The sequence below is a fragment of the Nicotiana sylvestris genome, chromosome 10 (assembly GCF_000393655.2).
Source record: "Nicotiana sylvestris chromosome 10, ASM39365v2, whole genome shotgun sequence".
Taxonomy (NCBI): Eukaryota; Viridiplantae; Streptophyta; class Magnoliopsida; order Solanales; family Solanaceae; genus Nicotiana; species Nicotiana sylvestris.
In genome coordinates this window covers 100,954,776-101,098,954 of record NC_091066.1, presented here as the reverse complement: position 1 = coordinate 101,098,954, position 144,179 = coordinate 100,954,776, and the positions used below count along the sequence as shown (strand labels likewise).

The following is a 144,179-nucleotide window of genomic DNA, read 5'->3' as shown; positions in this document are numbered from 1 at the left end:
CATTTCTTGGTTTAAAGACTTTATCTCCCCAGTAGTTTATTTTTGAAAAGGATTTTCAGAGCTTACTACCAGTTTCCAAAATGGTGCAAAGCAAAATGCGAATAGGACAAGCCAAAGATAAGGCGACAAAGCAAAAGAAGTTTGTCGCAAGACCAAATGATGAATGGGTCTAGATCCCAAGAGGCCCAAATTTCCAGGGGAAGTCGGAGAAAAATAGAAAGAACAACAGTTGAAAAGTTATGGATCAAATTCCAAGAGGATCCCCAGCAGATTTGCAAGATACATGAACAACTCCGACAGATTCTGGACCAAGCTCCACAATGGTCAAACAACACAGAGCAGGGAAGGAAGAGAAAAGAAAAACCATCCCCAGCAGGAATATTAGCCCTAACAAATAATATCATCCCCAGCAAGTTTTATAGCAAAGTAGGGAAAAGAAAAGGGAAAAAAAACCATCCCCAGTAGAAGTGGCACGACCACTCGCCCCGTTTTAAACTAACAAATTTTTCTTTGATTTGAAGCAGGGAAAGGAAATATTATTGACAGCAGAAAGATAGGGTCATAAAGAAGATTATCAAACTGGAGCAGAAAATTTTATCTCATTACGAAAATTTTCTTAAAATCAGATAGTCATTTGGGAAAGAGAGAAGATAACACAAGTTTTGAAGGAAGTAAAATCCCCAGCAGTATACGAGAAGGGAGATACAAGTTTAAAAAGAAAAACAATCTTGGAAGAATCAAGATAACCCAAAGTTGTAAAAGCAATGACCTTTGAATCAATATCATCCCCACCATTGTTAAAAAGAGGAGGATAATTCCCCAGCAGTGTTATTCCCGGCAGGTTTCAGGGAAGTGAAAGCGCCAGCTTTAAAGGAAATAGTCTTGGAAGAAGGAAAATGACATATTGGTGAAATAAAATATCGGTGTTATCCCCAGCAGTTTGCAGAGGAATAAAACACCAGTTTTGAAGAAAGTTGTTGTTGAAGTCAGGAGCCCGCCTGGAGAATGGAGGCTGAATTACTTTTAAGTTGTTGTTGAAGTTAGGAGCCCGCCTGGAGAATGGAGGCTGAATTACTTTTAAGTTGCTGATAAAGTCAGGAGCCCGCCTGGAGAATGGAGGCTGATTTATTTTCAAAGTTACTATAGAAGTCAGGAGCCCGCCTGGAGAATGGAGGCTGAGTTATTTAAAAGTTGGAGAAGTCAGGAGCCCGCCTGTAGAACGGAGGTTGTTAAACTTTAAGTTGGAGTCAGGAGCCCGCCTGTAGAACGGAGGTTGTTAAATTTTAAGTTGGAGTCAGGATCCCGCATGTAGAACGGAGGTTGTTAGTTTTAAGTTGGAGTCAGGAGCCCGCCTGTAGAATGAAGGTTATTTATTTTAAGTTGGAGAAGTCAGGAGCCCGCCTGTAGAACGGAGGTTGTTAAATTTTAAGTTGGAGTCAGGAGCCCGCCTGTAGAACGGAGGTTGTTAAATTTTAAGTTGGAGTCAAGAGCCCGCCTGTAGAACGGAGGTTGTTAAACTTTAAGTTGGAGTCAGGAGCCCGCCTGTAGAACGGAGGTTGTTAAATTTTAAGTTGGAGTCAGGATCCCGCATGTAGAACGGAGGTTGTTAGTTTTAAGTTGGAGTCAGGAGCCCGCATGTAGAACGGAGGTTATTTATTTTAAGTTGGAGAAGTCAGGAGCCCGCCTGTAGAACGGAGGTTGTTAAATTTTAAGTTGGAGTCAGGAGCCCGCCTGTATAATGGAGGTTGTTAAATTTTAAGTTGGAGTCAGGAGCCCACCTGTAGAATGGAGGTTGTTAAACTTTAAGTTGGAATCAGGAGCCCGCCTGTAGAACGGAGGTTGTTAAATTTTAAGTTGGAGTCAGGAGCCCGCCTGTAGAACGGAGGTTGTTAAATTTTAAGTTAGAGTCAGGAGCCCGCCTGTAGAACGGAGGTTGTTTATTTTAAGTTGGAGAATTCAGGAGCCCTCCTGTAGAACGGAGGTTATTTATTTTAAGTTGGAGAAATCAGGAGCCCGCCTGTAGAATGGAGGTTGTTAAATTTTAAGTTGGAGTCAGGAGCCCGCCTGTAGAACGGAGGTTGTTAAATTTTAAGTTGGAGTCAGGAGCTCGCCTGTAGAACGGAGGTTGTTATATTTTTAAATTATGTTAAAGTCAGGAGCCCGCCTGGAGAATGGAGGTTGTTTCATCTTTCAAAAGTCAAGTTGGAGTTAGGAGCCTGCCTGCAGAACAGAGGAGTACATTTCAAGGTCAAACAGAAGTCAGTAATGAGGAGGTGTACAACAAAAATCCCCAGCATAACAAGCTTTAATGTAGGAAGCGGTGTCCCCAACAGACAGAACGGAATAATAAAACTTGTGCTCAGAAAGACAAAAGGCCAGTGTCATCCCCAGCAGTTTTCGAAAGAGAAGCGTCAGAAGAAACACAAGCCGACAACAAAGCAAGACAACCAGAGCAAGTGGAAGACAGATAAGATTTTGTAATTCCTAGCTTAGTCTAGCTTCTTACTTTCTTTTGGCACGGTGTAATAAGGAGATCGGGAAGCAGTAGCAACAACAGTAACAGCAAAAAGCAGTCCCATGGTAGTCCCAGCTACCAAAACTTCCCGAACTGCATTAACCTGATTCCCTTTTAGCCAGAGATATGTAGGAAACCTTTGAAGCAAAGGTTCGGTTAAATCATTTTCAAAAAATGCTTCACACGGAGTGTTCCAACGGGCAAAAATTGCTCGTATCTACTCACTTTATCTTTGCACGAAAACTCTTTGTGTTTTCGGACAAAGAGGGGCAGCTGTGAGCACATGATTTTTGCTTCACGAAAACTACTCCAAAAGAGAAAAAAAATATAAAACAAAATTTTCTTGGTGTATAATTTTTAGGATTTTGCGTGGCATTTTTTGGATAGTTATTTATGTTTTTGTCTGTGAATGTTTATAATTAATTGAAGTAATAAAAATATGTGGGTGCATGTGCATTTAGGAATTAATGTTGCATTTTTACAATTAATTAATCATTGGTTTATATAAAAGGATAAAATACAAAAATACATTTAGGAATTAATTAACCATAATTTGGTTAAAGGAAAATCACAAAAATATGCATATGTGTTTCTTGTCATTGTGTTGATTTTATTTAATGTTTAACTTGTGTGTTAATTATTATAGGTTAAATAATATGTGTGTAGTTTTATTTTTTATTTTTACAATTTATTTAGGATTTTTTTTGTTTAATTTTTGTAATTAAAGAAAAAGATAAAATGGGTAAAGTATTAAGGAAATTCGGATTGGGCCAGGTGAAAATTCAGGCCCAAACCTCATCCCTAACCCAATCCAAACCAGCTGGTCTCAGAGACGGACGAAACGACGTAGTATGATGATGAAACTACATCGTTTCGTCACCCGTCAATCTTAGCCGTTCAATCACCCAATCCAACGGTCCAAGATCCTTTTCAGTAACCCGTCTCCAACCCGACCCATTTGTTTTCAGTTCGAACCGACCCCCCAACAAAAATCAAACGACACCGTTTCTTTTAAGTAAATTGATCTGGGCCATTGATCTCAGCAGATTGAACGGACCAAGATCAATTCCCTCCCCAGTATATAAGCCTAACCCATCACCCCCACGCCCCCTAGGCCATACCCCCCATTTTCCCTTCGTCTCTGATCTTCAGAAGACCAGATGATCCCCCACCGTCAACCACCCACCGAAAATCGCCTCACGGCGATTCCGGTGGTCCAAACGACCCCAGCTTAACACCCTCGACTCCTCTTGACCTCCCCATTCCAAATCCATAACCCATATCCTTTCAATCAGGCCCCAACTCTTCGAATCTTAAATCGAAGGTTGGCCTGAAAACCTCATCTTCTCCGATGGCTACCAAATTAACACCACAGCATCCCCTGACCACCCTCACCATGGATATGACAACCTTTTGCTTCGAACCTTCCTGAAACTCCTCGAATCTTCTTGTGAAGGTTCGAGCCAAATATGAAATTAAAAGATCTATTTCAAATTCATACTAGGTGACCCCCAGGCCTCCTTCACCCCTAAACCACCCTTGATTCCCTTCAAATCTGCCCAGAAATGATCAAACCCTAAATCCGAAAAAAATGGAACCCTAAAATTCCAAATCATGGAATTTGTCCGATTAAATGAAGGGTTGGGGTCTAATAGACCTTAATCAGAGTATTCTCAAATTATAATGCTTCGATTAAGGTTCGTTCGACGTCAAAAAGGTCAAATCCGGTTCAAGATTAGGACATATTTCGGAGTGAAGATTCAGAGGTATTTTCCCTGTCTTTCTTTTGTATTCTATGTATATCTTATTGCCTGTTGTAGTAATCTGTATAATTTTTCTATTCTCTTTCTTTTAATTAATTCTGCCTCATCTCCACTAGACCTATTTATTTGATCAAATTCTAGCATTGCTTCTATTTGTTATAATTGGTATGAGTTACAATGTGTGTAATCGATTCGATTAAGTTCGTCAATTAGTTGTTTTATTATAAATCCATGTTCTTGTTAATGCTGATTGAAACAGCCTGTTTATCTATTTTTGATTGATTGTTATCAGTTGTTGTAGGTAATCAGTTAATTAGTTTTCGTCGATTAATTCATTTTTGTTTGATAAATCAATAAGTTCGTCAAATGTTGTTGTGTGTGTTTGATCTGTGGCCATTTAGTTTCAGGGCATTGTCATTAGGTTGACAATGAACTTGCATTCCTGTTGCTTGCGTTCATGTGCATATTGATTCAATGTTTCAATTTCAGTTTAAATGATTCTGTTAAGTTCTGTGTGTTGATTTAAATTCAGTTCAGTTTATTTCAATTGGAATTCGACTTTGTTCATTTAGCTGTCAATAAGTTTGGTTGTAGCTGTAATCAAAACAGTTTTGTTAATTGTTAGTTAAATAGATTTCAGAATTAAGTCTTAATGTATTTGAATAGCTACCTTTAGGAAATCGGTAATATCAAGGAATTTTCAGGGTTAGTTTGGGGAATTGAAAACAGGAAGAAATTGTTAGTTTGAGTGCTCTGTCCACTAAATTATTAAAATACCATTAGACTAATGAATTAATTAGTATTAATGGGGGACAAAAGGAAATGGAGAGCTGATTAAGTGGAAAATTCAGACTTAGTGCTGATTTAGTGGAAAAATCTGATTTGAATAAGGAAAAGGGGTCGGGCACTAAGTTGGAAAGAGGGGCATATTTGTATAAAAGGGTTGGGGGACTGATTTTAGAAAAGGTGGAGGAATCAGAAGAAGAAAAAAAGAATTATGGAACAAAGAACTCTAATATTCAGAAAAATCAAAACTTGTGCATTAAGAGTTAGAGTTAGAGTGTTAAGGATGAACTTTTACATTAAGAGTTTCAGTCTATTTTTTTTCTTGAGCGTTTGATAAATTAGGAACTACTGTTCCCTTGCATCTGTCTGTATTTCATTTTGACTGCTGGATTTCAGTTTAGTATTTTCCTGGTTTTCTGTTTGGTGGAGGACTGATTGTATTGAGTTGTTGGGGTTATTCTTTTGTTTTCAATCTGTTCCTGGGATTTCTGCTATTGTTATTGTTGGTTAATGGTCTACTGGGTGTTGCTGTATATGTTGCTGCTGTAATTTTGCTGATCTTCCTGTTTTTCTGCTTTCCAAAATCAGGTACACAACTGAATACACTGACTATTGTATGCTGAAAATATGGAAGCATGTACAATTATGAAAGAATGGAAGTTTGAAGTCTTAATATAGCTTTCTTTTCTTTTCACTAATTGTAATTAGAACATGCCATGTACTATTCTTATGAAATTTGATTTCCCTTTGGTATAACTGAACAGTTTTCGTGTAGTAATATAGTCAATGACATTTTGTTCATTTTAGTTCGGTTAATAGTTATTATGCATTTAAATACATGTCGAATAAAATCAAGAGTAGTAAATCATTTTAATTATAATGACAATCTAGTTTCAACATCCAATGGTTTGAAGTTAGAATTAAAATTAGATCTCTAAGTTACCCCACCCCAATTGATTCATTCTTTAAAACTTGGGTAATTTCTTAATTAGATATTATCATTTTTCTTTACCGTTCAACATTACAAATTTGGAACATGTGTAGAATAATTTAATTAGGCCTCAATATTGGAATGCAATGGCCCAGGTTCAGTTAAATGCTATGTACGTTGGGTCTGGGCTCATGTTTGGCAAACGGACTTTCCATATGCACCTTTATATTCCGTTTTAACAAACCGCATCTGAAACTTAGCTATACCATGTAATTTAAGTAGGACATTTTGCTTCATTTACTATAAAAAAATAAAATAAATAGAAAACATAGTCATTATAGGACGACCTTTAAAATAAAAATGTGATGAGCCTCACCAATATAACACACAAATTACGAGGTCCTCGATAAATGTTTCATTAATTACTTAGATTTCGGGATGTGCCATTTAGTAAAATTTCGTGGTCTTTCCCCAAAACAACAATACGTTAATCGCTTTAGGCGCATTTTTAATAATTTATTTTCTTAAATTTGGGTGCACATTTATGTGACCCAAATCTAAATCTTAACTAAGTCGAAATGTGTTGATAACTACGGGTGCATTGATTGTGACGTGGTTCAAGATACGTTTTCACAACGTTGCAATTCTCCGTAAAATAATAATAATATTAATAAAATTGATAAAGGCGGTTTAAAGTTAAAATTTGCATATAAGTTTTTAATTGTTGAAATCAGATAAAATAAGCCAAATATAACAGTTGAGCGACCGTGCTAGAACCACGGAATTCGGGAATGCCTAACACCTTCTCCCGGGTTAACAGAATTCCTTATCCGGATTTCTGGTGCGCAGACTGTTAAACAGAGTCAATATTTTCCTCGATTTGGGATTCAACCGGTGACTTGGGACACCATAAATCTCCCAAGTGGCGACTCTGAATTATATAAACAAATTCCGTTTCGATTGTCCTTTAATTGGAAAAACTCCCTTATACCCTTAGGGGGTAGGAAAAAGGTGGTGTGACAGTCATATGTCGTACAAGAAGCTTACTCAAGTGGGGCTTACAAACTGGTTGATGCAGATGGCATGAGAATCGGCTATCTCACTGGCAAGTTTTTGAAGAAGTATTACCCTTGAAACTACAATGCTCCTTGACGCATGAGCCTAAACTGCATGTTGCTACACTCCTGGCCCGCATGAGTCTAAACTGTATACGGGTCCTACAAAAAAAAGAGTTTGCTAGGTTGAAAACTTCGAAAGAGGCAGCCTAGGAAAAAGTTAGGACACATACAAAAAAATCACCCAGTCTGAACTACGGTATGACTTGATCCTCTTTGCCGAGGTACATAGGCATGCATAAGTTCAAAAGATAAATATTGCCCTAATTGTTGTTCGAATGAAGTATGAAGGAATGTAAGATCAAGCTGAAATGTCATCCTCCTGTTGAACTTTGAACTTATTTGATTTAAAGGGGGCAACCCTCCATGGTAAATTGATATCTTCAATGGGCCGATTTTAGGAGGATGTCAAGTATTTGCATTAAAGTCCAAGGATTCTCTATATCTTCAGGTTCTCCAAACCTTTAAGTTTGTGGTCTCCAAGTCCTCCCTTTGCCTATAAAAAGGGAAGAGAAGAGAGGCATCAAAAGGAAACACAAGTATAAGGAAAAGATTGCTTGGCACAACGTTTCAAATTCAGCGAGACTTGAACCCAAGATATTTGTGAGAATATAGCTCTTAAATTTTGATTGATGGCAAGTAATACATCTTCCGATCTCGAGGCTTCCATACCAAGATACCAAAGTTTTGGTGAAGTTGCGCAATCTGAAATCGTCAGTGTGTCAGAATTTTACGTTGACTTTGGAATATTATCTGAAACTATCCTTATGGTATTAAATTTTGCATTTTGGATATGATTTAATTTCGAAGTTTGGTTTCCGAAAAATCAAACGGTTCATGATTTTGACGTTTCTACACCAAGATATGAATTTTTTTGGTGAGACTGCGCAAATCTAGAATTGATATCATGGTGCAATATAAAGTTGAATTCAAACTATTATCTGGGATGATTTTAAAGTTTTTTTATTTAGAATTTTGGATATGTTCTAGATCTTGAAGTCTAGTTTTCAAGAAATCAAACTGTTCATAATTTCGACGTTTCTACACCAAGATATGATATTTTTGGTGAGACTGCGCAAATCTGAAATTTTCAACGTGGTGGAATCTAAAGTTGGGTTCAAAATATTACTGGGGCGATTCTGAAGGTGTTTGATTCTAAATTTTGGATATATATTAGATATTGAAGTCTAATTTTTGAAAAATCAAACGGTTCATTATTTGGACTCTCCCACGACAAAATATGAATCTTTTGTTACAAGCGCTTAAAGCTGAAAATTATGCGACTAAGATAAAGGTTGGATAATGTAAAGAAAAAGAGAAAATGAAACATTTAAGCCCTCGAAGTCTCCAAGTTGAAATCTTCAAGTTCGTCGGTCTTCAAGTTGAAGTATTCATGTTCGCCACCCTTCAAGTTGAAATATTTAAGCCCTCCAAGTCTCCAAGTTGAAGTCTTCAAATCCGTCGGTCTTCAAGTTTCAGTCTTCAAGTTCGTCGGTCTTAAAGTCGAAATATTTAAACCTCCAAATCTTCAAGTTGAAGTCTTCAAGTTGAGGTCCTCAAACTCGTCGGTCTTCAAGTGGAAATATTTAATCCCTCAAATTTTCAAGTTGAAACGTCAAAGTCTGCCGAATCTTCAAGTTTGTCGGTCTTCAGGTTGAAGTCTGCAAAGTCCACCAAATCTTCAAAGTTTTCCAAGTGTTCAAATAGACGTCATCAAGTCCATAAGTCTTCTAGTTGAAGCTTTATAACTTTCCAATCTTAAGGTGGACATATAAGTCCTTTTACACCTTAAGTTGTCCTCTTCGTGGGTTTGTCCTTAAAAGGAACTATAACTTTCCAATCTTAAGGTGGATATATGAGACCCTTTGCACCTTAAGTTGGCCTCTCCGATATTCGAGCCACATTGAGATTAATCCCTCCGGTTAGGGGTGTCAATGGTTCGGTTCGGCTGGTTATTTTATAAAATTTGTACCATAGTAATTTTTCGGTTATTCTATTATATATAACCAAAATTAGACTTTTCGAAACCGTCCCAATCATGTCGGTTTCTCTTCGGTATCGGTACGGTTCGGTTGATTTTCGGTATTTTTTTAAATGTCATGTAAAATTCATCAGTAGAAGTAGAATGCAATAACATACATTATTTTACGGACTTAGAAAACTCTCTAGATATTTTTACTGTTTAAAGGGTGAAGAATTAAAAATATGAAAGATGGCTAGAGTATAGATCAGTGTTGTCAAAGGCACGCTTAAGCCCTGAAGCAAGGCTCAATACATGTTGTGCGCTTTGCCTCGCTTTGTGGGCGCTTTAGTATCGCATCAAGGCTCTAAGGCATACTATTCCTTGCCAATGAGTGTAATCATGAAAAGGCGACATTAAATAATTGATATTTTACTTTATCGTAATTTTTTTCTAATTTTTTTGTCAATATATTTGTTATTCACGCTTATAATTATTAGTCTTGGACTACATATACATATTTTTACTTTTTCTCTAGTTGTGCCTTTTTTCATTAAAGCTCACGCTTTATTTGCGCTTTTAGCCCCAACGGACCTTAGAATTTTTTTGCGTTTTTCACCTTTGATAATATTGGTATAGATCCATCAACTATTCCAGAACAACGTAAAAGAAACCAAGCAAAAGCAAAGAAAATATAAATCACACGAGTGAAAGGAAATATATTCAATATATTGTAGTTTGCTACTCATAAAAGAGGTGTTTAACGGGCGGGTTGGGACGGGCTGTACACAAAAAAAATCAGCCCGTACGGTTATCGTTCCAGGCTATTAGCGGGCTGTGTTTTTGCGGGTTTTTTTGGGCCCGTACGGGTTCGGGCTTATTTTTTTTTGTAAATTTTGTTTTTCTTATTCAATGTTATTGATACTTAAGTGTTTGCAAACTTTGAAGAATTAAATTGTAATTTATCAATTATTAGGGGTGGGAGGGCTATATTTTTAATGGGGGAGGCCAAAATGGCCATTTGTACAAAATCTGGCCGTTCGACCGTTGGCAACGATCCACAAAATAAAAAAAAATAAAAAATTGTAAGTATAATGGTCTGAACCGGGCTGCAACCCGTTAACGGGTTAGCGGGCTTAGCGGGTTTCGGTGCAACAGTATCCAAAATTTGTTCGTCTAAAACTCGCTCCCCATCCAACCCATCCCAGCCCGCCTTAATATGATACAGTAATGGGCTGAACCGGTTGAGTTGGGCCAAAGCGGGTTGAAAATGGGTCAGTCCGGCCCGATTAACAGGTATACTCATAATCACTAGACTACTTTGTGTCTTGCTAAGAAAGATACTTGAAATAACTTATTTTAAGTAGAAGTAGCATAATAGGATTTAGGAATTAGTATTTTGAGCTTAATTACTTGTTGGTTTGTAATAGTTTTCATAATTCCAAGGCCCAAAGAAAAATTTAATGCATTATTATTTTTAAACTTACTAGATAAATATATTTTCACATGTAAAATTTATTCGGTATGGTTCGGTATTTTTTCGGTTTATTTTTATAAAATAAAAACATGCTCTAATTATCGGTGTGGTTATAGATTTATATAAAAACCTACGGTTTCTTAAAAAGAAACCTAAAAATTGTTTCGGTACTGTACGGTTCGGTCGGTTTAATCAATTTTTAAATATCCATTGACACCCCTATCTCCAGTAGTCGGGCCACATTGAGAGTAATCTCCCCCGTGGTCAGGCACATTGAGAGTAATTGTTTTGGTAGTCGGGCTACATTGAGAGTAATTTCTCCGATAGTCGGGCCTCCTTGAGAGTAATCTCTTCGATAGTTGGGTCATTTTGAGAGTAATCTCTCCGATAGTCGGGCACATTGAGAGTAATCTCTCCGATAGTCGAGCCACATTGAGAGTAATCTCTCCGATAGTGGGCCATATTGAGAGTAATCTCTCCGATAGTCGGGTCATTTTGAGAGTAATCTCTCCGATAGTCGAGCCACATTGAGAGTAATCTCTCCAATAGTCGGGCCATTGAGAGTAATCTCTCCGCTAGTAGGGATATTTTGAGAGTAATCTCTCTGATAGTCGAACCACATTAAGAGTAATCTCTCCGATAGTCGGGCCACATTGAGAGTAATCTCTCCGATAGTGGGCCACATTGAGAGTAATCTCTCCGATAGTCGGGTCATTTTGAGAGTAATCTCTCCAATAGTCGAGTCACATTGAGAGTAATCTCTTCGATAGTCGGGCCATTGAGAGTAATCTCTCCGATAGTCAGGCCATTTTGAGAGTAATCTCTCTGATAGTTGGGCCACATTGAGAGTAATCTCTCCTATAGTCGGATCATTTTGAGAGTAATTTCTCCGATAGTCGAGCCACATTGAGAGTAATCTCTCCGATAGTCGGGCCATTGAGAGTAATCTCTCCGATATTTGGGCAGGGATGAGTACTCATCCCCTCACACCCTAAGACCGCCTTATTCATGCATGGATCATCTTGTTGAACAAGAACATATCTTTCTCGCTTGGTCTAAAAGAAACGGACAACAAAACAAGAAAAGCACAAGAAAAGAAGAAGAAATTACTTTCGCGTCAATGCTTCCGAGCAGTCAAAAGTGGACACAAGGTAGCTTGCAAGCGGAGGATATTGATATTCACCATTGGAGAGCATGCGTCTATATATACAAGTGCCGAGGATGGCTTGCAAAGGCATAATAACGATTTGGTTACTGATGGCAGGTTAATCTTTGGTCAGTATCAATTCGGCCACTTTGAGTTGAAGTAGGATTTGGAAATTTGCAAAACACTTCGTGTACAATGAGTAATATGTGGATGACAATTGCTTATACAAATAGAATTGTTCCCATCAATATAGCCACGTAAAGAATTTCTATGTTGAATAAAAAATAGAAAGTCTCTTTATTGCAAAGAGCAAAAAGAGTTTCATTAATATTCAACGTAACTGATGGTTGGTCATTACCTATATTCATACAATCCAAGTAACATGTTAATACTTTTCTTAATTCAAGTCAGGATTCTATTTCGGCATTTGTAGGCATATAAATTTTATTAAAATTAAATTCATAAAATAATTTGAACTATATTTTAAATTCAAGATATATTGGTCCAAATAAATATTATGGGCTAATATAATTGAACTAATTATATAAGTCCAATACATATGAGCTAAATAAATAAGTCTTAATCCATTGGGCTAGCTCATTTAATTTGGCTAAAGTGATGAGCCCACTTCATCAAGACCAAGATGTCATCTTCCTAGAGGCCCAGTTTGGTGACACGTGTCAATTGACGTGGCGCGCCAATTCAAGCAAAAGAGCCAATAGGACCATGCCACATGTCAAAATGACAAGTCATGCCAAGTCACATTAAAAGGCTAATGAAATCGCGCCACGTGTGCAAGTGACATGTTCTGGCCAATCAAATGCGGTCATGTCACACTTCAATTTGATTGGTCGGAAAGAGTTTGTTCTTATCACAACTCCTCATTTCCACAACTATAAATAGGGGTCTTCATAACTCAGAAAAGACACCAGAAGTTATTACAAGAAGCAAGAAAGAGCTCGTGGATCAAACACTGCAAATTCCTCCACAAGTTTCAAGTTTCAAGCAATCAAGTTCAAGCTCAAGAACGAAGAATAAAGGTCAAGCTCAAGAACGAAGAACAAATCAAGGTCAAGCTCAAACAATCAAGCTAAAGCTCAAGAACAAGATCATCGTTCGTGGCGACGACTACATATTCAAGATCAAGCTCAAAGGCCCTTGAATTTATTTACTATTGAAAAGAAGAATCAGAGGATTCATAGAGATTGTATACTCAAATATTCGAAATAAAATACTACGATTGTTGCAATATTTTTCGGTCTTGATTTTAGATGTAGAATCACTATTAGTAGTTAGTACTGCTTTAATAGGCCCATTCTACACGGAACAAAATGACTTCTTTGACCATCTTGGTATATTCTAAAATAATTGAGTATGATCCCCTAGGCCCTAGCATTTACAATTAATTTGCGAAAGTTGTGGCGTCAATACACTAACAACAATTGCAACCAATAAAATGTACATCCGGAATCAATTCGATATATATTCCTTAGTTATATATAGGCATGGCACAATTTCAAGTAATAGAATGAAGAAGGCACAATCTTTCTTTTATAACTCAAAGTATATGTAATCACCTCGGAAAAGTTTATTTCGATGTTTGGCTTCGAAAGACCAAAAAATACTGACTTGTGAGAAAGAAGAAAAACTCACGAAAGTATGACAAACCGTGATAGGACCAATTAGCAATATGCAGCGTTCGCTATTGGGATTTGCCTGCGAGGACATGTTTTTTAAAAGGATTGTGACTGTTAAATCATATGAATAATTGGCTAATTGGGCACAAAGGCAGGCATAAGAACATATGTTCGTTATTGTTTGAAACATTTATAGAGGCAATTATTCACTAAGAGCAACTATAATTATAGAGGCATAAGCATTCTCTCATTACTACTCCACTTTTCACTAACTACAAACCCCTACTATCATGGATCCTGCCTTAATCACAATACATATCCTACCGGAACCCCCGGATAAACACAATCAAATGGATGTGGAAATGCCCCAACCAATCCACTACTATAAGTAAATGCTCTTAGACAAACCGGCGAGCCAACAAACCGATTATTACGAAAACGACTTTCCCACGAATCCAGAGATCGATAAGGGGAAAAACATAGAAGGCTCAATCCCGCTTTCTCAGGAAGAAAAGAAGCGTCTCTACCTTCTGTGACGCTACTCTGTAATCATCAAAGTCTTTAAACGAAATATTCCATACCATTATCTTCGGTCTAAACTAATTGAACTATGGAAGCCATCCGAACAGTTAATTTTGATTGACCTAGTATGGGACTTCTACATAGTCAAATTTAGATTAGAGGAGAATATGGTTAAGGCACTTCACCTTGGACCATGGTTCATCTCAGGAAACTTCCTGTCAGTGCGAAAATGGGAACCTAAATTCGTCCCCGCCACCCTTTCATCTACTGCCATCTGGATTCATCTTCCGCAATCAGCAACAGAATTCTATGATAAAAATATCCTAGAAAAAGTTGGAAGGAAGCTAGGCAAATTATTAAAAATTGATCAGTGCTCCTCCTCTACTGCACCTCCTTTACTCTCAGGGGGCGTTATGCTCACATTTGCATTCAAGTTTCCCTAGAAATACCAGTTGAAACTTCGGTCAAAATAGGTAACCATAAACAGACAGTGGTCTATGAAGGAGAAAGGACATTATGCACGTATTTTGGAAGAATTGGTCATACCTCAATCGGATGCAATTACTGGATTCCGCAAACCACAACAACTCAAGAAACACCGGAAACACACGAGAAAAATGTGGAACAAATGGAAGAAAGTGAGTGGAAAACTGTAACTTTTCCATGAAGAAGAAAGCAATGACATGCAAGATCAAACAATAAGAATGGTGCAGGATTGAATAGCTCACACCAAATTTCACAGGTGGATCATATACAGGTAAACTTGTTCGATGCAAATTCAAGTAAATTCCTTCAAACTCAAACTGTGCATTAGAATTCAAAAAAAGTCAACCCCACCCCAAATTCCCAAAATAGGCCCAACGGCCCAATAAACAATGTAAGCCCACTCAGCGACAATGGCACACCCAACAACGATCTCATCCAAGTACGCGGCTCCAGCCCAATACAAGTGTCAAACGAAAAGCAGGACCGGGGCCCGATGATACAACTGACCCCAATCATGAAGTCCTAGATCAGGGCGCCGTTCCTAGCCTAATTACCAAGGTCACTGATCTCAAATCTGTGGTAAAACCCCATGAGGCGAGTCACGTTTCTCCAAATGGGCACCACACCCAAATGGAGATTGTCAGCCCATCTAGCTCCTCAAATAAACTCACCTACGCTTCCCCTACCAGTTCCTTTGAGATAATCTCTAATGGGGAAATCTCAATAGTCATCACCAACAATCAAGTACCCTATTTGGAACCCCTTCCACTTCCAGGTAAAAAGACTCGAACCGTTAATTCCAACAGATCAACAATTAATGCCCAATCCACCCCTAGTTCCGATTACCAATAACCCCTCCATTGACCGAGATTTAACACCAAAGGGATTGTTAATGGAGCATCAGACCCTTAAGATATCCCCCTCATTACCCAAAGTAGTAAAGCCAAGAAACACAAAAATGGAAAAAGATCAGACGACAACCTTCATCATCTCCCTCTCTCCACCAACGGACCACCTTCCGGCTTCTTGGTTGGAAGTAGCTCTTCAGGGCGAGGGACTCACCTACAATTTCACCCTGGGTAAACAGAAGGTGATTCTGATTGTACAAAATCCAGCCCACCTAGTGAGGGTTGCTGTAGAGGCTTTAAACAAAGCCCTAGCGGCCTTTGGTCCACTATTATGGCAGACGATGATCAACAAGGACAACAACTCACCAATAACCGACCCCCAAACTTTTAGCAGCCAGATGCTCCAGACCTTCCAATCTCTTCCCTTCTTCCCAGATCTGGCAACGAAAGACCCCAGCGGCAGAGCCAGTCTTTGTAATGATCGATCCCCAGACCCACCAAATGCCATCATCTTCTGCACCAAGGGAGAAGAGCACCTCAGTGACTCTCAATAGCATCAAAAAGGGAATCTCCAAGGCCATAAAAATCCTCAAAAAGAAAAGCACACTAGAGGAAAAGGGAACAATATATGGCCCCCTGCGAACAAACTCACTGCTACTGGACTCGGTCACAGCGATCGAGTTCAGTCTCGAACCAGTGAGGTGCTAGTTGTTTTGTGTCCAAAATCGATAGTCAAGTGTGGAATGATCTTAATGTCTATTCAAACTCACGGTCCCATCAAGCCACTGCTGAATCTCACCCCAGTATTGAGCCTCAAGAGGAAATCCCCCCGCCTCTAATGAAATGTCCACAAGGACTAGGGAACCCTCAGGAGGGCCTTCACCACCCCCTCCCCCCACAATACATCTAATAAATTACATCATATGGAATGTTAGGGGTGGGAAAAATGCCAAATTTAAGCGGCATTGTATGGAAATGGTGAAGATGCACAAGCCAACTATGCTCGTTCTTCTTGAAACAAAGATGGCAGATCATAAGAAGTTGGCAGAAGAGCACCAGTTCGATATGATTATTCAGTCACCGACAGTAGTTTTTTCTGGGGATATTGTGTTCATGTGGATAGAAGACTGGGTGAGTGTTGAAGAGGTGGCCACCACCCCCACCCCCCAAGGTATCCATGCAATGGTAAAGGTAAGGCCTAACCACTCTCCATGGCTTTTCCCTGCAATCTACACAAGTAATATTCTAGCTAATAGGAAAATTCTGTAGGAGAACGTAATCGCAATCTCCAAAAATCTCACAACCAACTGGTTTGTGGGAGGAGGCTTCAATGAAGTCTTAAAGGCTAGGGATAAATTTGGGGGCAACCCCATAACCCCTAGTCGCAGTAACCTATTTTGGCATTGTATAAATGAATGTAAGCTTCTAGATCTAGGCTACAAAGGGAGTAAATACACCTGGACTAATAAGAGGTACAATAATAGAACCTCTTTTATCCTGGAAAGAATAGATAGATGTTTTACTAATGAAAAATGGATCCAACAGTACCCTGAAGCCACTGTTTTGCACATCCCTAGGACCCACTCTGACCATTGCCTCATCCAAATCAATCAGGTAGGGTCTCCATCCAACAATCTGACCAAGCCTTTTAGGTTCGAGTCAATATGGGCTAGCCACCCCTCTTTCCCTAACATCATCAATAAGGTTTTCTCATATCATTCCATTCTCCTCCAATCCACTGATTCCTTCAAAAGAATGGCCACTAAATGGAACCGAGAAACATTTGGTAACATTTTCCACCAAAAGAGAAGAATCCTAGCTAGAATTTCTGGATCCAGAGATCTCATAACTACCAACTCAGTAGCTATTTGCTAAACCTTGAAACCAATATGGTTAAGGAGCTTAATTTAATCCTTAAAAATGAAGAGGATTTCTGGAAGCTCAAATCTAGGATTAACTAGCTTAATGAGGGCGATGCTAACACCATATTGTTCCACACCTCCACCCTCAATAGAAGAAGAAGGAACAGGATCATCTCTCTTAAAGAAGAGAATGGAAATTGGCTCCATGACCAGCAGGATATCCAGGCAACCATTATGGGCTTCTACTCTAATATCTATACCACCTCACACTCCCAAGCCCCTATATCCTCCATCAGCCACCTCAATATGCCACACACTCTGTCTGACTCTCAAAGAGATTTCCTAGACAAACCTCTAGAATTGGGTGAGATAAAAAGGGCAGTCTTCTCCCACAAACCTTTCAAATCTCCTGGCCCTGATGGCCTCTACCCTTTCTTCTACCAAAAATACTGGGGCATAGTTGGAGACTTTGTCACAGATTTCTTTTAAAAAAATGCTTCTCATCCAGTTTTATGGATGAAACCATGAATCAAACTCTTTTGTGCCTTATCCCAAAATGCCCCCAAGCATCAATGTTGAAATTTTTTAGGCCAATTGGACTATGTAACACAATATACAAGTCCATCATTAAAATTATAGTGAACAGAATAAAACCTCTCTTGTCTCATATCATTGGGCCTAGCCAAGCCAGTTTTCAATCCAATAGGAGAGCTTGTGACAATGCCATCATTATCCAAGAGTACATCACCCACTTTAGAAGGATGAAAGGGAAACATGGCAATATGATCCTCAAAATTGACTTGGAAAAGGCCTTTGACAGGATGGAATGGTCCTTTATTAGAGACACTCTTCATGCTTTCAACTTCCCTCAAGGCTTGTCCAAACTCATTATGTCCTGCATAAGTTCTTCCTCCATCTCCATCCTTGTCAATGGTGGGAAAACCAAATATTTCAAGCCTTCAAGAGGCATAAGTCAAGGAGATCCAATGTCTCCCTATCTCTTCATCATGTGCATGGAAAGATTATCCAGGTCCATTGACAAGGCTGTTCTGGATAATCAGTGACAACCCATAAGTATCAGCAGATTTGGTCCTAAGATATCCCATCTTTTCTTCGCAGATGATCTAACACTCTTTGACAAAGCAAAAGTCAAAAACTACAACACCATCATGTCCATTATGCAGAATTTCAATGAACAGTCAGGCCAAAAAAATAAATCTTGCCAAGTCAAGGGTTCTCTTTTCCTCCAATACATCCCAGGACTCCCTAGAGAACCTTACACATTCTCTGTCCATTCAAGCCACCACCTCCTTTGGTAAATACCTTGGTTTCCCCATTTTCCATAAGAAGCAAGCTAGTGCTGACTTTCAGTTCATAATTGATAACATGCAATCCAAGCTGGCTTGTTGGAAAACAAGCTGCCTAAGCATGGCTGGTATAACTGTGCTAGCCAAATCTTCTCTAAACAGCATACCTAGTCATGTCATGCAATATATCAAGCTACCCACTATAGTTACCAAACAAATTGACAAAATCCAAAGGAACTTTCTTTGGGGCACCACTCCTGAAAAGAAGAAGCTTCAACTGATTAAGTGGGATAAGGTCACTCAAAGAAAGGCTGATGGAGGGCTAAGACTCCAAAAAGCAAGCCTTAAGAACAAAACAACTCTCACAAATCTTGCCTGGAGAACTTACCATAATATCAACCGTCTATGGGCAAGAGTCCTCATCCATAAGCACTGCAACATGAGCCACACTAACAAGATAGTTAGAACATCTAGATATTTTAAGCACCCAAAATCTCCCACATGGCAGTGCATCCTAAAGGGTTGGGACACTTGCTGCAAAGCAAGCATATGGGTAGTTCATAAGGGAAACAGGGTTAGCTTCCTAAATGATGCATGTATTCCGAATCATCCAGCAATTAGAGAATTGATTGAGGGTCCTTTAACCCAGAATGACCTTAATGCCAAGGCTAACTCCATCTACAATTTGGGGGCTAGGGACCCATCCTCACTATCAATTGATCTTCCCCCAAGCATCCTAAACCTGCTAAACTCAGTGCTTATTCCCACAAATCCGACTAAGGAAGACACCCTCATATGGGGCTTAACTCCAAGTGTCCACTTCTCAAACAGTTTTGCCTACTCTTTCCTAAGAAGGATAGACATCAGTCTGTATACAGATGAAGAAGGTTCCTTCAAATGGATTTGGAGACTACAAGCTCCCAATAAAATCAAAAACTTCATCTAGCTCCTCACCCATAAGAGACTCTCCACAAAGAGCTACCTCCACAGAATAGGGGTCAACTGTGATCCCTAATGTTCTTACTGCCTCAATGGTCAGGAAACAATTGACCATATCTTCTTTGAATGCTTTAATGCAGAAAATTTTTGGAATGACCTCCTCTCCAAAGCTTCACATGACAGTAGACAACAAAGACCCGCCTTCAATGGCCATCAGTGGCTATCAACCTAGAATTCAATTAGGAATATGTCTTTCAATAGTATCATCCTCTGGGACCACATAATCCCCTTATGTTTTTGGCATATCTGGTTAACAAGAAACAATAATCTCTTTAGTAACAAAAAAGAGCACATATGCTCTTTAAACACAATCTCCAAAGCTACTGAATACTTTATTCTTACAATAAATGGCTCCAGCAAAATAACTCATCAAATTGCAACAAAATGGGAGCCACCAAGAAGAGGTTTCTATAAGTTGAACATAGATGAAGCAGCAAAAGAAATCTAGGGATAGGGGGGAGCAGGAGGCATATTTAGAAACCACAATGGGAACTGGATAATAGGGTACATGGAGAATATCCCCAATACAACAAACACTATGGCAGAATTAAGGCTCTTGATCACGCCCAACTATGCCTTATAAAAAGGACAAGCGGTTGTTGCAAATATAATCCGGGTATTTAGCCCAGAGTTGAATCCCATAGGGAATTAACCTACTAACTACTTTTGTCAGACTCATTGAATTCTCCATAATCAACTTCCCAGATAGTTTGAATAACACTTGGTGATATTTCTACTAACTATAACTTGTGACGACCCGGCCAGTCGTCTCATGAATTACAACTCTATTTTCCCCATTTCTGCTTTTTTATGCTTTTTTATCTGTGTTTTATGATGTCTCGGATCGAATCCGGAATGATTTTGGTAAGGTTTGAGACATTTAGTCTCATTAAGGAAGTTTAAGTTGGAAAAGTCAACCGAAAGTTGACTTATGTGTTAGAGGGCTCGGATATGAGTTCTGGTGGTTTGTTTAGCTTTGGGAGGTGATTTGGGACTTAGGAGTGTGATCAGAATGGGTTTTGGAGGTCCGAAGTAGATTTAGGCTTGAGTTGGCGAAGTTGGTATTTTGGCGATTTCCGGTTGGTAGGAGAGATTTTGATATAGGGGTCGGAATGGAATTATAAGAGTTGAAGTAGTTCTGTTGTGTCATTTGGGATGTGTGTGCAAAATTTTAGGTCATTCAGACGTGGTTTGGTTGGGGATTTGATCAAAAGCAGAATTCGAAAGATTTTAGAAAGTTTGGCTTGAATCCGATGTGTTTTGGGTGATTGGATATTATTTGAGGTGTTTTAATGATTGGAACAAGTTTGAATAAGGTTTTAGGATATGTTGGTGCCTTTAGTTGAGGTCTCGGGGGCCTCGGGTGAGTTTCGGATGGTCAATCGGACCATTTCATGCCTTGGTGATGTCGTAGAATTTCAGGTTCAGCTGTTGCAGGGAATCCTTCTTCGCGATCGCGTAGGGGTTCCTGCGATCGTGTAGAGCTTTTTGAGAGGCAGTCCATTTTGTTCTACCCATTTTCGAAGGAGGAGTTGTGATCGCATAGTGTGAGGAGCTGGGTCATCGCGAATGTGAGGAGGTGGTCGCGTTCGCATAGAGTTAAGTGGACTTTGGGTCTTGGCTGGATTTTGCTCATTGCGAACGCGGTGGGAAGTCCACGATCGCATAGAGTTAGTTGCCTGGGCATTGCGTTCGTGGGGGGATGTCATGCGTTTGCATAGAGTAATTTTTGGGAGCTGAGTTTTTGTGTTTCGCGATCGCGAAGGTTTTCCCGTGATCACAATGAAGGAATTATGCATGGGCAGAAGGTTTTTAAACTCGTCTTGTCCGCGATTTAGGGACTTATTTCCTCCATAGTTAGTCGTTTTTGGAGCTTTTCGAAGGAGATTGAAGAGGGATTCAAGGGGAATCACTTGGAGGTAAGATTCTTGGACTTAAAACTTGATTATTATGTGAATTCTACCTAGAAAATCATAGAAATTAAGCCAAAAATTCAAGAACTAGGGCTTGGAAATTTAGACTTTTGATTGGGGATTTGGAGGACCATTTAGGGTCAGATTTGAGAACTTTTGATATGTATGAACTCATGGGGAGATAAAAAATCTATTGATGCAAAAATTATTGAATTCCAAGAAGTGGGCTCGGGGGTTGGGTTTTGGAAATTTCGGGATTTGTGTAGTATTTTGATTGTTTTCTCTTGGACATAGTTCCCTTAGCATATTTTGACGTCCTTGTTCTGATTTTGGTTAGATTCGACGCGAGTGGAGGCCGATTCGAGGGGCAAAGGCATCACGAGTTAGAGATTTGACCGGTTCGAGGTGTGTAATGATTGTAAATGATGTTTTGAGGGTTTGAAACCCCGGATTGCACATCGTAGTGCTATATTAAGGTGCGGCACACGCTGGATAACAAGCGTGGGGTTGCGCACTATTAGGAATTGTGACTTAGTCCGTCCCGAATGACTATTTTACCGCGTAGTTGACTGAAATCTAGTTGTTATTATCATGATTTGGGTTGAATGTCATATTTGGGCCTTGTGCCAACTATTTGAACCCTTCAGGGATTTTTACTGGTATCTCCTCACTGATTTGACTTTTTACTGAACTTAGTCATGTTATATTTTACTATTTTTCGTACTCAGCCATGTTTTCTCTCTTTTAACTCTTACATGATCTTTTAAATGGTATTTTGGGCTAAGAAACATGTTTTACTACTGCCCAAGTGGCTTGTGAGGATTTTTTTGACTGAGTACGGCCGAGGGCCTATGTTGTGAGGAAATATTTGATACTGATTATGAGGTCGAGGGCCTGAGATATGTACGCCACGAGGTGGCTTGATTTATATGAGGCCGAGGGCCTAGTGATGATGCCATGAGGTAACTTGATATTGCGCTTGGGCCGTAAGGGGCCCCTCAAGGAGTCTGTACTCCCCCAGTGAGCGCGGGTACCATTGTGATGTGAGAGTGAGCCCGAGGGGCTGGTATTGTTCTATGTGATGGTCCGAGGGGCTGGTACTGTTCTGAGATGCCATAACAACCATATTCAAGATTGAAAATCACTAATGGCTCAACTAAACCACTCGGTGATTGCTTAAGTCAACACAAGAGTCAAAAGGTCACTAACTAGAGCTATTTCTTTCCATGAACTTGTTTTTAATCATAAGCACGTAGTAAAGTGTATTGGTGTCAAGTGAAGCATGCTCGACTCTTCGAGTTCAACTCAATTAGGTCCTCTTATTCATTACTGTGACTATTCTTACTAAAACATCAAAAATGGGTTCAATCCCTTAAGAAGGTTGTCACGCCATCAATCATTGGGAAGAATCACCCGATTCACACAAAAACCACCTTTGGAAAGAACCGTGGCATTAAGAAAATCAAAGGCTTATTGATCACTTAAACATGAAAAGAAGCTACTAAATTAAAAAAATGAAGCTATTAAGGTAAATAAGAAGCTATTAAAGTAAATAAGAAGCTAATAGATTAAACATTGACTACTAAGATAACAAATTAAAGAAGCTATAAAGCAACTACAGAAAGCATAAACGAATATACAAAATGAGAGAGGAAGAAAGAAAATATATACATCAATAGAGAGAGAAGAATAGAGAAGAATAGAGAAGAATATGTACATAAATAAAAAGGAAAAGAAAATGTTATCAAGTTATTACGAGCCAAATGTCAAATGTCATCAAAATCAAATAAACTCCACCCCCCCTCCAATTAGAATAAGCATTGTCCCCAATACTTAACAAAAGAAAAATCAAGGAAGGGAAAGTGTAGAGAAGACTCCCTATGTGGTCTCCGTATCCATAGAAGCATCACCACCCTCAGGCTCCTCCAACTGTATCTCGTCATCCTCTGCTCGGGGAGTAGCTGGTTGTTGAACATCTGTAGCACCGCCTCAGTAGTGTCGGCAGCAAGGTCTGGCTCCTTAGACTGGACAGTTGGTGTCTCTGGTGTTGCTGGGTCTACTGGTGCTGCTGGAGTGTCTCCATCATCAAGTCAAATGGAAGATCCCTAACTACTACTATCCTGGTCACCTCCCGTCTCAACTTGTCAAATGTTTTCTTTGAAACCTAGGATTTCCTCATCTTCTTCACCTTCTTCCCAAGCTCCTCAATTGTTGTTCCATGTGGCTACCAAGGTGTCCATGATGGTCTTCTGGTTGTCTAAAATCGTCTTCAAAGTCTCCTCTACAGTCGGAGGAATTTAGGGAGCTGGGGTAGATGTTTGGACGGATAGGTCAGACATCTTTGTAGTAGCTATCTGCATCCAGTTGTTCAGACTCGCTAGTGTCTAGGAGACTCGTAGCGCCATAAGTGGATAAGTAGAAGATGACGGCACTGATGTTGATGGCTCGGAAGATGGAGGTGGAGGTATGGTAGTAGTACTGCTAGAAGGTTCGGTTGTTGTGGAAGGCATGGCTACTATGGAAGGCAAGGCTACTGAATCTATAACTACCACTGAAGGCCCATCCGACTGGTCTATGGTAGTAGTCATCTTACCCTTGTTTTTGGGTTCCTTGGGTCCTTCATAGAGTACCATGTAAAGAGTTGCTTCGCTCGAACCTTTGTGTCAAATGGCTTTGACTTCACCCCCACATTCGTAAGATATTCTGTGATGGTGTTTGGATAGGAGTAGGAGCTCTCACCCTACCTGGCGATCAGAGACATGTTGAACGACATGATGGCACCCACATTTATTGGGTACCCGGCCATGATGGAGGCAACTAAGATTGTCTGTGGGATAGGGAGAATGTTCTCATTCCGGCTTGGATCTATTTGACTACATACAAATGTCTTCCAACCTTAGCCTCAAAGTTGAGGGTGTTCTGTTGAATGGGAACCCCTACTGTGATCCATAGCTGTGGTGGTCCTGGAGCTACCAAAATCTCGTCTAGCCAAGGGCGAGCCGCATCACCCATTACAAACTTCTACAGATATTGTACCGGCTCCACATTCTCGAGTCCCAAGTATGTGTTCAGGGAAGTTTGATCAAATCTAACTTTCAAGTTCTTCACTTTCGTCACCTTAGTCCCATTTTTTATATGTTCCACATTGGCGTAGAATTCTTAGACTAAGTGCTCCTTGGCATCCACCACACTTTGAGTGAACCATGTTCACCTTTTTTCTCCCCCGAAACTGTCTTGCCACATTCGGGTTGTATCTATCCAGATCTTTCAAATTAAATTTACGCTTGAGAGTGAGCGATCTTTGAGTCCACCATTATCAGAACCTATTGAAAGCAGTCAGGATCATATATCTGTCTTCCCAAACCTCCTTCTTCTATGACTTTTCAAGGCCAGCAACTCAGGTATCACCACCTCGACTGTCATCAGACATATCATCATCATCGTCAACTGGAATTGGTGCTATGGGAGCATGTTAAAAAGAGGTCTTTGAACCCTGATTGCCATCTTCCGAACCCTCAGAAGAGCTAGCTGAGGTGAAAGACTCATCTCTGAGTTGGAACCGCCCAGGGGTTTGCATTGGTTGTGACTATGCATCGGGATTCTCTTGCACTGAATTGCTCTCTGATGCTTCCATAGACGATACATATGATCCGATTTTAGTAGGCTTCAAGACTCTCTCAGTTGTCGCTTTCGTTGCTATTACTCTTTGCACTGAGATTGGTATGTTATCCTTGACTCGGCCTCAGGAGAGTTCACCCCTCCCTTTTGATGTATCACCTCTTCTATGAAATCTAACCATTATCTGCAATACATAGTAATAGGATCCAATTATGTTCAAACTCACAATATAACACAGTTGTAAGAAAAAACAAATAAAGCTAAATAAGTGTGGTCCGCACAATTATGAGTGCGGCTGCACATGGGAAAGTGCAGACCGCACAATTTGGGAGTGCAAACGCAATCATCATTCTGCGATCCACACAATTGAAGTGCGCACTGCACAATTTTGAGTGCGGCCACACAATTTCAGCTTAAATAGTGCAACTCTCTGATAATAGAGGATTGGTCGATTTATGGCCGTACACACTTTTATGCAACCGCGGTTTAGTTTCTGCAGATCACACAATTTGGGGTGTGGTCCGCACAATCAGCTAACACAAACTGCCCTAAACTATAAATATGCGGACCGAACAATTTCTTGTGCGGTCGCACAATTCAAAACAAATCGGCAGATCTTTTAGGGTTCCTAACTTTTAAACAAAAATTGGAGATAGTAATAGCGATGTAGACATGATAACCCAATTACCCATCCCCCATATGGAAAGTAGGAAGTTACCCACAAAAGATTAAGCTCACATGATGATGAAATTTACATTAGTTCTAAAAGTACTTAACTTATTAAGAAAAACATTCAGAAAACTGAAAAACTTTAAAGATGAATTGAAAATACAGGTTATGAAATGATGCTAAGGAAGGATTAAAGATGTTGAAATTTGTGTGAGAAGCTGGAATCAGATGAGTGCACTATGCTTTTGCCTTTGTGTTAATGTTCAAAGTTCCAAAAGTTTCTCAATAGTAAAGATATTACTATTTATACATGACCAATTAGGCAAGGGTTTAAGAGATGAGTGCGGCCGCACAATTTCATGCTTAGTTCAGTGACTTTCTTAAGGCACGTGGTGTCCAGCGAGGGTATTCAGGTTGATCCGAAGAAGATAGAGGCAGTTCAGAGTTGGCCTAGACCGTCCTCAGCCATAGAGATTCGCAGCTTTCTTGGTTTGGTGGGGTTATTATCGCCGGTTTGTTCAGGGATTCTCATCTATCGCATCGCCCTTGACCAAGTTGACTCAAAAGGGTGCTTCATTTGTATGGTCGGACGAGTGTAATGAGAGCTTTCAGAAGCTCAAAACAGCTTTAACCATAACTCTAGTGTTGGTCTTGCCATCAGCTTCAGGTTCATATACTGTGTATTGTGATGCTTCGAGAGTTGGGATTGATTGTGTGTTGATGCAGGAGGGTAGAGTTATTGCTTATGCTTCTCGTCAGTTGAAGCCCCATGAGAAAAACTACCTCGTTCATGATTTGGAGTTGGCTGCCATAGTTCACGCATTGAAGATTTGGAGGCATTACTAGTATGGCGTATCTTGTGAGTTGTTCACTGATCATCGCAGTCTTCAGCGTTTGTTCAAGCAAAAGGATCTTAATTTGATACAACGGAGATAGTTGTTTGCGTAAGAGTTATGATATCACTATATTGTACCATCCGGGAAAGGCCAATGTGGTGGCCGATGCTTTGAGCTGAAACGCAGTGAGTATGGGGAGTTTGGCATATGTTTTGGTTGGGAATAGACCTCTTGCAGTTGATGTTCAGGCCTTGGCCAATCGATTCGTGAGGTTAGATATTTCGGAGCCTAGTCGGGTATTGGCTTGTATGGTATCTCGGTCTTCCTTATATGATCACATCAGAGAGTGTCAGTATGATGATCCGCACTTGCTTGTCCTTAAAGACAGAGTTTAGCATGACGATGCTAGAGATGTGACCATTGGAGATGATGGGGTGTTGAGGATGTAGGGTCGGATTTGTGTGTGCAATGTGGATGGGCTTTGGGAGTTGATTCTGGAGGAGGCCCATAGCTCGTGGTATTCCATTCATCCGGGTGTTGTGAAGATGTATCAGGATTTGAGGCAGCACTACTGGTGGAGAAGAATGAAGAAAGATATTGTGGGATTTGTAGCTCGGTGTCTCAATTGTCAGCAGGTGAAATATGAGCATCAGAGACCAGGTGGCTTGCTTCAGCAGATAGATATTCCCGAGTGGAAGTGGGAGAGAATCACTATAGACTTTGTTGTCGGACTTCCACGGACTTTGAGAAAGTTCGATACTATTTGGGGGATTGTGGATCGGCTGACCAAATCTGCGCACTTCATTCCTATGTGTACTACCTATTCTTCAGAGCGATTGATAGAGATCTATATCCGGGAGATTGTTCCTTTGCATGGTATCCCAGTTTCCATCATTTCAGATAGGGGCACTCAGTTTACTTCGCAGTTTTGGAGGTCTGTGCAGTGAGAGTTAGGTAATCAGGTTGAGTTGAGCACAACTTTTCACCCTCATACGGACGGGCAGTTCGAGCGCACTATTCAGATATTGATGGACATGTTGCGTGCTTGTGTCATTGATTTCGAAGGGTCATGGGATCAATTTCCACCACTTGTAGAGTTTGCTTATAACAATAGCTACCAGTCGAGTATTCATATGTCTCCATATGAGGCTTTGTACAAGAGGCGGCGTAGATCTCCAGTTGGTTGGTTCGAGCCTGGTGATGCTAGGATATTGGGGATAGAATTGGTACAGGATGCTTTAGAAAAGGTGAAGGTGATTCAGGAGAGGCTTCGTACAGCGCAGTCGAGACAAAAGAGTTATGCTGACAAGAAGGTTCGAGATGTGTCCTACATGGTTGGCGAGAAGGTTCTGTTGAAGTTTTCACCCATGAAGGGTGTTATGAGATAGGAAGAAAGGGAAGTTGATTCCTCGGTTCATTGGGCCTTTTGAGGTGCTTCGAAGGATTGGGGAGGTGGATTATGATCTTGCTTTGCCACCCAGCTTGTCGAGTGTGCATCCGATATTTCATGTTTCTATGCTACAGAAGTATATTGGGGATCCGTCTCATGTTCTGAATTTTAGCACGGTTCAGTTGGATGATGATCTGACCTATGATGTGGAGCCAGTTGCTATTTTGGGTCGTTAGGTTCGAAAGTTGAGGTCAAAGGATATAGCTTTAGTGAAAGTGCAGTGGAGAGGTCGGCCCGTGGAGGAGGCTACCTGGGAGACCGAACGGGAGATACGGAGTAGATATCCTCAGCTGTTTGATGCTTCAGGTACGTTTCTTGACTTGTTCGAGGACGAACGTTTGTTTAAGTTGGGAGGATGTGACGACCTGGCCAGTCGTCTTATGAATTACCGCTCCGTTTTCCCCATTTCTGCTTCTTTATGCTTCGTTATTCGTATTTTGTGGTATCAGATTGGTCGGATCGAATTCGGAATGATTTTGGTAAGGTTTGAGACACTTAGTCTCTTTTAAGGAAGTTTAAGTTGGAAAAGTCAACTGGAAGTTGACTTATATGTTAGAGGGCTCGGATGTGAGTTCCAGTGGTTCGGTTAGCTTAGGGAGGTGATTTGGGACTTAGGAGTGTGATCGAAATGGGATTTGGAGGTCTGGAGTAGATTTAGGCTTGAATTGGCGAAGTTAGTATTTTGGCAATTTCCGGTTGGTAGGCGAGATTTTGATATAGGGGTCGGAATGGAATTCCGAGAGTTGCAGTAATTCCGTTGTGTCATTTGGGATGTGTGTGCAAAATTTCAGGTCATTCGGACATGGTTTGATTGGGTTTTTGATCAAAAGCAGAATTCGGAAGATTTTAGAAAGTTTGGCTTGAATCTGATGTGTTTTGGGTGATTGGATGTTATTTGAGGTGTTTTGATGATTTGAACAAGTTTGAATAAGGTTTTAGGATATGTTTGTGCCTTTTGTTGAGGTCCGAGAGGCCTCGGGTGAGTTTCGGATGGTCAATTATACCATTTCATGCCTTGGTGATGTTGTAGAATTTCAGGTTCAGTTGTTGCAGAGAATCCTTCTTCGCGATCGTGTAGGGGTTCCTGCAATCGCGTAGAGCTTTTTGAGGGGCAATCCATTTTTTTCTATGCGTTCACGAAGGAGGAGTTGCGATCGCATAGTGTGAGGAGCTGGGTCATCCGAACGCGGGGAGGTGGTCGCGTTCACATAGAGTTAAGTGGACCTGGGGTCTTGGCTAGATTTTGTTCATTGCGAACGCGGTGGGAAGTCCGCGATCGCATAAAGTTAGTTGCCTGGGCATTGCGTTCGCAGGGGAATTTCATACGTTCGCATAGAGTAATTTTTGGGAGCTGAGTTTTTGTGCTTCACGATCGCGAAGGTTTTCCCGCGATCGCGATGAAGGAATTATGCCTGTGCAAAAGGTTTTTAAACTCGTCTTGCCTGCGATTTAGGGACTTATTTCCTCCATAGTTGGTCGTTTTTGGAGCTTTTTGAAGGAGATTGAAGAGGGATTCAAGGGGAATCACTTGGAGGTAAGATTCTTGGACTTAAAACTCAATTATTATGTGAATTCCACCTAGAAAATCATAGAAATTAAGCAAAAAGTTCAAGAACTAGGTCTTGGAGATTTAGACTTTTGATTGGGGATTTGGAGGACCATTTGGGGTTGGATTTGAGAAATTTTGATATGTATGAACTCGTGGGGATATAAGGAATCTATTGATGTAAAAATTATTGAATTCCGAGACGTGGGCTCGGGGGTCAAGTTTTGGAAATTTCGGGATTTGTGTAGTATTTTGATAGTTTTCGCTTGGGCTTTGTTCCCTTAGCATATTTTGACGTCCTCGTTCTAATTTTGGTTAGATTCGACGCGAGTGTAGGCCGATTCGAGGGACAAAGGCATCGCGAGTTAGAGATTTGACCGGTTCGAGGTGAGTAATGATTGTAAATGATGTTTTGAGGGTTTGAAACCCCGGATTGCACATCGTAGTGCTATATTGAGGTGAGGCACACGATGGATGACGAGCATGGGGTTGTGCACTATTGGGGATTGTGACTTAGTCCATCCCGAATGACTATTTTACCACGTAGTTGACTGAAATCTAGTTGCTATTATCATGATTTGGGTTGAATGCCATATTTGGGCCTTGTGCCAACTATTTGAACCCTTCGGGGATTTTTACTGGTATCTCCTCACTGATTTGACTTTTTACTGAACTTAGTCATGTTATATTTTACTGTTTTTGTACTCAGCCATGTTTACTCTCTTTTAACTCTTACATGATCTTTTAAATGGTATTTTGGGTTAAGAAATATGTTTTACTACTGCTTGAGTGGCTTGTGAGGATTTTTTTGACTGAGTAAGGCCAAGGGCCTATGTTGTGAGGAAACATTTGATACTGATTATGAGGCCGAGTGCCTGAGATATGTACGCCACGAGGTGGCTTGATTAATATAAGGCCGAGGGCCTAGTGATGATGCCACGAGGTGGCTTGATATTCCACTTGGGCTGTAAGGGGCCCCTCTAGGAGTCTGTACACCCCCAGTGAGCGCGGGTACCATTGTGATGTGAGATTGAGCCCGAGGAGCTGATATTGTTCTATGTGATGGCCCGAGGGGCTGGTATTGTTCTAAATTGTTGCTCGAGGGGCGGATTTGTTGATATTATGCCCGAGGGGCGAACTTCTATTTGTTTACTTTACCTTAACTGTCTATCAATTACCTGTTTACTTGTTGAAAAAGGATTGTTACTTAACTTTTCATGGGTTTACTACTTTTAAATGGTTTTACTGCTTCATTATTGAATGCCTTGTGCCTTGTGTGTTTTCTTACTTTCAATCAGTATTCACATTTGTTACTCACTGAGTTGGAGTACTCACTTTACTCCCTGCACCCTATGTGTAGATTCAGGCGTAGCTGGTTTCGCTCCCGAGTGCTGATCCCTGTCACACCTCCTTTTACCGCACCCGAGAGGGTGCAAGGGAGTTTTTCCAATTAAAGGACAATCGAAACGAGATTGGTTTATTTATTTCAGAGTCGCCACTTGGGAGATTTAGGGTGTCCCAAGTCACCAATTTTAATCCCGAATCGAGGAAAAGAATGACTCCATGTTACAGTCTGCGTACCAGAAATCCGGATAAGGAATTCTGTTAACCCGGGGGAAGGTGTTAGGCATTCCCGAGTTCCGTGGTTCTAGCACGGTCGCTCAATTGTCATATTTAACTTATTTATCTGATTTTAATACAATTATGAACCGATGTGCCAATCTTAACTTTTTACCACTTTATTATTAATATTTTTTTAAAAAAAATAAAATAAAATAAAATTGTGAACTTCGTTTAAAACATGTCTTTGGATTACGTCACATGAAATGCACCCGCAATCCGGAACACATTTTTATTCAATGTTTTAGGATTTGGATTTGGGTCGCATGAAATGCGCATCCGAGTTTAAGAAGGTAAAATTAATCAAATCGCGCCTAAAGAGTCTAGCGCGTCATTATCTTTGGGGAAGGAAGTGAAATTCACTAAACAATCCATCCCAAATTCTAAGTAATTTTTTTTAAAATAATTAAATAAATAAATGAGATTGGAGAATCCTGTAAATTTTTATATTATTTACATCTATTTATTTTTAGCGAAATCCTTCCTTATTTTAAGAATATCCTTTAATGACTACCTTTTTATTATTACTAAGTTTGTCTACAAATATAAAATCAATATCTACATTCTTGAAAATAACATATTAAATAGAAGAGAAAAACAAATATTAACAGAAAGTAATAAAAATTATAATCATAAGTACAACATGGAATAAAATAAAATAAAAAAAATAATAAAAAAAACTAATTATCCCATAGTTGGATTAAAATTCAAATTGTTAGTAAGACTTAAGCTTATTGAAACTAATTATTTACAAATACTGAAAATTGAAAGAAAAAATAAACTTGATTACTAAACCATATTTCTCAAAAATTTAAACAATTTAACCTTAATTAACTTTGTTTTAATTCACATCATGTCCTAATACTTGATTCGCAAACTAATTCATGTTTTAACTGAAATTAACTACATGATTCGGATTAACTTATCGTTGACGAAAAACCTTCTGAATAAGGAACTTAGTTAATTTTTGCCAAACTGATTCAATAACGCCATTTTTACGTTATTTCTTCTATTTTTTTTTTATTAAACAGTTTTAATTAATAATCAGGCTTAAATATATTTCCTAATAATCTGGTAAAGGCGTTATTTAATATGTCGCTATAATATGCCTAGTTATGCCGATGACAGTGATTTACAGAATAATAATACATGAATAACCTAAATACAATACAAAAATTAAATTAAACTAAATTAAAAATTTAACACTCCATTCTTCATTTCAGCTTACAAAATGCCAAAATTACAGTTGTGTACCTGATATTGTCAATATAAGAAGAAGAAAGTCAGCAACGTAATACGTAACACAGCAACAGCAACAATAACCAGCAATAACCAGTCAACGAAAATCCCAGTGACAGCTTTGAAAAATTCAAAATAAAATCCAGGAATGCCGAAAATAACGGACAGAAACCAAGGGAAATTTTCAGATTTTTGAAAGGCTAGTTAATCTTCAACCCTTAATTTCTACACCTGTATACCAGAATATTTATCAGGTGTGTACTACTTTCTCTTCTAATTTTCAACTTTCTTTTTTATTTTTTCTTTGTATGTTTTTCTTTTCTTGAGAGTTTCAATATTTTTTCGGAATAAATGTTCAGTTTTTTTTTTTCAAATCTCTCTTTTTTTCTCTGTCTGTCCCCTCTATCTGATTTCAAGACTTCTCTTTTATAACCCATCCCATAAACCTTTCAATTAATTAAAATCCATACTTTTTCTCTACCCAACCCATTATCTTTCCACTCATCCCCATTACATTAAATAAACATATCACACCACCCCATTTCATTTTGTCCCCCATGCTTCATTTAAAATAATGCAAGATTCCCCTTTAAATTAAATCTTGTCCCCCCTTTATATTAAATAATCATATCACAACCCACCCCATTTCATTTTGTCCCCCATGCTTCAAATAAACAATTACAAAATGTACAATTCCTAAACTACCCCTTCCGACCTTACTGAAATTACCAAACTACCCCTGAACGTATTACAAATTTACCAAACTACCCATCAGCTATAACACATCAATTAATCAAACTTAACCAAAATATAGACAATATGATCAATTTCTAACAATGTTCAAACAACAATATGAACACGGATGAACATCATAACAACAATATCGCATGAACACGATTTTAACAACATTTCAACAACAAATCAACATGAACACAAATTGAACAACAAAGAACAACTAAAATTTGATTGAACAATATTTTAGCAACAAACAATCCTATTTTCGGATTCAACAACTACAACAAACAAGTATATTTAGATTTCTAAATTCAATCATATTGAACTTAAAATCCATTCTAACAACATTACAACAAACAATTCTTATATTAAACTTTAAACAAGATTATGAGACCAATTCAAGAAATAATCACAAATGGTAATCAAGGAATCAAACTATACACATTTCGGATTCAAAAACAAACGGATTCAAAATCAAACAAACATAATATGAACATGAATTAAATCTAAAAACAAAAACGACGGATTCAAATGACTAAAACCAACATACTTTCCTTATTACAACTAAATTCTTTTAGGCAAATGACAAAACAAAAACTAAGAAGATACAATTATGAATTTAAACTTGAATTTAACAATATTAACAATTTCCGGAAAATACATCAAATACATGAAACAAATTGAAGAAATAATTAATTAAATTTCAATTTGAATCTAACAAATATTAAACTAACAAATATTCACTTAAACAACAATACAAACATGAAATAAACATGAAATATAACTAATTAATCCTTCATTTGAAATCTGAAAAATTAATCTAACAAACAACACATGAACATGAACTAAAAATTAATTCAAACGATAAACAAAACAAACATTTGCCGATTTTAGATTCGAAAATATCAAAAAAAAAATGCGGACAAAATAAAACTCAAAAATCCACTAACCGGATCGACATGAAATATGTATGGACTGACTCGACGAACCTCGGCCAAAGCTCGACCAAACGGCGACGAACACGAACCTACGAAGCCAACTGAAGCCGCGCCGAAGCAGCAGCAGCAGTTGTCGCGGCATAAGTGCAGGAACAAAGCAGCTGGGGTTCGTTTGGTTACGTGAAGGAGATGGAGTGAAGCAGAAGCAATAGCTCGGAGGAAGATGAAGCGAGGCAGAACAGGAGCAGCCATGAGGTCGACGACGGGGAGCAGCCATGGCGGACAGCAGTAGCTCGGAGGTGACGCAGAAACTGTACACGCGTGTGGACTGCCGGACTAGTTTGGGTGGTGTCGAAACAGTGACAGCTACCATGTGAGAGCATCAAAGCTCAGCCATGGTTGGACATGGCAAAAGCTCGAACGGGGACGATGAAGTGGATGACGGGGAAGATGTGCTCGTGTGAAGGTGTTGACGCAGCTGTGTGTGTGTGCGTCGATGAGGAGCTTGGAGGTGGAGGGTGATGAAGCTTGGTGAGGGAAGCAGCCATGAACGTTGGGTTTTTTTTGAGAGTTTGGGGAAGATGAAGATGGAGGGGGCGGGTAGGCTAGTTTAGGTTTTTAGGGTTTTTTTTGTTTGTGTTTTGTTGTGTTAGGATAAAAATGAAGAGTGGGTCTTGGGTTAATGGGTTAATGGGGCGGACCGGGTCGACCCGGTCTGAAGTGGACTGGGTCGTGGAGAAGATTGGGGCATTTTTTGGGCCTGTGGCTTGAAATTGAAGAAGAGGTCCAATTCCGACTTTCTTTATATTTTCGCTTTCTTTTCTTCTTTTATTTTTATAAAACTAAATTATAAAAATACTTAAACCATTATTAAGAACTAAATTAAGTTATAAAAGTGCAAATTAACTCCCAATAACAATTAACGCACAATTAAGTATTAATTAAGCATAAAATTGTATATTTGGACATTAAATGCTAAAAATGCAAACGATGCCTATTTTTTGTAATTTTTTAATTTTTGTAAAACAAATTTAATTACTAACAATTGTAGAATTAAATCCTATATGCAAAATGCGACATATTTTTGTATTTTTTATTAATTTAGCAAATAAACACGCACAGACAAATACAAATACTTATTCAAAATATCACAAAATTGCACACCAAAGAAAAATCATTTTATTTTTTGGATTTTTTTTGGGAGTAATTCTCATTTTGGGCAAAAATCACGTGCTTACAATCCCTCCAGCTTCAGGCGGACATTCGGAGTTCACGAGGTAGTTGTTGGCGTCCGCAGCCCTGTGTCTCTACTCCTTTATCACTTCTATCTCTTTTCAGACAGTTGTACTAGTTTATTGACTTAGCGTATTTGTATTATGACTTATAGATGCTCATGACTAGTGACACCCGGTATCGGGCTGTGTTGGGTTGTTCTTCCGCGTATTTATGACATTATCTGCTACTTTGGATTATTTTATCATGTTTCGACTGTTTCTTAATGCTTAGCTGTTAATAATTGAAAAAAGGGAAAGTGTCGACTGACCTTGTCTTCACGAGAGGCGCCATCACGACCGGGTCTGAGTTTGGGTCGTGACATAACTGAATAAAATTAAGTAAACTAAAGGCTAACTATGACTGAGTTGTAAACAAACAAGAGAAGGATCTAAGGTTGTGATTTTCCCTATTGATGGAATCCCTTCCTGTCATGTTTCGTATAGATTTGCCTAATCGTCTATATCGATCATGAGCACTCTTACTACCGTAAATCTCTCTCGAGTAATTATGACAATTTACTAGAGGTACTCTCCCGAGTTACGCTAGCTGACTTTTATTACAGCGCACTTAGATCGCACCCAAGGTTTCGTTATCCCTAATCCCACCTTTAAACCCTCGGTCATTGATTCCTCATATACTTTGGGAGTTGTGTTGTTCAACAACTACCTAAATATGCACTCTCTCCCGAGTAATATTAAATAGGCACAGCTAATTGAGGATCCTATCAATTAACTACAACAAGAACTTAATTGAACAAACAGAGATTAAACTGGGCAAACTATATTAACACAACAAGAAGTTCATCCCGCAATAGGTTCCATCAAAACCTTAGACTAGGAATTTAGCTACTCATACTCGTAGTACCAATTTCCCAAATAATTTGCATAATTTAATTACAAAGCAAAGATGAAGGAATGAAGAATTCGACGCTTATCTCCTCTGGAAATTGCTCCAAACGTTTTCTCCATTCCGAAATAGGCTCCCTAGGTCTAAGGTATGTCAAAAGTTCTCAAAATAGTGTTTTTATATGTATTTATACCAAGTAGGGTCGGACCTAGATGAAACACCCTTTCATGCGCGAAATAGGACTTGGCTCTGTTAAAATTGCTCTGCTGCGCCGCACCATGCGCCACCCTAATGGCCTTTATCAGCAACTTCTCACTTTTCTTGTCAGGCCCACTTTTGTACTGCTACGGCGCGGCAGTGCAATTTCCTCATAGTGAACTTATTTCGTCCTCTTTTAACATCCAGACTTGGTACACGACCTCCGAACATGATCCGGCTTAATGTATTGGGCTTTTACTCAGACTTCAAAGCTCCAGATTGATCAATTTAGCTCTGAATTAACTCTTGAGCTCAGGATCACTTCCTGCAAGGCATAAAACACGTACTAAGTGTAATTAACTATCATTGAGCTCAAACATACATAAAAATGTAGTAATTTGAATGTAATACTATGACTAAAATACGGGTTTCTAGCCTAACATCAACACCACATACTTAGACAATTGCTCGTCTTCGAGCATTTGAACTACACTACACTTAGGGATAACCTTTCATCAAACAACCTCCCTAATACATCATGCCAAGAATAATTAAAGTAGACTGAGCACCTTATCATAACATCCCACCCTCAAGATTCGACTCAAAAGTACCATGCATTAGTCACTCGCCCACTTACTCTAACATAGAGATCAATGACATTACCTTTCCTTCATGAATTAAGTGCCCTCACACAACAAAAGAGAGTAGTTCCACAGAATAATATTTAAAAACACTTAGGAACTCAGGATAGAAAGAATTCACTCACTCTCAGAAATAATATTCATACGACACAAAAGATACACCATAGGCTGGCCCGTAGTGTACTACTCTACTAATCGAACTCATTCAACTTAGGATCAAGTAGGACTTTAATTAGTTGTAATATAGGCTGCGGGACGGGTAGGATATATTTAGATATAAGAGTGACTACACCTCACTAAGCACTTTAATACATACATTTTAACATTCAAGCCCATACTTATGTCAACCCATAACTCCACCTTCACATCAATATATATTTGCTCCGTACGTCTTTAAGCACAATTACGTCAAGAGTCACCACTATCAAAGAATATATATATTTTTTTCTTTTCACTACAATACAACCATTTTTTTGTTTTCTTTCTTTTTCAATTCAAGCGGCTCTTACTTCTTCTTCTTTTTTCAACACAATGCACCTTTCTCCCTATTCCATTAGTTCCACTTAAAAGCCAAACCAACCACCCCAAACTTTAACTTTTACAAAGTTCATACAATTCAAGTGCTCATGAGAGGTGAAAAGGTTCAAATAGATTGTTAAGTCAAAATATTGGGTAAGGCTTGTAATGTGGTTGCCAAAGAAATAGGATTACAGGCTCAAATGGGTTAACTACGATACATCACAATTAGGCGGGTAAAATATGTATATATGGCTCCACAAAGAAACGCTTATGTCACTTCCAAGACTGAACAAAACTACTATTTCTCTTTGCAAACACACGGGGCAAGTTCTAGGCATCAAATGGAATGCACAGAATAACACAAAATCTTGCACACACATGGCACATAACTCACTCAGGATTGGACTAATCAAGACACTCTAGTCAAAGCAGTTAAGCATAGTTTTAATCATACGATTGAGGGCACTTATTTAAGAGTCAAGAATTGAGCCTAGGTGTCACAACTAAGGCACTTAGCACTCTCAAGGCATATGTAGTTAAGGGAAATTGATCCTTTACATTAGCTTTCTGACTAAAGATTCTTAATTCCTAAAAATAAAAAGATCTAACTACACCCGGTTCAAGCAAAACCCTTGGAAAAGAACCGCGACACAAAGAAAAATCAAGGGGGAATTGTTACACTACCTAAAAAGAAACTAAAATAAAAGACACACACACACACACACACACACACACACACACACACACACACACACACACACACACACACATATATATATATATATATATATATATATATATATATATATATATATATATATATATATATATATATGTTTTCTTTCGACTCATCTCCCTCAAGAAACCAGTCGACGAAATTCATCGTCGGGAAGAGTCAACTAAACACTTAATTACTAGCTATTACAGACCAATAGAATTCAGAATTATAGTTTATAGACCACAATATCAATGAAAGCAAGAAACAAATCAAACAAAACCAACTGGCAAAATAAAAAACAAGTACAATCAAATAGGAGCACCCCACCCGACACTTAAGAGATTGCATTGTCCCCAATGCTAAACAGAAAAATCAAGAGTGAAAAGAAGGTGACTCCCTGAGGCCCAAGGCCTAATCATCAGCACCCTCGAATGTGTGCAAATAAGGGGATTTGGGGAAAGGGCTGGGGCGTTTATTTTGTGAAGAATCAGAGAAAAGAAATAAGGGGGGGGTCTGGTGAACGGGCTAGTTAAGAGAAACAATTTTTTTTTAAAAAAAAAATATTTGTACAGCCACGTCGTAGGACGCGGTAGTGTTAATTATCAAAGGCCATGCACTTTTGTCTCTCAAACCCCTTTAGGCCTGGTGCGGCGCATGGCACGGTGCCCCATGCGGCGCGGTAGGCCATTTTTCATAGAGTTTTCTTTATTTTCGACATTTAGCTTATGGGTTGCACCCCGACTCTATTATGTACTTATTTTATGTCCAATTCATGCTTGTACCTGTCCAATCAAGTTTCACAACTCCTAAATTCTAATAATCCTAAACTACAATTATGGGTTAGTGAGGTTAAAAATTGGATTGCCTCCCAACAAGCGCATGATTTAATGTCACGGCATGACGCATATAAGCGCATTTAAGGCTCGCTCGACCTCTGAGGTCCAGTCAGATGGATCACTAACACTTCCTTGGTTTCATCCATGCCCACATATGGTTTCAATCTTTGCCCATTGACTCTAAATGTGTGGGAATCTTTCTATGAGGCAATCTCTATGGTACTTGAAGGGAGCACTTCGACCACCCGAAATGGTCCAGACCATCGTAACTTGAGTTTACCCGGAAATAGCCTTAATCTTGAGTTATAAAGCAACACCATGTCTTCGGGATTGAAATTTCGCTCCACAATGTTCTTGTCGTGAAACCTCTTCATTCTCTCCTTGATAACCTCATGCTCTCGAAAGCAAGAAATCAGAACTCGTCTAGCTCATGCAATTCTGTGACTCTATTTGTTCACGTTGCCACAACGTCCAGATTTAGCTATTTCATTTCCCACCAAGCTCTATGTTCTAGTTTCACTAGCAAGTGACAGGCCTTCCCGAACACCAAATTGTATGGTGACATACCAATTGATGTTTTGAAAGCGGTTCTGTAGGCCCAGAGTGCATCATCTAGCTTTTTCGCCTAATTAGTTCTTGTGGCGTTCACAGTCTTGGTCTGCATACTCTTTATTTCTCTATTCGACACTTTGACCTATCCTCTGGTCTGAGGATGATATGGGGTTGCCACCTTGTGGTGCACATCATACTCTGCTTGCAATTTCTCGAAGGCTATTGCAGAAGTGAGTGCTTCCGTCATTGATAATAGGTCTCGGGATCCCGAAACGGGTGAATATATTCTTCTTCAAAAACCCCACCACCACCCTTGCATCATTGGTGGGGAGTGCTGCAGCTTCCACCCATTTGGACACGTAATCTACAGCAACAAGTATGTACTTATTGCCAAAGGAGCTGACGAAGGGGCCCATAAAGTCTATCCCCCATACATCGAACACTTCAACCTCTTGAATTGGGTTCATGGGCATCTCATGGCGACGGAAGATGTTCCCGGTTTGCTGACATTCATCATAGCCCTTCACCCATTGATGTGCATCCTTAAACAATGTTTGCCAGTAAAACCCGACTTCTAGAACTTTTGCTGCCGTCCTAACTCCTTCAAAAGTCCGTCATATGCCGATGCGTGACATGCCTGCAAAATAGAAAATTGTTCTATCTCAGGGACACACCTACGGATCATATTATCAACACAAATTCTAAATAGATAAGGTTCATCCCAGTAATACATGCGGCAGTCATGATAAAACCTTTTCTTTTGTACAGAGGAAAGGTCATAGGGGACTATACCGCTTACCAGGTAATTTGCAATGTCTACATACCATGGCACTTCCTCAAGGCTTGTGGCGAGTAGCTGCTCGTCTGGAAAGGTTTCCAGAATATCCTCTGCCTCAACTGAGTTTTCAGCTCCTTCAAGTCGTGATAAATGATCAGCGACCTGGTTTTCCGTGCCCTTACGGTCACAAATCTCCATGTCGAACTCTTGCAGTAGCAGCACCCAACGAATCAGGTGTGGTTTGGACTCCTTATTTTCAATCAAGTACCTGAAAGCAACATTCAGTATATACAATTACCTTAGAGCCAATCAGGTATGATCTGAACTTGTCGAATGCGAACACCACAGCCAGCATCTCCTTTCAGTCACAGTGTAGTTCAGCTAGGCTCCACTGAACATTCTACTGGCGCAGTAAATTGGGTGCATTATCTTGTCTTTCTGCTATCCTAACACTGCCCCCACTATATAGTCACTGGCGTCACACATGAGTTCGAATGGTTTCTCCTAGTCGGGGGCAGCAATGATGGGTGTTGTGACTAGCCTCTTTTTCAACTCCTAGAATGCTACCCTGCATCATCAGAAAACACAAAAGAGTGATATTTTTTCTGCTTACTTACACAGAGGGTTGGCAATTTTTGAGAAGTCTTTGATGAATCTCCGATAGAAACTGGCATGCCCGAGGAAGCTCTTGATTGCCTTGACTGATGTGGGGGTGGCAGTATTCTATCACATCAAATTTAGCACGATCCACCTCGATTCCTTTGCCTGATACCAGGTGTCCCAAGACTATACTCTCTTGTACTATGAAATGGCACTTGTCCCAATTAAGTACAAGGTTAGTCTCGATACACCTTTTCAACATACGGGTCAGGTTTGTAAGGCACGCATGGAATGAGTTTCCTACCACTGAGAAATTATCCATGAACACCTTCATTATGTCTTCAACCATATCGGTGAATATTACCATCATGCACCTTTAGAATGTGGTGGATGCATTGCATAGGCCAAAAGGCATCCTCCGGAAGGCATAAATCACATATGGATATGTGAACAAGGTCTTCTCTCTGTCCTCTGGTGCAATGGAGATTTGGTTGTACCCTAAGTACCCATCCAGAAAATAGAAGTAGGACCTCCCTGCCATTCTGTCAAGCATCTGATCAATGAAGGGAAGTGAGAAGTGGTCTTTCCAGGTGGCCAGATTCAATTTCCTATAGTCCATACAAATTCTCCAGCCTGTGCCGTTTCTTGTAGAGATCAGCTCATTGTTATCATTTTTTACCACCGTCATACCACCCTTCTGAGGAACACATTTCACCGGGCTAACCCAGTTGCTATTAGAGATGGGGAAAATGATTCCCACATCTAACCACTTAATGATCTCCTTCTTCACCACTTCCTTCATGTTGGGGTTCAACCTTCTTCGGTGCTCCATAGAAGGATTGTTCCCCTCTTCCAGCAGAATTTTATGCATACAATATGCTAGGATGATCCCCTTAATGTCTGTCATGGTCCACCCAATGGCAGTCTTGCACTCCGTTAGTACCTGCAAAAGCTTTTGTGCATGCACATCTAACAAACTAGATAAGATAATAACAGATAATGTGGAGTTAGGTCCTAGGAACGCATACCTGAGGTGGGCGAGTAATGGATTCAACTCCAGCTTTGGTGGTTCTTCTATGGATGGCTTGGGTGGTGGAGTTTCTCTTTTTTCTAAGTACAAGGACTCGAATTTAAGTGATCTCTCCCAAAAGCCTTTGCCCTCAAGAGCCAACACCCATTATGCCAATTCTTCCCCATTCACCTCATCTAAATTCATAAGACATGCAGTAAGAGGATCCTCAATAGTTAATGTCTCATCATCCTCTTCCACGATTACATCCAAGGCATCAATAAGAGAATAATTGGCGAATTCACTTGGTCGCCTCATAGATTTCTGCACGTATGTTATCTCATCACCGTTCAACCTCATCTTGAGCTTCCCAGTTTCACAATCAATGGGACTCGCCCTGTGGCCAAGAACGGCCTTCCCAAAATTATGGGAATTTCTTCATCCACTCTACAATCCAAAATCACAAAATCTGCAGGGAATACAAATTTCCCTACCTGTATCAACATGTCATCTAAAATACCTGAGGGTCTTTTTACAATTCTGTCAGCCAGCTGCAACAACATAGATGTGGGTCTAGCTCTTCCAATCCCCAACCTCTTATAGATCGTCACAGGCATAAGATTTATGCTAGCCCCCAAATCACAGAGTGCCTTGGCAAATGCAAAGTTACCAATGGTGCAGGGAATTGTGAAACTCCCTGGATCAGACAACTTTTCAGCAACTGGTCTAGTCACCACAGCACTGCAGGTCTGAGTTAGAGTCATTGTGGCCAAGTCTTGGAAGTCGAATTTTCGGGACATCAAGTCCTTCATCATTTTTGCATAACCAGGCATCTCCTTCAAAGCATCAATCAGTGAAATATTTACCTGAATTTGTTTCAACATCTCCAAGAATTTCTTGTATTGTTCATCTTTCTGTTATTTGGCCAGCCTCTATGGTAATGGTGCTGGAGGTCTCTTCTTCCTAGTGATTTTGGTTTTCTCTTTGTCAAACGCCACCTCAACTACCGGTTCTTAGGCTGTCTCAGCTTCTTTCTCAGGCTCAATCTGTGTGTTGGTTTCTTCCTGGGTAGGTTGTACTGTCACCTCTATCAGTTTTGCTGAATCATCTAGCTCAATGGGCACTAGTACAAGTGTCTCAGCCTGTCTACTTTCTCGAGCCCTCTGTTGCTCCAAGTCTAGGTCTCTTTCATTACGTAGACTCACTGCCATCAGCTGCTTTGGGCCTTGATCTTTTGGATTTACCTGAGTGTCTGCAGGCAATGTCCCATGAGGACGATTATTCAAAGACATCGAGATCTGGCCCATTTGCAATTCAATATTATTTATGGTTGATTCATGTCCATTTACTCTTTAACTCATTTTTGCATTTGACCCAATAACCTGCTGCATTATTGCCTCGAGTCTAGCAAACCCATCTTTCTATCTCACACCATGTTGCTGTTGAGGAGGATGATAACCTTGTTGCTGATTTTGGTTGTTGTACCTATGTGGCCTTTGGTATGGTGACATTATCGTGAGGTCACATGGATCCCATATTTCTATTATTGTGTTGCGGCTGGACTGGTCTGTATGGCTGATTCTGTTGGCCCCAATTCTGAACACCCTTTCTCTGGCCCCCATAACTAGACACATAATTCATGTTCTCAGGGTAATGATGATGATCACTTTCCGCATTCCACTGGCTACCAATTGGCTGACTAATGCAAGATGTGCATAAACCCCCATTGGTTGTATCTACAATGTGCACCTGCGGCTTCTGCCTTGACTCTTCCATCTTTTTGGTGAGTATGCTCAGTTATGTCATTAAGGTGGCCATATTTTTAGCAAGAGTGTTGGCTGGATCTAAGGTCACTAAGTGAACTACTGGAGTGATAGGTGCATTCCTGGTTGTCCACCCCGAATTCTATACCATCTTGTCAAGCAGGATCTAGCTTTCTCTCCATGATTTGCTCAAGAATTCTCCACCAGCTGAAACATCAACATTAGCTTTCACGCTATCTGTCAGACCCATGTAAAACTGCTGCCCCACCATCTGCTCTGGAATACCGTGGTGCGAACATATAACCAACATCCCTTTGAATCGTTCCCATGTTTCTTGCAATGTTTCCATTGGTTTCTGTCTGAAGCTCAAAATTTCATCAATTTGCTGAGCAGTCTTGTTGGGTGGATGAAACTTATTCACAAATTACTTGACTAACTCCTTCCAAGTCGTGATAGAGTTAATAGGGAGTGAATTTAGCCAAGTCTGGGCAGCTCTAGTCATTGAAAATGGAAACAACAACATCTTTATTGCTTCCTGAGTTACGTTGGGCTACCTTTGAGTTTTGCAGATTGATAGGAAATTCTTTAAGTGCTGTTGAGGATCTTCAATGTATGACCCCGAAAATCGTCCCTTGTTTTGCAACAAGTCCAGCATGTTGTTTGTGATTTGAAAAGAATCAGCCTGTATCTGCGGGACTGCTATCGCTGTGTCCAAACTCTCTACTGTGGGTTGCACCCAGTCATATAGAGGAGCCTCTGGCACTAGAGGCACCACTACCTGCAGAGCTGGGTCTACCATGTTATCCTCGTTGTTGTTTTTGTTATTTACCAGCTCTGCCATGTCTGGTTCAGGTTGTTCAGTTGATTGTTGTTGTTTGTTTTTCTGGTTGGCTCTATTCAAGGCCTTGAAAACTTTCTCGGGATCTGATAATGCTTCAAACACTTCACCAGTTCTCAATGAGTTTTTAGGCATGCACCTGTACCACCAAGTTAGCAAACGTTAAAATTTCAATGTATGGATTGAAAATGAAGAAAATTGACTACACTAAGAATTTTGTATTTCTTTCAACTGTAATTGATAACACCGTTAATTCTCTGGCAACGACGCCAAAATTTGATCATGCCCAACTATGCTTTATAAAAAGGACAAACACTCATTGCAAATATAATTCGGGTATTTAGCCCAGAGTCGAATCTCACAGGGAATTAACCTACCAACTACTTTTGTCAGACTCACTGAATTCTCCGTAATCAACTTCCCATATAGTTTGAATAACACTTGGTGATATTTCTACTAATTATAACTGAATAAAATTAAGTAAACTAAAAGCTAACTATAACTGAGTTGTAAACAAACAAGAGAAGGATCTAAGGTTGTGATTTCCCCTATTGATGGAATCCATTCCTGTCATGTTTCGTATAGATTTTCCTAATCGTCTATATCGATCATGAGCACTCTTACTACCGTAAATCTCTCTCGAGTAATTATGACAATTTACTAGAGGTACTCTCCCGAGTTACGCTAGCTGACTTTTATTACAGCTCACTTAGATCGCACCCAAGGTTTTGTTATCCCTGATCCCACCTTCAAACCCTCGATCATTGATTCCTCATATACTTTGGGAGTTGTGTTGTTCAACAACTACCTAAATATGCACTCTCTCCCGAGTAATATTAAATAGGCATAGCTAATTGAGGATCCTATCAATAAACTACAACAAGAACGTAATTGAACAAATAGAGATTAAACTGGGCAAACTATATTAACACAACAAGAAGTTCATCCCGCAACAGGTTCCTTCAAAACCTTAGACTAGGAATTTAGCTACTCATAATCATAGTAACAATTTCCTAAATAATTTGCATAATTAAATTACAAAGCAAAGATGAAGGAATGAAGAATTCGACGCTAATCTCCTCCGAAAATTGCTCCCAACGTTTTCTCCCTTCCGAAATAGGCTCCCTAGGTCTAAGATATGTCAAAAGTCCTCAAAATAGCATTTTATATGTATTTATACCAAGTAGGGTCGGGCCTAGACGAAACACCCTTTCATGCGCAAAATGACTTGGCTCTATAAAATTTGTACTGCTGCGCCGCACCATGCGCCGCACCATGCACCGCACCATGCGGCACGCTAATGGCCTTTATCAACAGCTTCTCACTTTTCTTGTCAGGCCCACTTTTGTACTGCTGCGCCGCGCCTTGCGGCGCCCCATGCTGCGCGGCAGTGCAATTTCCTCATAATGAACTTATTTCGTCCTCTTTTAACATCCAGACTTGGTACACGACCTCCGAACACTATCCCAACTTAATGTATTGGGTTTTTACTCAAACTTCAAAGCTCCGGATTGATCAATTTAACTCCAAATTAACTCTTGAGCTCAGGATCACTTCCTGCAAGGCATAAAACACGTACTAAGTGTAATTCACTATCATTTGAGCTCAAACATATATAAAAATGCAGTAATTGAAATGTAATACTATGGCTAAAATACGGGTTTCTAGCCTAACATCAGCTCTCTTAAAGGAACTACAACTTGCGGAACAAAGCAACCTGGTTCCTCTTGAAATCAATACTGACTCTTCTGAAATTATCAATATACTAATGAAAGGTAGCCTCATCTATGATCCCTTAATTGTGAATGCAGGTCATTAATATGCAGGATGGACAGGGTCGTGGTGAAGCACATCTATCGGGAGCAGAATAGGGTGGCGGACGCATTGACTAGGGAAGCAGCGAAGGAAGCTTTTTTGAATAGTTCTAGTATACTACCAGTTCCTCCGATGTTTGCCAATGATGTATTTTGGGCAGACATCCTAGGAACTGAGTTGGTTAGATCTTTTGTGGGTTGTAATATGGATACAATTATGCATAACATTTCGGTAGTTGGGGTACTACAATACCCAAATAATGACTTCTCTGTATTACCTTTTTGCTAACAAGATATATATATATATATATATATATATATATATATATATATATATATAATATCCCTTTTAACCAAAAAAAACCAATTATAGAGGCAACTGTTCAGTAAGAGCAACGATACGAAGCGTTTCTATCAATAGCGTTTGGAATATTCTGTAGAATTTGATTTAAAATAAATAAATAAATTATTTAGTTAAATAACAGAAGGGTAATTTAGTAATTTAATATTTAGGTTAGGGTCTTCCTTTTAGTTAAATAATAAAAGGGTAATTTAGTAATTTAAAGGGCTTCTTATTTTTAATATAATATAGATATAGATAGATAATCAGTTTTTACAAGTTTGGCCAAACAGATTCAATTATTAGACGAAAAAGAAGTGATTTTGAGCAAAAGCAGATATAAAAGGAATTCAAATACAAATTGCGGGGGGTATCGACGAAAAAGAAATTGCACGTGTCGAATGGATCAGAGAAGGTAGGGTTCCCCTACAAATGATTTGAGCGAAAAATTGATTATTGCTCTTATACAGTTCAAACTATCTATGGAGTATTGGGCATCAAAATTTGGATATTTCTGTGAGGTCTACAAAATTTAGCTTCCTTCCAGGAGAAAACATAATAAAAAGAATAAGTTTTTTAATACAAAAACCCGTATTGAAAAAATTATCCCTTGTTATTAGAATGTTGCCTTCTTATCCTTCAACAATTTAGAATGTTATCAACTTCTCCTTCTTCACCATGCTTTTTCTTCCTGATCTCTTTACTCTTTCTTTCCTTCTCACGGAATCTCAAAAATAAATAATTATATATTTCAACTAAATAAAATTAAAAAACTTCACTAAAAGTCTATAATAATAATACATAATTAAACTATTTTCCTTTTTTAATAACATTTTTTCATTTGTCAATTGAGGAACTGTTTAAATTGTTAGTCTAATACTAATATGAGTCTATTTGGAAGGATACTTTGTAGTTGAATTTGGTATAATTACTAGGGTAATAATTATATAGCCTAGTAATTACACAACCTAATAATTATAAAGGCATATTTACTTGCCATAATATAATTATATGCATCATATTTTGTTGATAAGTTTAATTATACATTCTATAATTGTTAGCTTTTGAATAAATGTTAATTTCAAACGTTAATTAAATAGTCTTTTTCCAGATGAACATGAAAATAAGTTTTAAGTCAAGTATTTTCAAATGATTTAGCCAAATACAAATGGCAATAGCTAAAAAACTTTTTTAAAAAAAATTGAGTGACAATTCAGAGACCTCCCTGGTAGTTTAAAATATTATGCTTGCTTCCCTTATTTTTCTCCCTCTAACAATTCTTTTAGTTTATTTTTTATTAATATAAATGAAATATAATTTGACAAATCTGCTCTTTTATAATACTAAGATTTTTAATTAATTAATTCTATCAAATAACTTATTTAACAAATTATTTAACCAAAAAAAATCACAATTAAAGTTACTAAAACATAAATAATACGTATTAGCTGAATTACCAAACAACCTACGTGTATTCTTCCAGTAAAGCAAAGTAGAACTCGTTTATGTTGAAGGGTAACACTTATTTCGAACCATTCCATCGGTGGCTTGATTTTTCTAGTTACCCAATACTTTCCAGGAACACCTTCAAGTTGGAAGGAAAACACCGCAAATTTTTAAAACACACATCTAAATCACTCTGGCATCTATTTTCCGGCCAACTTCAAAATTCGTCGGTCTGTCACCGGACGTCTGAATCTCTTTCTCAGAGGCGGATCTAGAATTTTAATACCATGGGTGCACCTATGATTTTGACGTAAAATTAATACTAGTCATAATGTCAGTAACGTAAAAAAAATAAAAATATTATCACTTATTTTTAGTTTTAGAAAATATTATTCAAAGAGATAATTAATTGTAATCTTACGAACTAAATTTGTTTTTTCATTAATATTATCAATTATAATTTGTACAAATATTAATGCCGTTAAAACTAAATTTTGTGCAAGTTTAAGGATAAAAAGAAGCATGAAAAATCAAAACGTTTTTGGAGCATATGATAACTTCTTTATATGTGAATTTCATACAAAGAAAAGAAAATTACGTTCCGTTCTTAAAGAAATTGAAGATAGAAGTTCAACAATTTGACTGGAAGAAAGATATGATTAAGAAATAATTTGATGGGTATAAAATTAATTAAGCAAGTCTCTTCGTATAATTTATAATAGATCTTACATCCATATAAATTATTATTTTCTGGTAATTAATTAATAGTGAAACAAATTTATAATAGTTTAAATTAAAAATAAATCTTAATTAGAAGTAATCAATAGCTAATCTCTAAATTCTTAATTTATTGTATACCATAAAGCCTGAAGAATTAATCAGCTTGGATGCAATCAAGGAGAGAATCAGTAAAGAAAAAAATAACAAGAAAAGGCAAAAGGAAAAAAATAGAATGGGAAAAATAGAAGAAAAACCGAGCTAAAAACTTAATAGCACATATGGCCCTAGGTCTCAAACTGAGGCACCAAATACCAGATTTAACCGTGGGTGCCTTCTGCAAAAAATATATAGCAAAACAAGGAAAATTTTACACAGAAATCTACTTTTATTTACAAGTAGGATGGGTTCACGGGCCCCAAATTCTTAATGTGCATACGCCCCTGCTCTTTCTGCGGTGAATTCCTCTGCTGATATCTTTTCCGGCGAAATCAAGTTGTAAGTTTCTCTTCTTGTCTCCTGAATTAATTTCTTGAGGGAAAAAAAACACTTTTCTTACTGATCCCACTCAGGCAAAAAGTATTTACCCTTTTTTTAAACAATTGTTATACTAGAATTCGGAATGTGAAGTAGGCCGCAATGTTTTGTACAAAGGCGATAAATTGATCTTAGGCCTTTCACAGTCTTTATGGAGTTATAGCACAAGTTGTTGACCAAAGTAATTTATGGAATGATCGTGGAACTGGAACCTCAAGGTGACTTGACCAGTTGAAACAATTTTTGGACTTCCATTTTGCAACGGTTAAATGTGAGTGATTCCAAAGCTAAACATGCTTATTGTTGATGATTCTTTCCTACTTTGTTTGGCACGATTACTATTTCAGGATTCAATCATTTTTTTTTAAAATATTTGTAATTGTAAAAGTGGTGATTCGTAATACTTCTTTATTTATGTAGTTCTAAATACGCCATCCCCCCCCCCCCCCCCCCCCCCCCAAAAAAAAAAAAAAAAAATGTTAATCAATCAATGTCCCAATTTATATAGAGAATTAGATATATTTGCCTCAGGCTCCGTACTCATGCAGTATAGTTTTGCTTTCTCTTTGGTATCAGTGGTCTTCTGAATGATAATATCTTAATATTTGATTTCAAGGAAACTAGTTAATTTTTATGAAGGATATCTTTTGGCGAGAATTGTAAAAGGAATTTTGATATAGCTTGTTTTAAGCGTAACCTGCACCTTTTGAAATAAAGCCGTCTATGAAGACTACTAAAGTATGATTGGAATACTCATGCACCTATATTTCCCTCCCCTTAGTTTAAGTTCTTCTACATGTTCCATGAAGTTGTTGATTTATCATCTTGATATTCCTTTTTTTCAATAGCTAAAGTTTAGTGTTGCAATTAGTTTTCATAACTAAAGATCGGAATACTGTGGTCTGACCCAACTTTTATTTGGTTTGCTTCTGTCATTTCCTTACTAGAATGGAAAGAAGACATCAGGTTTTCTCTGTAGATCTTCTTGAAAGATATGCCACAAAAGGCCGTGGAGCCATTACATGCATGGCGACCGGCAATGATGTCATAGTTCTGGGAACTAGCAAAGGCTGGGTAATCAGACATGACTTTGGAGTGGGTGATTCTTATGGTACGACTTCCAACTTTTTCTTTTTGATTAGGAACAATTTTTCTTGTCGCAACCCACCTTATAGCTAAATATTAAGAAAATATTCATTTGCTTAAATGCCGGAGTTATTTTAGATAGACCCAGTGCTATCAAAGGCGTGCTCACTTAAGCCTTGAAGCGAGGCTCAAAACATGCTGAGTACTTTGCCTCTGTTAGTGGGCCCTTCGGTGTTGTCATCAAGGCTCTAAGACATACTTTTCCAAACGTAATCTTGAAGAGGCGACACTAAATGATTGATATTTCACTTTATTGTAAATTTTCTTCAATTTCTTTGTTCATATATTTGGTATTCATGCTTATAGATATTAGTCTTGGACTACACATATGTATTTGTAGTTTTTCTCCATTTGCGCCTTTCTTCATTAAAGCCTACCTTTTATTTGCCCTTTGCGCTTAAAGCCCCAACATACCTTAGAGCTTTTTGCGCTTCTCGCCTTTGATAACACTGTAGACCAGATGTCAAAATATTAAATAATATTTTGTTAGGTTTGGGTTTGCACAAACTTAGACGGTACATGTACCCATGCAGAGCTGACCTCAAAAAAGAGTAGCTCTGCTTAAAAGACTCGATTTTAATAGAACCTTGTAACAACAAAACCATGCTTTTACCCTGTATCTTGAAGATTTGTGACGTACATATCCGTAATTAGTCTTTCAGTTCTTTTTTGAGCTAAACAAGCTTTTACGTCTTAGCATAATGTTAATTTTTTTCTTTCTTTTTGGGTAAAGGTTTAGCATAGTGTTTCTTATGCTAGACTAGATTGGCTGAAACAGGGTAGCCTGGGATAATCCAGCATTGTAGTTTTATTGAGGAGTTCAAATAGCAGTGATAGTAAAACCCAATGAACTAGTAAATTGTAAGAACATGCATGGAAGAGTGGGGGGGGGGGGCATTTATTTATTCTTTTCCTGATAAAAAAAACATGCATGGAATTGGTTTGGGACAATGTTTGTGTAGCTGAGTTAATCTCATGCAAATAATGCCTCCTCATAGATCACATTCAGACCTTGGTGCTCACATTTGGATGCTGATCGCTTCACAGCTTTTTTTCAATCACTTTCAGAATCTGACGTGATGGTCTTTCTCATTCAATTTCTTTCCCCTATTTTTATGCGTTTTTCTCTACCTTTTTTTTTCTTTCTTCTCTTTTACATAATGAAGTGTTGAAAGCTTTCAAGTTGAGCTTTATGAGGCAGATGATTATCACAGTCACAGAGTTTGATGTTGGCTGGCTTGATGGTCGACATCTTCCGATGGCGTTTATTTTGACCTATAATTATGTAGGCAGAACGGGATTGTGGGGGGGGGGAGATTCTGACTTTCCCTTTAGCTACTTTTTTTATAATAAATAATTACTAATTACTAATTAGATTTTGTGACAAGAACGATTGACTGTGTCTGAAGGTCTTATAATTGTGAAAGCCTTCATTTTTATATGGTTCTTAGAACACTACGTTAATGGCTTGCATTAAATAAGGAGTCTGCTAAGTACTTCTGTGTGGTTGTGACGCTTATTTGCTTTTACGTTGCTTTTGGTAACAAAGACTCTTTGCTGTATTCCGATACAACTTCGTTCTCCTTTCTTTTGTAGAACATGTGCTTTGTGTTAGGTTGTTTTTTGGGTTTAAGGGAGAATTCACTACTTTAACCTATCAGAAAAAAGGAGCATTCACTATTTTAGCCTTTTGCATTTGTTAAGAATTGAATGCAAGAAATTCAACAAGTAGCTTTGATGCATTTTTGTATGGAATGGAGAGTGAATTTAGATATAAATGTGGGATAAGGCAGTATGAACATTCGACACCTATAGATGGTTTCTTCCCATCTGTGTAAGTGTTGATGGATAGAGTCATCCGGTACTTGTGCAGGTCGCTACCGTAGCTGGTGAAATAGTCAAGGTGCAAAGAATCTGGCCAAGACAAACGTTTGTCCCAAGAAAAAAAAAATAGAAAATAGGCAATAGCTCTTTGAAATCTATAATATAGGTCCTGGACTATATCTTAAAAAGTTTCCTGTCATGCTTCTTTGTAATTTAAACATCTTGACTGCTATTGTGTATTTATCTTTTCTTCCTTGGCATGATCTTTCTTTTTGGAACTTTTGTTTGAACTGAGAAAGACTCATTGAGATGCATTGCATAGTTTGAACTTGGTCTACTTCTAACCTCCAATAGCTCAACATTATTTGCTTATAAAGTAACTTAAAAATTGAGATTTATATATCTTCAGCTATGTGATCTCTGAAAATGTTTTCTCGAATCCAGTATTGACTGTGATTAAGTGTTGGACCTCTACATATCTAAGCATATTATTTCCACTACTTGTATACGATCTATAAGTGGAAAGAGGTTAATTGTTTTTGACTATTTTTGCAGATATAGATCTTTCTGTTGGCAGGCCTGGGGAACAATCTGTTCATAAGGTTTTCGTTGACCCTGGAGGGAGTCACTGTATTGCCACTGTTATTGGCAGTAGTGGTGCCGATACATATTATACTCATGCTAAATGGACAAAGCCTCGAATTTTAAGCAAATTAAAAGGTCTTGTTGTCAATGCTGTTGCCTGGAATAGACAACATATAACAGAAGGTAGTCATCATGGTATCACCTTGTGTTTTCATACAAGATTTTGACGATTTACTGAAATTTCAGAATGGTTGTGGTTTTCTTTTCTTCTTTTTAATTGTGGATGATGGTTTCAGCTTCAACTAGAGAAATCATTATGGGTACGGACAATGGTCAACTTTATGAGATGGCTGTAGATGTAAAGGATAAAATGGAGAAGTACGTAAAGTTACTGTTTGAACTTAAAGAACTACCTGAGGCTTTCACCGGTTTGCAGGTTCAGTACTTTGTAGTTTATTTCTTCCTTATTTTCATTCCTTTAACTTCTTCCTTCAAAAAGGAGAAAGCATCCCCCAACTGGCTTACCTATTTCCTTTTAACTCCCTTCTTAATTTGATCATGTACTTCCTGTCATTTCATACCGAGATGATGTTAATGAAAGCCTGCTTTCCTTTCATCTCCTTGTAGATGGAAACAGCAAGTGTGCACAATGGTACCAGATTTTATGTGATGGCTGTTACACCTACTCGACTTTATTCGTTCACAGGGATTGGCTCGCTTGAAGTAAGTTTGTATCTAGTAGTAATCATTTCCACATCTTAACTGGCTCCTTGCCCTCAACATCTAACAAGCTACTTCCTTCCTTTTCTTTTCACTTTCTCTTTACCTGCGTTGCTACCGAAATACCCAAGATAGCTTCTTTCTTAATTAAATTTCGGGTTTTTCTATTTTTCTGTGCAATTTTCATAGTTATTATGTAGAATATCTTATATGTCTGATTGGAATTCTTACTGGTATGGGAGTTCATCCTTGAAATCTGTATCAAGTATTCTAGCTATCCATACTGAATCTTTAGTTTGGAAATTTGAAATTATTGGGCGCTTTTATCTTGGGTACACTTTACTACTGTTGCTGGCTTTCTTGACTTCTTTTGACTTCTTTGAACACTCAACTTGGTACGCTTTACTAACTTACTTGTGATCTTCCTTTTCCTTCTTTATCAGTACATAGAATCTTGTTTATTGTTGAAGAAATTTTGACCACAATGTAGGACTTAATTTTATTTGTTCCCAACAGCTTTGCAGGATCAATTTGTACAAAAGCTGTTGATCTATTCCTTTGTCAGCTTTTCCTGTATACTTTATTGGCTGTAATATCTTGGGCTAGTATATTATCTCCATCAGTGCCTATATACACCAGACCAATGATAAAAATTGTTAACATTTATTACACCTTTTGTGCCTTAACTCTCAATTGAGATACTGTTTGTTGGAGACTATTTCCTGTTATTATTGTAATAAAGTTTGTTACTTCATTGGCATATTGTGATCATCAAATGATTAATATATTTCAATTGAATTGATGCATTGTGGCTTGTGTAGGCTGTTTTTGCAAGCTATGTGGACCGTACAGTTCATTTCATGGAACTTCCTGGTGAAATACCTAATAGGCAAGTTCTTTACTTATGATATTGTCAAAAGGTGCAAGGAAAGGAAGTCTTTAACTTAAGCTTTTAGATGATCTAGAACCACATAATTCTACATGGCACTAAAGAAGATATTAGAAGAAAGAAAATAAACACTTCCACGCGCTTGTGCTAAGTGAGGAATCCGGCCACCATCAAAGGGGCCTACAGTTTAGGAAGAGACGTTTGTGGCTTCTCAACATGTGCAAAGTGAAGCATTTTTCCAACCAGTTGAACAAATTGTCGCGAAGTCTGGGAGGAAAATGAAAAAGAGGCACCTTTCAGTCGGGGAACCATTTTATGCCTTCCAAAAACTTAATTTTACTGTTCATAGTAGAACTGACTTCATGTATCAAAAATATTTTGGTGCACAATCATGTTTGAATAGATACCTTCTCGTTGCATTCAAATATTTGCCACATCAAGAGAATGATTGACCGAACATTGCAAGTGATTTATGGAGGGGTTTGGATTTGGTTGATCAGGCATTTTTTTCTTGAAATGGTAATAATTTTTGGTTGATCAGACATATGTCAAGAGCTTGATAGTTTGTCTTGGCATGGATTGACAAATATTCTCACCTGTGTTTCATCTGCACTTACACTTACTCTCCTTCACAGCGAGTAATGTTTCATCGTCATCATTGGTTATAGCTGTCACAACTTTCATCGTCTGTGAAGACGCTTTTAAGCTTGCACCATGTTAGACTTGCTATCTTTTTATGTATTTGTTCAGTTGCAAGTACTTGCAGAAAAGGAAATATCTGTTCATTTGCAAATGATGTTTGAGTAATCAAATTCTCTTTTTTCAGTGAACTGCACTTTTTTATCAAGCAAAGGAGGGCTGTACACTTCGCATGGCTTTCTGGAGCAGGAATCTACCATGGTGACCTAAAATTTGGAGTGCAACATAGGTTGATCTACCACCTGTTGCTTATTCCTTTACTTTTTTGCTTTGTTGCAATCCTTTTCCTCATCTCCTGTCCTTATAATATATAATATTCGTTTTTCCTTATCAAAAAATATATACTATTCGTTTTAAGCCAAAAAAGAAAACTATTTGTTTACATCTTGGTTAGTTAACGTTCAATTTCTTTTTTAAACTCCACAGTTCTATACTTAAATCACTTTGTTTTTTTGATATTTTCTACAATTGTTGAAAACCTCATGTGTAGTTCGCCAAACGGGGATGAAAACTTTGTGGAAAACAAAGCTCTTCTGGACTACTCTAAATTCTCTGAAGGAGTTGAAGGTGTCAAACCTAGCTCTCTGGCTGTATCCGAGTTTCATTTCCTACTTCTCATAGGTAACAAGGTTAAGGTGTGTTAATGGTATTTCCATGACTTTGTTCTTTTATCTACCTTTTAATATATCAAATTCGTTTTATCAGTTTTTAAAGTTGGAATTATGGTACATGCATGCCTTTGTCTCTATGTAATATATACCTTGGGCTTTATAAGGAGAAGTAACATATATCTAGGCCTTTTTCTTTGCTCAAATGAAAGACAGGAATTGTATGAAATTTTTTCTTAGGTTGTATATGGCATAATTACCTACCTTAAAAAGGAACCTGTAACTTAAATGGTTTGGAAGCAATAATTTGAGTTATGCTTATATTCTTCCACTTTATCACTTTGGATGTTCTTTAGCGTGCATCGTGCATCAAATCATATATGCGTCAGCCTTGTTCTGACAAAATTTTTAGCTGTTTCTTCACTAAGCTTGAATGCTTCATGATATGAAACAAATATTAGTTTGTTACACATGAAGAGATAGGATGTAATTTCCCTTTTTGTTCCAACAGAAATGGTCAACTGATACAAATTCTTAGCTTCAAACAGAATTTGTGGAAGTCTTAGACCTAATAAGGCTAGCGACGTTATCCTTAAATTTCTTTTGTATACCTCTATTTTTCAGTGCTGGTATTGATGACTAAGTTTGTATTTAATTTTGAGATTCATCAACTGTACATTAATCCTAAGTTGACATAAAAGACTCCATTTGTTTCTCTTGATAGTATCTGCTTTCGTCTGCTATTATCCATTAAATTTTAATATATTTTTGAAGAACATTTTGGAAGACCACTGAGGATGTCGTTTTCTATTGACTAGAAATCAACCTATAACAATGGGGGAAGATGAGATTGCATTGCATCCTTAATCTTATCTTTTGCAATATCTATCTTGTTCTACATTGTTAAATATGAGGATGAGAAAGGTCCCCCCTTTACCAAATTAAAGAAGACAGAGAAACAACGATTTAGGACAAGGGCAAGAACCTGAACGTGCAATTATTGAGCAAAAACACTTGATTCTGAAGGATGGACATTTCACCATTAAATACCTTGTATAGTTATGCTATGGTTTACGTCTTGTAGGTGGTGAACCGGATAAGTGAACAAATAGTAGAAGAACTTTATTTTGATCAGACACCTGATGCAGTTTCAAGAGGTATTTTTGGCTTATGTAGTGATGCCTCAGCTGGGTTGTTTTATGCATATGACCAAAATTCCATCTTCCAGGTGCGGTAATAGTTATTGTCTGAATCTTGTGTGATGTGGTAGTGCCCATTAAATTTCTGCTTCAGTTTCTGAAATTGACAATCTGAATTTAGGTGTCTGTAAATGATGAAGGCCGTGACATGTGGAAAGTGTACTTGGACTTAAAAGAATATGCTGCAGCTTTGGCTAATTGTCGTGATGCCCTGCAGAGAGACCAAGTTTATCTGGTTCAGGTCGCGGCTGATTTGGACTTATTCTTTTGCCCTGGGATATATGCTGCAATATTATCTCCTAAAATATCATAAACAAAAGAAACTATGTTGCTTGTAAGGCTGAATTTTTTCTTTTGGCTTTTTCATCATAGACCTAATGTGATGCAGGCTGAAGCTGCTTTTGCTGCCAAGGAGTTCCTCAGAGCTGCATCATTCTATGCAAAAGTAATTATTCTACTTATTTGTTTTTCCTTCATTTTGTGTTCTTTGTCATTTTCCACTTTTAGTGCTTTTCAAATCTTTCAGTTTCCATTTATGCTCTGTTCTTTGTTTTTTTTGTACTTTGCTAAAATTGATCCTTGTTTTCCAATTATTAATTTCCTTGCGACAAGCAAAATGGATATTTCCACAAACTGCTGTAGCAATCAATGTCGATGTCTACTCTGTTTTACAAAGACCACTGGAAATTTCCTTTCTGATAAATAAAAATACTTTCTTCGATAATACCCCGAGGGAAAACCAATAATCCCTCCTTAAGAAGGTCAGCTACAGATAATCCCTAAAAATTTTCATCAGTATCAATTTGATTATCATCTTGAGTATTTCCTTGTAAAAACTAATGTTCTCTGCATAAAAATTCTGTCCCTAACATTTTCAATACTATATCAATTTGATTATCGTCTTGAATATATCCTTGTAAATGTATTGATTATCATCTTGAATATTTCCTTGTAGAAACCATGTTTTCAGCATTAAAATTGTTTCCCTTGGCGTAGATATTGCTTGAGGAAGAATGACATAAACGGTGTTGAGGCAGCTTCCCTTTTATGTCCCTTTCTTTTCTTTTCTTTTCTTTTCTTTTACTATGTTTGACATAATTGGCTTGCTAGTAATCCGTATTTATTCCTAGAACTGGAGACCTATCTAATGCAAAGAAATGAATGTTGCAGATTAACTATGTGTTATCATTTGAAGAGATCTCATTGAAGTTCATTAGCATAGGTGAACAGGTATGACTATTCTATCAGAGAACACTGATTTATGGTGATGCAAGAATATAATTTTTTTCACTTATTGGAAAAAAAGAGAAGAGGTTAAATTTATCTGAATTTGACCGATCTTGCTCATTTGAAGCGATGATCTGTAGTAGTAACTACACTCATATCAAGGAATATTAATTTCCCCACTCTTCCATTTTCAAGACTCAGGTTTATTTAGTCTGTAGAAACTTCTTAGAACTTTCATATTTCACATTTGGAGTCCGTTGCAGAGACTCATTATAGGTTACTGCATTTAGTGTTGCGTTACTTGTATGAAATTATTGCTTATGAAACCCAGACATAGCATACTGAATTTTTATTGGTCTATCAACTGTTAAAATACTAACATTTTGATAACATGTTTATTTTTGATAAGGTAATAAATATTATTAAGTAAAGGGCGAATTGAAAACACCCGTATACAAGAGGTATACCCATGTTTATTTTACACAGTCTACATCAGGACTTGAGTGATGCTGTTGCTTTTGTCTGCTGATTGTAGAATAGATATTCCAGTATTGTTTTTGGAACTTCTTTGTACTGATGTGCTGTACCATCTTAGTGCTGGTTGTTAATGAAACTTTTTATTGTTTGCTGATTAGAAAAAATTCTAGTAGTTTAGAACCATTGAAATTTAATTTCTCGTAATTGTCTTCTTGCTTAGCAGTCCTATGCATGTCATACTATGAAGCAATTATTCTTCATGAAGATAATGACCCTATCTTTGCATAGATATGACATACTCTTTTTACAACAAATCTCTAGTTTCATCTTAGTTCTGATCCTTATTGCTGTCTTCATATCCAGCCACTATTAAATTTTGCTCAGGTTATAATGAGAGGTATTTCTTGGTCTACGGCTGAATTTTTATTTTTTTTCAGTTTTCTGACTTGTAATATCTGGAACTTTGAAAAGAAAAACAGCCGCAAATAATAGAATTACTTGAAAATTTCCAGGATATAACACCATTTGCTTGCAGGATGCATTGAGAACATTTCTCCTGCGGAAGCTTGATAATCTTTCAAAGGATGAAAAGTGCCAAATAACAATGATTTCCACATGGGCAACTGAATTATATCTTGATAAGGTTCATCTCTTTTTGAACTGAGCTTGTTTGATTAAAAGTTTGTTATTTTTCTTTTCCCTGGTTTCACCAACTGTAAATATGTTCTGAAAGCTAGCCTTATAAATATCTCTGTTTCCAGTTCCTATTATGTGTGGATGATAGGTTTCCTGGATCATCCGATTTACAGCATGTCTTTGCCACCTGTACTGGTGTCTGGCATAGAGGTTGGAGAAAGTACTAGGTAATATTCTAGGATATGGGAAGGTAAAAGAGTACCATCTTATTAATTGGAAAACAGTGACCTTCCTAATAAGGAAGGTTTAGTGGTTAGGAACTTGAGGGTATTTAGTAGAGCCATACTAAGAACTAATATTTGGAAGTTCTTTGAAGGATCAAGCATTGCGTTCATTGTTTAAAAGATGGAGCCCAAATTGGCATAGAGAACCAATCAAATGATGCATCCACATGGAAAGCTCTATGAAGGAGTATAATGAAAGGCAAAGTAGGAACTGGTGTTAGAATCTGCTTCTGGAAGCAGAAATGGTCTGTGAGGATATGAGAAAGATTGGAAGAATGCTCGAGACAACTGTCTTATGTTTGAAGTCTGTTATGGACACACTTTACCATGTATGTTGTGCGTCTAATCAGATGTAGGACACTAGTCTTTACATTAATCCCTTTTTCCATATATAACTAAGACTAACTTTCTAACAAACTGTATGTTGAAAAAAAACAACGGTATCTCTTACGAGCACTCTCTGATGGTTCATGGGTTCCCTATTTGATCTAGTAAGGAGAAGGACATTAACATTTCCCTTGCACTTTCCTTGGTTAACCATAGGTCCTTGTGCGGTTGTGCCGGTGAAAGGTATCAGATTGGAAAGCTCAAAATTGCATTGCCAGTGGAGTGTTTCATGTTGGAATTACAGTAACAGTTCCAGCTCAGTAGGCCTGGTTTGGCCCAACCCGGTGGGTTCTGGTTTGGACCGTGAAAATATAAAACAAACGTTGCCTAAGTCGGTTAAAGTCAGATTATGGGTGGTGACACTTTAGTGTACCCAGTATAGTGCTTAGGTATGCGTCTCATCACCCATGAGCTCTCTCTTTATAAGAGCAGTACTAGACACCAACAGTAGTTGGTAAGCTGATAATATGTTGTTAAAAGACGTTCTGAATGAAGTTCTAGTGATCAGATATAGGAAATAAAACATTTACTAGAGTCATCTCCAAGCCGTTGTCGGGAAGGGGAGTCTTATTTATTTGCTCTTTCTTTATGGTGCAAATACATACCCGGATCAGCCTGGTTCTTCTCATGCCCCCCGGACGGGGCCTGCTCCCCATCATCACCATTCTCTTGTCATACAAGAAAAGATCTCGCAGGATCCAATTTTTTCTGCTGTAGAGACTTGAGAGAAAAAACAATGGAAAGACCTTATTTCGTCCCAGGAGTGGTGGTTAACAGATTGCCATTTCACAAGAAACAATTTTTAGAAAACTTAAAATTACATCTTTTCATATAAATGAAAATTTTAAGATGGGTTTTAAACCTGATTGGTAAGTTTTACTTGGAAAAAGGCATAAGTACACCCCTCAAACTTGTCCTAGACAGTTATACACCTAAACTTTGTGAGCTGCCTAATTCCCTTCTTGTTCGAAATGGAGCTATTACCGCTTGATACACCACATGCTAGAGAAAATGTCCTTGCTTGAGGCACGTGAAAAACTAAAGAAAGGAAAAACAAAACTTATCTTCGTCGGAGAATTTCCATCCCTCCCTGCTCATTTCTCTTCGCCTTTGTTGTTGCTGGCAAACTCTATGATTGGTGGACCCATCTCCTTCTCTCGGTTTCTCTACCGCTAATCACTCTTTCTCAAATTTATTTCTTAGTCGAAAAGCCAAAACTCTAGGTCTGAAAAGAAAAAAACCAAAACTCTGGATTTGAAAAGGGAAAAATCTAAAACTTTGCTCGTCGCTGGCAAGCTCCGTATTCATTGGATCCATATCCTTCTCTCCTTTTTGCTAATTATATCATGTTAGAGATAACTATGTAATTGTCCCACATTGGAATAGGAGTAGTATCCCCTTTGTATAGAGTAGCTATAAATAGCACCTCTTGTATTGCATCACACACAATATATCAATATATATCATATTTTTCTCCCGTGCCTTCTCACATGGTATCAGAGCTATCGTGAGAGATTTATCGCTGTGCATAAATTCCTGCGATTCCGGGAAGTAAAATCAGTCACCGGAACCCTTTTTTCCGGCGACTTTCAAAGTTGTTTTGCGTCTGCTTTGTCTCGGTCAGTGTTGTGCACAAAATCCAACACTACCACTGTCACTGTCCGACGACCAAATCCCAGTGAAAATCTCCGGCGGTACTGTAGCTGTCCAAAGAAAATTTTCCGGCGAAGTTCCAACGTTGCGTGGGCCACCTTCCGGCCATTTTTTGGCGACGACTCTTCAGGACAGATTGTTTCCCTTGCAATTCCGAGCCTACCCATCCAGGTTACACCAAATTCCGACCACTTTTTTATTTTTCCGGTGTGAATAGTGATTTCAAAAAAAAAAAGGGACTTCCGGCCATTTTTTGAAAAAGTTCCTTCAGAACAGTTGAGTCTTCTTGTAATTCCGATCCTACCCCTACTGTTTTTATTTCATTCCGACCACTTTGAATATTTTCCGGTTGCAACAGTAACTTTCCAACTGCTATAGTAGTTTCCTATTCTGGTTCAGTGTTCCTTACTCTATTTTCAGTGGATTACAGTTGATTATTTCTCTTATTTGGTAATAATTTACAAGATGTCTTTGGGAATTGATGTTTTTGGGTCTAAAAGCATGAGTTCTGGAAACTCTAATGTTATGATTACCTCGGAACCTTTAATGGGAGGTTCAAACTACTTAGCTTGGGCTTCATCTGTCGAGTTGTGGTGTAAAGGTCAAGGTGTGCAAGATCATCTGATTAAACAGTCTAGCGAAGGAGATGAAAAGGCGATAGCGCTTTGGGCAAAAATTGATGCTCAATTATGTAGCATCTTGTGGCGTTCTATTGATTCTAAGTTGATGCCTTTGTTTCGGCCATTCCAGACATGTTATTTGGTTTGGGCAAAGGCTCGTACGTTATACACTAATGATATATCTCGCTTCTATGATGTGATATCACGGATGACAAACTTAAAGAAGCAAGAATTAGATATGTCTACTTACTTGGGTCAGGTACAGGCAGTCATGGAGGAATTTGAGACATTGATGCCAGTTTCTGCTAGTGTGTCAAAACAACAAGAGCAGCGACAGAAAATGTTTCTAGTTCTTACACTCGCTGGACTTCCTCATGATCTTGATTCAGTACGAGACCAGATTTTGGCGAGTCCGACTGTCCCTACAGTTGATGAATTATTCTCTCGATTACTTCGCCTTGCTGCAGCACCAAGTCACCCAGTGATTTCATCACAGATACTTGATTCCTCTGTTCTTGCATCCCAGACAGTGGATGTTCGGGCATCTCAAGCTATGGAGAATAGATGAGGAGGCGGTCGTTTTGGGAGATCTAGACCCAAGTGTTCTTATTGTCACAAACTTGGACACACTCGCGAAATGTGTTATTCCTTAAATGGCCGTCCACCCAAAAATGCCTACGTTGCTCAGAGCGAGACTACAGGTAACCAGGGCTTTTCTGTATCTAAAGAAGAATATAATGAGCTCCTTCAGTATCGAGCAAGTAAGCAAACATCTCCACAAGTAGCCTCAGTTGCCCAGACTGATACTCCTATTGCTGGTAATTCTTTTGCTTGTGTTTCCCAGTCTAGTACTCTTGGACCATGGGTCATGGACTCAGGCGCTTCTGATCATATCTCTGGTAATAAATCACTTTTGTCGAATATTGTATATTCACAGTCTCTTCCTACTGTTACTTTAGCCAATGGATGTCAAACTAAGGCACAAGGAGTTGGACAAGCCAACCCATTGTCTTCTATCACCCTAGATTCCGTTCTTTATGTTCCTGGTTGTCCTTTTAGTCTTGCATCTGTTAGTCGTTTGACTCGTGCCCTCAATTGTGGTATATATTTTATTGATGATTCTTTTATTATGCAGGACCGCAGTACGGGACGGACAATTGGTACAGGTCGTGAATCAGAAGGTCTTTACTACCTTAACTCGCTCAGTCCTTCCACAACATGTCTAGTTACAGATCCTCCAGATCTAATCCACAGACGTTTAGGACATCCGAGTTTATCCAAACTTCAAAAGATGGTGCCTAGTTTATCCAGTTTGTCTAGATTAGATTGTGAGTCGTGTCAGCTTGGGAAACATACCCGAGCTTCCTTTACGCGTAGTGTTGAGAGTCATGCAGAGTCTGTTTTCTCCTTGGTTCATTCTGATATATGGGGTCCTAGTAGAGTCAGTTCAACCTTGGGATTTCGTTATTTTGTTAGCTTTATTGATGATTACTCAAGATGTACTTGGCTTTTCTTAATGAAAGATCGTTCTGAGTTATTCTCTATATTCCAGAGTTTTTGTGCTGAAATCAAAAACCAATTTGGTGTCTCTATCCGCATTTTTCGCAGTGATAATGCCTTAGAATATGTATCTTCTCAGTTTCAGCAGTTTATGTCTTCTCATGGAATTATTCATCAGACATCTTGTCCTTATACCCCTCAGCAAAATGGGGTTGCAGAAAGAAAGAATAGGCACCTTATTGAGACTGCTCGCACACTTCTAATTGAGTCTCGTGTTCCGCTGCGTTTTTGGGGCGATGCAGTTCTCACAGCTTGTTATTTGATTAATAGGATGCCTTCATCTCCCATCAAGGGTCAGATTCCACATTCAATATTGTTTCCCCAGTCAGCCTTATACCCTCTTCCACCTCGGGTTTTTGGGAGCACATGTTTTGTTCATAACTTAGCCCCGGGGAAAGATAAGTTAGCTCCTCGTGCTCTCAAGTGTGTCTTCCTTGGTTATTCTCGTGTTCAGAAGGGATATCGTTGTTATTCACCTGATCTTCATAGGTACCTTATGTCAGCTGACGTCACATTTTTCGAGTCTAAACCTTTCTTCACAACTGATGTCACTTCTGCTGACCACCATGACATATCTGAGGTCTTACCTATACCGACTTTTGAGGAGTTTAGTAATCCTCCTCCACCTTCAACCACAGAGGTTTCACCCATACCAACTTTTGAGGAGTCCAGTGTTATCCCTCCTAGTTCCCCAGCCACAGGAACACCACTCTTGACTTATCATCGTCGTTCGCGCCCTACATCAGGCCCATCTGGTTCTCGTCCTGCACCTGACACGGCTCCTACTGCGGATCCTGCTCCTAGTACACCGATTGCACTTCGAAAAGGTATACGGACCACACTAAACCCTAATCCTCATTATGTTGGTTTGAGTTATCATCGTCTGTCATCTCCCCATTATGCTTTTATATCTTCATTGTCCTCGGTTTCCATCCCTAAGTCTACAGGTGAAGCATTGTCTCATCCAGGATGGCGACAGGCTATGAGTGACGAGATGTCTGCTTTACATACAAGTGGTACATGGGAGCTTGTTCCTCTTCCTTCAGGTAAATCTACCGTTGGTTGTCGTTGGGTTTATGCAGTCAAAGTTGGTCCCGATGGCCAGATTGATCGACTTAAGGCACGTCTTGTTGCCAAAGGATACACTCAAATATTTGGGCTAGATTACATTGATACCTTCTCTCCGGTGGCTAAAGTGGCATCAGTTCGCTTTTTCTATCCATGACTGCAGTTCGTCATTGGCCCCTCTATCAGTTGGACATTAAGAATGTCTTTCTTCATGGTGATCTTGAGGATGAGGTTTATATGGAGCAACCACCTGGTTTTATTGCTCGGGGGAGTCTCGTGGCCTTGTATGCCGCTTGCGTCGGTCACTTTATGGTCTAAAGCAGTCTCCTCGAGCCTGGTTTGGTAAGTTCAGCACGGTTATCCAGGAGTTTGGCATGACTCGTAGTGAAGCTGATCACTCTGTGTTTTATTGCCACTCTGCTTCAAGTCTATGTATTTATCTGGTAGTCTATGTTGATGATATTGTTATTACGGGCAATGATCAGGATGGTATTACTAATCTGAAGCAGCATCTCTTCCAGCACTTTCAAACTAAGGATCTAGGCAGATTGAAGTACTTTCTAGGTATTGAGGTTGCTCAATCTAGCTCAGGTATTGTTATTTCTCAAAGGAAATATGTGTTAGACATTCTTGAGGAAACAGGGATGACAGGTTGCAGACCTGTTGACACGCCGATGGATCCGAATTCTAAACTTCTGCCTGGACAGGGGGAGCCGCTTAGCGATCCTGCAAGCTATAGGCGGCTGGTTGGTAAATTAAATTATCTCACAGTGACTAGGCCCGACATTTCTTATCCTGTGAGTGTTGTAAGTCAGTTTATGAATTCTCCCTGTGATAGTCATTGGGATGCAGTTGTCCGCATTATCCGGTATATAAAATCGGCTCCAGGTAAAGGATTACTGTTTGAGGATCGAGGTCATGAGCAGATCGTTGGGTACTCGGATGCTGATTGGGCAGGATCACCTTCTGATAGACGTTCTACGTCTGGATATTGTGTTTTAGTAGGAGGAAATTTGGTGTCCTGGAAAAGTAAGAAACAGAATGTAGTTGCTCGGTCTAGTGCAGAAGCAGAATACCGAGCAATGGCTATGGCAACATGTGAACTAGTCTGGACCAAACAATTGCTCAAGGAGTTGAAATTTGGTGAAATCAGTCGGATGGAACTTGTGTGCGATAATCAAGCTGCACTTCATATTGCATCAAATCCGGTGTTTCATGAGAGAACTAAACACATTGAGATTGATTGTCACTTCGTCAGAGAAAAGATACTCTCAGGAGATCTACGAAGTTTGTGAGATCGAATGATCAACTTGCAGATATTTTCACCAAGTCCCTCACTAGTCCTCGCATTGATTATATATGTAACAAGCTTGGTACATATGATTTATATGCTCCGGCTTGAGGGGGAGTGTTAGAGATAGCTATGTAATTGTCCCACATTGGAATAGGAGTAGTATCCCTTTGTATAGAGTAGCTATAAATAGCACCTCTTGTATTGCATCACACAAAATATATCAATATATATCATATTTTTCTCCCGTGCCTTCTCACATATCACTCTCTCTCAAATCCATTTTTTAGTCGGAGAATTAATCTCTAGATTTGAAAAGGGAAACCAAAACTCCATTCCGAAAAGGAAATTACGGGAAGTGCTAGCGAACTCCATTGTCGGCAAACCAATCTCCTTCCCTTTTTCTTTACCCAAAACACCTCTCTTACTCCCTCTCATCTCCTTTTGTTCTACCAAACTCTTAAACTCCATGTCTGAAAGGAAAAGCTTGGTTGGATAACCAAAACTCCAGCACACATCCATTTTTCGAGGAAGAAAGAAAGATGAAAAAAGTCTTTAACGGGATATACACGCGATGACACGTAGATAGCACTGCCTACCACAAGTCTGCTTGTCCATGCCTCAAGGTGATAATAGTTTCACTTTGGACAAGTATAGAGGTCATAGGCGCTTACTTTAGATTTGGAATTTTTTTAATGCTTTTTCCCATTTTTTCTTCCTATAATTAGCTTAAATATAGTTATTTGAATTCTTTTGTCCTAATAGTCATTGTTTGTACTTTGTAGTTATTTTTAATTGCATTACATATGAAATCTTTTCTTAGCGCCTTTGTTCGTTAAGGTCCACATGTTAGTTCAGCTTTGTGCTTAAAGCCTCAATAAAATTTGGCATTTTTTTGGTGCTTTTTGCTTTTAACTACTTTGCTTCATTGGTGAAACCCTTGAGAGTGGGGACTGATAACATGCGATTTGCGTTTGACAAGTTGCATTCTTTTTATGTTTTTGTTAGCTTCAGGCTTTAGTAGAACCAAGAGGTTACGGGTCAAGCCGTGGAAACCTCTTGCAGGAATGTAAAGTAAGATTGTATACAATAGATCCTTTGTGTCTTGATCTTCCTCAAGCGCCGTGTATAATGGAAGTTTAGCACACAATGCTGTCCTTTTTTAACCTTTAGTAGGACCTACTGCGGTCAAGTTCTGGATCTGCCCTGCTAAGCCACGGGCTAACTTCTGACTCATTGTTAATCATTTTTGTCACTTAGCGAGTCTTTATATCAAATAGAGTTACTAAGCTAGTTATTGCTAAAGTTCTAGGTCGTAGGATTAAGAGTGGGAAAGTAGCTGGGGTGATGACTGATCACCATTAACAAACTCAGAAGAGAATAAGCACTCTAAATGGAAAATGTATGTGGGATATGAAGCTTTTAATTATATTTAAATGCTTTGGTTTTGGGTGTTAAAATGTTGAGTGTTGTGTTATAGTGTTAGAAATAGAATATAAGAAATGACGAAGTGTTATTTTTGTAAGTTAGATATCGTCTCTTTTCAGTCAAAAGTTGTTACCACATGCTGGATTCTATCAGCGACGGGGTATTATGTCCTTGGGAAAAGGTTTGGAGAAGCAAGGCTCCTTTAAAGGTTGCTTGTTTCTCTTGGATTCTTGCTCGGGAGGCTTGTCTTACACAATCAAACCTCCAAAAGAGGGGGTTTCAACTGTGCAGTAGATGTCCATTGTGTGAAGAGCATCCGGAAGAAATTGGCCATCTCTTCTTGCATTGTAGGGTCACTAGGCAGCTGTGGAATATGTTTCTGGTAATTTTGGGCATGAGTTGGGCCATGCCAAAATCAATTGTTGAGCTCTTGCAAGGTTGGAGCAGAGAGGGGATTAGTAAGAAATCTCTAAGAACTTGGAATACCATACCTCAAGCCATCTGATGGACTGTCTGGCTTGAAAGAAACAATAGAATTTTTGAAGGCACGTCGAGCAATATTCACAGCCTTAAACAGAGATGTATTTTTTTGTTAGCTTTTTGGTGCAACCTGGTAATTGAACATGATGTAGATGGAATGCTAGATACAATAGAGGGTTTGCACAACCTGTAATTATGCCTGATGCACTGGCTTAGTGCATAAATTTATAATATCTTTAATTACTTATCAAAAAAAAAAATAATAACAGATGTATTGTATCTGACACTTGTAATTTGGTGTGTCTTGTATTCATCAGGTCATCCAAATCATTTATATATTTCTTTTCTTCTCTTATTTTCCCACATGATGTCAGAATCTCTATGATCGTAGTAGAGACTAAGTAACTTTCAAGGTTTCACCTATTGGTTGGTCGTTCGACAAATGTATTTCTTTTTTCACTCTTATATCTTTCGGCGTCTGCTTTGAGTATCTAAATATGCATCGATAGCGAACTCTTTTTTCTTGTACAAAATACATACTCCATATTTTAATTCTGGAATTGTACTAAATTACTAAATTGAGTTGGATTAAACTTTTGTTTTGTAAGAAAGTGTTTCTAATTCTAGTGGCAGTTTTCAGAATATGAAATTCGTCGAGTATAATTGCAAATGAATGATGTACTTTTATGATATTAGTAAAATTATTGAAGTTTTATACTTTGCTCCAAGTTGTCATAATTATTAAATTTTTCGTTCGATTGGTTTGTCTACATAAATGGAAAAGATGAATAACCCGAACCGAAACTCAAAATAGATCAAACCGACCAAATATATACCATATTTGGACTGTATAAATTGCAACATATCTATGTTCTAAGCACTGGCACCCGGAACTCCAAATTCTGGATCCGCCTCAGCGCTTCAGCATTGAATCTCTCCAAAACCTCTTGGTTGGACTTTGATTGTTTTTGGCGACTTTCTGTTATTCAGACAACTATTTATTTTTCTATGTTTCTCCATCTCGAGTTTGAGGATGGAAGTTATAATGTTCATTTGTAATCGGATATCAAAATCTAGAATGTTTAAATATTAAACTTTAAGTTAGATATTGTCATATTTACAAGTATCATGTATGTATTGTGTCTGACACCTATATATTGGCCCGTCATTCGTACCAAATGACTAAATCATCAATATCTCTCGTTTTTGCTCTCATAATGTGATATGAGGAAGCTGAACATTATGGAATGATTCCACTTATCCGTCTTCAGACCAAAGTGTATTCTTTAAGTGATTACATGGTGGCTGTTATTTGAACATGGATGATTGGCCTTTTCTAGATTTGATTTCGTACATCTTGTTGCAGATCAATCGGCTGCTTCTGGAAGATGACAGTGCATTGGACAGTAATAATACCGAGTACCAATCACTCATTAAGGAGTTTCGTGCTTTCCTAAGTGACTGCAAGGATGTATTGGATGAAGCAACCACAATGAAGCTACTGGAAAGGTAGCTTATTTGGCAATTGATCTCTTGCTTGGTTTACAATCTGATTCTTATAAATTTTTGCTCTTTTCAGTCCAATTACTCATCTTTTTTATCTCCTCCTCCTCCAAGAAACATAGTACGTATTTTTCATATCATGCTAATTGCTGATTGTACAAGTGAGCATGTCATAGTCTCACCTCGCGTACATGTTTGGCATTTTAAGTGCTGTGACCCGCAACCTTTTTCAGGCTGAAATCTCATGAAACGATATGAAATCTATTGTTATCTGGGGAAAAGAAAGAAGGAACTCTTTAGAAAGAAGGGACTCTTTCTTTGTAAAAGTTCAATGTTCTTCCCTTCATATATTTGTCATTTGTTCCTTCCCTAATATGTTGTAGTAGTTTTTGGCTGACCTTTTGTCCTCTATGTTGTTACTTTTTCTGTTGTAGCTACGGTAGGGTTGACGAATTAGTGTTCTTTGCTAGTCTAAAGGAGCAATACGAAATTGTGCTTCACCACTACATTCAGGTTTGTTATTTTTATGTATCTTTTGAGATGCTGGTTTACTTCATTGGCTTGTCTTTTTTCATTTGTTAAATAATTTCTCTATCTCCACTTTTATGCTGTTCTTTATTTTTGTAAGGGGTTGCCAGAGGAATGTTTATATTTTGGATACTTGTCTTATTTTTCCTTTGTTTGGTGCAAATTATTTCCCTCCACAATCAGAGGTGGAATGTTGTCTTTCATGCTAGAGTTTCTTCCTAGATCTGGTGTATAATAGAATTCTCGCAAGTATTCCTGTCGGATGTCATTAGATTGCGAAACGGCAATCTTATTATTGGGGCTTCCTCGTGTGGGGCTTTCAACTATTTTATGCAATGAGAGATATGAGATATTCCCCTTGACCTATGTGTTATTCATGAGGTCAATGTCAAGAGATAGACTACGGCCACTATGAAATCGTTTATAGTGCTCTCTCCTCTAATCCACAAATTATATGTGAGGATGACTTTCTTCACAGCTTGGCTAAAGTCCTCAGAGGTAGTCAAACATAACATTGAGAAGACTTGAGATGAAATATTTGAATGCAGGAAACAATTCATTAGCACAATTTGGTCGAGGATATAAGTTTCTGGGGTGCTACCACTTAATTGGAGCTATGATCAGAAGGTAAAGGTAAGATTTGCTGAAAATGGAGCAGTTTGGAGCATGTTTATGATACCATATGTTGTTCAGTATTTCTACCGTTCAGTGGATTTCCTTGTGGTTCAAAATTAACATAGGGTAGGTGGACATGGCTCCAAAGCATGAGGATTTGTCTGGCAGGTGATTGGCTGGCAACTGGTGATGAGCCAGTTTTCTGCCTCCATGAGTTATGTACAGGTACAAATGAGGAAATCTTGGCCAGTGGATCACCTTTATCTTCAACTCTTCAGAGGACTAAGGTTATGATGTTGAAGTTGACGGATAGGTTAGTGAAGATTAGATTGGAATTCTTGAACCGACCGCTACCTGGAAGTAAGTTTGGAGATGTGGATTTGAAATTCTGACCAGTCACGATTAATGAAGTACTGAAATTGACCATTTTAGAGTATAAGTTTGCATCGTTAACTGGATGCATTTCCTATTCTGATAGAGAGTTCCAGTTAGCACGGCATGAACTGGATGGCTGTAGTTGCAATCGGCTGTCCGGGGGAATTCTTTGATGTGAGACAACATAGGTTTCAATTGTTACGACAAAATGATTGCTAACCATTCAACTTCCTGATTTTGGGAATCTATTTAGCTCAATTTAGCCATCCTTTTTTAAGGAGAATATTCCCCACTCGGAATTGTTGGAGATTGGATATGGGAAGAATTATTGGATGTGAGCGATTTTTAGGATCTACCAGAGTGCACTCATTGATCAACATGGAGGGTTATCTTAGAAAAAGTTAAAAATCACTGCACACTAAAACCAATCTGGGAAGTTTCACTCTTCTTCGAGGATTGAGGGGCTCGACTTGCCTCTGCAAGAGGACAGGCTTATTAAACCACCTTCTCCAGAATAGATGCAATTGATTTCAGCACAAAGGGGATACTGCAAGTGTACAAAAGTAGAGATGGACTTGACTCCCTTAAGTAAGATTTCCTCAATCAGCTTTTGGTAAATATGTAAGATCTCTTAATCATTACCTTTGTATCCTCCATACTTGTCCAGTTATACAGATCTGTTAGAGGAAATAGTGTTTGGACCTCTTGGAGACATAGTATTATCAATAGAGGAAGGGGAATCTGTGTCGCATTCGGAGACAACTCCTCTCAGGTATCGGATACCAAGAATCGATCTAGATATTGAGTCCTCCAACATGGGCCAAGTGAATCTGGCAAAAGAAGACCAATAAGAAAATGGTGTTATATAAATTTCGAGAACTCCTCCATTAACCTAGGCATCACCCTGCAACCAAGCCTTTCCACCGGGAATCTAATAGTGTTAAAGTCCCCTCCCAGCATCCTGGAATATTCCTTTCCCTCAAAACACCCACCATCTCATCTCAAGTTATCTTAGACCCTTGCCCCACAGGACTATACACATCTGGAATCTCCACTCCATCCCATTTCCCATATTTCTAAATCGCGCTACTAACATGAGCCCCCCTTTATTCACCTCCATATTATCTAACTTCTTTTCATCCCAAAGTAAAAGTATTTCTCCAGAGCTCCCCCTAGCAGGTATAAAGTCATATTTTACCCATCTCCTCCTCACACATTTCTCACAACACTATCCTACGCCGTTCCCATTTTAGTTTCCTGAAAAGACAGCAACGCTACCCCATCATTCTCTAATCTGCACCTTGATGACAGCCCTTTTGTTCGAGTCAGTCATCCCTCTAAAACATTTCAACTAATGATTTTAATATCCATCAAACAAAACTATTTCTTTTCCCACCTCCTTTCCCCTTCCCATCTCCTTATTCCTCCTATCGTAGACACCATATTGCCATCCCCTTTTTGTGTCGCCCTCTAGTGCCTCTTCCCCTCTTAAAATTTTTGTTTCTACACCTACATCTCCTTTTGACTCTTGTTCTGTTATTCTATATCAAGTAAGTGTCCAATAACTTTATCCACCTTTCCTTCAAATGAAACTCCAAAACATCCCAAAGTTGGGACAAGTGAGTTCGCCGCCTGCCCTCAACTATCAACCTGTTTTTGCTGCTCCTCCACCACCCCATCCCTTTCTACCAACCCCTGATCTCCTTGCTCCTTAAATGCCACTGATTAGTGCCCGACCATCAGAAAATTCAACAATATCGACTTTTCAATGACTGCCAAGAAACATTTTGCATGGGGTTTGACCTAGAAAAATAAGTATCGTGCTTTGGAAGACATCTTCCAGTACTTTTCAGCTCTTCCTTTCTTTTACCTAAGCCTGTCGCTCTTTCTGAAATTGAAGAAATAAAGGTTATGTGGCTTTCTTTGCATTTTTGGCTTGTTCCAGCTCCCACCAACTTCGGACGACCCTTTCAACTGCCTCGCAACTGCTGCCTGGCTTACTACTCGCGGGAGGAAGTGAGCCCATCGAGTTTGGACACTCTTTTGAGCCTCAGGACACTTCCCTTCACCTTTCCCTTTGATTGTACTCCATTAATGGTCATCTATGAGCTCTACCATGTGGTGCCATGGCTTTTTCTGGTGCTATCACTGCCTAATAGTGATCATCAATCAGTGACACTTTCGTTCCAGGGGGGATTTCTGGGGGGATATACTTTGGACCGGTCGGCCCAGATGGTTCTCACGGTTAAAGCCAGAGTTTTCAGTGAATCACTTCAAAATTTTCTCTAAACCGGTTCACTAATCCTGGGGTATTGCTGTCCTTTCATTTTTATTCTATATTTAATTTTTACCAATTTGATTCCCCCTCCTCCATTTCATTCCAATCAACTGTTACCGGCTTGAACACCATATTTTCAGCTAGACAGTCCGTCCTTCAAATTTTCTGAACTCCGACTGTTCTCCCCCATACGATCCCTTCACTTCCTCCATTCCTTCCTTCTGTGCACCTCCCCATTAGCATTAAGCACCTCCGGCTCAAATTCGGAAAGTCATAACCAGTAACAGAGTTCCCTAGCCACCATCACCATGGATACTGGAATTTTCCCCCTTTCTTCACAAACTCACTCTGGACATATCGTTCATGCGCCACAGATATCCCCCACCCTTCTAAACAAGTCCACACTCCACGTGTGCGCCGAAACGCTGAAAATATTCACTGCAATAACACCTTCGCATACCCTTTTCTCTACATAGCCTACACCTTGACAATCTCTCCAGCTTCAAATACTCCCATTTCATCCATTTTTGGACTTCTTGAAAAACCCTCTAGCTTCCCTTGTAAAATCTAAAAAAGAAAGTACAGTCCTGCTTTGATGTTAATCCCATTTTCATTCGCCAAGCTTCAGCTGTCCAGTCTGAGATCATCTCTGAAGAACCAACCCACCTTGCAAGTTACTCACTAAGAAAGTTCTCAAAAGTATTTTTCTTCTCTCTGCGTATTTATTTGGATTCTAAACCTGGTTTCTAAACCGGCTTTCACTTTCCGACAGCTTTCTTCCATGTCCCGAGCTGGCCAAGTCAAGACATCTTTATAAAACTAAAGGTTGAATTTCCTTGCTTCTATAGAGAAGTAGGAGTCTCTTTCTCTCTCTAAGTCCAAAGTTCACAAATCATTTGTCGGTCGTGAATGTTTAGATTCAGAGTTAGGTGCGAGTACTTGGGGGTAATTTGCGCGTATGACTGTTAGTTCAGTTTTCTCTCAAGACTTAAATATACTGTTAAGAATTAGATTTAACATTGAATGGGTCCCAAGGACCTATTTCACATTTCAAGAGTATGATTTCTGATCCTTCTCATAGGGAGTCGTTAACGTATCTTTCTCTTCATACAGTTGTATGCAACATGGTGATCTACTCTCTCTACCTTGCTTTTTATTATTGTCATGGAATGCTTGAGAGTGGGATGTCGAATAAGGTCGTGGAAGTGGGTGGTTAAAAGGCATAAGAGTTGGTGCAGATTTGGAATAATTACATGTTTTTTTTAACGATACTATGGCATACTGTGAGTTGGAAGAACATTGAGATTTGCTAGTAGTACCCATTTTTGAGGTTGTACTGGAGCTTCAGAGCTACTGTTCTTCTGGTAGCCTCTTTACTTTCAGAGAGTGAACCTTGTTATACTGTTAGTAGTGTACTCTGCCATGGTGCTCTCTTCTTCGGGTTATACTCTTAAATGTGCAGATGATATGGAGTGATATTTGCATTTTGCTTGGACTTCCCAGTCTACACTCATTTTCAATGGACTCCTCTGGAGAGTGTTTGATGCATATAACACGTATTTTATTTACTGATTCCTCTACCTTTTTCCTTGTATAATCTTTGGAGATCTTGGTCCAACCCCACCCCAACCTCGTATGAACACTTACATTCTGAACCATTCTTGAACATCACAGCAAAAATGTTTAAAACATTTACCTACAATAAATAAATAGCTGCGCAGCAGCTACAAAATAGGAGTTATAAGGTTTTCATGAAGGCTGATCTTGGGCCGCCATCCAAGCACGAATATCTTTATTTAAGAGAATATTTTTGGTGTAGAACGTCTCAACTTCAGGATCTTCCGCTGTGCGAATTTCCTGAGAAACGAAGTTTCTTTCTTTGAGATTGCAATAGGCATATAGCATGAACTTCTGTCAACTTGCATGCTTCTGCTTTATGCACACTTATGAATAAGACTAAGGAAAGAAAAATAATTCTTGGATCTTTTTGGATGCGTTCTGCATTTTGTGCTCATAGTAACACTAACTTGGTGCATTAGTTGACTGTTGGCGTGAAACCTAATTTGTCTTTCTTTTTCCATGTAAATACTCAGCAAGGAGAAGCGAAGAAGGCGTTACAGGTTCTTCAGAAGCCTAATGTTTCAATGGAACTTCAGGTATCGTTAAAAACTATTAAGTTCTACTGTAAAGCACCATGCCCTACTTGGCTGAGAACTTCTTAGCCGGAATCTGTGAAATTTTTATTGCTTGAAGTGATGATTCTTTTGTTCTATTACAGTACAAGTTTGCGCCAGACCTCATCATGCTTGATGCATATGAAACTGTTGAGTCATGGATGACCACTAAAAGTTTGAACCCGAGAAAGCTCATTCCTGCAATGATGCGTTATTCAAGTGAACCACATGCAAAGTAATGTGCATCTCTACCTCACATCGAGCTCGCTTAAAACATGAAGCTTTATGGGCTAGAAACACCAATAGGCCTTACCATCTAGGTTTATTTTGTCATTTTGTGAAGCAAACATTTTTTGCTGGGTTTTTGTTAGGATTTCATACGGTTAAGTCTTTCTAAGTATCCTGTGTTATAGTGTTTCTGTAGATCAAATGGCTTGAGCCTTCAACTTTCAGAACTTTAAGGTGATCTGGATATTGTGATTCTTTACTTATTTAGGAGAAGAATTGAAAAGCTTTGATTCATCTTTGTTCTCTTTGTTTCTTCTGTGAATTCTCCTTGACTTGTTGCAAAGGGCATAAATTCATGTTGATTTCCATATATCTTATAATTTTTTTTCGATAAGTACTTGATACTTTATACTAGAGGAAAAAATAAACTGCACAAATCTCATCCAATCATCTAGGATTCTACAGAAATTGAAGACTTTTGTGTGCTCTAGCAATATATGTGGAATAGCAGTATGTCATAATGTGCAGCATGAGTTTCTTCACTCTGAAGGCCCTCCTTTTCCTTCTTTTTCCCGCATTCAAGATATCCTTTATCTGCATAGTCTTTGTATTTGTCGGTTAATATCAGTTCTACCATTTTTTATGAGATCGTTTCTACCGTATGCCACCTGCAGGAATGAAACTCATGAAGTAATCAAGTACCTGGAGTATTGTGTTCATCGTTTACAAAATGAGGATCCTGGCGTTCACAATCTGTTACTTTCCTTATACGCCAAAAAGGTTCAAGTTATTTAGCTTTTGCAATGCTCATCTGGTCTCATATGTGCATGCGGGATTTATCCATCTTTCCATTTTCTTTGAGATTTTTTTAAATATGCAAATAATAACCCATCCACGATATCTTCGAATGCTCTGTCTGCATCTAATTTTACGCATTTACAGTTTATAATCTTTCACATTCATCTTTCTTTCCTTTTTCTGTTGCAAACGTGAAGAAACCACGGAAAAATTTAAGCATTATGTTAATATTCCTATCTATAGCTATTCATCTTGAAAAATTATTTTTTATTTCATTTTGTTCATTCATAGTTTATTTAAATTTATAAAAGGTAGCTTACACTTCACCGTAACAAGATAAACAAATGTTACTTGCACGAACTGGGAGAAATCAGGACTGCTTTGTTTACATGATCTGCTTTATACTGTGATGCTGCTTAATTATTTTTCTGTTCAACACATTTTACAAGTTATACTTTGCAAGAATTGGGAGAACTCAGGACTTCTTTATGTGCTCTGCTTTTTCTTCTGTACCGCGTAATTAGTTATAACTTGGTATTTCTTCGTCAGAGGAGTGTTGGATTATCTTAGTCCCTGAAGCAAATTAATTCCAAGCCAAAAGAAGTTGGCCAATGGAGAATTGACACAAGGAATCAGGGCCTACCTCCATTTATAGGAAAGGGGCACATATTATATAGGTCTATTTTGCTTTGGGGTAAATTTTGATCTTTTATCATGTAAATGTGAATATAAGTCATTAACCATAGCTTTCAGGAGAATCAGGAATGCCTTTGTGCACTCAACAACTTGCTAGATGTCTATTTGCATGCTTGTCAAGCAGAAATATGCCTTGTGCCTTATTTTTCTCACTCACTTTTTTCTTTGCAAGTAGGAAGATGAGAGTGCTCTTCTGCGTTTCCTAGAATGCAAGGTTGGTAAAGGGCAGCCAGGTGGCCCTGAATTCTTTTATGATCCCAAATATGCGCTTCGCCTTTGCCTCAAGGAAAAGAGAATGCGAGCTTGTGTTCATATATACAGCATGATGTCTATGCATGAAGAAGCAGTTGCTCTAGCACTACAGGTTCTGTTTCAATACTGATTGCTCTTTGTGTTTGCTGGTAGTCTAATGGTTCTTTTAACCTTCCTGCTTATATTCTGCAATTTATGACTACACTAACTATTAAATTAGCTGATTCCGCCTAGTGGCAAATTAGCTTAAAAAGAGCTAGTTGATTTGTCATCAACAACAACAACCAACCAGTAGTTTCCCACAAGTGGGTCTAGGGAGGGTAAGATGTACGTAGCCTTACCCCTACTCCTGGAAGAGCAGAGAGGCTGTTTCTGATAGACCCTCGGCTAGAGAACAACCGAAAAAGAAAAGGTAATTGCAACAAGTAGGAATAACAGCAAGATAAAATAAGATCGAATCCAAGAATGCAGTTAAACTGTAGGTATTAATAGCAATCTATGAATAAAAGGATATCTAATGCTAGCGAACTGAGTAAGACAAAGAGAAACGCTCGACTACCTACGAACCTTCTACCATATCTTTGACCTCCACACCCTCTTGTCTAGGGCCATGTCCTCAGTCAGCTTCAGCTGCGCCATGTCCCGCTTAATAATCTCTCCCCAAGACTTCTTAGGCCTACCTCTACTCTTCCTACCAACCACTGAGGCTAACCTCTCGCACCTTCTAACTGGTGCTTCTGTATTTCTCCTCTTAACATGTCCGAACCATCTCAACCTCGCCTCCCGCATCTCATCCTCCACAAGAGCCACTCCTACCTTTTCCCGAATAACTTCATTCCTAATCTTATCCAACCGGGTATGCCCACACATCCACCTTAACATCCTCATCTCAGCTACTTTTAACTTCTGGGTATAAGAGTTCTTGACCGGCCAACACTCTGCTCCATACAACATAGTCGGTCTAACTACAACTTTATAGAACTTACGTTTAAGTCTCAGCAGCACATTCTTATCACACAAGATACCGGAAGCGAGTCTCCGCTTCATCCATCCTGCTCCGATACGATGCGTAATATCTTCATCAATCTCCCTGTTACCTTGTATTATAGATCCAAGGTACTTGAAACTACCTTTCTTGGGGATGACTTGCGTGTCAAGCCTCACCTCCTTATCCTTTTCCTGGGTACCATTGCTGAACTTGCACTCCAAGTATTCCGTCTTTGTCCTGCTCAATTTGGTCCTTCAGCCTCTCGTTAACACCACCCTGCGTCTCGTCAATTAAGACTATGCCATCAGCAAATAACATACACCATGACACCTCACCTTGAATGTGCCTCGTCAATGCGTCCAACGAAAATAGAAATGAACTAAGAGCTGATCCCTTGTGCAATCCCATCACAACCGGAAAGTGTTCCGAGTCTACTCCCTCTGTCCTAACCCAAGTCTTAGCTCCATCATACATGTTCTTAATCACCCTAATGTAAGCTACTAGCACCCCTTTAGCCTCCGAGCATCGCTAGAGCACCTCTCTCGGGACTTTGTCATATGTGCAAGTCCTTCTTCATCTCTATACCGTTCTACCAATCTCCTCACAAGGTGAATGGATTCCATAGTCGAACGCTCCGGCATGAAACCGAACTGGTTCTCAGAAATGGACACACTGGTCCTCACCCTCACTTCAACCATCCTTTCCCAAATTTTCATCATATGTCTAAGCAACCCCTTATAGTTATTGAAACTTTGGATATCTCCCTTGTTTTTATATAGCGAGATCATCGTACTCCACCTCCATTCATCGGGCATCTTCTTCGTCATAAAAATGACGTTGAACGGCTTAGTGAGCCACTCTAAACCTGCCCTACCCGCATTATTCCAAAATTCCATAAGGATTTCATCTGGCTCAGTAGCTCTACCCTTGTGCATCTTACGCAGAGCTCCCTCGACCTTCTCTACTCTTATGCGCCTACAATACCCGAAATCCTGGCGCATCTCGGAGTGCTCCAAGTCGCCCAGCACGATGTCCCTATCACCCTCTACCATCTTCGTCTAATCTGAGCCTCTTTCATCAAAACTCTACCTTCTATCTTTGATACACTTTACTTGATCTAGATAATAGGCCTTCCTCTCTCTCACCTTGGCTAGTCTGTATAGCTTCTTGTCCTTGCCTTTGGCCCCAAGCTATTCGTACAAACGCCCAAATGCCGCAGTTTTAGCTATAGTAACCGCTAACTTCGCCTCTTTCTTAGCCCTCCTATACCTCTCCAGGCTCCCATAGCCAACAATTCCCCCCCCCCAACTCCTGCACTTTGTCATTAGTCAAAGCACCCCACCTGATTCTGGGTTGACCATACACAACCCTCTTCTTCCTCTTCCTCACGATCTCTAAGTCCATCACCAATAACCTATGTTGAGTCGTGAGATTCTCACTTGGTATAACCTTGCAACCCCACCTCTCGCTGGAATGTGACCAAGTGCTCCTCCCTCTTCGGAAAACACGAGTTAGCAATCACAAAATCAAAGGCTTTAGGATAGTCCAACAACGAAGTACCTCCCCCGTTCCTAAATCCAAAGCCAAAGCCAAAGCCACCATGCACAGCGTCATAACTCCTAGAGGTCGCCGCAATGTGACCATTGAAATCACCTCCTATGCTTAACCCACTTGAGGCGCGTAAGCACTAATCACGTTTAAAGTAGACTTTTCCGCAACCAGCTTAATAGCCATCAGCCTGTCGATCACCCTCCTAATCTATGTTGCTCGGACTCTCCAAAAATATTGCCGCACCCGTGTCGGATCCTCCAAAAATGCACTACTTTTGGAGGATCCGACATGCACCCGTCAACATTTTTGAAGAGTCCGAGCAACATAGCTCCTAACTTATACCACTAGCTCCCTAAGTTCCCTGTCAACCAAGATACCTACCCTATTCTTACCCCTCTCGCGTCTTGAGTACCACAATTTAAACCTATCAGCATCTCGCGCCTTCGAACCCACTCATCTTGTCTCGTGAACACAAGCTATGGTGATCTTCCTCTTCTGGAGGATCTTTGCTAACTCTATAGACTTCCCTGTCAAAATACCTATATTCCGGGACCCCACTCTCAACCTAGGGACTCCCTTGCCACTTTTGCCCCCCCCCCCCCCACACACACGAAGACATGACCTTATTCTACCATCACTCACCCCAACCACTATAATCTAAGGAAACTTAAGCTAGAACTATCCCTAAAACAGAAAAAGGATTAAACTAAAGGAGGGAGGTCTAGCACTTATAGCTCTAACCACTAGTGATAACAATAGATATATAAAAGAAGGCCAACAGAACAGCTACTAAGAATCCAAATTACAGTCCAGAAATCCCTAAACATTTACTAGCAAGAAAGGTATTCAGGCAGATGCACTAATTAATTGTAGGCAAGAATTAGGCTTAAACTATCGCAAACTAATTGGATACCAACAAGGAAGACAGAAATATTGATCGATCAACAGGAGGTACCAACTCCCGATTAGTGCGAAACCTGGGTGAATCGTCGTAAATGTCAAGGCCACACTGCCGTAGTAACCTAGTCGATTTCCCGCTGCCACCAACCGGTTTTGACGTCCGCCGCACGCTCTGATCCGATAGTGAATACCTGCAAACACAGAAGGGGGAACCAAAGAAATTGTCCTGTTTTCACTTATTCTATTGTTTGCTGGATGTTTATTTCTTTGGAGTTTCTAGAAATGCACATTCTGTTTCGATAATAAAGCAAGAAACCAAAATTTGAATTTACATAAAATGATTAGATCAATTTAATATTCGTATTTAATATGGAAAAATCAAATTCTATATCTAGAACATTGGCACAATATTATTGTGAAGCTGAAGAGTTCGTCTGATCACTGCTCAAAATAGTGAAGCAACTTCAAAAATGGCCTTTCACTCTCTGCTTTCTCTCCTCAAGCTGATTTGTCATGTTAGCAATTTTCATGCATCATTTATTGTCCTTTGGGCTTAAGCTGAATGGAAGAGTGGAAGGGATGAGGTTGGTCTATTAACTGTTGCTTGACACATGCATAGGAAAACAAAACAAGTCAAGCACAAGCTTTACTTGTTACATACACTAAATAAAGAGAAAAAAGAAAGTGTAAAATCCAACAAAATTTATCTGAGTGATTTCTTCCTTATTTATTTGTATTCAAGTTGTTGCTCCAAAAATTAAGGCCATGGTGGAGTTTTAAGGTGTATGTATTATGAAAAATGACATATTTTCATTCTAGACAAACAGCGTTGAGCTAATCATATAGTCATCAAATGTCCACACTTTGATTGCTTGGATCACATCTAAACATTCCTTTCTAATTTCTACTGCCACGGATTGTTTCGTCTTTTCCTTTTGGTCCCAATGCTTGATGTAGACTGAACTTGTTTCTTTTATGATTCTAATTTAGTCCTAAATACCAAGGTTTGTTTTGCTTTATTTGCTTACTGATATTTAGAATTATTGTTTAGGCTTTGTATTTATTTTTGAAAGTAACAATATGCTTTCAAGAGTATTTGAGCCAATGTTTCCAAAGGAGAATTTTTTAAGAAAACACCAACATCTACTGGGTTTTAAGCACGGTGCACACTTTAGCGATATAAGATGCGGGAGAAGGAAAAAAAATAAAAAATGTATGTGTTACGCAGAAATTCTATGCTTCACCTATAGATCCTGTCAGGTTTTGGCATCACTTTCAAAAACTTTTCTATAAGTCTTTAGTGGAGAAGACACCGTTCACAACTTCCTTTAATTCAATAGGTTGATCCAGAGCTTGCGATGGCTGAAGCAGACAAGGTTGAAGATGATGAGGACTTGAGGAAGAAGCTTTGGCTTATGATTGCTAAGCATGTCATTGAGCAGGAAAAAGGAACCAAAAGGGAGAATATAAGAAAGGCAATTGCTTTTCTCAAGGAAACTGATGGTCTATTAAAGATTGAGGACATCTTACCCTTCTTCCCAGACTTTGCTCTAATTGATGACTTCAAGGTAAGTTCCACTGGCTTAATACTTCACTGCTTCTAATATTTATTGGTTTTAATCCTTTATATTTCATCATTGGAAAGTTGTAATATAGCTTACCAGATAAATTACAGCCTCACCTTAAATATATCTTTTCCCTGTCAAAGGAAAAATAGCATAGATAGCTGCTTCTGATCAACCAGTTGAAGTTTTAAAGGTAAAGTCAAAGAAAATAATAAGGAAGAAAAGAGATGTGGAATTTAAGAGCAACTGGTAGGTCTCAATGAGAAGTTTGATGGTCCTGCATGTGCTGGTTGACAATGTGAGAATGCACCGGAGAAAAATCTATTTATTGATATTTTGTTTAATTATAATACAGTGAGCCCTATTTATACAATACATATCATACGCCTATTCTATGTGGGACTAGGACTAATTCAAATTATGTACATAACTATCTAACACTCCCCCTCAAGCCGGTGCATACAAATCATATGTACCGAGCTTGTTACATATGTAACTATTACAAAGACCAGTAAGAGACTTGGTAAAAATATTTGCAAGCTGATCATTGGACTTCACAAACTTTGTAGCAATATCTCCTGAGAGTATCTTTTCTGTGACGAAGTGATAGTCAATTTCAATGTGTTTAGTTCTCTCATGGAACACCGGATTTGATGCAATATGAAGGACAGCTTGGTTATCACACACAAGTTCCATCTTGCTGACCTCACCAAATTTCAACTCATTAAGCAATTCTTTGATCCAAACTAGCTCACATGTTATCACAACCATTGCTCGATATTCTGCTTCTGCACTAGACCGAGCAACTACATTCTGTTTTTTGCTCTTTCACGATACCAAATCACCTCCTACTAACACACAATATCCAGACGTAGAATGTCTATCAGAAGGTGATCATGCTCAGTCAGCATCTAAGTACCCAACAATTTGCTCATGGCCTCGATATTCAAACAATAATTCTTTTGTCTGGAGCTGATTTTATATATCAAAGAATGCGAACAACTACATCCCAATGACTATCAGGGAGAATCCAGGAACTGACTTACCACACTCACCGGAAAGGAAATGTCAGGTCTAGTCACTGTGAGGTAATTTAATTTACCAACCAGCCGCTTATATCTTGTAGGATCGCTAAGAGGCTCCCCTGGTAGAAGTTTAGAATTCGAGTCCATAGGAGTGTCAGCAGGTCTACAACATGTCATTCATGTCTCCTCAAGAATGTCTTAAGGCATACTTCCATTGTGAGATTACAATACCTGAGCTAGACTGAGCTATCTCAATACCTAGAAATACTTTAATCTGTCTGAATCCTTAGTCTGATAGTGCGGAAAGAGATGTTGCTTCAACTTAGTAATACCATCCTGATCATTACCGGTAATAACAATATCATCAACATAAACCACCAGATAAATACTGAGATTTGAATTAGAATGCCGATAAAACACAGAGTGATCAGCTTCACTATGAGTCATGCCAAACTCTTGAATAACTGTGCTGAACTTACCAAACCAGGCTCGAGGAGATTGCTTTGGACCATAGGGGGACCGATGCAACCGACATACAAGGTCACTAAACTCCCCCTGAGCAACAAAACCAGGTGGTTGCTCAATACAATGTTGTGAAAAGCGCTTGCTTCAGCGCTTTAAGCGTGAAGCGAAGTGAGGTGCCACTCTGTCGCTTCTGTAGGGTGAAGCGTAGCAGGTAGGTTGAAACGTCCGCTTTTGTCAAAAAAGCAAGAAGCAATGGAAGCGCTCACTTTTGTCTTTTAAGTCATTGATAAATAAAAAAGCTCAGTTTTTTTTAATAAATCAGCGAGCAGCAGAGCAAGCAACGACTAGGGTTTCAATTTTCAAGCCAGGTATGTTTGAAGTGACCAGGGTTTCAATTTTCACCGAAGCGAGAAGCGCGAAGCGAAGCACACGCTTTTTTCATGTGAAGCGCAATTTAACACATAAATAAAAAAATAAAATAGGCATAGATAAATGGCTAAGAACTCATTAAAAATAACATATTAAGCAAATGTTTCAATTCTTGAATCAAGAAGCAAATAATAGATACTAAAACTAGATAGTGAATAATCCTTAAAAGTCATAACATATTAAGCAAATGCAAAACAAAATCACAAAAGGAGCAACATCCTATTCTTCAACAAGATCTCCAAACTCTTGAAGTGTCATCATGTTCGAGTTATTATATTGGTCATCATCATCTTCTTCATCGGAGGCTTCATTAATTAAGGTTCTACTTGTACATGTACTTATACTTGTAGATACTCTTTCTTTGCTCCTTAAAGTACTTCCCCTAAAACCATAAACATTCTCTTCAACTCCACTTGCCATAGCAACATGACCAAAAGTGAGGCCTTCTCCTTCAAACACTTCTTCTTCTTCTTCTTCTTCTTCTTCTTCATGATTTTCGGAGCCTCCGGTTAACCATTCATTTGCTTTATCAATGTTATCCAATAAAATTGGATCAATGATATTGCGAGCTTTGTAACGACGAGCCAATGTTCTATTATATTTTACGAACACGAGATCATTGAGTTTCTTTAGCTCAAGCCTGTTCCTCTTCTTAGTATGAATCTGCATAATAAGATGTAGAAAGTAATTAAGAGGAGTACTTAGGACAATTGAGATAAACTTTAATTTAGTAATAATGTAATATAGCTTCTCACATGTTCATAAACACTCCAATTTCTCTCGCATCCGGATGAACTGCAAGTTAAGCTTTGAACTCTAATAGCAAATTGTTGCAAGTTTGGAACTTCATAACCAAATTGCATCCACCATTCAACTGTAGAAGTATTATTTTAGAAGTTAATAACTTAAAAGTTAAAGCTCTAAAGAGTAAAACAATTGAAAAAACTTGCTCACTTGGTGTCAATTTGGTTCTGCCTCTAATGGCCGAAGCTAATCCAAGAATTCCATCGGCTTACATATACACACCAAGCTCTTGCCCTATTTTGTCTTGCATCGCTTCATCTGGAACCAACTTCGCAACACATGCATGATACCCTTTCTAAACGTCTAAATCTAAAGTCTTGTTCTCATTGTTTGTGTAAAACAATCCGGGGTTCAAAATATGCCCTACTGTATGTAAAGGTTGATGAAGCTGATCATACCACCTTTTATCAATGATTTCAAACACTCTCTCATATTTCCTTCTATCATGATCAAATACCTTCTCAATAGCTTCTTTAGCCCTATCCATGGCTTCATAAATGTATCCCATTGGTGGTTTTTTCTCTCCATCCACCAAACGAAGTACAATAACCAAAGGATTACCAACTTTAAGTGCTTGAACAGTGTCATTCCAAAAATATGGACCAATAATAAATCTCGCAACTTCTTTCCCATGAGCTTCCTTTGCATAGATACTCTCACTCGATTCGGTTGACAAGAACAAGGTTCGCAAATTTTGCTTTTGCAGGTAAAAGCTATGCAAGGTCAAGATAGCTGTTGCGAATCTTGTCTTAGCCGGTTTCACCAAATTTCTTTGTTTTGTGTATCTCCTCATCATGTTCAACAACAACGGCCTTTGACTAATGTAAGAATGTATCTTGATCGCCTTAGGAAAAATTGTAGGAAGTCAAATTTCATAGTTAAGTATAAGCAATTAACATGAAGGTTAAAAACTTAAAATAGAAAATAAGAACCACTTGTTCACCTGTAGAATATGGGGCTAACTTGAAAGTGTCACCAAACATCAAGTTGATACAATGTGCAGCACAAGGAGTCCAAAAAATATTTGGGAAAACATCTTTCAATATGTCACCCGCTTTTTATTCTTACTTGCGTTATTAGTAACAACTTGAACCACATTTTCCGGTCCAACTTTCAATATTGTCTTCTCAAACAAGTTGAACATTTTATTGGAATTGGTTGAGGAGTCACTAGCATCATAAGATTCAAGAAACACACTACCTCTCGGAGAATTAACCAAAACATTAATGACCATTTTTTCATTTTTTGCAGTCCATTTGTCCATCATAATGGAACAACCATATATTTTCCATTGCGCCTTATGCTCTTCGACAATCTTATTTGTCTTCTCCACCTCCTTTTTTAGACAAGGAACTCTTACTTCGTGATAGGTAGGGGGTTTCATTCCTGGGCCATATTGGCCTACGACCTCAATGAATTCACCAAAACTATCGGTGTAATTCACACAATTAAAAGGTAGCCCCGCATCATACATCCACCTTGCAAAAGCATCTACAGCGCGCTCCCTTAAATTCTTCCTACAAGAATCTAAGTCAATAGTTACACCCTTTCTTTTTTCATTTGGTTTTTGTGAGAAAAAAAGATTAAGACGACCTTTCACATTGCTACCGGCGGTGGATGATCCACTTCCACTTGTTGAATTCTTTCTTTGAGATTTAGAGGGAGGTGGCATCATTATATCATTGACTTCAAGGTCATTCTCATCCATTTGACTATCTTCATCAAGAAGATTAATCATATTAACTCATTTTTTTTCTCAACATACTCTCTAGTTTCTTTATTAATAGTATCCAGAACACTTGGACAATCTTTGACATCTCTAAAACCACCGATTAGATGTCTCTTGTGACGATGTATTCCACCATTATAAATTTTTTGACAAAGGTACATTGCACTCTTGTGTTACTATTGTCAACTACAACTCCATACGCCCAAGCTGGATCTCTTTTTTTGCTTGATGCCATTGAATAATAAAATTGAATTTACTACAATCAACAACCAAAAAAAAAAAACCACAACAGTTAATTTTGACGAACCAGAATAGTGAGCACTAGCAGAAAACAGAAAACAGAGCATAGTTTTAGGGCACAAAAACAGAGCAATAAACCAGAAAACAGAGCGTAGTTTTAGGGCACAAAATCAGCGCTTAAAAAGTGAAAAAAAATTGAAAAAAGAAAAGAAAAATAGGGTAGAAGAACAAACATAAATTAGATGTGTAGAACAGAGCAATAGAAATTGAAAAAAATAGAAAAAAAGGAGAAAAAAAGGAGCCGAACAGAAGAAGAAGAAGAAGAAAAAGAAGAAGGAGAAGAGAAGAAGAGAAGAAGAGAGAAGAAGAAACTTACAGAGAACTGGAGAAGAAGCAGTCGTTGGAGCAGCAGTCGTCGCTGGAGTTGGAGCAACAGAAGAGCGAGAAGAAGCAATCGTTGGAGCAGCAATCGTCGCTGGAGTTGGAGCAGCAGAAAAGCGTATGTTTATTTGTTAACAGATGATTTATTTGCCAATTTTTTTTAAAAAAACCCTAGCAGTTGCCTTCACGTCGCTTAAGCATGCCTTTTTGTGCTTTTTCCATCGAGGTGCTTCTCGCTTAAGCTGTTAAAGCGTGCGCTTCTTAAATGTGAGTCGCTTTTGTAGCAGAAAAGCGATAGCCCAGCGCCTCGCGTCGCTTCAACGCTTAAAGCGAGAAGCGAGCGCTTTTAATAACACTGTCAAGCCCAGGTATGTTTTCTTCTTCTTCTTCTTCTTCTTCTTGGTGCTTAAAATAGCAGCGAAATGCTGCCAAATTTTTTTCCCCTTCAGTTCTTCTTTTTCTCATTTTCTTCTTCTTCTTCTTCTTCTTCTTCTTCTTATTTTCATTTAAGTCCTTAATATTGCAGTGAAATGCTACAAATTTTTTTTTCCTTCAATTATTCATCTTTTGTTCGTAGTCTCACTGCCAATTTTTTTTAGTATTGGCGGTTACATGTGTTGTATGCAGTTACATGTGTTGTCTCTGCAATATTTATTTTAATATTTTTTTTAAATTCCGCTTCACTTCAAAAAAGCGAGCGCTTTGCTTCTCGCTTCACGCTTTAAGCGAAAAGGGGCTTGTCGCTTTTCCTCACTTCACGCTCTTCACAACACTAGCTCCATATAAACCTCATCCTCAAGGTCACCGTGAAGAAAATCATTCTTAATGTCCAACTGATAGAGAGGCCAATGGAGAACGACCACCATGGATAGAAAAAGGCAAACTGATGTTATTTTAGCCATGAGAGAGAAAGTATCACTGTAATCGAGCCCAAATATCTTAGTATACCCTTTGGCAACAAGAGGAGCCTTAAGTCGATCAACCTGGCCATCTAGACCAACTTTGACTGCATACACCCAACGACAACCAACAGTCGATTTACCCGAAGGAAGAGAAACAAGCTCCCAAGTACCACTCGTATGTAGACATCTTGTCAATCATAGCTTGTCGCCACCCTGGATGAGACAATGCTTCACCTGTATACTTAGGGATAGAAACAGAGGACAAAGATGATACAAATGCATACATCTTGTCAATCATAGCTTGTCGCCACCCTGGATGAGACAATGCTTCACGTGTAGACTTAGGGATAGAAACAGAGGACAAAGATGATACAAATGCATAATAAGGTGATGATAGAAGATGGTAACTTAAATCGACATAGTGGGGATTAGGGTTAAGTGTGGACCGTATACCTTTACGTAGTGCAATCATTTGATTAAGAGAAGACAAGTCCACAGTATCAGTAGGGTTAGGTGCAGGACGTGAATCAGATGGGCCTGATACTGGACGCGGACGATGATGATAATTCAGGCATGGTGGAGCTGTAGAAGGTTGAACTAGACTAGGTGGTGGAACTGGAGCTATAGGTGGTGAAGCTGGAGTTATAGAGGAAGATGAATGGGAGATAGTGACTGAATCTCCAAAAGATGTAGTTGGTAGCACCTCAGAAATATCTAAGTGATTACCTGGACCTGTGAACTATGATTGGGTTTTAAAGAAGGTAACATCAGCCGACATAAGGTATCGCTGGAGGTTAGGAGAATAGTATTGATATCTCTTTTGCGTTCCCGAGTAACCCAAAAATACGCACTTAAGAGCACGATGAGCTAACTTATCTTTTCTTGGAGTAAAGTTATGAACAAAACACGTGCTCTCAAAGACACGGGGTGGAAGAGAGAACAAGGGTATGTGGGTAACAAATCAGAGAATGGAACTTGATTCTGGATAGCTGAAGATGACATGTGACTAATAAGATAGCTAGATGTAAGAACTACATCCCCCAAAAAACGCAACGGAACACGAGGTTGTATGAGTAGGGTACGAGCAGTTTCAATAAGATGTCTATTCTTTCTTTCAGCTATCCCATTTTGTTGGGATGTGTACGGATAAAATGTTTGATGAATAATCCCATAAGAGTTAATAAGCTGGTGAAATGGGGAAGGCAAATACTCCAGGGCATTATCACTATGAAATGTGCGGATAGAAACCCCAAATTGATTTTGAATTTCAGCGTGGAAAGTCTGGAAATAGAAAATAACTCAGATCGATTTTTCACCAAAAATATCCAAGTGCACCTGGAATAATCATCATGAAACTGACAAAGTAGCGGAATCCAAGGTAGAACTGACCCGACTAGGACCTCAAACATCTGAATGGACTAAAGTAAAAGGTGATTCTACTCGATTATCAAGACGTCGAGGGAAATGGGAGCGGGAATGCTTACCAAGCTGACATGACTCACACTCTAGAGTGACAAGTGAGATAAACCAGGTACTATTTTTTGAAGTTTTGACAAACTAGGATGTCTCAACCGTTTATGTATTAAATATGGTGAATCAGTAACAGGACAAGTTATGGAAGAAAGACAAGATGTGAATCCATGTGATTTTGCAAAAAAAAAGGTAATAAAGTCCATTTGATTCACGCCTGGTACCAATGATCCGCCCTGTACTGTGTTCCTTTGTAAAAACAAAGTCATCAAGAAATAAAACAGAGCATTTAAGTGATTTGGCTAAGCGACTAATGACTATCGACTATGAGACTAAAAGGACCACCGGGAACATAAAGAACTGAATCTAAAGGTGAGGAAGGTAGTGGACTTGCTTGACCTATTCCAGTTGCCATGGTTTGAGACTTGTTGGCCATTGTGACTGCTGGGAGAGATTGACAACATGAAATAGTAATGCAAAGAGATATGTTACCACAAATATGATCAGATGATCCTGAATCAATGACCCAAGACTCAGAGGTTGAAGATTGGGAGACACAAGTCACGCTACTATCTGTTTGAACAACGGAAGCTATCCCTGAAGATGTCTGTTTACTTGTTTTATACTGAAGAAACTCAATATAATCCGGTAAAGAAACCATCTGGATCATTGGATCCAACAGACTATGAGCTAAAGGCATCTGATACGAATGCCATTATATTGTTGCGCCGGAAAAGCAGAAAATTTCTAGAAATCACTGTTCACGACGGAAAAAAATATAAAAAGCGGTCAGAATTTGATTTAAATTGAATGGGTAGGCTCGGATTTGCGAGGAGAAGAGATTGTCCTGAAGAAGTTTTCCCAAAATCTGTCCGGAAACAACCTCACTCGTCGGAGTGTGGACGTCGTAACTTCGCCGGAGAAATTCTTCCGGCGACGCGTGAGGGCGTGTGAGTCCTTTTCTGCCGGAGATTTTTTTAAGGGTTGGTCGCGGAGCTTTGATCTACCTCTGGTGGTGGTTGTTTTTGCATAACACTGACAGATACTATTGTTCTTGCGAACAGACCTGTTTTTGCCAGAAAAAAGGGCTTCCGGTTGACTGTTTTCTCTTCCCGGAGTCGCTGGAATTTATGCACACCGAAATTTCTCACGGTTGCTCTGATACCATGTGAAAATGCACGGGAAAACAACTATTTATTGATATTCTGTTTAATTATAATACAATGAGCCATGTTTATACAATACATATCATACTGCTATTCTATGCGGAACTAGGACTAATTCATATTATGTACATAACTATCTAACAGGCAACACATACGGTATAAAAGACAAAATATTTGGCTGAGTCTGAGATTTTTGTACTACCTTACCTACCATGCTTTGATCTTTTCTTTTACCGATTCGATCATGACTCTTGCTAAATTTATGATTGGTTCAGAAAATCCAGAAAATACCCATTCTTCCATTTTCTTCATGGTTTAATTCCTTTGCATCAAGCAAATCATTTTATTTGGACAATCAATTTTCAGTCTCTGTTTTCCAATTCCTAGCCAGGGGCGGATCTAGCACTATTGATGTAGGTTCATTAGAATCCATAATTTTTAGCCTAGACTTGGATTTATCTCTGTAAAATCCACTGAAGTTGCTGGAAATGCTGAACTATGAACCCAAAACTCAAACAAGGTGATTGGCTCAGTGGTTGGAACCTGAGTCATGAGCTCATATAATTAAAATCCTGGATCCGCCTCTGCTCCTAGCTAAGAGTTGCTTGAGCTTCAGTCTTTTCTGATCAATTTAGTTTTTTTTCTTTTGGTACTGAGATCAATTGAGTAATTTCAGCATTAGTTGGTCAGTAAACAGTGTACATTGGGTCACCTTAAATCTTGATTCAATGCTGCTTTTAGTGCTTCTCTAAGCTAAGCTTTTAGTGATTATGTTGTCTTGTCATTCTATAAAGGTCATTTCTATGTTCAACTGCTTCTACATTAACTTTTTTCAATAATTTTTATAGGAAGCAATTTGCTCATCCTTAGAGGATTACAACGAGCAAATTGAAAAATTAAAGCAGGAGATGAATGATGCAACTCGTGGTGCCGATAACATTAGAAATGACATCAGCGCTCTTGCTCAGCGATATACTGTCATTGATTGGGATGAGCAATGTGGGGTAATGGTCTCCTCTCTCCTGATGTTTGTTCTTTTGCATTTCTTTAGCATTACCTCCATTATATGCTTGTATCTGTATTGCTTATTTCTTCCTCTCTTAGGCATATAATCTGATTCTGTCGCAGACTTCAGGATAATAGGTGTAGCCTGCTCGTATTTTATTCTTCATCGTATCTGCAATATTTATTGTTCGTAGACTGCTGTACATGCATTCCTTTGGCTTTCTTTCTTTCTTTTTTTCCTTTTTACTAAGCTTCCCTCCAATATTTTTCCATTTTTAGGTTTGTCGACGGAAAATATTAAATGTGGGTGGTGATTATCGAATGACTAGAGGTTATATGGCTGTTGGACCAATGGCTCCCTTCTATGTCTTTCCGTGTGGTCATGCGTTTCATGCACAATGCCTGATAGCTCATGTGACTAGGTGTACTAATCAAGCTCAAGTAAGTAACAGAAGAGTGTCTTTCCTGCTCAGCTTATGCTTATCATTTGAATAGTGGTTGTACTGCTTTGTCTTCTCATCTCTTCATATATGTGAGAGCACATTTTTATTGTCTTATCTGTATGTTGCATTATTGACATTGGCAAACCATGTTGAAAATGATCTTGTTACTTTTGGTTGGTGCAATTATGACGACTGGAAGTATTAGGTTATTTGCTTGAAAATTTATTTTCACTTTGTGGGAATTGTGAAATTCGGTGCAAGGGATGGGGGTAAAGTTGAGACTCAGTTTCAGGACCTCCTGGCTATGGTCAAAGCTTTGACCATTAAACCAACCGCATGCAGATAGTTATGTTGCAGGTTGCTAGGTTTTCAGAGTAAGTAATAGTGTTTCTGATGATAATGTCTTTTTCTTTCTGGTGTTATGCTGGTCTTCTCAATATTTAGTTGTCTTTAGAAATTTTGAAGAGGTTTCTTGGTTTAACAAGTTTGCATGGATATGAGTGGGTCCTTTTAGGCAGTGACTAAACGATTAGAAATTGGGTTAGTTGGAAAATGTTCTCAAAACCTAGGTGGGTGAACACTGATCCGATGCCTTCGCACTTACACTTATAAATTACATTTGTTAGAAAGTGTATGAGATGATTATGGGTAATTTTCTGTGAAGCTCAACATTCGTAGAACAACTGATAGTAACAAATAGCCTAGAGTGGATTGCAAGAGTTGACTTCAAGTCTGAAATCTTTTATGTCACAGTATATACTCGCTGCATTCATCAGACAAATGTATGTAGAAATGGAAATCATCTTCTTGGTGTTGCTGTGCTATTGTTCAAGGATTGCCATTAGCTGACTTGTAAACAATGTTAATAAAAGCCATAACTTCGTTGCGTAAAGCTATGAAGCTATGCAAAGTAAGGGTCTTCATGGGTGAAGTCATGCACTTTAGAGAAGTGTATGCTTTAAACAATGACGCACAAAGTGAATACTTACCTTCTTATAAAAGAAAAATATTAAAAAATAATGACGCACAAAGTGATTCTGGCAAGAATCAGTTACTTCTTTGAATTTCAACTTTGAGGAATTGGACTAATATCGGCATCATTGTATATTGGATACTGAAATTAGTTACTTTAATTGTAATTTAATTCTTAGAGTACTAAACTCGTATATGTTTGATATTTTTAAATTTTCCGTAAATTGTGTGCTTCATTTCAAAGAAGTGTGCGCTTCGCTTCTTACTTTTTGCTTCAAGGCCAATGAACCCCGTGTATTTTTCGCGCTCTTCACTTTTGAAAGCATTGCTTGTAAAGAACTGTCAGGTTTCATTAGTTGATTTGTGATTCTTCCTCCTCCTGTTCTTCAGACATGTTCTCCAGATTTTTTGCAGTTCTAGTTTCCAGCAATGAGCCAGATTCTCTTCTTTAATTAACGTGAAAATATCCCTTATGCGTAAATATTAGCATTGATAAGTTGTCCGTGATGGTGCCAAATATAATGTGCTCAGATATTATCTGTTACCTCTTTTGGCTTAATATCTTTGCTTCTAATAATTGTTAACGAAGAGTAGATCTATTTCCGTTCTGCTTTTCCGCAATGACCAATTAACAGGCCAAATAAGCATAATCTTGCAGTTGATACTTGCAATCATAAATATCCCTGAGAGGGCCACATATGTCTTCCAATACCATCTGTTATGTCTTGGGAAGAAATGTCTTTGCTTGTGGTAATTACTTGGGTTGACAGTCTCTATAATGTTTTCCTTAAAATGGTATTGCAGGCCGAATACATTCTGGATCTGCAGAAGCAACTTACTTTACTTTGTGCTGAATCTAAGAATGTGTCAAATGGTGGCTTGTCTGAAGAACCACTAGTTAGCGTGACTCCCATGCATAAGGTTAGTCTTATGCTTATAAAATATCACTCCTTTTAAGTGGCTAATTAATTATAAAAGAAGTTTTTTTCCCCCGTCATTTTGATTATCTTAGTTTTTGATAAACGGATGATTCATTTCAAACTGAAAGGATCTTGTCTGAGACAAAACGTATCATATGAGCTCACTCCATGTTGATTCATCTAGACAATGTAGCCCTAGTTTCTGGCTTTCCGTAATTGATTGTTTGCCAAACTGGATGCTGCAGATCCGGTCACAGCTGGATGATGCTGTAGCCAGTGATTGCCCATTTTGTGGTGACCTTATGATCCAGGAAATTTCTTTGCCTTTCATCCCTCCAGAAGAAGCAGAAGAATCTGAATCGTGGGAGATAAAACCACATAATCATCCTAGTCAGAGAAGCCTTTCCCTGGCTGTGTGATTTTATCATCTGTTATTGCAGGTTTCTCCCTGCAATTGTTTGTTTTAGGTTTTCCCCAGAAAAAAAGGGGGACTTGTTTGAGGTGCTAAAAGAATTGCTTGTTTGAGGGGGGCTAAAAGATGCAAAAGGAAAAAAGAGACTTTATCGTGAGACAAGAACAAGAGAGGCGCTTTACTAGTTGAAGAGATAGAACTTCTTGGTGTGGGTGAGTGGTCGCAAGCTTGTTTGAGGTGCCAAAAAGAATTGCTTGTTTGAAGTGCTAATTTATCAGGTTTGACAGTAATTGTTGCAACATGAAGCTAATGCAAGCAACAGGGGCCTGTTGATTGTAGGGGCAATAAATCGCCCAAGGATATTTCACGAATCTGGGAAAAGCTTTTTCTTTTCTTCTTTTCCTCCTATGTCTATTGTATCATTTTGTGGTAAGACGTGTTCCTCCAATTGTTGTATTATGAGTCAACTTTACTTTCTTCATCCTTGTTGCACTATTCCTGATCCTTCCTACTATCGAAGCTACCTTACTTTCCACAGAAAACAGGCAATGGTAGGAAAACTGGTAATAGAGAAATAAAACATCACGAGATAAACAATTCTTTTTTCTGCTAGATGTGCATAAAACATCATGCCTTTATCAAGCTGTGAGCTGTATAACTCTTTTATCTCCTTTCACGATGGTGTTTAATTAAATATATTTACGAGATTTTTTGACACCTCTATATACTATCTTCTAAGGATTGGATTGTCTGTCCATTAAACCTGTTCAGTTAATACAGAACATCGTGAGGCAAGTCTAATGTAAATAATAACAAGATGCATAACTCGTTAGAACAAACTCTAAGGTACATAAATATATCACGTAATTCCTCGATTACCAAAGGCGAATCATTACTCATTATAATGTATTGCACTACATAATAGCTCGTTTGGCCAAGCTGCAAAAATTAGCTTATTTTGAGAAGTGTTTTTTTTTTCAAAAGTGTTTTTTTCAAAAGTACTTTTGGTGAGAAGTAGTTTGTGTTTGTCTAATTAGTTTGAAAAACACTTCTGAGCAGCAATTAGTGTTTGACCAAGTTTTAAAAAACTGTTTCTAAGTGTATTTTTCTCAAAAGTGCTTCTCAAAAAAGTGCTTTTGGAGAGAAATTACTTTTTTTCTGCTTTTCCAAAACTGCTTCTGCTTCTCCTCAAAAGTATTTTTGTTCCTTCCAAAAGTTTGGCCAAACATCTCAATTTTTGGCCAAAAATACTTTTTTGCAAAAAAAAAAAAAAAATACTTTTGGCTAAAAAGAAGCTTGGTCAAACAGGCTATAAGTCAATTGAACATCTTAAATTGTGGTCCCATCACGTTTCTCTCCCTTCACATCAACTAAAACTCAAAAGCAGAGAGAGACATCCCAAACTCGCGTTGTTTGTCATAATATTTACAAGTACACCGTTTGGTTGCATAAGTGTAATTACACAATTAAATTAAATTATAAATATAAAGTTAGCTATCAAAAATTAAAAGTTAAGATTTAACATGATATATGCTATTATAAAGTATTAAGTTTGACATTTAGGGTAGATATTTTTTTAACATATATTAATTACTAATCATATATTTGTAACTAATATTATAAAAATAATTGATATATATTTTACAAATTAATAATATTTTATTTTAATCAATTATAAAACTAAAGTACATATTTTATAAGAACATCATGGACTACATGCTTGATAAAATGATTAGTATTTATAAATATAATGCCATAAGATTACTCAAATGTTTTATGAAAAAATAATCTATCAATTTTAACTGAAAAATGAATCACACGCAATCTAAATTAATAAGTGAATAATAATAAAGCAAATAAAATGGAAGCGAAAATATAACTGCAGACAATTAAAATTTTATTAAATTTAAATCCACAAGTAATTTGGATTTTATTATATATCAAATACATATTAATCCAAATAATCTATGGGCTAGTATAATTGGATTGATTATTTAAATATAAAATAAATTAATTTAAATAAAAGTCCATTATATTATTGGGCTAGCCCGTTAATTGGTCTTCTATCAAATTGGCGGCCCATGAGCCTCAAGCCCAATGGCCCAATAGGATTTTCTTGGAAGCTACTCCACTCCACACCTATATAAAGGGGTCAAAAGAGAAGGTTAGAGGGATCAATCAAGTAAGTAGAGGGAAAGGCTAAAGAAGCTATAAAGAATAGCATCAAGGTCTCCATCCATATCTACAATCTTCGTTTGTAGTCAAATCCCACTGGCAAACTCAAATCATAGGCGGGCGGCTTCAAATCTTCCGTTCTTGATAACCCAACACCAAATCCTGGTTCGTGACGATCTTCAAATTATTCATGACGCATCATAAGTCTGAAATTCATCAAGTTCAAGATTAAGCTCTCAAGCTCTTGAACCATCATTCATAAGGAGAAGAATCACACGACTACATCTCTTTAGATTTGAGATCTTCTAGAGATTGTAACCTTATCATTTGAAGTCAAATATAATATTTGTCGCTATATTTCTTGTCTTGATTATTATTTTTCACGAACGAAATTTAGTTGTTACAAATTTTGGCACACCCAATGGGACTATCTCTACCTCTCATATCTTCTCAACCTCAACATTCTGCATCATTAAGATGGCTCCAAAGAAGATAAACTCAAAAGCTGCTGACTCTAAATTTTCTTCTGAAGTTGAAAGTGTCCTGAGTGCTACTACGGGGAGTCTTAGGCCAGTCACACAAAGCAAGGCGAACGTCTTGGGACAGCGAGCACTCTAAGTGTTGTCTGCACCAATACATGTTTTGAGATCTTCATCATCCGGAGAAAAAAGGTCCCCTGCTAGCAAATTAGAAGGAGATAATATCGTAGAAGTTGTGGAGAAGTCGCTTGCTTAAGTTACTTTATACAAGACCAAGAGTACGCTTACCCAACCCGATGATGAAGTTTTAAGTGTTGGATCTACGCCAGTCTCGCCACATAACATGTTCCAAACTGAGTCCAATCTATGCGAAGAGTTCTATTACCTTTCATCATCTGCAATAATCATGGAGGCAATGATGACTAACACTTCATAACAGAGGAGCAACTCGCAAATCTGACAAATATGATTGAGGGCTTAACAAAGTATGCTCAAGATCAAGATGTCCGTATTGAAAAATTGACAAGCATAACTGAAAGCATGATAGATGGAGAATCAAGTTATACACATGGGAATCTCCCCAAAGTCCACGAGAAGACTGATCCTCCAACAAAACAAGTTTCATTTGCCAAAGAACTTTATGTCTCCTCCGAAGGATCAATTCCCGTCGAACAATTAAAAGAATTTCAACATGGGAACTATCAAGGACATGTAGGAGGTCGCTGAAAAGTCTTTTCTAACGTACGCAAAGCCGTATACTGCAAGAATCGATAGCTTGAAAATGTCTGTTAGTTATCAACCTCCCAAATTTTATCAGTTCGACGACAATGGAAATCCAAAGCAACACGTGGCACATTTTGTTGATACATGCAATAATGCAGGGACTTATGGAGATTACCCTGTCAAGCAGTTCGTCCGCTCACTAAAAGGGAATTCTTTTGATTGGTATACAATCTCGAGGCTGGGTCCATTGATAGTGGGATCAACTAGAGAAAGAATTTCTCAACCGCTTTTATAGCACAAGGCGTACTATGAGCGTGGTGGAACTTACGAACACTTGCCAACAAAAAGATGAACCAGTTATAGACTTTATCAATCGATGGAGAAATGCAAGCCTCAACTGCAAAAATAGGATAAGCGAAGCTTCTGGCATAGAGATGTGCATCCAATGAATGCATTGGGGAGTTCGTTACATCTTGCAAGGAATCAAGCCTATGACATTTGAAGAGCTTGCCACCCGTGCTCATGATATGGAGTTGAGCATGGCCTCTGCGGAAAATGAAGGGCTGCCTGTCTACGAACCTCGCAAAAGAAGGGACAAGCAAGAAGTCAATAAATGATCAAAGAACAATAAATGAAATAAGATGGAATGATCAAACCAAAATGATAGTAAGTAAGCATTGTGTTTAACTTAAATGCCAATGATCGGTCTCGATTGAGCTCTCTAGATAGAGCTCGGATCCGAATAAACGAGTAAATAACTGAAGAACACTTAAAACGATGTTGTGGGCTAAAGTAAATTTTATTGCCTTGTTATGCGTGAAAAAGTGAGTGCGAAAAATGAAGGGGTTCTTCTCTTTATATAGTAGAGGAGATTTAACCCTAGTACAAGTCTAATGAAGTAAAAATCTTTGCCTTCTTTATTTCCCACGAAAATAAGATCTGCAGCCAATACCGAGCATGATCCGTGCCGCAATATCCGCTGATGGCAGATTTTTCGGCTTCTCGTTTGTCTCCTTCAACCGCCTTTCCTTTACCCTCGATTCTTCATCTCACTCGAGCTTGGTTACTTCCGGATTCGGCCGTGCTCGAGACCTGTTATATCATTAGTTCGTTCTTCGTTCCGATCTGTGGGTATCTTCAGGCTCACCCGAGCTAGTAGCAAGTAACGTCGTTCCTCGTTTCACAACAGAAAATCGAAGATAACTCTATCCTCGAATTTACCCCTATACAAACTTAAAAAATAAAAGAAGGGATTTATAATCAATCACAATATTTCTAATTAAATTAATATACTAAATTGAAAAAATCAGTAAAAATTTGTTGTCAGTACATGTGACGATATAATCAATTTCTTCATTATTGAAAGACAACTTAAAATTAGGTACGCACAAACAAAACTAGGTTTTAATACCAACCAAGGAATTGTGGCATAATATAAAACACAACCATTCATCTTCCAACTGTGCCCCAGGCGTTGATGTTATTGCTTTGTATTTTTCTTGGCGTCAGTTTCTCAAAAATTGAATTTGAAAATTCCGTTTTTGACTTTTTACAGCACTCGACAAAATCAAGGTCCATGTGGATTTTTGGAAGCAAACTGCTTCTATAATCCAAGTTTGATGGCGAGCTCCCAATTGACTACACATATCGAAAATATTGCATGTTTGCAGGGCTGTTAGTTCCCAAATACATTCAGGATTGCCAAAGAGATAGCAAGAAACATTAAATAATCAGAAATTTTACATGCTCCAAATGCTTGCTACTTAATACTACATCCGTTGCTATTTTATATTATAATTTTTGTCTCGACACAAAATTTAAAGAAGAAATGAAGACTTTTCAAACTTATGATCCGAAATATATCATAAAAATTTTGTGTGGTTATAAATTATTTTATTAGGATAAAATAAAAAGTTTAGGATTAAATTATTATTAAATATGAAAATGTATCATTCTGTTTTGACTCTAAAAAGGGAATTGATGGGACAGAGGGAATTCGTTATACTATTGCACCTATTGTTTTTATGATTCTGACTGTGAACATAGTATACCTATACAGTATGTATTATACTTATATATCTTTTAGCTGAAAGTAATAAGTACCATTGCATTCTGATGTTAGGCTAGAAACCCGTATTTAGCCGTAGTATTACATTCCAATGACTGCATTTTTACGTGCGTTTGAGTTCAAATGATAGTGAATTACACTTAGTACGTGTTTTATGCCTTGCAGGAAGTGATCCTGAGTTCAAAAGTTAATTTGGAGCTAAATTGATCAATTTGGAGCTTTGAAGTCTTAGTAAAAGCCCAATACGTTAAGCCGCGATCGTGTTCAGAGGTCGTGTACGAAATCTGGATATTAAAAGAGGACGAAATAAGTTCACTTAGAGAAAATTACACTGCCGCGCCACATGGGGAGCCGCAAGGCACGACGCAACAGTGTAAAATGATGCCTGACACGAAAAGAAGAGGCTGCAGACAAAGTCCACTAAGCCTGCGGCGCAACTGTTCATTTTTTACAGAGCCAAGTCCTATTTTGCGCAGGAAAGGGTATTTCGTCTGGGCCCGACCTTACTTGGTACAAATACATGTAAAAACGCTATTTTGAAGACTTTTGACATATCTTAGACCTAGGGAGGCTATTTCGGAAGGGAGAAAGCATTTGGAGCAATTTCCGGAGGAGATTGGCATCAAATTCTTGATTCCTTCATCTTTGCTTTGTAACTTAATTATGCACATTATTTGGGAAATTATGAACACGATTATGAGTAGCTAAATATTTAGTCTAAGGTTTTGATGGAACCTATTGAAGGATGAACTTCTTGTTATGTTAATATAGTTTGCCCGGTTTAATCTCTATTTGTTCAACTACGTTTTTGTTGTAGTTAATTGATAGGTTCCTCAATTATCTATGCATATTTAGTATGTATTACTCGGGAGAGAGTGCATATTTAGGTAATTGTTGAACAACACCACTCCCAGCGTATATGAGGGATCAATAACTGAGGATTTAAAGACGAGATTAGGGATAACGAAGCCTTGGGTGTGATCTAAAGTGAGCTGTATTAAAAGCCAGGTAACGTAACTCGGGAGAGTGCGCCTAGTAAATTGTCGTGATTACTCGGGAAGAGATTTACGGTAATAAGAGTGCTCATGATCAATAGAGACGATTAGGCAAATCTATATGAAACATAACCGGAAGGGATTCCATCAATAGGGGAAATCACAACCTTAGATCCTTCTCTTAATTGTTTACAACTTAATCATAGTTAGTCTTTATTTACTTAATTGCAGTTCGTCATAGTTAGTAAAAATATCTTCAATTGTTATTCAAAATGTTTGGGAAGTTGATTACGTAGAATTTAGTGAGTCTGATAAGAGTAATTGATAGGTTAATTCCTTGTGGGTTCGACTCTGGGCGAAATACTCAGATTATATTTGCAACGTCCGCTTGTCCTTTTTATAAGGCATAGTTGGGCGTGATCAAATTTTGGTACCGTTGCCGGGGAATTAACGGTGTTATCAATTACAATTGAAAGAAATACAAAAATTCTTAGTGTAGTCAGTTTTCTCTATATCTAATCTATACATTGAAATTTTAACGTTTGTTGACTTGATTGTACAGGTGCATGCCTTGAAACTTATCGAGAACTGGTGAAGTATTTGAAGCATTATCAGATCCCGAGAAAGTTTTCAAGGACTTGAATCGGGCCAACCGGAAAAACAAACAACAACAAACAACTGAACAATTCGAACCAGACATGGGGGATAACGTGGTAGACCCAGCTGCGCCATTAGCGCCAATGACACCTCTTGTGCCAGAGGCTGCTCTATTTGACTGGGCACAACCCACAACAGAGAACTTGGCCACAACGATTTTAGTCCCACAGATATAGGCTGAATCATTTCAAATCACAAACAACAGGCTGCACTTATTGCAAAACAAGGGACTATTTTCAGGTTCACAAATCGAAGATCCTCAACAGCACTCGAAGAATTTCCTGTCAATATGCAAAACTTAAAGGCAGCCCAACGTAATGCAGGAAGCAATAAAGCTGTTGTTGTTTCCATTCTCAGTGACAGGAGCTGCCAGACCTGGCTAAACTCACTCCCCGTTAATTCCATAACGACTTGGGAGGAGTTAGTCAAGCAATTTGTGAACAAGTTTCATCCACCCAACAACACTGCTCAACAAATTAATGAAATTTTGAGTTTCAAACAGAAACCAATGGAGACACTACAAGAAATATGGGAACGATTCAAAGGGATGTTGGTTATATGTCCGCACCACTGTATTCCAGATCAGATGTTGGGACAACAGTTTTACATGGGTTTGGAAGATGGCGTGAAGGGTAATGTTGATGCTTCAGCTGGTGGAACATTTTTGAGCAAAACATGGAGAAAAAGCCAGAGTCTGCTTGACAAGATGGCACAGAATTCGGGGTGGACAACTAGGAATGCACCTACTTCAGTGGTTCACTTAGTGCCCTTAGATCCATCCAACATTCTTGCTGAAAACATGGCCACATTAATGACACAAATGAATATACTCACCAAAAAGCTGGAAGAGTCAGGGCAGAAGCAGCAGGTACACATTGTAAATACTACCAATGGGGGCTTATGCATATCTTGCATTAGTCAGCCAATTGGTAACCAGTGGAATGCAGAAAGTGATCATCATCACTACCCTGAGGACATGAATTATGTGTCTAATTATAGAGGCCAGAGACAAGGTGGTCAAAATTGGGGCCAACAAAATCTGTCGTACAAGCCAGACAGCCACAACTCAACAATGGAAACATGGGAGGTATGAGACCTCACAATAATATGTCGCCTTACCAAAGGCCACATGGATATAATAATCAAAATCAACAGCAGGGTTATCATCCTCCTCAATAGCAGCATGGGTGGAAGACAGGAAGATGGGTTTGCTAGACTTAAGGCAATGATGCAACAGATTATTGGGTCAAATGCAAAAATGAGTGAAAGAGTAGATGCACATGAGTCAGCTATTAAGAATATTGAAGTGCAGATGGGCCAGATTTCGATGTCTTGGAATAATCGTCCTCTAGGGACATTGCCTGCAGACACGCAGGTAAATCCAAAAGATCAAGGCCCGAAGCAGCTGATGACAATGAGTCTACGTAATGGCAGAGACCTAGACTTGGAGAAAGAGAGGGCCTGGGAAAGCATACAGGCTGAGACACTTGTACCAGTGCCCATTGAGCTAGATGATTCAACGAAACTGATAGAGGTGACAGTGCAGCCTACCTAGGAAACACATAATGCACAGATTGAGGCTGAGAAAGAAATTGAGACAGCCCAGGAACTGGTAGTTGAGGTGGTGTCTGACAAAGAAAATACCCAAATCAATGGGAAGAAGAGACCTCCAGCACCATTCCCACAAAGGCTAGCCAAGTACCAGAAAGGGGAACAATACAGGAAATTCTTGGATATGGTGAAACAAATCCAGGTAAATATTCCATTGATTGATACGTTGAAGGAGATGCCTGGTTATGCAAAAATGATGAAGGACTTGATGTCCCAAAAATTCGATTTTCAAGACTTGACCATAGTGATTCCTACTCAGACCTGCAATGCTGTGGTGACTAGACCAGTTGCTGAGAAGTTGTCTGACCCGGGGAGTTTTACAATTCCCTGCACCATTGGTAACTTTGCTTTTGCTAAGGCACTTTGTGATTTAGGGGCTAGCATAAATCTTATGCCCCTGGAGATTTATAAGAGGTTGGGGATTGGAAGAGCTAGGCCCACATCTATATTGTTGCAGCTAGCTGACAGGACTGTGAAAATACCTTCTGGTATCTTGGATGACGTGCTGATTCAGGTAGGGAAATTTGTGTTCCCTGCAGATTTTGTGATTCTAGATTGAAATGTGGATGAAGAAATTCCCATATTTTGGGAAGGCCATTCTTGGACACGGGGAGAGCTCTCATTGATTGTGAAACTAGGGAGCTCAAGATGAGATTGAACGATGAGGAGATAACATTCAATGTGCAGAAATCTATGAGGCGACCAAGTGAATTCGCCAATTGTTCTCTTATTGATGCCATAGATGTAATCGTAGAAGCTAATGATAAGACGTTAACTATTGAGGACCCTCTTACTGCATGTCTGGTAAATTCAGATGAGGTAAATGGGGAAGAATTGGCAGAATGGGTGCTGGCTTTAAAGGGCAGAGGGTTTTGTCATAGAACTCTCGAATTCAAGCCCTTGCACTTAGAAAACAGAGAAATTCCTCCAACCAAGCCATCCATAGAAGAACCACCAAAGCTGGAATCGAAGCCACTGCCCGCCCATCTCAGGTATGAGTTCCTAGGACCTAACTCCACATTACCTGTTATTATCTCATGTAGTTTGTTAGATGTGCTGGCACAACAACTTTTGTAGGTACTCAAGGAGTGCAAGACTGCCATTGGGTGGACCATGGCAGACATTAAGGGGATCAGCCCAGTATACTGTATGCATAAAATTCTGTTGGAAGAGGGACACAAACCTTTCAGGGAACACAAAAGAAGGCTGAACCCCAACATGAAGGAAGTGATGAAGAAAGAAGTGAATAAGTGGTTGGATGCGGGAATCATTTTCCCAATCTCTAACAGCAACTGGGTTAGCCCGGTGCAATGTGTTCCTAAGAAGGGGGACATGACGGTGGTCAAAAATGATAACAATGTGCTGATCTCTACAAGAACCATCACAGGCTGGAGAATTTGCAAATGGCCACCCCGAAAGACCACTTCCCACTTCCCTTCATTGATCAGATGCTTGATAGATTGGCAGGGAGGTCCCACTTCTGTTTTATGGATGGGTACTCAGAGTACAATCAAATCTCCATTGCACCAGAGGACAGAAGAAGACCTCCTTCACTTGCCCATATGGCATTTATGCTTTTCGGAGGATGCCCTTTGGCCTATACAATGCACCCGCCAGACGAGCATCTATCACGACTTGAAGGAGCTGAAAACTCAATTAAGGTTGAAGATATTCTGGAAACCTTTCTAGATGAGTAGCTACTCGCTACAAGCCTTGAGGAAGTTCCATGGACAAACTTTGCAAATTACCTGGCATGCGGTATAGTTCCCTATGACCTTTCCTCTGTACAAAAGAAAAGGTTTTATCGTGACTGCCGCATGTATTACTGGGATGAACCTTATCTATTTAGAATATATGTTGACAATATGATACAGAGGTGTGTCCCTAAGGTAGAATAATCTTCTGCTTTGCAGGCATGTCACACATCGACATATGACGGGCATTTTGGAGGAGTCAGGAAGACAACGAAAGTGCTAGAAGTCGGGTTCTACTGGGCAACAGTGTTTAAGGATGCACATCAATGGGTGAAGGGCTATAATGAATGTTAGTGAACCGAGAACATTTCCCGTCGCCATAAGATGCCCATGAACCCAATTCAAGAGGTTGAAGTGTTCTATGTTTGGGGATAGACTTCATGGGCCCCTTCGTCAGCTCCTTTGGCAATAAGTACATACTTTTTGCTGTAGATTACGTGTCCAAATGGGTGGAAGCTGCAGCACTTCCCACCAATGATGCAAGAGTGGTGGTGGGGTTTTTAAAGAAGAATATATTCACCCGTTTCGGGACCCCGAGAGCTATTATCAGTGATGGAGGCACTCACTTCTGCAATCGAGCCTTCGAGAAATTGTTAGCAAAATACGATATATGCCACAAAGTGGCAACCCCGTATCATCCTCAGACCAATGGACAGGTCGAAGTGTCTAATAGAGAGATAAAGAGCGTACTGACCAAGACAGTGAATGCCAAAAGAACTGATTGGGCGAAAAAGCTAGATGATACACTCTGGGCCTACAAAACTGCAGTCAAAACACCAATTGGTATGTCACCATACAAGTTGGTGTTTGGGAAGGCCTGTCACTTGCCAGTGGAACTAGAACATAGAGCTTGGTGGGCAATGAAACAGTTGAATCTGGACATTGAGGCTGCGGGCACAACTAGAGTCACAGAACTGCATGAGCTCGACGAGTTCCGATATCTTGCTTTTGAGAGCACAAGACTGTATAAGGAGAGAATGAAGTGGTTGCACGACAAGAACATTGTTGAACGAAATTTCAATCCCGGAGACATGGTATTGCTTTATAACTCAAGATTAAGGCTATTTCCGGGAAAACTCAAGTCATGATGGTCTGGAACTTTTCGAGTGGTCGATGTATTCCTCTCAGGTGTCGTAGAGATTATCGTAGATAAAGACTCTCATACATTTAGAGTCAATTGTTAGAGATTGAAACTATATGTGGGCATGAATGAACCAAAGGAAGTGTCTGAGATCCACCTGACTGAACCTCAGAGGTCGAGCGAGCCTTAAATGCGCTCATCTACGTCGTGCTGCGACGTTAAATCAGGCGCTTATTGGGAGGCAACCCAATTGTTAACTGCACTAACCCATAATTGTAGTTTAGGATTATTAGAATTTAGGAGTTATGAGACTTGATTGGGTAGGTACAAGAATGAATTGGATATAAAATAAGTATATAATAGAGTTGGGGTGCAACCCGGAAGCTAAATGTCAAAAATAAAGCAAACTCTCTGAAAAATGGCCTACTGCACCGCATAGGTCGCTGTGCCATGCGTCGCACTAGGCCAAACGGGTCTGAGAGACAAAGAGGGCCTCTGATAATTAACACTATCGCGTCTCATGGGGCGCCGCACCCTGCGACACGGCAGTACAACTTTTTTTAAAAAAATAATATTTTTTTAGCTTCTTTTAAACTTTCTGTTCAACGCCCCCAACCCCTTTTTCTCTTTTCTCTTTCAACCCAAATGCCCTAGCCCTTCCCCCAAATACCCCATTCTCTTTTCTTCTCAAATTCCTCTCTCACACACACCTTCCATCCCTTCCATTCATCCTCAAGGTAAGTTCTCTACACTCTTCTCTTTTCTTTAAGTAATTTAGTGTAATGAGTAAAATAGTTTAATTTGAGCTAAACCCTAGGTAGTGTAGTGGTGCTAATTTTTTCATTTTAATTGCTTATTTTGGCTATGATTGATGCTTAACTTGTTGGGTTTCCCTTGTGCTTATACTTGTGGAAGATTTTTAGTATGTCTTGATACTTATAAATTTTTTTATTGTGAAGTTGTGTGGAGGTGCCTTAAAAGCCGAAAATTAGTGGTATATTTGTGCAAATTTGGAGCACTTTGTGACTCTGTTACATTGTGGTAGTGGTAGGATGGTTGATTGGTATAGTTGTATAGTAATCTTGGAAGAATTAAAGTTGTGATTTTGAGGTAACTTTGGTGAATGCCATGTGTTTGATTAAATGCCTCAATGACATATAAAGTGACATTGTAGCTTAGTGGAGAATAATTGCTATGAGAAACTGTGGTGCTAGGTGCTAATTGGAATATTCGATTCATGCTTTGTGCTTGTGTAGTGTTGTGTTGTATTTTGTGAAGTTTGTTAGTAGTGCATTAGTATAACTTCTTTTATTTCTCTTCGTAGTTACTAGATTAGCTTCTTAATTTTATATGTTAAACTAGCATAGTCCGTGGTTTTGTAGTTGTACTATTATGTTGGTGGTTGGGGGATTTTTGATTGCTTGTGGTGCACTTCCATCGGGGTAGTCTGAGTCCCTGATATACATTTTACTTGTGAACATGCCAATAACATAAGTATGGGGTGGTTACCCCGTTTGGTCTTGTTTTGGGTTTTCATGTTGTGGCTAATACTGTTCGTCTTGTGCATGTATAATGTCTCGCCGCCCGAGCAAATGCTCTAACATTGGTTCTTCTGAGGTTGCTTCTAGTAGTTGTCGTAGTGGGAGATGGGCACCTCCCCCCGCCCCATAGAGGAGGAAGAGGAGCGCATTGACCCTGATGCGGATGTGGTACCAGTATGCAAATATGATATACGGGCTGTCCCCCCCATGCTCGACACTGGTTTCAGACATTTGTCCCGTCAGCCAACCCGGATCCTGAGGTTGCTATTGACGATGGGAAGTTGGCCCGTAAATATGGTGAAATTTACAACAACATTTGGGCTTTGGGTTTCGACATCCTATTCCATCCGGGTGATGTAGTGAATGTGAACCTAGTCACAGAATTTTATGCTAACTGGCAACCTGAAGCCAGCCTGGATGCAGTTTACGAAGTGGAGGTAAGGGGTAAAGTGATTCTATTCTCCTCCCGGGTGATCAATCGGATTATGGGATTCAGAGAGCATCCCCACAAGCTTTTTTAGAGGCTTCTCCGTCGGCCAGACTATCCAGCTATTCATCGCCTGTTATGTGGCGCTGACTGTTCTGTATCATGGACACGAATGCAAATGAATTCCACAAGGACATGAAGAAGGCAACATTCCAGTGGCCAGCCATGGTTGTTTTGCAGTTGATTAATGCCAAGATCACGCCGACTTAAAGTGACATTGATGTCCCCCAACTGAAGGTGTGTTTGATCTATGCCCTGTTGACTCAGATGCAGTTTGACCTGGGTAAAATCATGCTTGAGCATATGGCTAAAGTGCGACCACTTAGGGCTCGCCGTCTATATTACCCGAGTATGTTACTCGATTGTTGCGAGCACACCTTGTGGAAGGAGTACCACTATGACAGGACTATTCCAGTGTCTTACCCTATTAGGCCCTATGATGTGACGTCGGTGATAGACCCCCTACTGCGGCTGTTAATTCAGACCAGAGGATGGTCCGCATTGAGGAGACACTACAACTACTATTTACTGACTTGCACCTTCGGGTTGCTCGGGGGGAGGCCAACTTGTTGCAGTAGGATCACCCCCTTTCTACTATCACTCAGTAGTGGTTGGGGTTGGCGAGAGGAGGACAGCTGCCACCCGATGAAGATGTGAACTTCATTTTCTCAGATGATGAGGAGTATTTGTGCACCTTCGGGGGTGCTGATGATTAGGTCTTGGGCCTCAGGGAGTCACCTTTTCACTTTTGATTCTACTGTTTTGCATTGGGGACAATGCAATCTCTTAAGTGTGGGGTGGGGGGCTCTTATTTGATTGTATTTGTATTTTTTTTTCATTTGCGAGTTGGTTTTGTTTGATTTGTTTCTTGCTTTCTTAGACAATTGGTCTGTAAACTATAATTCTAAATGCTATCAGGCCTGTAATAGTTAGTAATTAAGTTTGTAGTTCGAATCTTCCCGATGATGGATTTCGTCGACTGGTTTCTTGAGGGAGATGAGTCGAAAGAGAAAAAAAAATTCATATATGTGAAAATCCAAAAATATGTCTTTTATTTTAGTTTGTTTCTTTTAGGTAGTGTAACAATTTCCCCTTGGTTTTTCTTTGTGCCGCAGTTCTTTTCCAAGGGTTTTGCTTGAATCGGGTGTAGTTAAATCTTTTTATTTTTTAGGAATTAAGAATCTTTAGTTAGGAAGCTAAGTTAAAGGATCAATTTCCCTTGATTGAATATGCCTTGAGAGTGGTAAGGGCCTTAGTGTGACACCTAGGATCAATTCTTGACTCTTAAATAAGTGCCCTAAATCGTATGATTAAAACTGTGCTTAACTGCTTTGACTAGAGTGTCTTGATTAGTCCAATCCTGAGTGAGTTATGTGCCATGTGTGTATAAGGTTTTGTGTTATTCTGTGCATTGCATTTGATGTCTAGAACTTACCCCGTGTGTTTGCAAAGCGAAATAGTAGTTTTGTTCAGTCTTGGAAGTGATATAGGCATTTCTTTGTTGAGCCATATATACATATTTTACCCGCCTAATTGTGATGTATCGTAGTTAACCCCTTTGAGCCTATAATCATGTTTCTTTGTCAACCACATTACAAGCCTTATCCAATTGTTTGAATTAACCATATAGTTGAACCATTTCACCTCTCATGAGCACTTGAACTGTTATGAACTTTGTAAAAGTTAAAGTGTGGTTGGTTGGTTTAGCTTTTGAGTGGAACTAATGGAATAAGGAGAAAGGTGCATTGTGTTGAAAAAAAAAGTAAGAGCCACTTGAATTGAAAAAGAAAGAAAAGAAAAGAAGAATATATATATATATATATATATATATATATATATATATATATATATATATATATATATATTCTTTGATAGTGGTTGCTCTTGACGTAATTGTGCTTAAAGATGTAGGGAGTTAATCTAGATTGATGTGAATGTGGAGTTTTGGTTTGACATAAGTGGAGTTTGAATGTTAAAGTATATGTATTAAAGTGCTTAGGGAGGTGTAGGCACTCTTATATCTAGATGTATCATACCCGTCCCGCAGCCTACATTACAACCAAATAAAGTCCTACTTGATCCTAGACTGAATGAGCTCGATTAGTAGAGTCGTACACTACGGGCAAGCCTATGGTGCATCTTTTGTGGCATATGAATGTTATTTCTGAGAGTGAGTGAATTCTTTCTATCTTGAGTTCCTAAATATTCTTAAAATTTATTGTATGGACTATTCTCTTTTGTTGTGTGAGGGCACTTGATTCATAAAGGATAGAAAATTTCATTGACTTCTATGTTAGAGTAAGTGGGCGAGTGACCAATGCATGGTACTTTTGAGTCGAATATTAAGGGTGGGATGTTATGATGAGGTGCTCAGTCTAGTTTAATTATTTTTCTCATGATGTATCAGGGAGGTTGTTTGATGAAAGGTTATCCCTAGGTGCAGTGTAGTTCAAATGCTCGAGGACGAGCAATTGTCTAAGTGTGGGGTGTTGATGATAGGCTAGAAACCCGTGTTTTAGCCGAAGTTTTACATTCCAATGACTGCAGTTTTACATGCGTTTGAGTTCAAATGATAGTGAATTACACTTAGTACGTGTTTTATGCCTTGCAGGAAGTGATCCTGAGCTCAAAAGTTAATTTGGAGCTAAATTGATCAATTTGGAGCTTTGAAGTCTGAGTAAAAGCCCAATACATTAAGCCGGGATCGTGTTTGAAGGTAGTGTACGAAATCTGGATGTTAAAAGAGGACGAAATAAGTTCTGTCTGAGAAAATTACACTGCCGCACCGCATGGGGCGCCGCAAGGTGCGGCGCAATAGTGTAAAATGATGCCTGACACGAAAAGAAGAGGCTGCAGACAAAGTCCACTAGTGCGCCGCATAGTGCGGCGCTGCTGTTATTTTTTACAGAGCCAAGTCCTATTTCTCACAGGAAAGGGTGTTTCATCTGGGCCCGACCCTACTTGGTATAAATACATGTAAAAATGTTATTTTGAAGATTTTTGACATATCTTAGACCTAGGGAGGCTATTTCGGAAGGGAGAAAGCATTTGGAGCAATTTTCGGAGGAGATTGGCATCGAATTCTTCATTCCTTCAGCTTTGTTTTGTAATTTAATTATGCACATTGTTTGGAAAATTATGAACACGATTATGAGTAGCTAAATATTTATTCTAAGGTTTTGATGAAACCTATTGAAGGATGATCTTCTAGTTATGTTAATATAGTTTGCCCGGTTTAATATTTATTTGTTCAACTATGTTCTTGTTGTAGTTAATTGATAGGATCCTCAATTAGCTATGCCTATTTAGTATGTATTACTCGGGAGAGAGTGCATATTTAGGTAAATTTTGAACAACACCACTCCCAGAGTATATGAGGGATCAATAATCGAGGGTTTAAAGGTGGGATCAGGGATAATGAAGCCTTGAGTGCGATCTAAAGTGAGCTGTATTAAAAGCCAGGTAGCGTAACTCGGGAGAGATTTACTGTAATAAGAGTGCTCATGATCGATAGAGACGATTAGGCAAATCTATATGAAACATAACCAGAAGGGATTCCATCAATAGGGGAAATCACAACCTTAGATCCTTCTCTTAATTGTTTACAACTTAATCATAGTTAGTCTTTATTTACTTAATTGCAGTCCGTCATAGTTAGTAAAAATATCTTCAATTGTTATTCAAAACGTTTGGGAAGTTGATTACGTATAATTTAGTGAGTCTGACAAGAGTAATTGATAGGTTAATTCCTTGTGGGTTCGACTCTGGGCGAAATACTCAGATTATATTTACAATGTCCGCTTGTCCTTTTTATAAGGCATAGTTGAGCGTGATCACATTCACTGCCAATATATTGAATTTACCACTAGCTAATTACAAATAGGATGAGCCAATGAGTTAAAAACATTAACTACAATATTGTTTTTGGAAAATATATCTGATTAGATTGTTACAGGTTACCTATTTCATTTGGGATATCAAGGATGGAACTACTCCACTCCAATGTTCTTTTTTTTTTCTGGTTAATCATGATTCCAGATCTGGCTGTGGCTTAATTTCCTCAGCTAAATTTATTACTTATTTTTTTGTTTTCCAAGTGTTGAACAGACAAATCTGTTTACAATTAACGTTTTAAAAGCTCTTATTGACAACCCACTCTTTAAAATACGTTTTAGATGAATATTAAATGTCGTACTATAGATTGCAAAAGTACTGTGACGTAGGTGCACATATCAATTAGGAAATATGTATACGGTCGAAATCGAGGAGCATGATATTTTGAAGTCTTAAAACGGGCTACAGGTTTGAGCCCGGGAGACTCGAAGTGGAGATCGGATCCGACTGAGGGATACCCTCCTCGAGGAAGCTAATCGAAGGCCTGACACGATCTATATCGAGGGCATCACAATCTCGAAGTCAATCAAGAAAGAGCGAAAATTTCTCAGGAACACGTGGACCAAGGGATTAATTAAAGGATAAGGTTTGTACGAAATGATACAGATCCATACTAGGCCGTTATATACCTGTACCAATAGAATCCTTTACTTTTATGAGGAATGTACTATATTGGAGTTTTCCCTTCCTATATAAAGGGGACCCCAATAATTTTGTAAGGCATCAGATCTTTCACTGCAATAGAACATTCTTATTCTTTTCTTATTTAACATGCTCAGTAATTATTCTTCGGCTTTATTGCCTTTACTTTATTGTTCTTACTTTGTTGGTCTTACCTGACCTCGAGGTCCCTGGATAGACGAGCTCGAGGCCCCTATTTCAACAATATTGATTTGATTCATTATTCCTTCATACTTAAGCTCAATATTACCTATTTAATCACTAGTATTAGAATATATCACGTATCTTTAAAACCACAAATTATCTTTAACTTTTAAACCAATTTTTCGAGGTAAACAGTTTGGCCCACCGTGGGGCTAAAGATAATAGTGATTATTTTAGTGCTAATTTTCTGATAACACACATTATTCTTCACACTTTTTGTTGTCAAAGTTTTCTTAATTTTTGGCCAAAATATGTCTAGCACACAAAATGCACCTTCTCATGACAGTGATGGACTTGGAGAAGACAACGGCATAGGGCTCGGTGTACCACCCATAAACTCGGAGGGAGTGCCTAACGCGGAGCTAGTTGATATCAACTCCCATAACACCCTAAACACATAATCAGGCACAGACCCCATAGAGAATGGACACAGGGAAGCCCAGGTTGGAGGCCAAGAAACACGAGGACCGAAAGAAGGAGGAGTCAGCCTCCAGGTGATATTCGAGATGTTGCAAGCTCAGCAAGTCGCCATCGCTCAGCTTCAGAGTCAGAATAGGACTCCTAACACCGCCGAACCAGTAAACACACAACACGAACCTGTGCTTGAAAGGCCTGATGAAAGTGGCATGGGGACTGACCCCACAATCATGAAAATGCTCGAGGAACTGACTAGAAGAATCGAGTCAGGAGAAGAGAGGATAGAAGGCAACGATAAAAAGGTGGAAACTTACAACTCCCGGGTGGATCAAATACCGGGAGCACCTCCAGTTTTGAAGGGCCTAGATGCCAAAAAATTCATACAAAAACCTTTCCCCTCGAGCGCGGCCCCAATGCCCATTCCCAAAAAGTTTTGCATGCCCAATATACCGATGTACAACGGGATAACAGACCCTAAAAAAATATTACTTCGTACATTTGCGGGATCAAAGGAAATGACTTGAATGATGTCGAAATCGAGTCAGTATTATTGAATAAGTTTGGAGAAACGTTGTCAAAAGGAGGTATGATCTGGTATCACAACTTAGCTCCTAACTCTATTGATTCATTTGCTATGTTGGCAGATGCTTTTGTAAAAGCACACACCGGGGTCATAAAGGTGGCCACAAGAAAATCGGACGCATTCAAGATAAAGCAAAGAGACGACGAAATGCTAAGAGAGTTCGTGTCCCGATTTCAGATGGAAAGAATGGAATTACCCACGGTCTCCGATGACTGGGCGGTTTAGGCCTTTATGCAAGGTTTAAATGAAAGAAGCTCAATAGCATCTCGACAGCTAAAGCAGAACTTGATTGAGTACCCAGTTGAGACATGGTCAGATATGCACAATCGGTATCCATAAAAAATCAGGGTTGAGGATGAGCAGTTGGGAGCCCCGTCGGGCTCAGTTCACCTAAACAGGTTCGCAGCCAAGCCCTCGAGGGACACAGACTGGGGATCAAGATTCAACAATGAATGGTGTGAGCACCTAGTTTTTGTCCTACATGAAAATAACTCCTAAAATTAGACCAAAAATAATTTCAATTGATTTTTAGGAGTTTTTCTTTATTTAGTTGCATTTCATGCATGTTTAATATTTTTTAAAATCACAGAAAAATCATAAAATTTATCACATTTTAATTTCATGGCATCTTAGGTTCAATTTGCATGTAGGAACTAATTTTATTAAGCAAAAAATTACAAAAATGGTCATGTTTACATATTTAGATTTTAGCCTTTAAAATTAGCATTTTTTCTGTAGTTTTACGGTAATTAGTTGTTTTAATGTTAAAAATAGATAAAGAATTTTAATTTCTACAAAAATATATTGATTGAGGATTTTAATTAATTAAAGAAAAGAAAAAAAAGGAAAAAAACAAAAAAAATAAAATAGGAAGAATATATTTTAGTCTTGTTTCTTTTAAAGTACTTGGCCTGGGCCAATTCCTAAAAAGGGACCAATTTCCATCTTTCCTGTCCAACCCTGTACCATACCCAATACCTTCCTAGCCCAAACTATATTTTCATTAAAAAGCAAGACCTAGACCTAAGGGACATCAGATGAAAAAAAGGAAAAAGCTCCCTTCTTAAAAAAAATACGCATCTGAGAGAAGGCTTCTTCTCCATTTTCACGCTCGCTCAACTCATTTTTGCTTTCATCTTCTTCCACATCTCTCGCACACACACGAAAAATACACACGCACATATGCGTTCAACAACAAACGAAAAAGAAAGAAAGAAAAATTCGAAATTTTGGTTTTAAAAGAGCTCGAAATTCTGGTTTTAAAATAGGTGATTTAGCCTCAAGTCACTGTTCAATGAAGCTGTCTAATGTTGGTTTTGTGATGCAGAAGCTCCAACCAGTTGTGGTCCTCGCATTTGTTTGGATCCTCTTTTCGTTTCTAGAATTAATCCTTGCACGTTAGCGATTACCTATTGTTCCGAAGATGGAGGAATAAATCGAACAAGAAAGGTCTTTTCTATTCCTCATATCATTTACTAAATATGCTTATGTATATTAGATGAAGAAGTATCTTATATTTCTTTCATTTGTGCTAGCAAAATTCATAATTCAATAAAGGCAAAAAAAGTATTTTTTTCTCTCTTGGCATATTTGTATGCACGTTGTTCGATAAACTGAAAAAAGTTATCTCTTTGAAATAAGAATATGCATTTATTTTTAGCTAGGATAAGTAAAAAATAAAAAGGAGAAAAGACCTCTATTTCATGCAAATCCCGGATCTAATTTGTAAAGAAAATGAGCACAACCAATACTATTAATATGATGAGGACGTAATATTATATGAGTTTCAAAAATAGACCTACAGTTTCTGAATGCATCTAAATAGCAATAGTTTTGTACAAAATCATCCACTCCTTTATGTGTCCATTTACAGAAGTCAATTTGTGCAATACTTGATGTTAAGTTTCTAAAGTGTTTCCAAGGCAATTGGACTTACTGAATGACCCCTCAAAGTTCAATTGGATCCCATTTCGTAGTAGCATGTGATCTATAAAAGTCCAAATTGGATGCTCAACCTTTTGAACCCAATAACTTTGTAGTTTAGTTGCAAAACTTTTCTAGATTAATTAATGAGGTTTTCATTTGATTATATAACAATTTATCAATCTGCCAACCTTTAGGTGTTTTGGTTACAAATGATTCCATAAACTCTTTGGACCTCCGCAATGTACCTCAAACTTTAGTTGGTTAAACAAATTATGAAGACGCGCTAGTTTCTCTAGGCGCAATTAGTAATAACTCATCGTGTCTATGGGGACGGTTCCCGTGGCATGCTCACGATATCTAATCCCCAAAATCAGGTATGTATTTCATGTGACCGGATCATAACAACTTTGAACAATAATAAAATATACATGTCGCGAGTCGCGAGTGAATTTCATGTAGCGTGGTTTGCGGTTTGTCCCGAAACGGCAAGTGTGCGGCAATCGTACCTTGTTCAAGAAATAATTTCATAAATCCTAAAAAGCAATTATAAAGTTAAAAATGCACACACTAGGTTTAAAACATGTAATTAATCAGATAATTAGGCCAATTATTGATAGTTAAAGCGATCATGCTCGAACCACGGAACCCGGGAATGCCTAACACCTTCTCCCGGGTTAACAAAATTTCTTACCTAGTTTTCTGGTTTCGCAGACTTTTAAATAAAGTCGATTTTCCTCGATTTGGGATTTTTAAAATAAACCGGTGACTTGAGACACCAAAATAATTTTTCCAAGTGGCGACACTAAAATTAAATAAAAAATAATCCCATATCGAATTATGTCACTTTGATTGGAAAAACTCCCTTATACCCCTTCTCGTGTGGTAAAAAGGATGTGCGACAGCTCTGGCAACTCTGCTGGGGAAGTTAGAACCCCGAACTTCTGGTTCAGGGTTCAAGAATTCGAGCTTGTTAATGTGATTTTTATTTGGCTTTATTTATTGTTGATATTATTGTATTTTGTGGACCTAATGTGCTAATTGCCATTTATTTACCGCTTTGATATTACTTGACCTGTATTTAAATGTCTTCTTACGCCTCCCTTCTGAGTCTTCTAAAAAACGGTGCACACGTTCGCGTGACTCACTTTTTCTGTTAGAAGTTATACCAAATAGAACGAGGTTGGGCCATCAAAAAGGCCTGACAGACTTTCGTGCTCCCGGTACGTTTCCCCCTCTTCGGCTCGAGTCTGTTCGCTCGGGTAAGCCAGGTCCAGAACATAATCCCAGGTTTAAACTTAGGATAACGTAACCTAATGCCGGATCCCTAGTAGGAACTTTGTTTGCATCACGTGCATTTGACTTTGGGGACTCAACACAGGGAGTTGGGTCAGTCTAGGACAGGTATACCCAAAATAACAGACCATCCTGATGCATCCTACGTGCTATGTGAACATTTATTTGTTTCGACTTGCATGTTGACCGACTAGGAAAAGAAAATCAAGAGAAAACCCAAGAGTGTGTTAGGTATTTGGAAAATTCCGAAACTCTACCGAAATTTTGAAAAAAAATAGAAGAAAAATAAGCCAATGTTTTCAAAAAGCCATGTTTCCCTTGTTTCGTCAAAATTGACCGAACTACGCGGGTCTGATTCTCACCGAATGTGAGATACGCATGCAAACTTTATCGGTTCCGACCCCAATCTTTAGAAATCTTTCCTTAGAAAATTCAAAAAAAAGTTTTTTTAAACTCAAAAAAGTAGTTTCTTTCTTTCTTTCTAAAGTCTTAAATACGAAAAAATGAAATAAAAAAAACAAAATAAAAAAAAAATAAATCAAAATCCAAGATACGGGCTTCCTTCATTTTGAAGTATTTTTCCCAAAAAATCAAAAAAATCCGAAACAAAAATCCAAAAATATCTTTTCTTCTTTGGAGTCTTTCTTTTATAAATGTCATAAAAAATTGAGAAATAAAAATCCAAAAAGTATTTTCGCTTTTCTTTTAAAATACTTTCGTATATTAAAAAGAGAAAAAGGAAAAAAAAGAGAAACTTAGAAATCCAAAATATTTTCTTAAAAGCCCCCCTTTCGAAAATTAAGAGGCAACATCCAAAATTCAAAAAAATACTTTCTTTCCTTTTTTTAGAAAAAGAGAAAATAATTGAAAATTCAAACAAAAATATTTTCTTTTTTACTTTCAAAATTCCCAAAGTTCAAATCAAAAGCAAATAAATGTTTAGAAGTTTTTCTTTAAAAAATTTAAAAAAAAAATCAAAATTTAAAAATTCAAAGAAAATATAATAAAATGTCCTTTATTCTTTTAAAGCATTTCTTTCGCAAAAAAAAATAAAAAAAATGTTTTTCTTTTATCTTAAAGCTTTCCTGGTCTGAGTTTTTATAAAAAGTAAAAAAAATAGTTAGTTTATTTCCTTTATTCCTGATCTTTCCGAACTTCGCAAGATCTGATTCATGCGGCGTCATGATACGTAGACAATCCACATCGGATTCGATCATATCCATAAATAAATTGAGTGAAAAATAAACTAAAGAAAAAAAGTTGAGTAGAAAAGAAAGAAAAGAGTGAAAAAAGAAAAAAAGAAAAAGAAAAAAAAGAAAAAAAAAAAAAAGAAAAAGAAAAAGAAAAAAAAAGAGTGACATGAAATAAAAGTGACAAAAACAAAAAAAAAAAGAAAAAAAGAAAAAGAGAGTGCCAAAATAGAAGAGCGACAGAAACAAAACAAAAATCAAGAGTGATTAGAGAAAAGCAAAAATGAAGAAAAGAGGTACCGATTGAGAAAAAAAGGATTAATTAAGGTCGGGATGAAACATGCAACTCGTTCAAGACATAGTAGAAACGTTTAACTATCTAGGTGCATTGCATCCAAATATGCAATTTCCTATCTGTTAAACGTCTCAAAACTAATAAGGTTGTTGGGTGTGCAAATTAGCCAGATTTTTTTCAGGTGGTTGGTTTTATTGGTAATCTGGCTTCCCATCCTTATTTCACAAGATCCAAAGGAAAGGTTCCTATCAACTCTGAAAGCCATCTACAAATCATCGATCTTGAGGATAGCCCAACACTGGCTATCCCACAACCAGAATCAGCAGTTGCTGAAGAGAATAGGATGCTGCGTCTCCGCATATCGGAAATGTGGGTCGCCTGGTCCAATGGTAGGGAACCGCCAAGTGCAATCCTTGGGTTCCGTAAGTTGATCCCCAGGTCAGGTGAGGTTACCAACGCCTATGTGCCCAACCCGCTCATCCCATGCGGGCACCCTCCAATGCCGTTCAATGATCCTGGCATGCCTTCTGTGGTTCGCCCCCAGGCGCCACTTTCCTGGGCACCTCCAATATTGTTCTCTACAGCACCAGTCTGCACCAGAGCATAACCAACTTTACCACGACCGTATATTGATCCTCCAATGTTCACCATTCAGGGTCCACAACTTCAATCAGAAATAACATATGTGACCCCGTATTCTTTCACTCAACCTCCGCAATATGATCTCTCGGTGGAGCAAGAAAAGGTTGTTAAAAATCCCTAGCAAGCGGAAATGGCTCGGAAAATGAAGAGCCTAGAACAATGCTTGAAAAACATACAAGGTCTGAGTGGCCAAAAGAGTGTCTCATACTCTGACCTCTGTATATTTTCCCATGTCCACTTGCCAACTGGCTTTAAGATGCCAAAATTTGGAAAGTACAATGGGAATGGAGACCCGGTCGCTCACCTGAAACGATACTGTAACCAATTGAGAGGCGCTGGTGGAAAAGAGGAGCTGCTAATGGCCTATTTTGGCTAAAGCCTCACCGGAATCGCTTCTGAGTGGTATACGGATCAAGAAATTAGTCATTGGCACGTGTGGGATAATATGGCCCGAGATTTTGTCCGCCAGTTACAGTATAATATGGACATCGCTCCCGATAGAAACTCTTTGTCCAATTTGAAAAAGAAAACCGCGGAGAGCTTCCGCGAATATGCTGTCAAATGGCGTGAACAAGCTGCCGGGCTAAAGCCTCCAATGGACGAAATTGAAATGGTCGCTGTCTTTCTACAGGCCCAAGAGGCGGACTACTTCCAGAACATGATGTCCGCTATGGGAAAGCCATTTGCTGAGGCTATCAAAATTGGGGAGATGGAAGAAAGTGGGCTAAAAACGGGTCGAATCTGGAGTCATGCTGCTTTTAAAGCTACACCACCAGATGTTCAAAATGGTTTAGAGGGTTTGATAAATGGAAATGGGAGAGAAGAAGGATCCATGATGGCTTCCAGCTAGATGGGGGCCCACAGGTCATTCAGCTAATCATATATGCTTCCTGAGGTCCCTCAATATTATTATCCCCTTCACGATGCTGCTCATGCCGTGGCACCGCCTCCTTATGCGGTGATGAGCGTGCAACCTTACACGCGGCCACAATATTATCCATAAAACCGAGCTCCACCTCTCAGAAATGCCCATCCTTACGAAGCTTCATATAATCCTCAACCAAATGATCCCCAATACAATCCTTGCCCAAGAGAGTCTTTCAGAAAGAATTAGTTCACCCCTATTGGTGAATCGTATTCAAGCTTGTTCCAAAAGCTAATCAGGCTAGATTTATTGTAGCCAGTGGCCCCGGCCTCGAGTCCCCAACGCACCAAGCTGATGCTCGATATGAATACCAATCTGGAGCAGTGTGACACAGTACAGAAGACTGTTGGACCCTCAAAAGGGTAGTTAAAGATTTGATTGAAGTTGAAAGAATTGTTTTTCAGGATGAAGAAGCTCTTGATGTGATGAACAATCTGTTGCCTGCCCACAATAGTGGGCCAATAGTAGGAATGATTTGTGAATATAAGGAATTTGATCCGGCACTGAAGGCTATTGCAGCCATTGCCGAGACAGAAGAAAAGCCAAAAAATGATCGCCAAGCATGAAAGTTACCCATCAGACAAGAGTCTTAGTAGCCAGTCTTGCTATCCTTTCTGCGTCCGGATTATCTTAGGGTGTGATCCGGATGTTTTATTTATTGTCTTACTTTCCAATGTAAACCCTTCTATTTTCAAAAAATTGGAAAAAAAATCAAAAATCAAAAATCAAAAAAATCAAATGAAATTAATATTTTATTGTACAGGAATGTCTTTTTTCTTAATCTTGTCATTTTTCTTATTCTCATTTTAGTTCTGTTGAATGCAGATTTCAATAACATGACTTGCTTGCGGACTTCATGCCCAGATCTTAAAACATTGTCAGACTTCGAAATAATAAGTCAAGAATCAGAATACAATGAGGATACGTCTAAGGAAATAAAATAAAGAGTTGGAACAGTTGAAGAAAAATTAGTTCCTGATTGGAAAGGTCCATACATTGCAACAAGAGTATTGGCAAAAAGAGTGCGTTGTACTTGGGACACATTGAAGGAAATGTCCCCCAAACAATTGTCAATGCAAATGCAGCCAAAAGGTGCTACGTTGATCCTCTATATGGTATTAATATTCTCCGGTTGGGATGATGAAGACTTTCATTCTCGCTAACCAAACACCGTTAACCCTTTTGTAAACCATTTGAGTCGGTTACTCTTCTTTGATTACCCTCTTTGGAACCTGAAAGTATTATTGAAAAAAAAATTGAAACATTGAAAAAAATGAATTGAAAAAAATGAATTGAAAAAAATGAAAAAAGAGAAAAAAAAATACAAAAAAAACAAAGGTGGAAGAAACGACAAAGAAAATGAAATGAAAAATGAAAAAAAGAGAGGAAAAGGAAAGGAAAAAGAAAGACAAAACAAAACAGAAAAACAAAAGAAAATCAAAAACAAAGTTTCCTGAACTGCGTTCGACTTGATTCCGAAAGGATACATAAGCAGCCTCTCTTTGGGGTTCAGCCACACCAAAATAAAAATCTAAATTCCCCAAAAGTGAACTGGGGCAGGTGTTATAATGGTTCAGCGATGATACCGCCTGAATGGTTCCAAAGTTGTAATTCAGTCCAAATCATTTTTACCCAAATCCTTTCAAGTCCTTCAAATTAATCGACAAAGAGGTTCAAAATGGGAGGATACAGTTACTTGGATCCGATGCAATCAAAATAAGAAAAATAAAATGAGAGAGTCTTATTGGTGAAAACCTACACAGGCACTGTAAGGCGACGGTAAGCACAGAGAAATAAAATAAGAGAGTCTTGTTAGTGAAAACTCGCAAAGAGCACTATAAGGCGACAATGAGAAGAGAAATAAAAGAGGTCACCTGGTGAAAACCCGCAAAGGGCGCCCCTGATCGAAAAGAGGATCCTCATAGCTAGGGGTGTTCATGGTTTGGTTTGGATCAGGTTTTCCCTAAAAAGAAACCAACCAAGTAAGTCGATTTTTTAAAAATTAGAACCAAACCAAACCAATTAAGTCGGTTTTTTCTCGATTCGGTTTATGTTGGTTTTTCGATTTTTTCGGTTATTTGTCAGTTTTTCTTAAATATAAGACATACACTACCAAACATACATTTCGGAGACCACATTTTCAACGTAACACTATCAAATCAATTGCCCTTTGAGAAATCTATTATATACCAAGATATATTGATGATAATTGAATCAAATAGTGATGAATAATTTAAGAACTCAGTTAAAAATATACTCCCTCTTTTTAATTTATGTGAACCCGTTTGACTGGGCATAGAGTTTAAGAAAAGAGAGAAGACTTTTGATCTTGTGGTGTAAAATGAGGCAAATATATTTTGTGTGGCTATAAATCATTGTGTAAAGGTAAATTGTTTCTAAATAAGGAAAGGGGTCATTCTTTTTGGCACAGACTAAAAAGGAAATAGGTTCACATAAATTAAAACGGAGGGAGTATTATTTTTAACACGAAAGAAATTCTTACACTTAACAAAAGAAAACTACCAATTAAACTAGAATGTAAAGGTAAAGAACTGTATTAAATGTGCAAACGATTAATATTACTATAATTTTTTTAAAATTTTGCATAAAAGTATACATATATATATAGGTGTAATAATAAATTTAAAATAGCTACTCCTATATTCGGTTTGGTTCGATTTTTTTTAATTAAAACCAAATCCAAACCAAATTTGATCGATTTTTAAATTTCAAAACCAAACCAAACCAAAAAGTATCGGGTTTTTTGGTCGGTTTAGTTTGGTTTTTGGTTTGGTTCGGGTTTTCAGATTTTTATGAATACCCCTACTCATAGACATCGGCATCGACAAAGTCCTGGCAAAGTTTCTCAATTTTGAGGCAAAAGTTGTGATGAATTTCTGAGAGTCGGACGGTTTACACGGATCAGGCATCCAGTCCAAAAGGCATGTCATGTTCATTGATGTCCGCATATACTCCAGATAAGTCATTCTTTCCTTTTCCCGAAAGGGACACTTCTTGTTTTAAACTTATTCTCCATTCCATTGTTTGTTTTCTTTGAATCTCTATTGGTCTAACTCTGTTCCAAAACTAAGACAAAGAAATGATAGTAAGACTGATTTATAGGGTTCTCATTTGATGCAAGCTAATATGCAAAAAGGCACCCATCCTCGTCGGGGGCATCAAGTCAACCTCGACCGACCATGGAGGCTGATGTTTTGAAATTGAAAAACTCCTGAAAAGAAAGGAAATCAAAGTCAAATACCTATAAAGGCAAAATGAAGTTAAAAAGATTGAGTCCCACGTGGCTAACCGTCTTGGCAAAGGTTTGAAAAGCCAAGGCACCCAAATGATCTAAAATTGAAGTTGGAAGAAAGAAGCCAGAAATGAAAGGCCTATGAAGGCGAAACAAGGTTGGAAAAGGTTAAGTCCCACGCGACTAGCCGTTGCGCCAAAGTTTGAGGAGCAGAAAGTTCCCCAATGCTCCGAAGTTTAAAAAAAAGAAGAAAAAAAAGAAGTCAAAAGGGAAAGGCCCACGAAAGAAAAATAAAGTCGAAAAGGTTGAGTTCCAACCGACCAACCGTCATGGCAAAGTCTGGAAAAACCAGAGGTTCTCTAGGGCCTGAAATGAAATCGGTCCTCAGGGAACAACCAGTTGCAGATGAAAGGGGTCGAGATCAAGCGGTTGAAATAATCAAGGCCACAAAACAAACCACCATTTCGAACTGACAAATTGTTCCTTGTTTGAAAAAACACGAAACATGTGTAATTCAAAGCAACCTTGCAAGAATAAGGTGCAACAAAAAGAAACTGCGCAAGGGCTAGAAACAGCTTTGTAGCAATAATCAATCCAAAAGGGAAGTCTCCTCCAAATTCTTTCCTGCATTTTTACCCATTTTCTTAAATTAAAAAAAAAGAAAAATGATGAAAAAAAAGAAAAAAAAAAGAAGAAGAAAAATTCATAATTATGGTAGCCTAGGGTCCCCAATCTCTAGCTATATTTTTTTAACGTAGGGTCCCATTCCATAATCGCTGCCAGCATAACCTGGTAGTCTTTTCCAGTATAGGGTCTCACTCCTTAGTTGATCCCTGGTATAACCCGTGGACCTTTTCCGGCATAACCCTATGGCCTCCCCAGCATAACCCGAGGACCTTTTCTGGCATAACCCGATGACCTCCCCAGCATAACCCGAGGACCTTTTCCGGCATAACCCGATGACTCTTCTCGGCATAACCCATGGACCTCCCCGACATAACTCGAGGACCTTTTCTGGCATAACCCGACGACTTTCCCGGCATAACCCATAGACCTTCCCCAGCATAACCCGAGGACCTTTTCTGGCATAACCCGATGACCTCCCTGACCTAACCCGAGGACCTTTTTCGGTATAACCCGATGACTTTCCCGGCATAACCCGTGGGCCTTTTTGGCATAATACGATGACCCCCCGGAATAACCCGAGGACCTTTTCCAGCATAACCCGATGACTTTTCCGACATAACCCGTGGACCTTTCCGGCTTAACTCGATGACTTTCCCGGCATAACCCATGGACCTTTCCGGCATAACCCGATGACTTTTCTGGCATAACCCGAGGACCTTTCGAGCTTAACCCGATGACCTTCCCCGGCATAACCCGAGGACCTTTCCGGTATAATCCGATGACTTCCCTGACATAACCCGAAAACCTTTTACGACATAACCCGATGACTTGCCCAGCATAACCCGAGTACTTTTCCAGCATAACCCGATGATTTTTCTAGCATAACCTGGTAATTTTTTCCAACATAGGGTCCTATCCCCTAGCTGATGCCAGCATAACCTGGTAATCTTTTTCAACATAGGATCCCACTCCCTAGCTTTGCCAGCATAACCTGGTAATCTTTTCCGGCATAGGGTCCCATTCCTTAGTTGATGCCAGCATAACCTGGTAATCTTTCCAACTTAGGGCCTCCAATCCCCAGTTGATTTTATTTTAGATATAGGGTCTCCACTCCCTTATCTCTTTTTTCCAAGGATACACAATCCCGATTTTATTGCTTTCAATAAAGAAGTAATTTAGATTTTTGTTACAATAACTCAAGAAATTTTCCTAGTGAAAATCGAGACAAATTTCGTTTATTTGTTTGTTTTGGTGCCTGAACAGGTTTTTACCTTAAGGCACAAGTTTCGAGGAGACTAAAAGAAGAAGTCTCGATTCAAATAAAAGAAAAGAAAAACAAGGAAAAGAAGTGAGCTCTAAGCGTAGAAGCGGAGAAAAGATGCAGACTGCTCAAGATATGATTGAAGTCACAAACTTTGCATGTCCCACCTTGATCCAAAAAGCCGAAGAAGAATGAACCAGTGGTTGCAGCTAACGAGCATCAAGATTCAGATCAGAGTCTGCAGGAAGAACCAGCCAAGACTCAAGATCAAGCTTTAGAAGGTTTAAGGATAGGAATCTTGTAACTCGTAGTTGATAGGCTTAGCTAGTTTAGCTTTTTATTTTTTATTTTGGGGTAATAAGGAGCTCAGCAAGTAGAAACAACAACAACAACAGTGAAATCAAAGTTTCTTGGTAGTCTCAGCTACCAAACTTCTAGAACTATACTAACCTGGTTCCTTTAAAGCCAAGGATATGTAGGCAACCTCCAAAGCAAGGTTTGGTCAAACTTTTTCAAAAATGCTTCCAAATGGAGTTTCACACGGGCGAAAATTGCTCGTAGTTGCTCTCTTTATCTTTGCCCGAAAACTCTTCATGTTTCCGAGCAAAGAGGGGCAGCTGTGAGCACCTAATTTTTGCCCTACATAAAAATAACTCCTAAAAATAGACCAAAAATAATTTAATTTGATTTTTAGGAGTTTTTATTTAATTAGTTTCATTTCATGCATGTTTAATGTTATTAAAATCATAGAAAATTATAAAATTTTTCACGTTTTAATTTCATACCATCGTAGGTTCAATTTGTACGTAGGAATTAATTTTATTAAGCAAAAAATCACAAAAGATAGTCATGTTTACATATTTAGATTTTAGCCTTTAAAATTAGCATTTTTTCTTTAGTTTTAAGGTAATTACTCCCTCCGTTCTAATTTATGTGAACCTGTTTGATTGGGCACGGAGTTTAAGAAAAAATGAAGACTTTTGAAATTTGTGGTCCTAAACAAATAAAAAATGGCCCAGAGTATTTGTGTGGTTATAAAAGCTTCTTATTAATGGTAGAAATGTAAGTTTAAGCTAAACTAATACCAAATTTAGAAATGAGTCATTCTTTTTGGAATGGACAAAAAAGGAAATAAGTTCACATAAACTGGAACAGAGGGAGTAGTTGTTTTAATATTATAAATAGATAAAGAATTTTAACTTCTACAAAAATAGATTGATTTATGATTTTAATTAATTAAAGAAAAGAAAAAAAGGAAAAAAAAACAAAGAAAAAGAAAATAAGAAGAATATATTTTGGTCTTGTTTGTTTTAAAATACTTGGCCTGAGCCAATTCCTAAAAAGGGCCCAATTTTCCTCTTTCTTTCCCAATCCAATATCATACCCAATACCCTCCTGGCCCAAACTCTATTTTTATTAAAAAGCAAGACCTAGACCTAAGGGACATCAAATGAAAAAAAGGAAAAAGCTCCATTCTTCACAAAAATAATAGAGAACGACGCATCTCACAGAAGGCTTCTTCTCCATTTTCACGCTCGCTCAACCCATTTCTGCTTTCATATTCTTCCCCATCTCTTGCACACACATGAAAAAATACACACGCACATAGGCATTCAACGGCAAACGAAAAAAAAAAGAAAGAAAAATTCGAAATTCTGGTTTTAAAAGAGCTCGAAATTCTGGTTTTAAAAGAGGTGATTTAGCCTCAAGTCACTGTTCAATGAAGCTGTCTACAGTTGGCTTTGTGGTGCTGAAGCTCCAACCAGTTGTGGTCCTCGCATTTGTTTGGATCCTCTTTTCATTTCTAGAATTAATCCTTACACATAGCGATTGCCTATTGTTCCGGAAGATGGAGGAATAAATCGAACAAGAAAGGTCTTTTCTATTCCTCTTATCATTTACTAAATCTGCTTATGTATATTAGATGAAGAAGTATCTTATATTTCTTTCATTTGTGCTAGAAAAATTCATAATTCAACTAAAGGCAAAAAAAGTATTTTTTTCTCTTGGCATGTTTGTATGCATGTTGTTCAATAAACTGAAAAAAAGTTATCTCTTTGAAATATGCATATGCATTTATTTTTAGCTAGGATAAGTAAAAAATAAAAAGTGAGAAAAGACCTCTATTTCATGCAAATCCCGGATCTAATTTGTAAAGAAAATGAGCACAACCAATACTATTAATATGATGAGGACGTAATATTATATGAGTTTCAAAAATAGACCTACAGTTTCTGAATGCATCTAAATAGCAATTTTGTACAAAATCATCCACCCCCTTTTATGTGTCCATTTACAGAAGTCAATATGTGCAATACTTGATGTTAAGTTTCTAGTGTGTTTCCAAGGCAATTGGACTTAACGAATGACCTCTCAAAGTTCAATTGGATCCCATTTCGTAGTAGTATGTGATCTATGAAAGTCCAAATTGGATGCTCAACCTTTTGAACCCAATAACTTTGTAGTTTAGTTGCAAAGCTTTTCTAGATTAATTAATGAGGTTTTCATTTGATTATATAACAATTTATCAATCTGCCAACCTTTAGGTGTTTTGGTTACAAATGATTACATAAACTCTTTGGACCTCCGCAATGTACCTCAAGCTTTAGTTGGTTAAACAAATTATGAACATGCGCTACTTGCTTAAGGTGCGATTAGTAATAACTTATCGTGACTATAGGTATGGTTCTCGTGGTATGATCACGATACCTAATCCCCAAAATCGAGTGTGCATTTCATGTGACCCGATCATAATAACTTTGAACAATAATAAAATAAACATGTCGAGAACCGCGAGTGCATTTCATGTAACATGGTTTGCGGTGTATCCCGAAATGGCAAGTGTACGATAATCATAACTTGTTCAAGAAATAATTTCATAAATCCTAAAAAGTGGTTATAAAGTTAAAAATGCACACACTAAGTTTAAAACATGTAATTAATCAGATAATTAGGCCAATTATTGATAGTTAAAGCGACCGTGCTCGAACCACGGAACCCGGGAATGCCTAACACCTTCTCTCGGGTTAACAAAATTCCTTACCTAGTTTTCTGGTTTTGCAGACTTTTAAATAAAGTCAATTTTCCTCGATTTGGGATTTTTAAAATAAACCGGTGACTTGGAACACAAAAATAATTATCCCAAGTGGCGAATCTGAAATTAAATAAAAAATATTCCCATATCGAATTATGTCACTTTAATTGGAAAAACTCCCTTATACCTCCTCTCGGGTGATAAAAAGGAGGTGTGACAAACGGTATTAACCATATGATCGAATAAACAACGGCCCAAACCACAATACCTCTCAGGCGATCGAAGAAGTGACCAAGGTTCAGGTTTTCAGGGGCTCATGAGCAAGAACGGGTTCGGTAAGCACATTTACCCCACCGAAGCCCCCGATTATCAGAATACAATTTCAGCATAGATGCATCAGGGATCGTCTCGACTATTGGGAGAATCAAATATCCTAAGCGGCCCGGCCAATACAGACCGACCCCTACCAAAGAAACCCGAACTTGATATGCAAGTATCATGGCATACATGGGCACAGAACGGAGGACTGCACACAGCTAAGGGATGGAGTGGCTAGGTTATCAATGAGGGCCACCTTCGAGAATTCCTAAGTGATCGGGCTAAGAATCACTTCAAGGAGATGGATGCAGGCAGAAAGAGTGAACCAGAAGAACCCCAACATGTCATTCACATGATCATCGGCAGAGTCGACGTCCCGTAGGGACCAATATTCAAACACACCAAAGTATCCATCATAAGGGAAAAGCGACTCGGGATTACTTGCCCGAGGACACCCTGACATTCAGCGAGGAAGACATCGAGGCTTTATCTTAACTTCACAACGATGCACTGGTAATTTCTACCCTTTTAAATAAAGTTCAAGTTAAATGTGTTCTCGTGGATCCAAGTAGTTTGGCGAATATAATCAGGTCCAGGGTCGTGGAGCAGCTCAGGTTGCTCGATCGAATCATACCGGCGTCTCGGGTCTTGAATGGCTTTAACATGGCAAGTGAAATGACGAAGGGAGAAATCATCCTCCCAGTCAACGTGGCCAGAACCATACAAGACACCAAATTTCATGTCATCGAAGGTGACATGAGATACAATGCTTTGCTCGGAAGGCCATGGATCCATAGCAAGAGGGCAGTACCATCGACCCTCCACCAAATGATAAAGTTCCCAATGAAGGATGGCGTGAAAACAGTATATGGAGAGCAACTTATGGCCAAGGAAATGTTTGCAGTGTACGACTTAGTATCGATGTCGATTCCATCCACATCGGAGAAGTCAAAGGATGAATAGGTGACCAAATAGCAATCACAGATTGTGCCCTCGGTTGAGCCCGAGGGACAAATGTCCAATGAACAGGTGGCCGAGAGCGAAGAATAAGATTTCCTCACCCCTCAAACTTTCGTTGCCCCCGATGAATCAGATGCAACGAAATCCATGATTAAAGAACTCGAACAGGTCATATTGATCGAGCATCTTCCGGAACAAAAGGTATACCTGGGGACGGGGTTAATCCCCGAACTTAGGAAAAAACTCATTCAATTTATCATCGATAATATTGATTGCTTTGCTTGGTCCTATTTAGATATGACATGAATTCCACTGGAGATTACTACCCATCGACTAAGTGTCGATCCTAGGTTTAAACCGGTGAAGCAGAAGAGGAGACCTCAATCTGAGGTAAAACATGCATTCGTCAAGGAATATGTAACCAAACTTCTCAAAATAGGATCCATTAGGGAAGTAAAATATCCCAAATGGCTAGCTAACGTAGTGGTAGTCCCTAAAAAGGGGAATAAACATAGAACGTGTGTAGATTACAAAAACCTGAACAAAGCATGCCCTAAAGATTCTTTCCCATTGCCCAACATCGATCGTTTGATCGATGCTACGACTGGCCATGAGATTCTTACCTTTCTCGATGCCTACTCCGGGTATAATCAGATTCAAATGAACCAGAGGATCGGGAAAAGACTTCGTTCATCACGAAGTTTGGTACATACTGCTATAATGTAATGCCCTTCGGGCTAAAGAACGTAGGGGCCACATATCAATGTTTAGTTAATAGGATGTTTGAGCATCAAATAGGCAAATCCATGGAAGTTTATATTGATGATATGCTAGTTAAATCCCTGCACGCAGAGGACTATTTGACCCATTTACAGGTAACATTTGACATCCTTAGAAAGTATAACATGAAGCTCAACCCCGAGAAATGCACTTTTAGAGTCGGCTTGGGCAAGTTCTTGGGCTTCATGGTATCGAATAGGGGCATAGAAATCAATCCCGATAAAATCAAATCCATTGAAGAAATCACTATGGTGAACAACGTAAAAGTCGTGCAGTGGCTGATCGGACGGATTGCTGCCCTGGGTCGATTCATCTCGAGTTCATCAGATCGGAGCCATCATTTCTTCTCCCTACTTAAAAAGAAGAACAACTTCGCATGGACCCCAGAGTGCCAGCAAGCCCTAGAAGAATTAAAACGGTATCTCTCGAGCCCTCCTTTGCTCCATATTCTGAAGGAGGGTAAAACACTCTAATTGTATTTATCTGTGTCAGAGTTAGCGGTAAGTGGAGTGTTGTTCGAGAAGAGCAAGGTACGTAATTTCCTGTTTATTATGTGAGTCGGACCCTAGGGGGTGCTGAAACTAGGTATCCACATTTGGAAAAATTAGCTCTTGCATTAGCAAGCGCATCTAGGAAATTAAAACCATATTTTCAATGCCATCCTATATGTGTACTAACTACATATCCACTTCGAAATATCTTGCATAAGCTCGAATTATTGGGTAGATTGGCCAAGTGGGCCATCGAACTTGGAGGATATGATATCGAATATCAACCTCGGATGGACATCAAGTCTCAAATTTTAGCAGACTTCATGGCCGACTTCGCTCATGCCCTCGTACCCGAAGTAGAAAAGGAACTCTTGCTAAAAACGAATACATCGGTGGGGGTTTGGACCCTCTTCATGGATGGTGCCTTGAATGTGAAAGGGTCCGGGCTCGGCATCATTTTGAAATCACCTATCGGCAGTGTTATTAGGCAATCTATTAAAACTTCTAAATTAACTAACAATGAGGCCGAGTATGAAGCCATGATCGCAGGTCTTGAACTAGCCAAGGGCCTTGGAGCAGAGGTCATCGAGGCAAAATGTGATTCCCTTTTGGTGGTAAACCATGTAAACAAAAGCTTCGAGGTTTGAGACGATCGAATGCAGAGGTAATTGGACAAACTTCAAATAACGTTGCACCGCTTCAAAGAATGGACACTGGATCATGTACCTCGAGAACAGAACAGCGAGGCTGATGCACTAGCAAACTTGGGATCGTCAGTCGAAGAAGACGATATCGTCCCGGGGGCTGTCATCCAGTTGTGAAAGTCAGTGATCGAAAAAGGCCATGCAGAAATTAACTCGAAAAGCTTAATATGGGATTGGAGGAACAAATACATCGATTATTTAAAGCATGGGAAGGTCCCCTCGGACCCAAAGGAGTCAAGAACACTCCGAGCCAAAGCGGCTTGATTTTCGCTTGATGAAAATGGAACATTATACAGAAGTACCTTCGATGGACCACTGGCAGTGTTCTTGGGACCCATGATACAGATTATGTACTTCGGGAAATACATGAAGGCTCCTGTGGGAACCATTCTGGTGTAGACTCTCTGGTTCGTAAGGTGATCAGAGCAGGATATTATTAGGATAGCATGGAAAATGATCCCAAGGAGTTCGTTCGGAAGTGGGATAAATGCCAGAGATTTGCACCAATAATTCATCAACCCGGTGAACAACTTCACTCGGTCCTATCCCCATGGCCATTCATGAAATAGGGGATGCACATCGTCGGCCCCCTACCAACGGCGCCAGGTAAAACTAGATTCATTTTTTTTATGACTGACTATTTCTCAAAATGGGTTGAAGCACATGCCTTCGAGAAGGTAAGATAAAAAGAAGTCATCAATTTCATATGGGAACACATCATATGCCAATTCGGGATACCCGCCAAAATAACATGTGACAATAGAAAATAGTTCATCGGCAGCAAAGTGACAAAATTCCTCGAGGAACATAAAATCAAAAGGATCCTATCGGCACCTTACCACCTGAGTGCAAATGGGCAGGCCGAGTCCACCAACAAAACCATTATTCAAAACTTGAAGAAAAGGCTAGATGATGCAAAGGGGAAATAGAGAGGTGTTGCCTGAGGTATTATAGGCATACCGAACAACATCGATGTCAAGTACGGGGGAGACCCCTTTTTCTTTGGTATATGGATCCGAAGCTTTAATCCCAGTAGAAGTTGGGGAGCCTAGCGTAAGGTTTTAGCATGCCACCGAAGACTCAAATAACGAAGCAATGACCACTTCTCTCGAGCTACTAGATGAAAAATGTGAGGCTGCATTAATATGAATGGCTGCGCAAAAACAAAGAATCGAAAGGTATTACAACAGAAGGACAAAACTTCGATATTTCAAAGTCAGGGACTTAGTACTGAGGAAAGTCTCTCTTAACACTCAAGACTCAAACAAAGGGAAGCTAGGTCCCAATTGGGAAGGACCGTACCGTGTCCTCGGAGTCATAGGGAAAGGATCCTACAAACTCAGTACAATAGAAGGCGAGCAGCTACCAAATAATTGGAATATATCAATGCTCAAGCGATATTACTGCTAAGCTCGAAGACCTTGGGTATGAAAGCATTCGTTGCACTCTTTTTCCCTTAGATCGGGGTTTATCCCAAATGGGTTTTACCGGCAAGGTTTTTAATGAGGCAATACCTATATTCTACGCAAGGGTCACTCAACGAGTATTCAAGGCTTCTTTTCAATCAACCTTGAATACTGGGGGGCATCACCCTCGGAGGTTATAGCTCCAGAAAAGACATTTCGCGCCTAATAGGGCCTCGACATGAGAACTTTGTAATGGGCCAAACGGTCAAATGAACCGTGTCCATATAGAATAATTGAGCCCCAATGGCAAAGCGTGTACGCATGTATTAACTATTTAAAGAAGCATTTTGGTTATATCAAAAAACACTTTGTATCTCATACAAGCTCTATACTTACAATCCTACGGGAAGTGGTTCAAGGGCCAAAACACCCCGAAATACCCGGGGACTGTCATTAACAGTCAATATATCGAAGTCATCAAAAAATCAGACTTATAAGACCTCAAAGAGGCATTATAAGACCTTAAAGAGTCACCCCTCTCGAAACGAATGTCAAGGACAACTCACTCAAGGACTAACTTTTCGAACAAGTTCATAAGGTTATCAGGAAACGAGTCCAAGTGACAAACCCGAAGGCTACGACCATACTAAAGACTACGGTCGCACAAAGGCTATGCCCAAAATAACATGATTCGGAGATGTCCGATTTTCGCTATAAAACTAAAGGCCTTCAAACATTGAAAAATCGGTTAAATCAGGCTAGCCCCGGCAAAAGCAAAATATAAGGGGCCTTGAAAAATTCGGCCCTTGAAAAATCTAAGGGCTTCAATAAATCAGCCCCCGAACAATCCAAGGGCTTCGATAACACTAGCCTTCGGAAAACCCTTAAGAGGGATTCAATCATGTCCACGCAAACAAAATAACTAATAAGGTTCCGATACATCGAGCCTTCAAAAAACCCAATAGGTACAAAAAACATGCTAAGGCATAACTAAAATTTTATTAAGTATTTTAGCCGAAGTGAGGGAAAACTATATAGCCATTTTTACAGGCCGAAACGGCCCAATTTAAAGAGCCTAAGGGCCAACCTAAAATAGCCTAAGAGCTAACCTAAAGAGCATAAGGGCCAATTCTAAAAAGAGAGAGCCTAAGGGCCGATATAAAAGAGCCTATGGGCCAGTTTGAAAAAAAATATAGGGTCAAAGACCTATGGGAGTCTAAGACCCCAATCTCGTTTAATCCGGACCCAAAGGCCCCGAGCTCGCATTAATTTGACTTTATGTTTGGCTCGGGGATCATCTTAAACCCTAAGGGATATAATCCCGAGCAATAAAAGCCTAAGAGCTTATTGCGAGTCTAAACCAATACTCGAACTTAACAGGTGAATCATAGAAATTTTTTATGAACGGAGACAAAATAAATAGTCAGCACAAATCAAGAACAGAGCAAAAAGTTACTTTATATTCATCCGGGAAATTTACAAAGCATGTTACAACGAAGGACTCTTATATAAAAATAGAAACCTAATATATTTTCGGGGCCACGTCCCCGGGAGTGCCGCCTTCATCTCCGATAGCTTTATCTTCTGGAGTCTCTTCCCCTTCGGGAGCATCCTCTCCACTTTCCTTGTCCCTGAAACCACTCACCACGTTCTCATCATTAGAGAAGACAAGAAACCTAGCATCAGTTTCCCATGCCTGTGCCTCGGCTATCTCCTTGGCAAGGTCGAACCCTCGAGCACGGACTTCCTCGAGAGTCTCCCTCTAGGATTGACACTTAGCCAATTCATTTCTTCGTTTTGCCCAGTTGGAGGCCGCCCTTAACTCAGCTTGAATGGACATAACTTCTCTCTTGTATATAGCAATGGATTTATCAGCCAAAGCTTTCGTCTTCTCGGCTTCAGCCTTGGCTTGTGCAGTTTCAGCCTTAGCATATGCAGCTTCACTCCGGGCTTTAGCAAGCTCGGCCCCTAGCCCCTTGAGTTCCCTGGGTTGAGCCAAGCCTTTCACTTCAGCACCACGGAGCTGAGCTTCAGCCGAGGTCAGTTGAGCCTTAACGACTTCCTTTTCAACGGCAAGTTGATCCACGTTCTCCTTCCACTGGAGGCAATCAACCCAAACTTGATTCACCTCGTCCCGGAGCTACCCAATCATATCCAACTTTTGCTGTAGCTGAGATATCGAAGTATTAGCTTCCAAAGTAGGGCCAAGAATGCCTAACTTTGTTAAAATCAAAGTTACCTGCTCATCCAGCTCGGACTCGCTTTTTTGAGCTTTGGCCAAAGCAATTCGGAGATCCTTAAGCTCCTCTTCCTTCTAACTACAAAGGAGCCTCTAGGACTTCTCTTCACCCGAGACTCTCTTTAGCTTGACCTCACATTGTCTCAGTTCATCCTTGAACTTTGCAACAACCTATACGTGAAATAATGATGCGTCAGTAGAAGAGGAAGACAAAGGGAGAAGAACTTGCAATAGATAGGGCATGTCTTTACCCGAGAAAAGAGACGCTGGGCATCTTCAAAAATGGAGGATGCATTATTGAAATCATCGGCAGCCTCAACTCCAGTGTAGCAACTCTGGAAAGGATCGTCCCCGATGACCTTACTTGGATCGGTCATATGCAAACTGTCGGTTTCCTCGATTGCCTCCCTAGAATAAGTTGGCAATAAAAGGGAACGACCTGTTGTTTGGCCCCGAGCTCTTCGCTCGGGGCATTCTCATTAACCTTGGGGCCCTCAGCATTTACCCCCTCAAGCATAGTTGTTGAAGACGGAGGGACGATCTCAACCTCCGGAGACATGGGGGCCTTACCCGCCTCTTCTCTTCCGGCATCCACACCACAAGGTGGATTTTCTAGTTCGGAAGGCTTGACGGTCTCGACTGGCCTCCCAGTCTGAGTCACCAGAACTGGTTCTTCCTCATTATCCTCCTCACCACCTAGGGAGTCATGGGCTGAGTCTGCGCCCGTTTGAGCAAATCTTTTCTGCAGCCTTCGAATGGAGGTTTTCTTGTCTTGGGGGTCTTCGGGATTCGAGACCCTCTTTCTTTTATTATCCTTCTCGAGCTTTGAATTTGAAGGCTTCGTTGTTTCCCCGGGCGGGTCCGGTCTCATCTCGGACGCATCTCCAAGGCCATGGTTCTTGGCCTCCCATTTGCCCTTTGCCAAATCACACCACTTATGCTTGTCATAAGAGGATGTGGCAGCTAGTTTCCTAACCCAATCCTCAAGGTCAGGCACCGCCAAGGGCGCCCTAGCATTGGCTGCCAAAAAAAAGATGAGTAAGCTATGAAAAATGAAAAAAACAAGAATAAATACAAAGGAAAATGCGGACTCCACTTACGGTTAAACTTCCACCTCTCCGGGAATGACATTTTTCCCTCGGGGATGATGTCCGAAGTCCTTACTCTAATATCGACTCATCCAACCTCGATCTTTGGTTTCATCAATACTAGCGAAGAAGGACTTCGTGGTTCGACGCTGCATCTTGATAAGCTCTCGGAATAACTAGGGTCGATACAACCGAACTAGGTGGCTGAGGGTGAATTCGAAACCCTTGGCCTTCTCAGAGAAGTACCGCAACATGATAATGATACGACAGAACGAAGGGTGGATTTGGCCAAAGGTGACTTCGTATGTCTTGCAAAAGTTGATCACCACTGGATCGAGGGGGCCCAATGTGAAGGGGTAAGTGTAAACACTCAAAAGCCCCTCCTTGTGGGTAGTTATGCTTTCGTCAGGCTTCAGGATCTGAATCTTGACATAGTCCCCCCATCGACGATCCCTCATAATATCCTTGATGAGCTGCTCCATTATTAGGCTAATGTATCGGGGTACGTGCTCATATCGGCCTTCGACATTGGGAGGATTCTCGATACTAAAGTCCTTCTTGATAATGCAATCACTAGGAGTGATCTCTTCAAGTGTCGGCGGCGCCACCGGTTTGGCCAGCCGGGAGGTAGAGGATGATGATGATGTATCCTTTTTAGGGACCGTCTTGGAAGTTTTGGCCATGGTTGTAAGGTAAGGAATGCAGGTGAACATGGATGCAGTGTTTCCGGCTAGAGCTTGGTATTTAACGGCATTTAAAGAGGCGGAGGAGATAGGTGATTGAAGAAAGAGATGAGGATTGGTAGAGATTGAAGAAATGTAAATTTATTTACTAAAGGAAGATGCCCCATATTTATAAAGGGGCAACCACGGTTCGAAGGCGTTAGTGGCCAACCAGCATTGACGTGCATTTAATATTTTTGGGGAAGTGGGCCGATGGGACGTTTCGGTCACTTCGAACGTTGGTTTCACAAGGATGATGTCATCACTAGAGGCGCGATGAAATCGAGGTCAAAATCGTTTCATATCATTCCATTCTAAGAAACGCGAGGACTATCTGTATGCAATCAAAATCGAGGAGCATGATATTTTGAAGTCTTAAAACGGGCTACAGGTCCGAGCCCGGGAGACTCGAAGTGGATATCGGATCCGACTAAGGGATACCCTCCTCGAGGAAGCTAATCGAAGGCCTGGCACGATTTATATCGAGGGCATCACAACTTCGAAGTCAATCAAGAAAGAGCGGAAATTTCTTAAGAACACGTGGACTAGGGGATTAATTAAAGGATAAAGTTTGTACGAAATGTTACAGATCCGTACTAGGCCGTTATACACCTGTATCAATAAAATCCTTTACTTTTATGAGGAATGTACTATATTGGGGTTTTCCCTTCCTATATAAAGGGGATCCCAATAATTTTGTAAGGCATCAAATCTTTCACTACAATAGAACATTGTTATTCTTTTCTTGTTTAACGTGCTCAACAATTATTCTTCAGCTTTATTGCCTTTACTTTATTGTTCATACTTTGTTGGTCTTAGCTGACCTCGAGGTCCCTGGATAGACGAGCTCGAGGCCCCTACTGTTTCGACAACATTGATTTGGTTCATTATTCCTTCTTACTTAAGCTCAATATTACCTATTTAATTACTAGTATTATAATATATCACGTATTTTTTAAACCTCAAATTATCTTTTAACTATTAAACCCATTTTTCGAGGTAAACAAACATTTGCATCTTTTATATATTTTGGATATAATTAAGATCATGTAGGTGCAGCACTTCCTACTATAACTCGGGCTGAACTGAAATTTGATCTAAGATCAAAATTATTTGGACTCAGCGGTTTTAGAAAACGCCTAATTTGCCAAATCGAGATTAACTCGAGTTAATTTAGTGAATTATCTTGGCAATACTATTATTCTCATAAACATAGACAGCTTTAGATAAGTTCTGTCCATGAGAAATGTTATGATGGCAATGCTTATTGCTTAATTTTCTCATGAGGGTAATTATGACAAATCTAAGATTCAGATAACATAGGAATTAATAGGCAGCTAATCAAGGATGCATACCTGTTAGTGCATCCATGAACGACCAAGTTCTTCTATGCGAAGCTGAGGGAACTGCACGACAAACAAGTTCAGCATTAATGTAATCACATCGGAACAATTGTCAAACATACGACTCTGCACCCACTTACTTAAAATTCTAAATGTGCCTATAAATTTCATATTGTTGCTTACCTGAATCGCAATTGGAAGTAGAATTCCAGCTACCACACATGCACAAAGTACTGCTAAAGTCATTGACATCATAGCCACAAGATCCACCAGTTGCCTCACAAGCTTTACAAAAGGTCTCATTTCCTTGAACCGAATACTTCACCCTTATCCCATAAGACCATTCATCAGGGCCAGCCAGTCTCAAAGGTGCTAAATTATAAGCACTGCTGTACCCTTGACAACCAAGCCTGGTCAAATTTACATCCTTGATTGCTTCATATGCAATTGCACAGCATTTGGGCGGGCCTGATCCATATACCGAGCCCGCCCGTTGCGGCCCAATTAGGCTCCATACTGGACAACCATAGTAGTCATCACAGCCCATCCCAGCAACATTCCTGCAGGGCAAGTGCTTTCCAGAGAAACCTTGGAAGAGTGGTGATTCTGCCTTGCAATGTAGCAGCATGAACACGTTGTCCGTCATGGGGCTCAAGTACGGCTCTCGCCACCGCTCGACGACAAATCCATTGCCCCGTTTGCCGAGCATGATCGACGTGCACGTCGACATGTGAGGTTCGTCTAAGGTGAGGGAACGGTATGCATAATCAATGCCCAAAACACGGTACGAGCCTGAACTAATGTGAAGCATTAGCACATTATTGATGCAATATAAGAGGTCTCGGTAGCCCTGGTGGCCGCAGCCCGGTTGAAGTGCAAAAGGGTAATCGACGGTCAAGTTTCCGCAGTATGATCGGCAGCCATGTGCATGGCCATAGCTATGAGCTTTAGGGACTAAAAATTGAAAGACAAAAGAAACAAAAGCTATGAGTAGATAAGCCATGGATCAGAAGAAAGAGATATGCGGGAAAACTTTTGTTATGACAGGAAAAGAGTGACTCTGTATAGGATGGTACTAGTACTAAATTTGTTTGTAAATCTTGATTGATACTTTGCTTTGAGTGCATGATACTGAGGGGGGTGTGACACTTTGTTGGAATGCTTTGTTTGGAGAATCTGAGGTGAATTCCAAATGGGGTTTTCTACTTTTCCTCTCTCTTTTTGGAAGACCGTCATGGTTTCTTAAAGAATATTTGGCTGATTTTGTGAGCTTTACGTTTGTTTATTCACTGCTTTCTGCTCAACTTATATATACTATAGTTTCTCATGTCCTTTCGCCTCACGTACCACATGATTCTACTCCTGTTTTCTCCAAATTACTCGCCATGTCCCAAAATAAAATAGTTGGAATTGCAGCATGAATGATAGACGTCTTAATTTATGTGAATGTAAAAATTGATTCTTTATCTTTCTTAATAATTTATTTTAAGTGGAATGCAGAGGGATGAACATAGGCATTTTTGAAATTTTTGAGTAGCGTTAAATTGTACATTCTGCATCTTTTGTGTATGCATTTGATTAAGTTGACAAAAAACCAGTGCCTTTTAAAATAAACTCATTCGCGTCCCACCTCTTCCTGTGTGCAGGGGCGGATTCACGTATAGTGTTTCACGATCGTGTACGTGCCACTTGTTTGACCAAAAAGTATAAAACTTTTCGTTAAACTAATTAAATAAGAGGATAGAGGGTAAATCCTACTTAAAGATAATAACTTTAAATCTAAAATAGGTTTATGCAGATAATGTGGGGCCACGTTAAACTGGATATAATGCAATACCCATTAAATGTTACGGTTGTTAATGGAATGAGAATAATGATAGGCAATAAATACAATAAATGACACTAAACGTAAATAAATGGGAAGATTCACCCAATATTGAATGAGGTGGATGATTCCTCCTTCTGACAATGATGAGTGACAAGAAACTTATAAGAATATTGAAGACTTTCTCGGATCTGGTGAAAATGATACGGAATAATCCAAAAAGACCAATCTATTTAGAAATGTGTTCTATGTATTTATCTCGAGAGCTTGCTTTTCAAAAGAGTTCTTATCATATAGAATCTTACATGACTTTTGCCTTATCTCTCCTACTATTTATATGGAATATTCCCAAAGAACACTAAAAGGTACGAACAAAGGGAATATTCAATAGAATATTCCCTTTGAAGGTTGTAAAGCTATACTAGCCGTTCCTTCTATCCATGTTGCTCGACCTCGGCCTTGACGAACCACTCAGCAGCTTGTTCTGTTAACCAATGATCAACCTCGTCCAAACCGCCCATATTGATTTGCAGGTCACTTATGACAATTGTCTCTGCGTATCGAATTTCTCTATTTCGATTTTGACCTATACAATTAGTCCCTCCACTTATCAAGGTCGTCTTTTGGTTAACCTCAATGAGCGGACTTCATTAGTCGTAGTCTTAGAAATTCGGATGGGGGGATTGAGTGGTGATGATCGCGGCTGAGATGGTGATGTGGAGTTTCGAGGCCACACTTAATGATGTGGGTTCGCCGTGACGTCACAGCCTCACGCGTCATCATTACGCATCTTCCCGATGCGTTGCATCTCTTCCCGTGTCCCTATCATTTCGATCCCTGTGCATTTGACGGTTAACTATCTCGATCTGAGCTCCAGTGTTTCTCTATAAATAAAGGGGGAAACCCTTTTGAGCGAACCTTTACATTTTCCTATCTTTGAGCCTGCATCTTTGCCTCTCTTCTTCTTCTTCTTTCTGTATTCCTACTCCAGTTGCTTCTATCTTTCGCATTCTTACTCCCCTTTCTAGTTCGAGTGATTCCTGTTGTTTCTGCCTCTTTTGAGTTCGTATCTTCTGTATTTTCAATTAACTAAAAATGGTGGATACACCCCTTGTCTTTGATGAGGTTCCTGAACCAGCTCCACTAGCAGTGAGAATGCCCCATCACGATGATGATGTTGTGGTCACTGTAGAGGATAAAAGCTTTCTCACTGTGGAAGAAATCATTCCTCGTAATTCAGGCTCCAGGTCAGACTTCTCGAAGTCACCTACAGACGAGCCTGAGCCTATGAATTCCGAGATGGAAGCAACCCATCTTGCCGAGTTTAGGTCCAAGTACAACATCCCTGCTCACATCGATCTGGTTCCAGCTGGGAACAACGTGATCCATATTCATCGTCTTGTGTATTGCGCATTTTACGCGTACCCGTTCTAAGTAGGCAATTCTCTTCCTCTTCCCACGTTGGCGGAGGAATTCTGCCGCTACTACGAAATCTGTCTGACCCAGCTCTCTCCTTATATTTATAAACTCTTCCTTATGTTGATAAAGTACGCGGAGCTGGCCAACCGTGGAATTTCCATCTACCATCTACTACATCTTTTCGCGCCAAGCTTTCACCAAGGTACGATGATAAACTTTCGCCACCGTGGGACCAAGGGATTATTGGCAAAGATGAACGATAAGGCAAATCGTCAGTTTTGGTTTAACGTCTTCTACATTAAGACCGAGAACGTGGTGGCGAAGCGCAGTAGATTCCCTGAGGCGTGGAACTTCGCCCGTAAGTGTTTTTGCTAACTAATTGTTTGTTGTCTCTCTTCGATGACTTAATCATTTTTCTTCCTTTTTTGTGCAGCCGAGAATGAGCCTCCTACTTTGGTTGCCGACATTCGCGACTGGGTGAGTCAAATTTTGCCCCACACGGTGGAGATATGTGAGTGGTCATTGTTGAACAAGAAGTTTGGATGTAAACCTTCTTCGACCGGTAAGTCAACTTGTTTCGATCTTCAGTTTCTTCGACCTTCATACCATCTTCTTTTTCACTTCATGTAGTTTTTCTTTGTTGTTAGGTCGGAGGGATCCGAGGAGAGTGAAGGCTCCTACCCCCGCTTTTCGTCAATCGGGTACTTAAATCGGGTGTCGCTTGATGCGACTGCAGTCGAGTCTGTTCAGACTGCTACTTCTCCTCAGACCCCGGGCCTGCGTAGGCCTGGCCATCGGGCAGCTGCCCCATCAGCAGAGACTCCGACTTCTCCTATATTACATTTAGTGGAGGAGTCGTCACCGAGCGAGGAGGAAGCAGCTCCATTAAAGAGGTGGAGAATAGAGGTTGGCGGTGAGATAGTAGGAAGTGAAGGGTTAACAAGGGGTGAGCCTGAGCTGGCAACGGCCGCATTTGAGGGCAGCGTGGCTTCGAATGCTGAGACTTTTCCCCTGATAGATGTATAAATTGCTCCCTTGCTAGAGGTCGCCGAGGAAGGAGGAGGGCGATCAGAGGCAGTGGAAGTTATTCTGAGGAGTGATCCGTCACCGTCAGGGCAGGTCGATGTACCTTCCTTTTCCGAGGAGAGGGGAAAAAATGTGGCCGTAGTTGGTTATGATTCCAGTTCTGACATCGACCTCGAAGTGGTATGGATGTTCTGTGGGGTTTATTCGTGTAGATATGAGAACGGAGGGATCTACTTGTCATGACCCAAATCGATGGGCCGTGACGGTCACCCGGTACCTTACTCAACCGAGTACCAACGTAATGTATCTTTCGTATCATTCTATCATAGGTAAATGAACCGAAATAAAGCATAAGGGAATACAAACTTATACATATGACATACTGGCCTATAAGACCAAAATGAACACTCGTACACTGAACATAGGCCGACAAGGCCGTACAATCTTTCATATACACGACATATATCTACAAGCCTCTAAGAGTACATAAATATCATAAAGGTCGGGCTAGGACCCCGCCTTACTAATCAATACATGTCCTACTCATACTGACCACATAAGCAACTCTGGAACAAATGAAGCACACCAACACCTTCCGCTGAGCTAATAGCCTACTTGGAGGGCTCTCAACCTGTCTATCGGAACCTGGGGGCATGAAACGCAGCGTCCCCGGGCAAAAGGGACGTCACTACAAATAATGTACCGAGTATGTAAGGAATGAAAATCAGTAAATAATAGACATGAGAGAAGCTTGGAGTAAAACACTAAACATGTATGTCTGAATAGCTCTGTGAATCATTTAATGTTATAATGTCATGCATATATGTATAAATGTTATACCATGCACGGGTATATGCGTTCATAACATCATCAAGCCTCTGAGGGCATCCCATCATATCATCTCTACCACTTTTGGCAAATCATCAATGTAAAACAGCTGATCAGGTGGTGGTGCATATATAACACCGTAACCTTTCCCAAATATATATATATATATCTAACACCATCTGGTCATGGGTCAATGTGCATGTATAAATAAATGCAATGCATGAGAAGTTCTTCAATAAAACCTTTCGGAATGTCATAAGACCATTATGCTTTTTGATTAATATCATGATGTA

General features: G+C 39.1%; 4 protein-coding genes and 1 non-coding gene across 14 annotated transcripts; 1 reads left to right on the top strand and 4 right to left on the bottom strand.

Annotated features, from left to right (window-relative positions):
- Positions 1-42,247: 42,247 nt before the first annotated feature.
- On the bottom strand, positions 42,248-42,775 carry LOC138879754 (uncharacterized). The gene has a single exon (XM_070159386.1). It carries the CDS (start codon positions 42,773-42,775, stop codon positions 42,248-42,250), a length of 528 nt encoding a protein of 175 aa, XP_070015487.1.
- Positions 42,776-49,102: 6,327 nt separating this feature from the next.
- Positions 49,103-95,422, top strand: LOC104238972 (vacuolar sorting protein 18). Of its 3 annotated transcripts, none has more exons than XM_009793504.2 (25): positions 49,103-49,307; positions 49,493-49,617; positions 50,294-50,457; positions 52,872-53,084; positions 53,198-53,337; positions 53,529-53,624; positions 54,443-54,510; positions 55,337-55,438; positions 55,700-55,844; positions 56,902-57,045; positions 57,138-57,257; positions 57,405-57,461; positions 58,187-58,246; positions 59,256-59,363; positions 69,494-69,636; positions 70,065-70,143; positions 75,520-75,582; positions 75,705-75,835; positions 76,503-76,608; positions 77,498-77,686; positions 82,354-82,581; positions 92,038-92,193; positions 92,474-92,635; positions 94,414-94,530; positions 94,775-95,422. In XM_009793504.2, exons 3-25 carry the CDS (start codon positions 50,295-50,297, stop codon positions 94,946-94,948), a joined length of 2,964 nt encoding a protein of 987 aa, XP_009791806.1. In that variant the 5' UTR covers positions 49,103-49,307; positions 49,493-49,617; position 50,294; the 3' UTR covers positions 94,949-95,422. The 3 variants fall into 3 exon arrangements, with proteins under 3 accessions (XP_009791806.1, XP_009791804.1, XP_009791807.1); XM_009793502.2 differs by having other exon boundaries at positions 49,424-49,617; XM_009793505.2 differs by lacking the exon at positions 49,493-49,617.
- LOC104238971 (uncharacterized) lies at positions 84,556-86,844 on the bottom strand. Its single transcript, XM_009793501.2, has 2 exons — positions 85,253-86,844; positions 84,556-85,160 (listed from the first exon to the last, which is right to left on the bottom strand). Exons 1-2 carry the CDS (start codon positions 85,358-85,360, stop codon positions 84,717-84,719), a joined length of 552 nt encoding a protein of 183 aa, XP_009791803.2. The 5' UTR covers positions 85,361-86,844; the 3' UTR covers positions 84,556-84,716.
- Positions 95,423-96,939: 1,517 nt separating the features above from the next.
- On the bottom strand, positions 96,940-139,855 carry LOC104238970 (uncharacterized). 8 transcript variants are annotated; one of them, XR_714006.2, is made up of 4 exons: positions 138,972-139,855; positions 138,801-138,851; positions 99,734-99,956; positions 99,484-99,550 (listed from the first exon to the last, which is right to left on the bottom strand). XR_714006.2 is itself a non-coding variant. In XM_009793495.2 (3 exons), the coding sequence occupies exons 1-3, from the start codon at positions 139,789-139,791 to the stop codon at positions 96,977-96,979; spliced, it is 975 nt and encodes a 324-aa protein (XP_009791797.1). In that variant the 5' UTR covers positions 139,792-139,855; the 3' UTR covers positions 96,940-96,976. The 8 variants fall into 8 exon arrangements, 5 of the variants coding, with proteins under 5 accessions (XP_009791797.1, XP_009791798.1, XP_009791800.1 ...); XR_011403027.1 differs by lacking the exon at positions 99,734-99,956 and adding an exon at positions 122,437-122,525 and having other exon boundaries at positions 99,529-99,550; XR_011403026.1 differs by lacking the exons at positions 99,484-99,550; positions 99,734-99,956 and adding exons at positions 121,718-121,794; positions 122,437-122,525.
- LOC138880605 (small nucleolar RNA R71) lies at positions 102,508-102,614 on the bottom strand. The gene has a single exon (XR_011403334.1). It is a non-coding gene; the product is annotated as a small nucleolar RNA R71 (small nucleolar RNA).
- Positions 139,856-144,179: the final 4,324 nt, after the last annotated feature.

Bases quoted from the DNA above. Each gene is read 5' to 3' on its own strand.
- LOC104238970 (XM_009793495.2), bottom strand. From the start codon at position 139,791: ATGGCTTATCTACTCATAGCTTTTGTTTCTTTTGTCTTTCAATTTTTA. The intron at 138,852-138,971 runs GTAAGCAACAAT...TTTGTCGTGCAG, and splicing joins TACTTCCAATTGCGATTCAG to TTCCCTCAGCTTCGCATAGA. The intron at 97,081-138,800 runs GTATGCATCCTT...CCCTTTATATAG, and splicing joins GTTCATGGATGCACTAACAG to GTGTGGAGTGGAGTAGCTTC.
- LOC104238971 (XM_009793501.2), bottom strand. From the start codon at position 85,360: ATGCAATTTGGTTATGAAGTTCCAAACTTGCAACAATTTGCTATTAGA. The intron at 85,161-85,252 runs GTGAGAAGCTAT...CTTATTATGCAG, and splicing joins ATTGGAGTGTTTATGAACAT to ATTCATACTAAGAAGAGGAA.
- LOC138879754 (XM_070159386.1), bottom strand. From the start codon at position 42,775: ATGTTGAAACAAATTCAGGTAAATATTTCACTGATTGATGCTTTGAAG.
- LOC104238972 (XM_009793505.2), top strand. From the start codon at position 50,295: ATGGAAAGAAGACATCAGGTTTTCTCTGTAGATCTTCTTGAAAGATAT. The intron at 53,625-54,442 runs GTAAGTTTGTAT...TGGCTTGTGTAG, and splicing joins CAGGGATTGGCTCGCTTGAA to GCTGTTTTTGCAAGCTATGT. The intron at 55,439-55,699 runs GTTGATCTACCA...CCTCATGTGTAG, and splicing joins AAATTTGGAGTGCAACATAG to TTCGCCAAACGGGGATGAAA.